General features: G+C 35.0%; 4 protein-coding genes across 5 annotated transcripts; 1 reads left to right on the forward strand and 3 right to left on the reverse strand.

The window, feature by feature from the left end:
• The first annotated feature begins 7,534 nt into the window (after nucleotides 1–7,534).
• Nucleotides 7,535–14,380, forward strand: Rh6 (Rhodopsin 6). Its single transcript, XM_073988760.1, has 3 exons — nucleotides 7,535–8,505; nucleotides 13,594–13,871; nucleotides 13,934–14,380. The coding sequence occupies exons 1-3, from the start codon at nucleotides 7,795–7,797 to the stop codon at nucleotides 14,055–14,057; spliced, it is 1,113 nt and encodes a 370-aa protein (XP_073844861.1). The 5' UTR covers nucleotides 7,535–7,794; the 3' UTR covers nucleotides 14,058–14,380.
• A 7,999-nt stretch (nucleotides 14,381–22,379) lies between these two features.
• LOC141390771 (venom protease-like) lies at nucleotides 22,380–27,315 on the reverse strand. Its single transcript, XM_073963738.1, has 4 exons — nucleotides 27,127–27,315; nucleotides 24,085–24,276; nucleotides 23,830–24,028; nucleotides 22,380–23,021 (listed from the first exon to the last, which is right to left on the reverse strand). The coding sequence occupies exons 1-4, from the start codon at nucleotides 27,191–27,193 to the stop codon at nucleotides 22,442–22,444; spliced, it is 1,038 nt and encodes a 345-aa protein (XP_073819839.1). The 5' UTR covers nucleotides 27,194–27,315; the 3' UTR covers nucleotides 22,380–22,441.
• Nucleotides 27,316–34,268: 6,953 nt separating this feature from the next.
• Nucleotides 34,269–63,480, reverse strand: LOC141399237 (venom protease-like). The gene is made up of 4 exons (XM_073977651.1): nucleotides 63,326–63,480; nucleotides 49,844–50,035; nucleotides 49,591–49,789; nucleotides 34,269–34,876 (listed from the first exon to the last, which is right to left on the reverse strand). The coding sequence occupies exons 1-4, from the start codon at nucleotides 63,390–63,392 to the stop codon at nucleotides 34,291–34,293; spliced, it is 1,044 nt and encodes a 347-aa protein (XP_073833752.1). The 5' UTR covers nucleotides 63,393–63,480; the 3' UTR covers nucleotides 34,269–34,290.
• Nucleotides 63,481–68,707: 5,227 nt separating this feature from the next.
• Trissin (trissin) lies at nucleotides 68,708–111,400 on the reverse strand. Of its 2 annotated transcripts, none has more exons than XM_073988792.1 (3): nucleotides 111,362–111,400; nucleotides 69,238–69,331; nucleotides 68,708–69,175 (listed from the first exon to the last, which is right to left on the reverse strand). In XM_073988792.1, the coding sequence occupies exons 2-3, from the start codon at nucleotides 69,324–69,326 to the stop codon at nucleotides 68,887–68,889; spliced, it is 378 nt and encodes a 125-aa protein (XP_073844893.1). In that variant the 5' UTR covers nucleotides 69,327–69,331; nucleotides 111,362–111,400; the 3' UTR covers nucleotides 68,708–68,886. The 2 variants fall into 2 exon arrangements, with proteins under 2 accessions (XP_073844893.1, XP_073844885.1); XM_073988784.1 differs by lacking the exon at nucleotides 111,362–111,400 and adding an exon at nucleotides 69,719–69,882.
• Nucleotides 111,401–135,006: the final 23,606 nt, after the last annotated feature.

Genomic DNA, 135,006 nt, shown 5'->3' on the forward strand with positions numbered 1-135,006 from the left:
GGCTATATTAAGGCGTGGACCCGTACCGACACATTTCTGGAGGAAAGTTTTATACCATTAACGAAGACTAAATACCAAATTTCCGACATTTCGGTGGAATATTGAGGCCACAACCTTCAAAATACCGCAAATAAGGAGGTACCGTTCAATGGGGGCTATATGAAGGCGTGGTTCTATACCGAATTCTGGGGAAAAGTTTTATACCTCCAACGAAGACTAAGTACAGAATTTCAGTCATTTGGGTGTGATAATGAAGCTCTTAAAAATAACGAAAATCGGGTGGTACCGTTGTATGGGGGTTGCATCAAAACGTGGACCGATATAGCCCATTTGTAATACCAAACATCGTAGTAATAGAAACTTCTATACCAAATTACAAAGCTCTATCTTAAAAATTGCGAGCTGTATCGTGATTTCAACAGACGGACAGACAGATGGACTTGGTTATACCGACTTGGAATTTTACCCTGATCAAGAATATGTATACTTTATAGGGTCTCCGCTGAATATTTCGATGTGTTACAAACGGAATGACAAATTTAATTGTACCCTCCATATTGTGGTGAAGGGTATAAAAATGGTCCATATCGGTCCAATACTCTGGTTATCTACTTCACAAATGTTCAACATGTTTGTTTAAGTACAGTTTAAGGTATCTTTAAAGATACTTTGGAAAATTTTACCGAAGGTAATCCTTGTGGTTGTGTTTACAATGATATTATGTTTTTCGTAGGCAAGTTTATGCTTCCAGTTATAATGGCTTTAAATTATACGGTTACCAACTGAAATGATTGGTGGACGCGATATCTATCGAAAGGAATTACTCCTAAATAAGACCCACTTCCAAAATTTACTATATCTTTAAGATACCCCCACTTGTAAAGCCCAACAAAAGCCATTATCCGTGATTTTTTTTTCCAAAAAAACGACGAAACATTTTGGTAGATTTGTTTTTCATCTGAAATCATAATCTATTTTCCTGTAGCTTGAATTTTTATTGTTGAAAAATATTTCGTAGTTTTTATTTGATATACTAGCATGTACCCGCTACTTCGTTAGCAAAATGTTGTCATTTATAGAAAAGAGGATGCAAACAGACCCCCGTTTTATTTATTCCAGAATAATTAAAATGAAATTTGAAAATTTCAAAATTCCTAACCTTTCCTATGCCAACGGCACAACATTACTATTTTCCGCCCCCCTTTTGCCGGTTTCTGTGAGACCAAATTCGTTCAAATTATTACCTGTTATGTAGAATTTTTTGTTTGTTTGAAAACAAAAATAAGTTTAAAAATGTTTCAAAAAAACAAAAGTTTGGTAGATGTTCGTACAATTGAAATCGTCTTAGTGAAACAGGCCATTCGAGTAGTTTGAATTTCAAGAACCATATTTTCATGTTAACCTATTACGCATAGAATCATTGGCCTTCATTCAATAATACTATTTATTACTTTTTTGGACATAGAGTACGCATTTTCCAGATATATTCCATCAGCCAATACTAAATTTAGTACCATTAATTATTTTATAACTATATAACTTATAACCATATTTTCCATAACCGTCTCTATATCTCAACCCTAACCCCAGATTTTAAATTCCAATTATATTCCTTCACATAAAACTAAACGTTTTTTCCAATACTAAATTTAGTAATTTTCGTACACTTATAGTATGCATTTCCAAAACCACCTACACATCACAACCGTACACACCAACACTGCCCCTAATACCAAAATTCAGAATTCAAACTCTATCCGTACACCTTTTGTATTGGGAGTACCAATTACCAAGTTTTTGTATTATTCGTTTACCTACGGAAGATATGTCCAAAGCTCTTCCCAACACAGCAACACTGACCTCAGTTCCAAACTTCCGAATTCCAAGTCTATCCCCAGACCCAATTCAGTATGTAGTACCTTTTGTACCCACTAAAGTATTTGCAAAAACCAACTATACACAAAATTTCACATAATACCAAATTTCGGAATACCCCTACGCCGATACCAAATTAAGTAGCATTTAGTATTCTTCGTATACTCATAGCAGGTACTTCCAAAACCACATCCACATCTAATATAATAAATTTTAGAATACCTTTGGTACGTATTTCTTTAGTACTTTTCGTGCCCATAAGTACGAATTTCCAAAACTATCTCAATCCTAAATTCTAACAGTAATCCAGCTCCACCCCTTTACCCAAATCTCCAAAACTACTTAAAACCTAAAATCCAACAGTAATCTTAACTCCAAATCTCAGGATTCCAGCTCTACATCCATCCGTTCACCCAAATACAAATTGTACCAAATTTCGTACCATTTAGTACTCTTCAAACCCATACATGCGAATTCTCACAATTACCTCCATATCGCGAACCTTCACTCCAACAGTAATCTTAATTCGAAATCTCAGGATGGCAGCTCCATTCACCCAAATCCAAATTGTTCCAAATTTAGTGCTGTTTAGTACTTTTCGTACCCATATATGCGAATTTGCAAACCTACCTCCATACCTCAATATTACTCTCCAACAGTAATCTTAATTCCAAATCTCAGGATTCCATCTCTATCCGTTCCGAATTGTATCAAATTTAAATTGTTCCAAATTTGCAAATTTGAAACTGTTTATTACTTTTCGTATCCACATATGCGAATTTCCAAAACTACCTCCATATCTCAAGATTACTCTCCAACAGTAATCTTAATTCCAAATCTCAGGATTCCAGCTCTATCCGTTCCGAATTGTATCAAATTTAGTACCATTTTGTACTTTTCGTACCATAAGTACGAATATCCAAAACTTCCTCAAACCTACAATTCAACAGTAATTTTAATTCCAAATTTCAGGATTCAAGCTCCATCTGCTCACCCAAATCGAATTTGTACCAAATTTAGTACTTTTAGTACTTTTTGAACCCATAAGCATGAATTTCCAAAACTACATTAATCCTAAATTCCAACAGTAATCTTAATTGCAAATCTCAGGATTCCGTTCACCCTAATCAAAATTGTACCAAATTTAGTACCATTTTGTACTTTTCGTATCAATAAGTACGAATTTCCAAAACTGCCTCAATCCGACACTCCAACTCCAATTTTAGCTATAAATGAAACATGGTTTTCCAATGATTGTACCCAGTTATATAACATTCCGCACTTTAGTGGAGTACACAGTTGCCGTAGCGATGGCTACGGCGGAACGTCATTGTACGTCAATAATCGGTTTAAATACACGGTTATATCTTGCGAGTGTGTAAATTTTGTCAATATTGTCCATATTAGATTGCATAATTTAAAGATGATAGGAAAAGCGCTGCATGTATTATCTTACTATAGATCCCAAAGGTGTAATGTACCAGTATTTTTAGACATAATGGAGGAAAGGTTAGAAAGCACTGCTACCTGTTCTTCAATCGTATTGGGAGATTCCAACATTGATCTGAATGGTCCTAATGCTAAAGACATTTTGGAACTCTTCAATACATTTGATCATCATAGTTGCCACAATTTAATCACTAGGCCACAAAGTGGTTCTAGCATTGACAATATATTTGCCAATACCAAAGTGTCTATGAAAATTGAATCCGTTGAAATTGATCTAAGTGATCATAATATGTTATTTTGTAGGGTAATGACAAATCATGGTGACAATTGTTCTTACAACGTAAAAAGGAAAGTGTGCGATTACAGAAAGGTTGAAAGATTATTGCTTGAAGGAATTTCGGAACTGCAAACTGTATCGGACCCTTCAGTTATGTCAAGTGATCTTATACGACTTATTACGCATGTTGTTAATGAAAGTACATCGGTGGCTTCTGAAAATCGTCTAAAAAAGTATGATGTGTCTCCGTGGATAAATAAGCATTTAGGAGAATTGATAAAAGAGAAGGACAAGCTTTTAAAAATGAGGAGAAGACATCGTGAGGATACATCAATAAAAGAGCGTTTGAAACGAATTAGTCGGATAATCAAAAGGTCTACCCGAGTTTGCATGAATAATTATTATGATGATAATATAAGAAAATATAGTGGTGATCCAAAAAAGTGTTGGAGATTTCTTAACAAAACCTTAGGTAAATCTTCAGAGAAGGGCATATGTGTGACTGGTGAAGGGGGTGATGTCATATACGACGAACAGGTATTATCAGATAAGTTCAATGACTATTTCGTCAATTCGGTAACCACTGTAAGAGAAAATATACCTAAATATGCAAACGATAATCCAAATTTGTTAAGAACGCTGAGAAGTCATAATGGTTGTTTTCATTTTCAAATGGTTACTATGAATGTAGTAAAAGATGTCATACTAAATATGAACTCTTCAAAAAGTCCTGGAGATGACGGTATCTCTATTGAATTCTTAAAACGATTTTCTGATTTGCTATCCCCCTTAATAGCAAATATTTTTAACTGTATGGTAACTGTAGCAGAGTATCCCTATGTTTTGAAACATCACAAAATTGTTGCCATACCGAAGATACGATGGTCGATCAATTCAGGCCAATAGCACTTCTATCGTCATTGGATAAAATAATTGAGAGAATCATGCATATGCAATCTCGAAGAGGGCTCTTTAATTCATCGTTCTCAGTTTGCATACATCAAAGGAGGTGGTACTGACACGGCAGTCATTAAGGCGATTAATTTAATCTGTGGGGGTTTAGACCGCGGGCATTCAGGAGTAGCTGGACTCTTTTATGATTTCAGTAAGGCGTTTGATCTAGTCGATCATGATATTTTGCTGAACAAATTAACTTATTATGGCATTAGGAACAAAGAGCTTGAACTCATAAGAAGTTATTTTGAAAATAGAACTCAATTTGTCCAAGTGGGAGAAAGTAGAAGTTCGGTTCGATCCATTTGCAGTGGAGTTCCTCAGGGGAGCATTTTAGGACCGCTATTTTTCATGCTGTACGTAAACGATATAAATAATCTTGGCCTATTGGGGTCAATAGTAATATTTGCGGACGACATCGCAATTTTTTACCCATATACACATGAAAAAGTCCTACGGGTAAAGTTGGAAAGAGATTCGTCGTTGGTTGCGGAATTTGCCAGACTTAATAGGCTTGTTTTAAATCCAAACAAGACCAAACTTTTAAGATTTAGGCCATCCTTTCCTATGATGAATAATAACTTTGAATTCTTTGTTGAAGGTAGTCTTGTGCAAGAAGTAAATGAAATAAGGTACTTGGGCGTACAATTAAAGAGCAATTTGAAGTGGGATGGCCACATAAAGTACATAAAGGCGAAAATTGCCTCTGCCATTGGGATTTTGTTTAAACTAAAAGCAAAGCTGAGTGTGGATATTAGATTGTTGATGTACAAAGCGTTGATTCACTCTCACTTAGAGTATATGGTAATCGTGTACGGACATAAATTGACAAACGAATTAACATCCCTGCAAACATTACAAAATAAGGCCTTACGATGTGTGTTTAATTTGCCTAATCGATATAATACTTTGTCATTATATAAAGATTTTGGAAAGAACATATTACCAATAAGGGGTTTGTATAAGAAACATTTACTAGTATATGTTTATAAATCAATTCATAATATTGGTGATAGAGCAATAACTTTTAATAATAATACAAATGTTGTTACCAGGGGCTCGTCGAATTTAAGACCTCCAAGATGTAGACTCGAAGTCACGAAACAACGTATTGATTATGCGGGAAGTAATGAATTTAATAATATACCGTTGTTTGTAAAACAAAGTAGAACATTATCAATATTTAAGAGACGGGTAAAAGATCATTTAATATCTAATTTGGAAATGCTTCTCTGACACTTTGCTTTACTTTGTATGTTCTCATTTTATTATTTTCTTGTAGTATATTGATTATTATTTACTTATTATTAATTACTATTATATTTGTTATGAATTAATGCTTAAATAGTTTAGTTGCCAACTGGCCCCAGTAATGTCAATAATGGCGCGGGGCCACATTGTTTAGTTTATTGAATATTTTGTGATTTATTAATAAATGAATTAAAAAAAAAAAAAAAAACTCAATTACAAATTTCAGAATTCCTGCTCTAGCTGTTCGCCCAAATCCAAATTATACCAAATTATACCAAATTTAGTACCATTTCCTACATTTCTTACAAATAGGTATGAATTTTCAAAACTACCTCTATATCTCAATCTGACACTCCAACAGTAATCTTATTTCAAAATTTCAAGATTCCAGTTCTATCCGTTCATCCAAATTCAAGTCGTACCAAATTTGGTACATTTTAGTACTTTTCGTACACCGTTGGTGCATCTATCATACACTCCATCAGTGATCCTCATTCCAAATTTCAAAGTTCTAGCTCCACCGGTTCCCGTACCGTCTGACACCTTCGGACCAAGGCTGACCCTCACCCAAAATTTCACGATTCTAGCTTCAGCCGTTTCGTCTGGGCGTTGATAAACCATAAAGTCAGTCAGTCAGTGAGTCAATCACTTTATTTTTTTATTAATATAGATTTTTGAGAGCTTATTTAAAACATAAAGACCCAGTCCTTCATATATCGATTTTCTAGGGTTTACCGAAATAGACACACATCTCAAAATCGCTTTATCTTGTCCAGATATGAATATATGTACCACATGACGAATATTTCGCGGCGTTATATGAATTTTCGGAAAAACAAACAAAAATTAAAATAGGTGATAAAAAGAGTATGTTAAAAAGGACGGACAGCTAAAATGGTACTCTATAATAGAGTACGGTTAGTCACGCTAACAATACACTACATTTCTTTTATTTTCCAACAAAAAACAACTCCACTGTCTCCCGTCAAACAGAAAATTTTTCTATGCAGCATTTTGGATTTAAAATTAAAGATGTTGGGGTTTCTCTGTCACTTCTGATATTTTGTTTCTACTTCAATACCAATTTGTCAAAAAAAAAAAAAAAAATTATTTCCTCTTTATTTAACGCAGCTCTTTGCAAAGTGAATAAGAAGAACGTGCCAAAATAAGAGTTTCCATTGACTTGAATCTATTATTAAAATAGATTTTCTAGGGCATTGTATGTTTTCCGGCACTGACATACATACATATTCTAATGTACTCAGTAACATTAAAGTTCATCCATTGAACTTTGTCAGTCGTTGTCGATCAAAATATTATTGTAAACACTCATATTAATCCAATTGGATACCCTTGAAACGTTACAAAACGGTCAAAAGAAATTTCTGAATAGAAAAACAAATATTTTGCAACAAGAAAACAAGTGTATGACAATTCACATCACTCATCCTTGACTTTGGCCAAAAAGCGACCATGGTAACCTTAAGAATACATGCTTATCTCACTAATCCCTACGGTGCAAATCAACAATGAATGGGCCCTGTTTAACAAAAACACAAGACATTTATGGGAATTGTAAATTGGTCTTATGTTTAATTTTAAGTGGTCCCCTAATTGGATTAGGAGACAATTAAGAAAATTCTGCCACTTCGTATGTCTAAGGGATTTTGCTTTGTTTTTGATTGACTGACGGAACCTATAAAAGGAAAGCCATCAAGGGACATGAACAACAGTTGTCGGATTTAAGTCTTCGCAGTGCCAAAACAAAAAAAAAAAAAACAAACGTGAAACGGATACGCAAACGTGAAAAGAAAAATCTAAAACCTTCAAAGAATATCCAAACACAAGCAATGGAAACAAGACAACATTGAAAAGGATAATAACACCACCACTACTCCATTACTTGTTAGATTTTGTATAAGAATAAACCGAAAAGGATCAAGGAATTTTCCGGACTTTACCAGCTACAGGATATTCTCAAATTCAAAATGCTATCATTTGTCAACTCACCCGGTTTTGAGCACGTACGTGGCGGCCGTAATATAAGCTTGACCGAAACTGTTCCAGCCGATATCCTGCACATGGTGGATCCTTATTGGTATCAATGGCCACCCTTGGAACCAATGTGGTTTGGCATAATCGGTTTCGTTATCACCGTTTTGGGTATCATGTCGTTGACGGGCAACTTTGTGGTCATTTATATTTTTACCTCCGCCAAATCTCTGCGTACTCCATCGAATATGTTTGTTGTGAATTTGGCATTTTCCGATTTCATGATGATGTTCACCATGTTTCCACCCGTGGTGCTGAATGGTTTCTATGGCACATGGATAATGGGACCATTTTGGTGTGAGCTGTATGGATTGTGCGGTTCCCTATTCGGTTGTGTTTCGATTTGGTCAATGACTCTGATAGCCTACGATCGTTATTGTGTCATTGTCAAGGGTATTTCGCGTAAGCCACTGACCATTACCGCTGCGGTGTTCCGTCTAATGTTTGTTTGGAGTGTCTGCATGATATGGGCAATATTGCCTATGGTCGGCTGGAATCGTTATGTACCGGAAGGAAATATGACTGCATGTGGTACAGATTATTTTGCCAAGGATTGGTATAATCGTTCGTACATTATTGTCTATTCGTTTTGGGTGTATTTGACACCTCTGACAACGATTATTTTTTCCTATTGGCACATATTGAAGGTAAGTTGAAAGTCATTGAAAGAATAAAATGCGTTTCGTTTGGATTTGTAAAATGTATTTTGTTATTCAAAAAACGTATAATTTTCGTTAAGTTTTGGGCGTTGAATTTCAAGATTTTTTTGCTGAAGCACCTTAGTATCCTCTCACAACCTGACTTAGTTAACGTAACTTTTGCAATTTGATGAGATTAAATTAACATACAAAGGTAAAGCTTTATAACATCAAAGAAATCTTACGTTATGTTAATTAAATTTTTTCATTTTAGTAAAATCAATGAAATAGTTCATTAATGCATCTTCGTTAATCATTAATTTAATGAAAATTCCACAATGCGACCAATAGAGCTAATCCAAATGGAACTACTGGACCTGAATGACGACTTCAGATTTAGTATGCATTATGTCATAGTCAGACGCGAAATCACATCCATTTCCAGTCAAAATATGTCTTTACCTCATGAGTACTTGCATAAATCGATCTTTAGTGTACAGGGATACTCTGATGGTCTGACCTCTATTCCATTTCTAGAGCTGACTAGTTCCTTAGTTATAGGTCTGGAGATTTTATCTTTTTCCTAAGCATCGTCAATAGTTCATTAATGCGATGGATCTTTTCATTAATCTAATGAAACACCCTCATTAATGTAATGAAACTTTTCATTAATTCAATGAAACGGTTAGATTAATACTATGAAACAGTTTTATTGCATTAATGAAAATATTTCATTGTATTAATGAAAATTGTCGCTAACTACAAAGAGTTTGATGCGTCATTCCGTTTTCAAATGTTTCACCTGGAAGCATAAATTATCCGGCAGTTGAAGAAACGATGTTTTTATTTTTGCTTTGATCAGAGGCATATAAGTTCGTCTTTTACCTCCTGCGCCATAAAAATCACAAGATTTAGGTGTTATTATGATGTCTTCCTCTTACCATTCCCCAACCTGTAAGGCGATAACATCGATATTGTTTTCCTCCAAGTACTTTCGATGGTATGTAATCTGTACCTACGCTTTAAATAATTCGCATGTTCCAGCTTACTATGATCAGCCTTTTGCTGCAATTTCTTAAGGTTTCTCCTAAATATTGCCTGACTTTCAGATCCTATCTGCCACCTTACTGGCGTAGTGTTGCTTGCTCCAATGTTCCTGGTGTCTACAGAAACTCTAATGGCCAGGCCTCCGTTCTTCGAAATAGTGAACCGAAGATAGTGGCTCAGTGAAAGCTGACTTCAATCTGTAATGCCGCCAGAACTTATCTGCCACCACGTATGTGTGCTTGTTCCTACAGATATGTCTACAGAATATCTTAATGCCAGAACTTCATTCTTTAAACTAGAGCTGAATAGCTTCCTCTTGATGTTCCCTTTTCCGAATATCTGTCTGAAGATCTCGGTCTACTTGGGAACCCATGCTGACAATAATCTCCTGCATAGAATCTGTATCGAAAATTGAAAACAACCTTTTGGATATGGTAATTTTGAACCTCTTTGGAAAGCACACGATGACAGTAGGAATTTTATCATCCTTATACATCACATCCCAAAAATGATGAGGCTTTTGAACCCCCATTACCTAAGTGGCCTCTCAGAAAAGGCGATGTAAAAGAGAAGTTGTCGGCTCCGTGAGATTTGTATTGCAGGTCAGATCTTATGTGTTACCTATTTGGTGCAGTGGAGCTTATCCAATGTGTCCACAAATATTCTCGATGTCTGCAGGAACTCTGATGAAGGACTTCATTCCCCGAGTGATCGAAAGAGTGGCAGATCAAAAGGCAGTGACTCAGTTGCATCAGTATTACCGTCAGATCTTTTATGCCAACACGCGTCTGTAAATGTTCCCGAATCTTGATATTTACAGAAACTACTACGGTCAGGCCGTCATGCTCCAAATTGGTGTTGAGTAGCTTCCAGTTGAAGTTATTTTTTCTGAATATCAGGCTCCAAATTGGAAAACACCCTTATGGATAGTAATTCTGAACCACTTTCGAAAGCAGACAATAGGAATAGAGATTTTAGCATCTAGAGTCATCATGCGGGCCCAAGTGGTACAATAAAAGATCCCACTTTAGCCGGCTGCTGTCTATTTTTTGGTCCACTTCGTAGGATGTGTTCCAATATTTTATCGCTGATAATTTTTTCAATGGCCTTTTGATGCTCTTTGGGTAGTCTGCCGGACCCTCTACTGGTGATGACCACCGCATAGCACCGCTCGTCTCCGTATCTACGTGGCTAATTTGGAGTATGTCGATGGCGGCTCCGCTCCGTTCCCTGGAAGGTAGTGGACGGTTCTGGGATTCTTTTCTGAGTCCTTGCTTCTCAACCTCTTCATATCCGAGCTCATATATTCGCCATCCGTCAAAGGGTTCTTTTGGTAGTTTCCTTCGCGTGGGTTTTGAATAGGTTTGCTCGGGTCATTTGAAGGTGGGAAGCTCTTTTATGTTCTCAAATTTTCCAGAGGTAGGTGATCGTACCACTCTACACCTGACTGGTCACGGCACAAGGGTTTTCCCTCGATTAGGGTAAAGTAGCACGACCATCCACCTCCCTCCCTTAGTGTCACGATCCTGACACGTGTCCATCTTTTTGTAATATGCCTAGTTATTGTTGCTCAAGTCCTCCCACTTTCTAGATTAGATGTAAAGTCTAACCCATCTCGAGACTGTAGGTACTTCTGACATCTGTTGTGTACGGACAAGTTGATTATCTAGTTCATCACTTATAGATCGGAAGTTAAGTTTCTGAGTATCGTCAACACTCTGACTCCATTCCATCCACAGTAATAGCTACGCGCTACCACCTTTCACATAGCCTGCCCCGCCCAAAGTCCACCTACTTTTTTAAAACTGGTTCAAAGCATGATTGTTTTTACTGGAAATGTCATTAACACCCTGTTCCCAAAATGCATATGATAGGAATTTACTTCGCCTGAGATAATAAATTTCACCGATTGTTCACACATGTCGAAATTATAAAATACTGTTTAGGATTATTGCTCGGTTTACTTCTTACTTGCCGCATTTACTACCTGTGTATCAAGACTTGGAGGAAACCTTATGGCTAATACTTGCTGGGCTGTCCTTCCGGAACTTTGTGTAGTATACGGAGTAAGTAGAAAGTTCTTAGTGCTGAATCAAAGAGGACTTCCTAGAGACTGGGTGTGGTTACTCAGGTCGACCCTTAGTGTTCCTTTAACAGCTGGATATTCTATTAGTTCGTGTGTCACTTAACTAGGACAACGGCAGAGAACATGGTCGATTATTTCTTCCACGTGTTCCAATAGCCTGCAGTACTTAATATCGTTGTCCCCCCACTTACCTGCAACAGATGTTATGCAGCAATGACCCCTACAGCAGTTTCAATCCCACGGCGGCCGGCTCTATGTACCGGATTGGCTCGGAGGTACCGTTACCTCAAAAATTATGTGTATGTGTAGTGTACGTTTTCACCATGGGAGCGGCAAATTATCACGGAATGTCCGAGATCTTTTGGTCCGTGCTGGGATAAAGATGAACCCCGGGCCAGTATGTTGCGTTTGCCAAATCCGCATCCACCACATGTCAGCAATGGTGAGATGTAATGGATGCAGGCCACAGGTTCACTTTCGAGGGAGCTCTGACCTTGGACACAGCCAGGATTATTACGATAGGTATGGTATATATCTAACATCACAAGCTGTTTTTAGCCGCCCGGAAATACATTATTCCTGCAATTCAATTGCAACGGTCTCCGCAATAAGGTCACCTTTCCTGCTTGAGATTGACTCTAGTAAAGTGTGGTTCTGCGGAGGGAGAACTACTTAATGTGTACATACCGCCGATAAATAGTTGTTCCCTGCGTTATATGCCCGATATTAGTTCGCTTTTAGAGGGCAATAACCGTCTGATGCTAGGAGACTTCAATGCCCATCATGAGCTTTGGCATTCTGTCCTAGGTAATGACCACAGTGGTACAGCGCTGGACGAGCAAATTAATAGCTCCACGTTTTATACGGTGAATGAAAACGCTCCACAGCTCGCCAGATATTACCACTATGGCACCAGGTCTTAGAAATGACATATCCTGGAAACCCGACTTTTCCATTAGCTCAGACCACTTTCCTGTCATAGTCTACGTAAATAGACCACCTCACCAGGCTAGTAGGCGAACATATGCGAATATAAAACTAGACCAACTGAAGCAATGCAACATTGGTATACGATTAGGTAAATCGTGGGCAACGGTTAAATCACTCTCAATGGGCTATGTGCACACGTGTTCCGAAATGCGAAATCATCCAAAGAGTTGGGCCCACACCGAATATCGATGGTAATGCTTAAGCAACTGGATGAAGCCGGAGTTGAGTATTTTAATATGTCCTCAACCTATCGTTAGCCCACCATATTGTACCAGAAGCCTGGAAAGTTGACAGGGTGGTCCCGCTACTAAAGTCTGACACGGATGTCAGCAGAGGTGAATCGTACAGGCCGATTTCACTCCTGTCGCCAGCAGCAAGGATTCTAGAGGCAATACTCCTCCCCACGATGAGAAGCAGTTTTCCACTTGCCCAACATCAACATGGATTCCGAAAATGCATAGTACTACGACAGCATTACACGCCATATCCACACATATCAATAGAGGACTGAAGAAGAACAGGCCGTGCGACCGAACAGTCATGATGGCACTTGACCTATCGAAGGCCTTCGATACCGTCAACCATGCCAAACTGTTCGAGGATATAGAGAAGACCACTCTCCAGCTCTGTTTGAAACGTAGCAACAAATTCCGAATATAAATATATAAGGTTTTAGTAGATTTTGACGAGGTCAGTATTTTCCGATTCATTTTTATCATTTTCAATGTGCTTCAATGATGGAAGAAATATTATCTCTGCGCAAAAAATGCTATCTCTATTCACAAAATTGCTGAAGGCAATTGTATGACACCTTGTGTGTGTATGCCACCAATGCGTGTGTGACAAATATCACATTTCAAAAATGACTTAATACAATGTCGGGAAAGGGATTTTAATTAACTATCTACTTGTTTTGCATTTTTTCACCACATATGAAAAAACTTTCAATAATAAATTTTTTTTGTTCATTTCAGGCCGTACGAGTTCACGAAAAGGCAATGCGTGAACAAGCCAAGAAAATGAATGTTGCCTCCTTGCGACAAAGTGATGCGGACGCCAAGTCGGTGGAAATTAAATTGGCCAAAGTAGCTTTGGTTACCATATCATTGTGGTTCTTGGCCTGGACACCGTACACCATCATCAATTATGCAGGCATTTTTGAGTCCATGAGTTTGTCACCGCTGAGCACCATTTGTGGGTCGGTATTTGCCAAAGCAAATGCAGTGTGTAATCCGATTGTCTACGGATTAAGGTATAATGTGGCACCATCGTTCTCTCCACCCGTTTTAATTAATTTTTATTCTCCCCCTCCAGCCATCCAAAATACAAACAAGTTTTGAAGGAGAAAATGCCCTGCCTGGCCTGTGGCAAAGATGATACAGCTGCCGCTGAAATACGAACTCAAGCCACAACTGAAGTTAGCGAATCGGCGGCGTAAAGTAGTTCTTTCCTGTCATGACTGCTACTTTTTAGGGTAACTGGGGACAAGTGCCAAGTGCAATATTGGTTTAATTTAATCTTAGCTATGTATATGTTGTACTCTTTATAATTCCTGTAGTCTCAATTTCTTCATGAGGAAACAAAAAAAAACGAAATATTTCGACGTTGACGAAAAGCTTTTGTACTCGGTTTTATTCCTATGATTTAAACACATAAAAACTCTGGATAAACAAAATTAAACAAAAAACAAACTTTAGAACAAAAAAAAAATATTTAAAAACAAAATACTTTGCAAACTAAAAAAATAAAAAAGAGAAAAAATATGAGCAATTGATATAAAATCATAAACGTTGTGTTTTTTATTGTCTGGTTTGATATAAAAACAAACTTGGTCGGCGGTTTTTATACCCTCCACCATATGTAGTATGTAGGGTATATTAAGTTTGTTTTTCCGTGTGTAATCATTTGAGACATTATAAAATAAAGAGTGATTCAACTAGAGGTTCCAAACTTTTTTAAAGAAAAAAAAAAACACAGAAAATTATAATTGAATGAGAAATGCTTATTATCATTTGAAAGAACATTCTATCACATTTATTTTTTTTAAGTTTATCCTATCAAATGTTGGCCGCGTCTACGTCTTAGACGGTCAATTTTCAATGCCCCAAGGCCTGATTCGAAGAGGGGTTGTCCGCATACACTTTAGGAAAAGGAAAAAGTCAAACGGTGTGATAACTAGGGTTTTGAGGTTTCTCGGCTTTTTTCATTCCCGGCAAACGAGTATCACAAAATCGCAATACCCAGAATTCGGGATTTCCCGGGAAATTTTAAAATACGAGGGGGCTCAATGTTTCCGTGATTTTTCAATCTTCCCACAGTTACAGACATTCAAATATGAAATACAATACCGGTTCCATTTGTTAGAAGACCAGTGCAAATGTTTCAGAGAGTTCCGTTCGGAAAAATGGCTGACACGTTTTCGCTCTATAGAGTAAAAACGAAAAAATTATGGAAATATGCATGGATTAAATTGGATCACGAATTTGCGCCTCATCCACCATGGTATCTGGATTTAGACAACTTCCATTATTCAGATCTAAGGATGGAAAGAAATTTGGCTCAAACAATGAAGTTATTGATCAGAAATTCCTATTTTATGGACCGCAAAATCTTATTTTTTGAAAAATATGGTCTTATGCTTAAGATTGGAACTTTAAAATAGAAAATATTTTTTCGGATTTATATGAAACAGGACAAAAACGCGTCGGCTCATATATCTTTCTCCAAGTTTGGTGCATCTCCTATAATTTTCTCCCTGGAACGAAACTTTTGTGGATTAAAGTTATTTTTATTTTTCGTTTTAAAGAATTTTTAAGACATTTGTCCCATTTTACCACCGAATTGGTTGTAATTTGGTATTTTGTGTCTCCAGAGGCTAAAAAACATTTCTACCAAAGTTTGTATATATGGGTCCACGCATCGGTATAGCCCCAATATAACGTCCCATATATACACAGAAAAAATTTGTAACCATTTGATAAAAAAAATCCAAAAATCTGATTAATTTTTAATTGATTTTTTGCCGATAAAAGTAATGTTCATATTGACAATCGTCGATAAAAGAATTTGTTGTTTTCATAAGAAATTATTTTGATAAAGCAATTCTCATATTAACTAAGAATTTTGTTGAATTTTATTTTTTTCAAGCGATAAAATATTTTCATATTAACAAACTGGTTTATCGATTTTTTAATTCTTCTTTATTAAAAAAAATTGTCACATATACAATAAGGTTTGTTAAATATCAAAGTAAATATCGATAAAAATATGTTCATATTTACACTTATTTTGTTGATTTTTTTTTTTTTGTTAAATAGGTACGAACCCAAAAGCCACAAAAAGATACATACACACACATTTATAAATGGTGGTGATTGCTTTTTTTATTTAAATGTATAAAATGCCAAATGCAAAACAACAACAGACGCTAGGTACATACACAATTATAAATCATACATGAAATAAATGAAAGAAAAACGTAATGAAAAAAGTTATAACCAAAGTAATAATTTAGAGTCACACTTGAATTTAAATGGAAGAAAACAAATAAAACACTTTTAAATATAAAATACAAGAATCTCGTTGAACGCTTCTCGTTAGTTGTAAAATAAAACAAATTCTCCTGTTAAATTAGAAATCATCAGCGGAAAATCGGGATCTGGAATAAAATGTAATAAATAGGTGCATCATCCCAGCAAACCAATCGTAACAAAATCGGAACAAAATTCGGACGATACATCCGAAATCTGATCCAAAATCGTAACGATATCTTAACGAAAGTTGTATGAAGTGGTTGACATAATTTCGGAACGAAATGTCGGAGCGACATCGGATCGATTTCGGTCCGAAATCGGAACGAAATCTGTACAAAATCTGAACTATTTCCTGTCCGAAAAATCGTTTAGAAATCGTAACGAAATCTGAACGACTTTGCTTCCGAAATTGTTCAGACTTGTCGGACATCAGACATTTGGTTTGCTGGGATATTTCAAATATATAAAATAGTATTACCGTGCAATTGCTTCTTTGCCCAATAAAATATTTCGATTCTCCTTTTTCCGATTTTTGCATTACATTACAAAATTTGGTTCCTCATAAAATGCATAAGCACCATTTTTTACACATAAACACTGATTTATTTCCACACTTTTCGAACTGATCACAGCAAAGGTCTTAAACAAACTGCCACCAAACTGTTGGTTAAAAAATAAATGCTTCTTGAGAACAAAACATTTTTTTTCTCTCTTATTTTGTTAGGTTCATAAAAACAACAAACCAAAGTTTTAGTATACATACAAGAATTCGCCGTGGCAACAAGAAAATACCCAGCAAACCAAATGTCGGATGTCCGACATATCGGAACAATTTCGGAAGCAAAATCGTTCAGATTTCGTATCGATTTCTATACGATTTTTCGTAGGGGAATTCGTTCAGATTTCGTTTCGATTTCGGAGAAAATGTCGGAAGTAAATTTCCCTTCGAATTTGCTAATGTTTTTCTTCCGATTTCGTTACGAATTCGGATCGATATGTCGGAAACAAATTTCCCTTCGCACAACAACCACCTTTTGTATATATCTAACAAGCAACATTTTAGTTTGTTGTCGAAAATCAAAATGGTTGGTTATAAAATTCGCATATACATTTTTTAAATATTTTAAATATAAAGGCAACATATAATAATTCAAGTTAGTGCTGATAGACTCAACATATTCGTACACAAAGTTTACATTGTTTTACTATAACTACAAAATGATAACAACAGTGAAAATCGTTAGATATCTTTGAAATTATAATCTTCCAATAAAAAACATAACAAAGAAAATTTATCAATAAAAAAGATACATCAGAGAAAAATTTTTTTCTTTGATAATCATACGAAATTATTCCAAAATCGTTCAGAAATCTTTACAAAAGTTCGGAAGGTACCTCAGATTTTCATACGACATTATTCCGAAATCGTTCAGAAATCTGTACGAAAACTCGGAGGAAAAAATTCGAATTCCGAATTTCCCAAGGATTTTCTTCCGATTTCGTTGCGAATTCTGACCGAAATCGATCCGATTTCGCTGCGACATTTCGTTCCGAAATTATGTCAACCACTTCATACAACTTTCGTTAAGATATCGTTACGATTTCGGATCAGATATCGGACGTAACGTTCGAAATTTGTTCCGATTTCGTTACGATATCGGTACGATTGGTTTGCTGGGTAGATAAACTAAACGCCACACAAACATAACAACGACACACACAAACACAGCACATTGTTGTAGCAGAAAATCTCTCTGTGCCATAAAAAGTTATTTTTTCTCGCTCTTGAGAGCGAGAACATGTGAAAACCATTACAACAAATATTGGTTAAAAAACTTAAACAAATTTTAATGAATTATTTGTTTGAACTCGTTTATCGGTCGCTTTTTGGTAACATTTTCATGTTTGATAAATATTTTCCCAATATATTTGAAATATTTTATCGACATTCAACAAAAATATGGTGATGAAGCTTTTAATTAAAATTTTCGGGGTGTCTTTTTTTTCTGTGTAGTACGCGTCACTTTAAGATATTTTGAATGTATTAGTCCCATTTGACCACAGAATGGGTTGTAAGTTTGTATTTTGTGTTTCCAGAGGCTACGAAACATTTCTACCATAAAATGTTTATATAGGTACACGTTTTGATATAGCCCCCATAGGACGATATATCCCGATTTTCGGTATTTTGAAGGTTTAAGCCTCATTTTCACACCGAAATGGCTGAAATTTGGAATTTAGCCTTCGTTGGGGTATACAACTTTCCCCCAGAAATTTGTAGGTATAGGTCCACGCTAAAATTTGGTACATAGTCTTCTTTGAGGGTATAAAACTTTCCACCTGAAAGTGGTCGGTATAGGTCAACGTCTTCACATAGCTCCCATAGAACGGTACCGCCCGATTTTCGGTATTTCGAAGGTTTTAGCCTCATTATTCCACCGAAGTGGCTAAAATTTGGCATTTAGTCTTTTCCGGGTTACAAAAATTTCCCTCAGAAATTTGTCGGTATACGTCCACGTTTTGATGTACCCCCCCACAGAACGGTATATCCCAATTTTCGGTATATTGAAGGTTTTAGGGGTATGAAACTTTCCACCTGAAATTAGTCGGTATAAGTACATGTCTTCATATAGCCCCTATAGAACGGTAACTCCATGAAATTGTCGGTATAGGTACATGTCTACATATAGCCCCCCATAGAACGGTATCTTCCGATTTTCGTTATGTTGAAGGTTGCTGCTCAATATCCCATCGAAACGACTGACATTTGGTAGTTAGTCTTCGTTCCCCACTGAAATAGCTGATATTGGTATTAAGTTTTTGATAGGGATGTGAAACATTCCACCCAAAATTTGCCGGTATAGGTCGACGTCCTCAAATAGCACCGTATAGGTCCCCATAGGACCGCACCTCCCGATTTACGGTATTTTGAAAGTTGTGGCCTCAATATACCACCGATATGAATAAAATTTAGTATTTAAACTGCCATTGGTGTATAAAATATTGCAGAAGAGAATTATCAGTATAAACCCTTTTCCAAAATAACCCCCATAGAAGCGTACTTCCCGATTTTCGGTATTTTGATGGTTGTGCCGTCAATATCCCATCGAAACGGATGAAATTTAATATTTAATCTCCGTTGGTGGTATAAAACATTCCACCTGAAATTTTCGGTATTGCTCCATGTTTTTATATAGCCCTCGTAGAAACGTCACTCCCAATTCTCAGTATTTTGATAGTTTTAGCCACATTATTCAACGGGAATAACTGAAATTTGGTATTTAGTCTACGCTGGTGTTACGAAACTTTCCTCCAGAAATTTATCGGTACGTTTTATACAGCCTCCATAGAACGGTGCTGCCGATGTTGCTAACTATCCAAATCTAGAATATCCAGCTTTAGGTCTAGGTCTAGTCTGAAATTCTTAGTTGTCAACACATATCTCCACCATTATCGACATAGGTCAATGTTTGGATATAGCCCCAATATAACGGTACCTCTCGAGTTTCCGTATTTTAAGGACTTTAGCTACAACTTTTAACCGAACTAGCTAGAATGTGTCCTACATTTTTCAACTAAACTACCAGTAATTTGACATTTGAGATTCCCAGTGGTCACAAAACTTCTCCATCAAAAACTGTCAAACTGACAGGTCCATGTTTTGTTATAACCCCTATATAAGGGTACCTCCCGATTTTTCGTGTTTTGAGGGTTTTAGCTACAATTTTAGCTGAACTAGATGTAATTTGTCATTTGCGGTTTCCAGTTGTCACAAAGCTCCTCCACCATAGGCTCCTCCTAAAATAGACACCATATAAAAGTGCCGCCCGAATGAAGATATTTTAGGTACACTATCTGACATTTTTAGGTACCCACTTAAAGTTGTGGACAGGAATGAAAACTAACTATTCCCTTTTAGTTCAGAATATTTTATGGTGGAGGGTATGAAAAGTTCGACCCGACCGAACTTAACCCTTCTTTTCTTGTTCATTATTAAACTATGCAAAAATACAAAATTTAATAAAATATGAAAGATTTTATGTAAAATTCATTTTTTTTCTTTGTCTTAATGTGTTGCATATTTTGCATATTTTGTGCATATGCAAAATGTACACATATCCAATCAGAATTTTCGTATCTTTATTAATAAACAAGTGAGCAAAGGCTATAGTCGGGACGGGGCCGACCATGTGTTACCCTACACCACTACCCCTGTGCATAAGCTTTTCACTGGTAAACATTTCTTTTAGGGAATATAATCCGAATACCATCAAACGTTATATGCCTCTTTCTCTCGGGACCCCCATAAGCAACCAAAATTTCGAGACCATCCGATCAAAATTGCGACATGTATCGTGATTGCAAAAAATGGAAGAATTGGATGCATTGTGGTAGCTCCCTTGTTTGGCCACCTTCGTCAAACTACTTTACACCAATTTAAAGGTAATATTTTCTTCTGACATTGACGTTGGAATATCCCTACTAGAAGCCGATATATTCACAAAGAATAAAACTTTGAATTTGTCTCCACATAGGCTTCTTCCTCTGTGGGGCCCGCATCTACCCCCAAAATCTCGTGACTATCCGATCAAAATTCCCACCGGTAGCGTAATTACAAAAAATGAAAAAATTGATATATTACTGACTTTTGCGATATCTCGGTTGTTTGCCCACCTACGCCAACATACTTTGCATCAGTATAAAGGAGATCTTTTCTTCTACCATTGGCGGGAATACTCCTACCAAAAGCGGATATATTCGCATAAGAAAAAAACGTTGACTTTTCTCCACATAAGCTTTTTGCTTATTTCGACTCCTTAATATTATCCGACCAGCACCAAACTTAATAGGCTTCTTCCTCTGTGGGACTCGCATCAACTCCCAAAAAATTCGTGACTATCCGATCAAAATTGCGACCTGTAGCGTGATTACAAAAAAATCGGAAAATGGGATGCATTACCGACTATTGCGATATCTCTGTTGTTTGACCACCTACGCCCACCAGCTTTGAATCATTGTAAAGGTTAGATATTCTTCTTTCATAGTCAGGTTTTGCTTTTGGAAAATCCCCAACCAAAGCTGTGATATTCGTCATTATAACTCAAATCGCAAAAATAAAAATATGGGTTGTATTAGCGACTATTACGATTTCTTCTTTGTTTGACCACCTAAGACAACCTACTATACATCGTTGTAAAGGTGATATTTTCTACTTTCAACAGCAGGTTTTGCTTTTGATATACCCATTATAGATGCGGAGATATTCGCTTTGAAATAAAGCGTTGACTTTTCCCCCAAATAAGTTTTTTGCCCATTCCGACCCCTGAATATTATCCGACCATCACCAACATCAATAGGCTTCTTCCCCTCCGGGACCTTCATCAACACCCAAAATTTGGTGACGATCCGATCAAAATTGCGACCTGTAGCGTGATTACAAGGTTTAGATGGACAGACGGACAGACGGACGGACGGACGGACGGACTGACGGACGGACACACATAGCCAGATCGACTCAGCTCGTCGAGACATTCATTTTGGTATATATAAGTATGGGTCTACGACCATTATTTCGATGCGTTACAAACTTTTTGGCCAAAACCAATTTATAATACCCTCCCCACATAGTGGTGTAGGGTATAAAAATATGAAAATATACAAAATCCGATGTTTAATTATTATTCAATGAACAATTACGGTGTCGAACTGAATGGCTAGTAGCCACGAATAAAATCGAAAAGAGCGACTTCTTCAGAAAAGTTGAAAACTTTGGCGTTAAAATCCAATTCATGACCATTTCTAGGACAATATTAATATATTTTCAATTTATATTTTTAATTGGAAAATTTCTTGAGGTTTTTACCGGGTTATCTAGGTTATTTTCCTTTCCTATATGACGTTTCATGCTGCGTCTGTTACCCAGGTTTTGATTTTTCCTTATTTTTAAATACAATTTCTTTCTTAATAGTCGAATAGGCCCTAAGAAGTAGTTTTATCTTTTTACAGATGTATCTTAATTTGAATTGACGCCATATCATCTATTGCTGTTTTCCCAAGTTTTTTTGTTAGTTATTTATTAAATTTTATTTTTGTCATAACAAAAAGCAATATCTAGTCCATTTGCCGAACTAAGAATATCTTTCTAACCGCGCTGATCATTGACGTTGTCTCTCCAATTTACTTACCAACATGACACATAATAAAATCCTTCGAAAGGAAACATTATATTTTTCCCAAAATGCATTCGTTTATTGCATGTTTTCAATTCTTATCAATAAAACAATTCGTCTTAGGGCCAAACCTGTTTCTCTATCCAATCAACATATGCTGAAACTCTGGTATAAAATGCCGGAAGGCCCTTATTGGCACACCCACCTTCACCATACGATGTAACACCCAAAACCAAAAACAAACAACTATAGTCGGGATGATCAACGAACAGGGGGCCACCAGAATCGCCCGTACATGTATCTCTTTCATAGTAGAATGATCCGGCGCACATTTGTATTGTTGTATTTATAGAGACGACCCTCGTGTCGATTTTTTCCAGACACGTGGCATCATTAAAATTATCCAGCTTGACCTTTTGCAAATGAGTTGCCATTTTACCAAAATCCTTTAATGCGCCCCAACCGGCTGCCAAAAATTGTCTAAAATCACGTCCATCAACCAACGGTAAGCAAGCGGGGACAATGTAATCATTAAATTTGACAGTTGCATTCAGTCGCACTACTGCAATGTCATGGAACCTCGTAACATCGTCGTATTCTTCATGGATTTTATATGATGCAATGGAAAAGTCCACAGGAGCAGCATCGTCATCCGTTGTATTATAATCGAGTTCTCCCAAACGTACCATATTCGGTTCACTGAAAAAAGAGAAAGGGAGGGGATAAATATGCAACATTTAAAGAAGTTAGCAAAGGCTAAAGTCGGAACAGCCAGGTGCTATATTTGGCGCAACGATATGGGGACTCGTTTTTATCGCCGAGTCCGAACAACATCACATGGAAAGAATTTTTACATGGCTGAAGATGCTCAGGGAATGTAAGCCAACATTAAATGGCGGGCAAATGTTAGATTCTTACAGGTTCTGGAACATTATTATTATCAAAGTATGCTCTAGGCAAACGTCCAATAAAAGCAGAGATGTCCACTTTCAAACAAAATTTATACCAGTTAAAATCTCATATGATCTTTTTTAATATTTTTCAATTTAATTGAAACCAGATTAGACTAATTACTAACTCGTAGACTTTACTACCCCTAATTGAGAGTATATGGTTGTTAATACTGAGTAAGTTGCTGGCCACAGAGACAGTGGCCTCTGGCTGCCTTTGACAATCCAATAGTGTTGTCAGAGTCATGTCTGAGTTTGATGTTCCTTCTAATATGCTGCAATTATTCAAGATATCTTTAATATATAAAATGTAAGCGTTTAACACCGAAATTACCCTCTCTGTACTTTCAATGTTGGACTTAAGGAACAAACACTATGTCTCGGGCCACTAAAGGAAGTGTCCAAGAATTTCATGCAATAAAAACATCCTTGAAAAAATCGCGTTCATATCTCTGAATGTCTTCACTTACAATCTATTTTATAGCTCCCGATTCTCTGAATCTATCAAACATTATTCAATAACTCTCTTAAATCACATTTACAAGAGACATACTCACTTCGGAACATAAAAACAATGTGCTGCTGTTATAACATATTTCTCGCTAACCAATGATCCACCACACAATACACTACGCTGAGGTCCATTGACGTACATTAACAATGCCATGAAAGGAAACTCTTTGGCATCGGCATTTTTACCACCAACTATAAGTGATTTATCACATTTCTGTCGTATGTTCTGATACGACTTGCATTCTGAAATTAAAAAAAAATAAATAAACAAAAAATAATCAGACATAATTTCAACAAACCTCGAACTATACGAATCTCATCATCTTTTTTCGCGACATAGGGTTGTGGTGGTACAGGACAACATATATTTACGGAACTTTCACCTACTCTGCAAAAGGGCTTCTTTGGCAAAAAGCGAAACTTCTTGACGATTTCCGGACAATCTCTCAGTAATTTGCATTCGGTGTTTATGCCGCATTCATCTCCGGATGCTGAAAAATAGTAATAACATTTTTAACAAATGCCAAATACATTAATCTAGGAAACATGTCAGGCTAAAGATATGATCAATGTTATGCACATTAGGGTTATGAGTTTTCTATATTTTTTACAAATATCGAAAATACCACCACATGGCCGTGTAGAACATGGAAAAATATTAAGAAATGGGTTGTCGCTTAAAAAAGTTCCCGCACCGAATGTATTTAAGTTTTCTATTGCAGTTATCTCTTTCAGTATCAGTCTGCTTTGCCGACAGAGATATACCCTCATCCTGTGTGAATTGAAACTTTCATCTATTGACAATATCGAATCTTATACAACATTCGGGCTATTTTCTCATGAAGTATGGACTGACCCTGAAAAAACTTGTACAGTCGTAATGGGGGCAGCAAATACAAATTATTACAACAAAAATCATAGCGATTCGGGAGCAGGTCTTAATGTGATCTTTTCCGAAATTTTGTGTCGGAGGTACCAGAAGGAGTGGAGTAATATAGTCCATATTCGAACCTGATCTATATCTGGTAGATATATTAGGATGTGCAAAGTATGGACAAAATCGGTCACTCCCTTCAAGAGTTATCATGTGCGCAATTTTTTCGAACATTTTCGAACTTTTGTGGGGGAGGTACCGGAAGAAGTGGACCGATATGGCTTATCTTCGAACTGAAACTAAGTTTGAACAAAATATTACGAATTTTGGACTGAATCGGCAGATCCGTTCGAGAGTTATCTTGCGCTCCAACCACTAAACACGGTCTCATAGGAGTTTTTTTTTGCACCTTTCATGCTATTTTCTCAGGAAGTATGGACTTGCGACTGATGAAACTTATGCCGTTGTATGGGGGGCAAAGAATACAACAAAAATCAAAGCGATTCGCGAGCAGATCCTAAACTGAACTTTTCCGAAATTTTGTGTGGGAGATACCCGAAGGAGTGGACCAATTGAGTCCATAAGACTGGCAGAAATTTCACGATGTGCAAAGTATGGACGAACTTGGTTACTCCCTTCAAAAGTTATCGTGCGCACAAATTTTCCGAACATTTTTAAACTTGTGTGGGGGAGGTACCAGAAGGAGTGGATCGATATAACCCATCTTCGGACTTAAACTAAGTTTGGACAACATATTACGAAAACCAAAGTTTTGAACGTATCGGTTGATCCGTTCGAGAGTTATCGTACGCTCCAGCCAGCCAGATGGGCGGACATGGCTAAATCAACTCCAAATTGTCTGAAAAGGGTTTCGTCCAAACATACTTGAGGTCTAAAACCATTATTTCGATGAGGCACATTTTGCCCGTATGAAAGTGTATATACCCTCGTTAGCATAAATGCTGAGGGTATAAAAAACGTCTTCACTAAAAATTGTCAACATAGGTCCATGTTTTGGTATACCTGCATATAATGGTGCCTCTCGATTTTGAGGATTTTACCTGGGTTTTACCTTTATTACTATTGTTATTGAAGTCTCCCTTGTCCCGTATGGGATGTTTGTGGAACAATTATTTATTGTTATTGTTTTACCATTATTTCACATTTGAGGCTCCCAGTGGTCACAAAACTTCTCCGCCAATAATTGTTAACATATGTCCACTAGGCCGGGGCGATTTGTGTGGAAGGAAAAAACCTTAATGGGCCCTTCGCGTTTCGGATTCCTGGGATTGAACTGAGCAAAAAAGGTCTACTGGACCATATGTCTACCGCGAAAATCGAGCCTCCCGATTTTTACTTAAAGTTTTTTATTGGCGTTTTTTGGATATTTTGGAATATAACAAATCAACATAAAAAAAAATATTTTTAAAAATGTACCTGCCTTGTTAAATTTTTTCAGAGGTACCTCACACTGTTTTAAGTTATTTCTGGGCAAACTTTAAAACAGTGTTAATCACCACTGGACTCGCGAGCAGTGTCTGTGTGAACACACACAATCTCAATTGTGGTGAGTTTGAACGTTACTCTCACCACCGATTATCTTCCTTGTTTTAGCAATGAATTAACGCACACGATGTTTATCTAGAGAGGGATAGATAATCTCGTGTGTGTGCCCAACACAAACGGAGCGGTTGCATTTGTAGTTGTTGGGGAACACTGCTTTAAAATGTTTTTTCAGACAAATGGTGTATGGAACATTTAAGCATGTATCACACAATGGATTGGTATAATTTCTCACTATTCTGAATTTTCATTTGTGGCGATGTATTTTTGACAGATTTTATAAAATTACTTTATTAATATTGGCCGTTTTCTTGAGGGTAACCCTAAATGTTCAAAACAATAAGCACAAATTGTGCGTATGTATAAACACTCGAATTCTTTAAGACAACGACAGTGAATATGCCGGAAGCAGGCATATATTTCTCAAATGCATTTACAACGTTGTCATTGTATTGTGTGCTTGGGTGTTAACATACACAATACATTAAAATAATACTTAATAGTTTAAAATATCCTTTTGTGTATTCAAATTTTATGTAAATTTTGGCACTGCATATGCTGGTTTTGATTTTAAATAACCAAGGTATAGGCTATTTAAAATTCAAAGGACATTTGAATTCAAAAATTAATCAATATTGTTCCTCAAATATCCTTCGTATTCGGTTGAAACAAACTAACTCATATGTGCAATTTGATTTGGTAGAGAAACCTTGACGCTCTATTAATTCTTCACATAAAATGCTTCACATAAAATGCTGAAGAAATGCCAAATAAACACTAATAAATACCACATTTAATATACCCCCATATTTAATGCATACATTTAAAATAAAAATCTTTTGTTCCTTTATTTTGACATTTCAACTACATTTCCTTATTTCTTATCAACATCTCTACAACTCACATTCGACAAAAATCGATGTATGCAAAATATTTACACATATAAGCAATGTTAACACAAATCTTATCATATTTTGTTCTGCTCGAATGATTCTCGTTTTTCTTTTTCTTCTTTGTGTCTTTATATTTTTCTTAAATAACAAACGCGGTTGAGAAGAATCCTGAACCAATCGCCACGGGTTCTCTTCGCCTACTAACTGTTAAGCTATTTGCAATACAATGCATAAGCTTAGCACAGCTATTGAACAGATTAATCGTATCAATAGATGAGACAAAATGTCGGTATGTATTCGAAAATTTGTTCGTAAATGTTGTTATTCTCCTCTGGTGCACAACTCTCAAGACAAGTTTTACCGGCTAAGTTGTTTATTGTTTTTATTATTATTATTCTTTCTCTGTCACAGACAAAGCGGCACCTTTTTACACTGAAGATGCGCTCAGTGGAATGAAATGCATCATTTCCAAATTTTTAAAAAATATATGTATGTATTTATGTACATATGTATGTACAGTAGGGATATAACTTTTTGCACTTTTTTGCAAGTATCAAAAATACCACCACATAGCCGTGTAGAGCATGAAAAACTATTATGAAATACGGTGTCAATTTTTCTTTACCGCGAAAAAAGTTTCCGCACCAAATGCATTGAAGTTCTGTAATGCATTTTTTAATTTTATCTGTCATAACAACATATTTGCTTTTCATTAAAATTTTTATTTTTTTGTAATCTAATTTAAAATCATTATCAAAGCGTTCTGGACCAATTTTTTCTCAAATCGCGCCATTTCGGACCATATTAGGATTTTTTGACACTATTGCAATTTTTGGTTTTTCTTTATAAACTCGTTAATTTTATGTTTATATTTTTTTAACCTATCGGACAAGATAATATGGTATCATTTGCAACTAATTCGCGAAAGTTACAGGCTGTTTTTGTTGACTTTGCCTGTGAGAATTGTATTTTTTTCTATAAATATTTATTCAAACAAAGCAAATTTAAAATTTTAAGTAGAAAAAATATCAAAAGGGTTTTAGTAATCACGGCCGGTGCGGGAACTTTTTTCACAGAATCGGTCTTAGAAACGCGTTTTCATTATTAGGACAAAATTCCCCACATGGTACTGGTGTTGTACTTTTGTAGAAAACAAATACGATTCTCACAAGCAAAGTCAACAAAAACAGCCTGCAACTTTCGCGAATTCGTTTCAAATGACCCCATATTGCCTGGTCCGATAGGTTAAAAAAATATAAACATAAAATTAACGAGTTTATAAAGAAAAACCAAAAATTGCAATAGTGTCAAAAAATCCTAATGTGGTCCGAAATGGCGCGATTTGAGAAGAAATTGGTCCAGAACGCTTTGATAATGATTTTAAATTAGATTACAAAAAAAGAAAAATTTTAATGAAAAGCAAATATGTTGTTATGACAGATAAAATTAAAAAATGCATTGCAGAACTTCAATGCATTTGGTGCGGAAACTTTTTTCGCGATAGAGAAAAATAGACACCGTGTTTCATAATAGTTTTCCATGCTCTACACGGCTATGTGGTGGTATTTTTTTGGTTATAGCCCTAATGTACAGTTGGGTTCAAAATAATAGGAGTGTCCATACAAAAAACGGAAATGGTCGAAACATATCCATTATGGTTTATTTTGTATTATTTTGTATTTGTATTTGTTTACACCAACATTGTAAATCGTCTTTAAAGTTTTTGTTCAAAAAAATAGGAGTGCGGAAGAAAGAAGAAAATAAAAATATTTTTAGTTAAGTTTAGGATCAAAATTGTCAATATTTTAGTTAACAGTAGTGAATTCAATAGATTTTATGAGATTTGATGGCTGTTTGAAAACAAAAGTCCTTTGGAGGTAGCCAAAAAAACAGGCGATTGTCCTTGCAGCAATTTTTTCCATAAATTGAGCACTTATTGGGCAACTCAATGGATTTTGTAGACAAAAGCTTTAATGATTAGATAAAGAGGTAATGGAAACCGGATTTAACTTCGTTCAAGGATCAAAATACGCAAATTCCCAGGATACCGATCATTATACATATCGCTCATTTACTCAAAGAGTGGCATAACTCAAAAAATGGGTTTTCTGTGTTAGCAATTTCTATTTTTTCTACGACTTCTACTTTATCTTGTGTCAAATTTTCGTGTTGATATCTCTAAAACTCGACGAGTTACAGCTCATTTGCTACGAGTTTCGCAAAGTTTTTTGAGTTTATGAAGCACTATAACACTACAGATCATGCTTGATCTTGCACAGAAGTTTAGCACTGACATCTGGCTTGCTGTTTGCAAAATATGGTCAAAGTAGTTATTTTAGTTTTTGTGTAATAATATTTTTAAGCTGGGAAGTCAAATTTCAATCGCCAACTTAAAACACGTTTTCCTCGAAAGTGGATTTTTTGAAATGTGTCACTCTTTGAGTAAATGAGCGATATATTGTTCGAAATAACAGCCAGAACATCAAAAACTCTAATCACTAAAGGTTTTTTCTACAAAAACCATTGAGTTACCCAATAAGTGTTCAATTTATGGAAAAAATTGCTGCAAGGACAATCGCCTGTTTTTGGCTACCTCCAAAGGGCTTTTGTTTTCAAACAGCCGTCAAATCTATTGGATTCACTACTGCCAACTAAAATATGGACAATTTTGATCTTAAACTCAACTAAAAATATTTTTATTGTCCTTTTTCTTCCGCACTCCTATTTTTTTTAACAAAAAATTTGAATGCGAGTTATAGTGTTGGTGTAAACAGTAAATAATTTAAAACAAATTGCCACATTTCTGCTAATGAATTGACTGTTGGGATATCTTCAATGTTAAATAAATACAAAATAGGCCAAAATAGAGAAGTTTAACCATGTTTATGCCCGTAATTTTTAGCCTTAGATAACCGGGTAGGTAGCTGCATATTAGCTATCTTTACCACGGCGTTTGGTAATTTCTACGTGCCATTTACCGAGGCGTGTAAATTTTGAAAACATGTGGTAACATTGGTGATTTTCATTCATGATTTCGTAAAAACATAGCCACATATAAGTGTTTTACAATTTTTAACATATTGGCAACGACCAACCAGGCAAAATCCTTGGTGTAAGTAACACGGCCGTTTTCGACCCGGTAACGTTACTTATGGATTGAAATTATGAAATTTGGCTTACACTGGGGATATCTATGAACTCATAGATAACTACGCGCAGAAATTACGAGCATTATTCTACCATTCCTTTGGTGTGAATGTGCACTCCTATTATTTTGAACACAGCTGTATGAATGTATGTATGTAAAAGTTTCAAATAACCAACCTGTCAAAGGCACCATTGAATATTCTCCAACATGAACAATAACAAAAATCTCATTAGGGATTCTCTACACTATGATATTATTAGAATAATATAATTTTTATTTTTTTTTTTTTCATATTTTCTTCATATTTTGCAAGTAACATGAATATTATAGCCCCAAACTACATTTGATTTCTCACAATGTCTGGATGCTGTTGTATTTTTTTATATTTTTTGAAGTATAAGCGTTATTATTTGATTAACGTTTTTTGTAGAAATGTAAAATTTTGTAACAAATTTGATTTTTCGCGAATCCATTGCGACATTTTAGGAGCATTTTTGCATCATTGCAAAGGGTAAAAGTTCAGTTAACGGTTATAGCCTATAACGGCTTATTATATCCAGCCGCCATTTTTTTTAGAATTTTTTCTAATTAAGAAAATTAAGACGGCCCTATCTTTTGCTCGCAATCATCAAATTTAGTTACAAATAGAGATTGGAAATGACGATTTTTTTCTTAATCTATGTACCAAACATTATTTTTTTCAAATGGAAAAGACAATTTTAGACATGTTTCCTGATATAACTCATATAAAAACTCATATATTAAAAAATGTTCATTTATGTAAAAAGCCTATTAATTGTAGGGAAACGGGGACAGGTACAAAATTATATATGGGCTGAAAGAGAATATTCTCAGGCATCATTCTTCAAAAAAGATACTTTTTTCCATGCTTGTCCCTAAAAGTGCTAGTTTACTAAATTTGGAATTTCACTAAAATTTAGTACCTGAGGAAAAATAAAATAGCTCACTTCGTTTAGACTACGGTTATTTATTAAAACGGTTCTTAAAGGCAGGTTAGGTTAGGTTTGGGGATGTGCAGTCACTAATTTGTGACTGCGTCACTCGGAGACCTTCCGGTCCATTGTGATCATCCAAGGAAAATAAATGGAAACTACTGTAAAGATAAAAGATGGGAGAAAAAGAGAAGAGAAGCAGATAAAAGGAAATAAGGCAAATGTATAGAAAGCAATTAAGTAACATTTATAAGGAAGAAAAAGTTATAGTGGTGATGGTTGGAAGAAATTTGGATAATACGGTTCACGTGTTCAGGTTGCGCTGTCCCAGCCACTTCAGATTTCTGATGATGTTGTAGATTAGAGCAGGTTCCTCAGTTGAATAGAAGGTTAGACCTGGTGGAAAGTGAACAAACACTTATCAATGCCGCATGCAAGCCAAAACTGGACATCGTCTCCATCTCCTCCTCATCCTCACAGAGTCTGCACTAGTCAGTAACGTCATCGTCCCATTTGATGGTAAAGTTCCTGATATAGCAGTGCCCAGAAATAACTCCCGTCATTACTTTAACTTCAACTTTACTCAGGTTCAACAGTGAGTTCGTTCTTTTGGCTGACAGAGTTGGCCAGATGGATATTGACAGATTGCACCTAGGTTCATTATGCCATAATTCACTGGCTCTTTCGTCAGATAACGTCTCAATATCTCGGAAAAAAATGACAAATGGATAGTTGCTAGATCTGTAGACTGCGATCCTCGTCTAGCTAATTCGTCTGTTCCCAGCATAGCTGATAACAGTTAGTTAGCGTTTTCAAAGCTGTTCTACACTTAAGGAGGACTTCAGACTTTAAGAGCCGCTTGACTATCCACATAGATAGTCACCGGTTCAAAGATTTCTGCATCCAGACAGTTTATCAGTTCCGCTGCCTTCCAAATCGCGAAGATTTCAGCCTGGAATAAACTACAGTTGCTATCTAACCTGTAATTGAACTCAAGACCTAGCCTTTCACAGTAGACGCCAGCCCCAGTAGCTTCCTCCATCTTGGAACCGTCTGTATAAAAAGCCAGACCGTCCATAGGGGGGTTACTGCGGTTCCAGTCGTCTCTACTACGGATAACGACATCTATATCGTCAAATATCCGGACTGGTGATATATAGTCGCTTAGTTTTCCACATTGGCTCACATTGATACCTGACTCATTCAGGATACATCCACTACCACAGGCACAATCGCGCCAGAGATTCTGTTCATGCCACCTTAGGGCACTACGAGTTGCCAGACACTTAATGCTGATGCACAAAGGCCTTAAGTTCGACATTGCGTTCAGAGCAGCTTGGGGTGTGCTCTTAACGGCTCCAGTTATAAGAATCGAAGCATGCCCTTTCACCTTGTCTATTTTGCTGGATGTAGATTTTTGGCGCAGGGAGTGCCACCAGACAAGAGATCCATAGGATAAGATGGACTTCACCACGGTGTTATACAACCAGTGTATAATCGATGAGTTTAGCCTCCAACTTTTCCCAACAGAATTCTTGCATGAATAAAGTGCAATTAGTCCTCTCTTCGCCCGCTCCCCAGCATTCCTATTCCATCGTAATTGACAGTCCAGGATTGTACCAAGATTCTTTGCCTCGGGCGAGAACTGAAGCTGCACTCCATCCAGTGTTGGTGGAACAAAAACGTTGAGCTTACGCTTCCTCGTGAACATTACCAGTTCTGTCTTAATTGGATTTACTCCAAGGCCGTTAGCCAACGCGACAGCGTCGATAAGGCTCCTTGCATAAGCTCCGAATTGGTGGACGGGAACTTAGGGGAAATCAATAGCACTACGTCTTCCGCATAGGCAACAACTTTGATATCTTGATTATCCAGTTCCGTCAAAATATTACTTATTACGAGTAGCCACAGCAACGGTAAGAGCACTCTACCCTGGGGGTGGCTCTAGTTACTGTTTTCCTAATTTTTGTCTCCCCGATATTTGAGTTTATAATTCTGCTTTTTAGCATTTTAATTATCCAACATGTTTAGGGTTTCAGGTGTGTTTACTTCTTAAAGTGAGAGGTTAATGGATTCAAGTTCTGATATAGGCATGTTGCGAGTTGCTTAGGGAGGTGATGTCTACATGACTCCTAATCTCCAGATCGATCAATCTTTCAAAAGTCTTGAGGAGAAAGGATGATAGGCTAATAGGTCTGTAGTCCTTTGGTGCAGAGTGACTATGTTTTCCCGCTTTGGGAATATAAGTAACTTTTACCTCTTTCCACAGACCTGGTACACCCGGTACACGGTCAAACACGCTCTATATATCTTCTCCAAGATCTGATTTAAACGTGGCGATGCAAATTGAGGCATTGCCGGTGTTATTCCGTCCAGGTGATTTATATGGTTTGAAAGTGTTGACAGCCCACTTAATCTTATTTCTGCTAACCACCTTGCCAATGAGATCATAAACGCAACATTATTGCCTACATAACAATGAAAACAATATATCTTATAGTTTCCGAAAAATAGGTATTTATTTCTCCAGAAATTTACAATAGTGACGTATTTTCCAAAATAGGGAAATCAATATTTAGACCAGATTTTTTTGTTTTCCATAGTTTTGACATGTCTACTATCGAATTCAATATAGAAATCGACAATCGGTGACGACAAAAACATGAGATTTGGGCCAGGAAAATCGATTTCTGAACCACTGTGCGCGGTTGAAAGTAACAGCCATACTATCATTATTTTCCAAAGTCGAGAGTAATTAAACTATTGCCCACAATTTGCTCAATCCTGTACCGATATTGCATTGCTTCAGGTAATCTATCTTTATACTACCAGTAGGTAGTTTTGTACTAGTTCTAGGTTTACAGTCGTGGTATATGAATGTTGTATCGTTATTCCCTTCTGCTGTGGTTTAGAAATGTTTTAGATTTTCTTTGATAGTTAATATTCGTAAAATCTCCGTATACTAAATTCTCAGAATCTTTGTCTCTCAAGTTTACCTTCCAATATTACAAATAATAAAATAAAAGAAACATTTCAGTCTTTCAACAATGCATTGGTTTATTGAATTTGATGTACTAATCATCTTCGGGCCAAACTATTTTCTCTATCCATTCAACATGTGCTGAAACTCTGGTATAAAATGCTGCAGACCTCTTATTGCCACACCCGCCTTCACCATACGATGTTACACCCAAAACTAAAAACAAACATCTATAATCGGGATGATCAACGAACAGAGGGCCACCAGAATCGCCACTACATGTATCTTTTTCATGGTAGAAGGAGCCAGCACACATTTGTATTGTTGTATTTAAAGAGACATTCGTATCAATTCGTGAGAGACATGTGGTATCATTAAAATTATCCAGCTTGACTTTTTGCAAATGAGTTGCCATTTTACCGAAATCCTTTAATGTACCATAACCACATGCCATAAATTGTGTAAAATTACGCCCATCAACCAGTGGCAAGCAAGCGGGAGCAATATAATCATTAAATTTGACAGTTTCATTCAGGAGCACTACTGCAATGTCATGGAACTTCGTATTATAGTTATATTCTTCATGGATTTTATATGATTCGATCGAAAAGTCCACTGGATCAGCATCGTCATTCGTTCTAGTATAATCTAATTCTCCCAAACGTACAACATTCGGTTCGCTGAAATAAAGTGAAAGAGAAAGAGAGAGTGATAATAAATGTAATAATTATGTACAAAAGTAAGCAAAGGCTAAAGTAGAGACATACGATTTTCGCGAGTGAAATTCTATTTTAGGAAATAATTAAAATTATGTTTCTTTTAAAATAATATGTATGTGTATTGGAAACCGAAGTATTCTACCCATTCAGAAGAAGCTGAGTAAACGTAAAATCGGGATGTACCTGATATGTGTTATATTACAAAATATGAACCTACATTGTAGCGTATATCAAAACGTGGACCTGTACTGACAAATTTATGGGGGAAAGTTTTGTAATCCCAAGGTAGACAAAATACCTAATTTCTGCTTCTCTATGTATATACTATAATGCGGCTAAAATCCTACAAATACCGAAAATCGGGCCGTACCTTTCTGCTATATCAAACCGCGGACCTGCACTCCAATGGACCTATCTCCGTTAGATAATGTGACTACAACCTTCAAAATAACAAAAATCGGATGGCAGGTTCTATATATATACTATACTGACAAAGCGTGGACCTATACCGAAGAAGTAAGAAAGTATCAGTCAGCTGTGCTGACGGAGATATACCCTCAGCCAAAACAAAAAAAAAAAAAACACAACAAGAAAACCAAATACAATAATTATGCCATATATAAAATATATTGATTTTGTATCACGAGTTTGCTTTAAAATCTGTAGGTACCGTAATGTGGGGCTATACCAAAATTTTTAGTAACCAAACTTTTTCATAAAGAACTCGAAATATTAAATTACCTTAAACTAAGTTTGTAAGAAATTATTGAAAAAGTTTTACAGTTATCTTGCACACTAGCCGGCAGGGTTTTTGAAGTTTTTGGGCCATTATCTTAAGAAGTATTGTGTTACTACGGAAAAAATTACCGTTGTAAATGAGGCCACTAAAACATCCTACTGAAAAAAGAATCAAAAACATGCGAGAGGAGCTCTTAAACTTCACTTTTTCCGAATTTTGTGTGGGAAGTACCTGAAGAAGTGTACCGATATATTCCAAATTCCAGCATGGTACATGACTGGATGAAATAATACGATATGCAAAGTCTGCACCAATCAGAAACCCCCTGCGAGACTTATCTTGCGAATTTGCCATTTTGGTTGATGCCGTCAGGGTTTCTTGAAGCTTTTAGGCCAATATCTCAGGAAGTATGAAATTGTTCTTAAACTTCACTCTATCCGAATTTTGTGTGGGAGGTACCCGAAGAAGTGGACCGATATAGTCCATATTCGAACACAATCTGTATCTGGAAGAAATAATAGGATTGCTCCCTTCGAGAGTTATCGTTAACACCATTTTACAGAAAATTTTTGTAATTAGTGGGCAAGGTACCGGAAGGTATGAACTGATATGGTCCATCTTCGAACTTAAACTAAGTTTGGAAAAAATATTACGATACCCAAAATTCCATTCGAGAGTTATCGTGCGCACCAGCCAGACAGACGGACAGACAGCCAGACAAACGGACGAACAAGGCTAAATCGACTCCAAATTGTCTAAAACGAATTTCGTCCAAACATACTTTGGGTCTAAAACCGTTATTTCGATGCGGCACATTTTTACTCGTATCAAAGTATACATGGTAAAAACCAAAAATGTTTTACAATCGATGAATCCGAGTTTTACCCTTACGGAATTCGCGAAATATTAACATATTCTATATAGTATAACTGTAATTCTTTAAAATGAAGTGTTTTAGGAGGGATCCCATAATGTCGATAATTAAAATTCATTTTCGTGGAAGCTGTGTTGGCATCAATGTAGAAAAATGGGTAAAAATGGGTTGAAACCAACAAGTTTTTTTATGTTCCCTTCCGATTTATGGCTTAACCTTACATTTCATAGATATATGCACAAAGAAAGACGCAAAGAGTACTCCATGGGCAACATGATACTAGTGTATGATTTTTTGATATATCCACTGGATCCACCTAAACTTGATGCTGACATTTTGAAGCCGGAATTTCGGGTTTTTTTTTTTTGATTTTTTTAATAATCCGGACGGGAAACAGGATCAGGGACGTACGCAGGATTTCATCATGAAATTAAAAAATGTTGTGTAGCGATACGTAAAGTCATTTTAATGGGTTATGGCCACTTATAAGAATCCATGAAATCTATTAAACCTTGAGTTAGCCTCTATTTTTTTTTTTTTTTTTTTTTTGTTTTGAAAAAATCTTTCTGACAAATGCCCGCCTATAAAGCACTGTTTTTACTAAAGCAGTTCACGGTACCCACTGTAGTTTGAAAAGGAATAAACCGATCAGCATATATTTTTGTGGGATCATTACGAACCTAATTATCTTGTCCATTATCGAAAAGGAATTTAAAAAAATAAACAATTTTTTAAAAATTTTGAAAAGTTAAAATCGAAATTTAGATTTTAACAAAAATAAAAAACTGTAAAAATTTGATATTTTTGTTGGACTCCGTCAGCAATTTTTAAAGACTCTCTCGGTTAATCACATGCTTTATGTGTATAATAGTCCTACAAAAACATATAAAGACCGGAGAATCCGTTTTCGAGCTACAGTGGGCACCGCTTTCAAAAGTGACTCTTCGAGGAAAAGACGTTTTTAGTTGCTATGCTAGATACAAAACACAATAAATGTTTCCCTCCGAAATCTCATATCTCGGTAAATTTTTGTCCGATGGACTGGAAATTTTCACACATATTCTATTCTACATGTACTTTAAATTGAGCCAAAAAAATTAGATTTTTCGAATTTTATATGAAATATTGATACATAGCATATAAATTCAATAGAAAGAATTCATAATATTTAGGATACAATTTTAAATTTTTACAGAGTAGGATATTTTGAATTGAAAATAGAATATAATCATATAGGTCCACGTTATGGTTTATCGCAGAATTTTACAAACACAAAGAATTGCCGTTATCTCTGCTATAGCAAGATTTTCACTATTTCGATGATCTTAGCTTAATTTTTAAGAATATCGTCTGTCGTTGATATGTTTCCAAATGAAAACATTAAGAAAAATTTAACAGTTTTGGAGATATTTTGCGAAATGTATACACATTATGGAATTTTTAGATATATTATAACATTTGAGGCAATAAGTGTACTTCCAGTTCATTATTTCTCCAAATATTTTAGTCTGGCCCAAGGCATATTTATACAAGGTAGAAGTGACAACATGCTGTATTCTTACTTTTTTTGTAAATTTAGTTTTCAAAATGTAATAGGGTCTACTCATGAAATTTGAAACTTCAAAATTTGCTACTATAAAATTATTCTTTTCACCGTAAACGTGTAATAACAATGAATTACTACAGTTCTGTATGCTTTATATTTACATTTTGATTCAAATGCATTTTATTTTAGAGGAATTTCAAAATGTATTTATGTCTTTCCTGAAAAAAATTTTGGAACGATATTTATTTTTAACAATTAATTTTCAGTAACAATAATGTTGTTTTTGTAATTTTTTTTAGTTGTTGTAATTCTTGCATATACCTTATATAAATTTGCCTTGGTCTGGCCCTTACCTACAAATTTGCTTCAGAAGAAGATTTTCATTGGTTTCAGAGATATAGCCCCGAGTTGGTTTAAAAAGTCAATATTTAACAATGTTTTGATAATCCGAGCTAGATCTGACTCAACAAAACGCAACTAGGGCTTTTATATTTTTGGTCTGTACTTTCACAAAATCCTCACTTTAAATTGTTTGCATAAGATTACCCTAAAAATGTTGCACAATGTTATTTACCGGAGGAGATAGAGTCTGATTCCAGGATTATTTTTACTTTTAATATAATGTTACAAAAGAAGCGTCATAATTTTTGTTCTTCTTAATTGTACGATTAGAAGTTTTTGGACTCGATGACAAATACATTGATGGACTTAGTTCTATACAGTTTTGACAAATAACAATCGATCCTTATTGAACCCCACATAATTATTCGCTAATAATAAGATAATTAATTTTGGAAACGGATCTTATTTTGAGAGACACTCCTCTCGATAGTTACCGCGCCCATAAGCTATTTTAGTTGGTCACCGTAGTATTTATATTTTTGTCAGGAAGCATGAACTTGTCTACGAAAAATAGGATATCTCTGTAAACAAGACTACAAAATGTCCAAATGATCCACGAACAGTCTTAAAACTGCCGTTATGTTAGACTTGTATGAGGGACCTGAAGATGTTGTCCAAAAAAATTCTCTTGAAACTTGATGTACTTTTGGAAGTAAATTTGCGAGTGGAACTAGGTTCGATTTTAGACTGAATCGGTTAGTCCCTTCGACCATTTTAGTTAACATTTTTTAACTTTTATGGCAGAGGTACCGATATAACTTAAATTTAATTTGGACAAAACATTACGAGATCCATATCTTGGACCAAATCGGTTGGTCCGTTCGAGAGTTATCATGAGTTCCAACCTGCCAAACAAACAGAGATGCAGACGGACGGACGGTGGTAAGTACTTCCATCTTGTCTGAAACGAATATCGTCCAAACATATGTGGAGTTTAAAATCATTATTTTGATGATACCTATTTGTTTCGTATCCTAGTGTATATAATCTCGTAACCTTAAAGTCTGAGGCTACAATTATACTTCGGTGATGATAAAGAAAAAAATGAAGTGACGCACAAAAATTCATTTGTCTTCATTATTTTCTCATACTGTTTAGCAGCTAATTTGTCTAAAATGGGATAACAAAATTTTGGCGATGCTAGTAAAACAAATTTCTAAATGGCTTTCATGATGTAGTCCACGAAGAACCGACTCTTCGTACATTTTATCCAATAGACATTTTTTCATACACTTCCATTCCCACAATACTCAACTCGTTATTTTTGTTGTTACAGAATGAGTTTTAAGCTTCGAGAGCTATATGTATATAGTTCGAATATTACATAAAGTATGAAATTCGCATTTGATAGTGGAATGATATGACATGAAGAGGTAATTCAGATTTCATTGGAAGTTGCTCTCAAAAACAGCATACAAACAAAAAATTTTCAAATATTTTCTTACAAAACTTGTTAATGATGAACATTTTCTGTTCAGAAACTTAAGCAAAGTATAAGTTTTAATTTGAAATCTTCAAACATACAAACATTTTTATGAGAAAACAATATAATAAGTAGTTACCGTAGCTTAACAAATGTTGTTCGACCAAACCATTTCGGGGGGGCCCGGGCCCCCCGTGCCCCCCCCCCCGTACGTCCCTGAACAGGATAATATTCAAAACACATAATAGTATTATAGAACTCTGATTTTACATCGTTTATTGCATATCTCATGAGTGTGCTCCATACAGCATCCTAGCAATTGGAGTTTAAAAACCAAAATTTGATGCATGAATTTTCTTAAAAAAACCTATTTTTGCGTGTAAAATTTACAAGTGTCATGAGCCCTTCCGCGATCGAATCGCGTGTAATAAATTACAGGGATACGCGTGTAATATGGGTATCTTACGCAAAATAGAATGTGGAGGTACATCCGCGGTTCTTGAAGAATCTATTTGAAATATGTGTATATTGACGTATTTGTGATGGGCGCTACTGAAACTGGATGCGCATCAAAATCGTATGCACATTGCGCGATTTTTACCTACTTTAAGGTTTTTTGCATTGTGTGATGCAACTGGCGGCACACTTTGGCCGATGAGTGAAACATCGAAATATGCATAAATGTTGAAAGAGATTGATTCGCTGTATCCAAAATCGGAATCGCTTCAACTGATTTTAACTAATTCGCGAATAATAGGCAATTTAATTTCAACATTTTTTGAATGATTATAATCTCAATATTAATCTTATTTCCTATCCTTATAAGTTATCACAGTAAGCAAATAAGCTTTCACGATGGTAAACCATATTTCTTGATGAAGTTTTAGCAGTACACATTAATTACTGTATGGGATTTTAGCGAAATTGTTGGAGAACTCCCAAATATTTTTTTCTACTTTTTCGAATCAAACCAAAAAATATATTTTCAACAATATTTTCCAACAATAAGTTTTTCTCTTTTCGAGAGTTATCGTTCACACCATTCTACAGAAGATGTTTGAAATTAGTGGGCAAGGTACCGATTTATGTACGCAATCTCTATAAATTTGGTATCATATTTTTCTACGCATTGTCTAGGTTCTGCATATATTTTTTAATTTATTTTTTTGATGGTTTGTACAGACAGGATAATTTGGATTTACTTCAAATTTGTTTTATTATTTGTAGATTTTCCGCGAAAATAATAATAATTTTAATAACAATTTAAACATCTACGAATAGATATGGAATGCTGTTAATATAATATAATAAAAACCGCAATAACTTTTGCGCGCATCGTTCAATTTTGTGAACAGACGCGAACAGATTTGAAACCAGAATTTTTTCCTTAACCTCTATGCCAAAAATTGTAGATGTGCATATACCTTTTCTAGCCTAAAGGCTGAGGGCATAATAATTTCGTCAGGAATGTTACATATTCCCAACGAAGACAATGTACAGAATTTTACATATTTCTGTAAAAAATGGGGGTTATATCCAAACATGGACCTGTACTGACAAATTTTTGGCGGATAGTTTTGAAGCCCCAAGGAAGACTAAATAACAAATTTTATCCATTTCCTTTATATAATGTGACTAAAACCTTCAAAATACTGAAAATGAGGAGGTACTATTCTATGGCGGCTATACCAAAACGTTGACATATACAGACAATTCTCTACAGGAATCTTGTACTTTTCCAACGAAGAATATATAACGAATTTTACCCATTTATGTACGACAATACGGCAATTCCCTAAAAATACCGAACATCGGGAGGTACCATTCTATGGGGGCTATTTCAAAACGTGACCTATACTGACAAATTTCCGAGGGAAAGTGCCAAATACCAAATTTCAGCCATTTCGCTGAGATAATATAGCTAAAACCTTCAAAATACCGAAAATCGGAAGGTAACGTTCTATGGGGCTGTATCAAAATGTGGTCTTATACTGAAAAATTTCTGGAGAAAATTTTTATAGCCACTAAATGACAAACGTCAACTATTGCGGTGAGATAATGTGGCTAAAACCTTAAAAATTAAAATAAATCGGGAGGTACCGCTCTATGGGGGCGTATCAAAACGTGGACCTATGCTAACAAATTTTTGGGCGAATGCTTTGTAGCCTCATATTATATTTATTAGCGTATTCCATCAGGAACATAAACTATTTACATAGGATCTCCATCTTACTCTATCCGATGCAATATATCTTAACTCATGAAATGTTTTTCCGAGGATTCCAACTGATGGCATATATCATCAAAAGGCTTACGGAGTGTATGGCCAATCCAGTTATATTTACGTCGTTTTATTTGCGTGTTTATATCTTCTTAGTGAGACAGTTGTAGATGGTCTTAATTTGAAATCGTCATTGGCCACCATATTTTTAGAATGTGGCGAAGAAAGAATGAAGCCGTTTGATTGGTTTTAACAAGCATACATTTCGTCCATTTCTGCATTTATGTGTAGGCCAAGTTTAGCTGCTTGCTCAGACAGTTGATTGATTTTGGATTGCATTTTTTCTCTTGTTGTTGCAAGCAGCACCAAATACAGACGATATATATTCTAGATTAGAGATGCACAAAACAGTACTCTAGGGTAAATTTCATTTTGTTTCATATATTGTCACATATATTGTTTTGTGCATCCCTATTCTAGAATCTAGATCTTCCACGTTATGATGAAGTCTCCAAGGGATTTGTGTTGGTTAATTGTTATGAACTGGAGCGGAGAAAGCAGACATCCCTGTTTAACTCCGATGATGGTTTTTAATGCTTCGCTGGTTTTGCCGTTGTGAAAAACTCTCATCGTGAAGTTGGTATATTGAGCTTTTATCAGGTTTATTATTTTGGTAGGGACACTTCTGTTCTCAAGCGCATCTCAGATTTTATATCTATTTAAAGCGTCGAAAGCCCTTTCAAAATCGACGAAGGTTAGATATAATGGTGTGTATTAATCGTAGACTATTTATTTAATCCACATAGGAACGGTTTGGCCTGAACCCTCCTTGTTCTTTGCGAAGGCATTTGTCTAGTGGATCGAGTATGCGGGTGAGAATGATTTTGTTAAAGATTTTGCATATTGATGGTTTTAAAGCTATGCCTCTCCAGTTGCTGCAAAGTTTTAGGTCTCCTCTCTTAGGTATTTTTATTATGAGGATTTCTATCCACTCTGACGGGATAAATTGTGTTTCCCAGATTTTAGATATTTGTAGAATTTCTTCATTCATTTGTAGAATTCTGCAGGCAGATTGTTAAAGCCTGCTTTTATTTCACTTATTGGGGGTTGTCCGAATTCATATATTCTCTATAATGATTGTTGGGTTGCCGTTGAACTCTGTCGTTATTTAACTTAGTGGCTGGTTCGGTAGTGCGATTTAGGATATCCTCGAAGTGCTCCTTCCATCTTTTGAGTTGGGCGTCTGAGTATGTGAGAATAATTCCGTTTTTGTCTTTAATCGGTATGTTTGAGTTTTGAGTTTTTTTTTCGTAATGTTAAAAACAGCTTTAAGTCTCCACGACTTGCCGCTTCCTCAGCTTCGGCAGCCTTACAATTTATAAAACTGCGTTTATTGTTTCTGGTTTGTTTGATAAGTTGTGATAGTAAAGCTTGCAGCTTTGATTTTTTTAGGAATCTTTTTCAGACAGTAGTGTCGTCATGATATTTTGTGACGAGTTTTGTGGGGTAAGTAGGAGCCGCCTATTGCGAGGTCGCATTTTGAGCATATTTCAAGAAACAATTCTCAATTGGCATTTTTTTTCGCCAGGGCTGTGCCTTCCAATACGTGCGTTTAGGTCTCCCATTAAAATAAGTATATCTTTTTTATCGACTTTGCTTAAAGTTCGATTAGATCATCGTAAAAATTTTCTTGCATTTGGAGATCTGAGACTTCCGTCGGGGCATAGCATTGAATTATAGTAATTTTGTCGATGTTGCTATTCAGCTGAATCGTAATTATCCGTTCTGAGATAGCTGACTAAGATAGTACAGAGTCTCGCAATTTCCTATTAATGAAAATACCAACGCCGTGTGAATGAGGCTCTCCGTCTGTGCGTCCGGAGTAGAGGAACCGGTCTTCTTGTAGCTGGCTCATTACAGAACATTTGTTCCATAGACCGAACTAAGAAAAGATCTAGTGCTTTACATTCTGGAATACCGCGCCTTGTCATCTCTTCATCCAATAGTTTGCGCCATCTATTCTTTGGCTTGCCAATTCTGCGTGCACCGCCATGCGGCCCGAATTTATACGCCTTTTTAGAGGGTTCATCATCGCCGATTCTTATGAATCGCTGCATCTCGACACGTTTCTCTATACTGATGTCGTTGTATAGCTGATACAGCTCGTGGTTTAGACGTTGATATTCACCGTTAACGCAGATCGGTCCGTAGATCTTCCGAAGATTTTTTCTCTCAAACACGCCAAGCACTGCCTTATCTACTTGAGCAAGTACCCATGCTTCGGAGCCATACATTAGCACGGGTAGTATCAGCGTTTTGTATAGTGTTATTTTTGTTTGACGAGTTGTGGCTTTGTTTTTAAATTGCTTACTTAAACCATAGTAGCATCTGTTGGCTAATACAATTTTTCTTCTTATTTCACAACTGATGTTGTTTGTTGTGTTTAATGCAGTGCCGAAGTAGACGAAGTCTTTAACTACCTCAAAATTATAGCTACCAACTTTCACAGTGGGTCCGAGCTCTATGGACGCTTTGCGCGTCGACACCATCAATTTGGTGTTTTCGCCAGACCCACTTTCGCAGATTCTGCTTCGACCATCCTAAAGGAATCAGTTACTTCCTTTACTGATCGTCCCATGATGTCTATGTCATCAGCATAAGCAAGTAACATGTGGCTATTGGTGTAAATTGTGCCATTTCTTTTGACATTTGCTTCTCGTATAACCTTTTCCAGCAGGATGTTGAAAAGATCACACGAAAGGCTGTCTTCTTGAATGAAACCTCTTTTGGTACAAAACTCTTCGGAGAGGTTCTTTCCTATTTGAACTGAAGATCTTGTGTCAGAGTCATTTTACAAAGCCGAATGAGCTTTGCGGGGGTACCCTGACACTATCTTGTAGGCGATAGGGAGAAGACTTATGTCCCTATAGTTGCTAACTAGCTGATGCATACACCTTATCAGCGTGTCGCCTCCGGTTTTAAACAGTTGGGCTGGTAGGATATCACCTCCTGCTGCCTTATTATCCTTCAGCCCGTTTATTCCTGTCTTTACCTCATCTTGGTCGGGTGGTATACATTCAATACCATCTTCTGGTATCTTCGTCGACTTCGCTACTTTCGATATCCTTAGCACACCATCTGTATCAGTAACCAAATTTCCTTGCTGGTCTCTACAGGAGGATGTGCCAGTTTGATGTTTCACACTTTGGTAGAATTTTCGGACTTCATTCTGCCTCCTGTACATCCCGATTTGTTCACACTCCCGCTTTTCCATCTCTCTCTTTTTCCTGCGGAAAAGACATATTTCTCTTCGGTAGCAGCACGACACTCCTGGTCATACCATGGATTGCTTGGTGGAATAGTTTAGTGGAATTGGAATAGTTTAGTGGAATATGCTGTGGCTATCTGTTGTAATTGCAGCTTACCGATGTCTAACTTTCGTGTTGTGTCTGTTCGTACTTTGTTTGCTACGTTTAACGGGATGCGTACCTTTGCTGCAACAAGGTAGTGGTCCGAGTCTATGTTTGCTCCTCGGAACGAACGCACATCTAACACACTCGATGAATGCCTTCCATCCATCACAACGCAATCAATATGATTTCTTGTTTTTTGATTTGGAGACAGCCAGGTGCCCTTATGGATGTCGAGATGTTTAAATCTGAATCTCCCTACTGTTGGGCCAAAGATATTCTCCTTTCCAATTTTGGCATTAAAATCGCCTAGAATAATTCTAATGTCATGGGCAGGACAACGGTCATATGTTTCTTCTAGGAGCTCGTAGAGTATATCTTTGGTATGTTCGTCCTTGTCTTCGGTTGGAGCATGAGCGCAGATAAAGCTAATGTTAAAGAATTTTGCTTTTATCCGTATTGTAGCAAGTCTTTCAATCACTGGGGTGAAGCTGGATACCAGATTTTTTAACCAACTACAAATCCACAACCAAACTCATGCTTTGTGTCACGGCAGCTATAATACAGTGCGTCACCTTTAGGTGTAGTTGTAACGTCTTTCCCAATCCATCGTAATTCCTGTATGGCAGTAATGCCGACATAGTACTTTTCAAGTACATCTGCCAATGCGTGAACTGCACCTTCTCTATAAAGAGTGCGAACATTCCAGCTGCAGATTCGCAGATCATGGTCCTTAATACGTTTGCGGGGTTCGTCAAGTTTAAAGCGATTTGTTTTTCTTTTCTTTCGTTTTTTTATAGTAGGCTATTTTTTCTAGGGGAGGGTTACTAACCCGGCGCCTAAACCCAAGTTTTTAACGTTCTTATGTGTGAACGCGCGGCACATTTCAGCTCACTACCTCTAACGGGTGTTAAAAGCAGCTACCCCTGGTGACACCACGGGGAGGCCAGTGCCCACTTGGGATGATATAGGGACCGTTCCTTGGTATCTTTCATCCCCTACGTCACCCAATGGCCTCATATAAACCGGTCTAAAATTACATATTTTTTTGCATTTATCGGGAATAAAAAATTTGGCCTTGATGCCTTTAGCAATATTGTAGCCCTAAAGAAGAAGAACTTATCTGGTAAACACACAGTACAATAAAAACTCCATCTAGAGTATCAAAATTAATAAAATATAAAAAATTTTACATTATTTTTAGAATTCTGGTCAGTAGCTGCTAAACTATTGGGAGCTGAACCAAGTAACCTGTTGCAAAAATATTCCAAATAATGTTTTCAACAATTCTTCAGGACATTCTGAAACTCTAAAATGCTTATTTCATGTTGTTTCAGCCGCATTTTGTATCATATCTTTTACAACTCGTATTTCAAACACAGTTTACACCAAAAGTTTATTCTCGCATTTCGGATTTTACCACATTATTGACATATTTATTAAATCTTCGTTGAACAATATACTGAAAACAACATGATAGAGGCATTTTACAACAATGGAATGCTCTGAAGAGTTATGTATCACATTCCAGCGAATATTTTTCTCAAAGATAACATTACGAAAAATTTATTTATCAGTTTTGGTGCTAAATGTATACAAATTATGGGATTTTTAGATATATTATAAAATTTGAGGCTGTAAATGTAGTTTTTCGAGTTCAGAGGTCAAAAGAAGATTCGCATTGGTTTCAGAGATATAGCCCCGAATTGCTTTAAAAATTCAATATTTAGATGGGGCCATAAAATCCAACGCGATCTGACACAACAAAACCCAACTAGGTTTCTTGTCGTTTGGGTCTGTACTTTCAAAAAATCCTCAATTCAAATTGTTTGCTCAATATTACCTTAAACATGCTGCACAGTGTCATCTAATAATTACGATTTTATGTAAAAGCTCTTCAAAATGGACCTTTGTGAGAAGACCAGTAGATCTTCTGACAGAAGACTTGTAGAGCTTGTACAGAAGACGTTAAATGCCCAATTACGACCATAATTCGAATAGCATATATCTTTACTTTTGCTTGCAAAAATTAAAGCATCAATTGGACCATAAAATATTCTCAACATGCATTTTGTAATCAGTAGTAGATAGCCTGTGAATCGTCCTTTAACTTAGTATAATATACCGTTTGCTTAATTGTTTTCTTATATTTTTCTTTTAAAATAAATAATGATTTTTTGAAAAAGTTTTTGTGTCCCGAATTTAAAAATGCTCGGAGTCGGAGCCGATTTATTTTTTTCGACTCAGACTCCGACTCCAGCAAAATTGCTCTACTTCGACTCGTAGACTCCGACTCCGAAACCCTGGTTGTAAAGCACTAAATTGATTTCCATGATGTGAGTTTTGTCTTTCCACCGTTGCAACTTAAAGGAAAAAGTGAGGAATCTCATGGGGAGTTGACATTCATAATTGGACTGTACATTAGATTTCTTAACTGACCCTTTCTTTTACAATTCTTATCACTAAAATACATAAATACAAACATTTGATCAATGAAGAAGGTTCCCATGACAACTACGACATAGCGCACACACAAACATTTAGCGATAGCAGCTACCGCTGCATGTGGGATCTTCAACTCTTATCTTCAATGACCAAATCAATAAAAAATATAAAATTCTGCCCAAAGTATTTTGAACAGTAGGACTGCTACTTTTAAATTAACGGTGTTTGTTAAGAAGGTGACCTCCTAACTTGCTTCCTTACTCCGATTTTAGAATCTTACCATTTCCTGTTAGATGACAGGTATTGAAAGATTACATATATTTTTCCACAAACATCCCAGATGGGACAAGGGGGACTTCTCTCATATCAATGAGTGCACCCCGATTCATATTAGCTCAATGATATAGGACCTACTGTTTATTGCCGAGTCCGAACGGCGTGTCCTATAACAACACTTGTAGAGAAGTTTTACATGGCTGAAATACTCAGGAAATATCGCCAACATCACTGAGGGGTATTTTGCCACCGTTGAAAATTTGATGTTGCCTGGCCTGGGAATCGAACCCATGACCTTTAGCGTGCAAGGCTGTTGTGCATACCATTGCACCACAGTGTTGAAAGGTTATCCCGCCTTTTATTCGGGCTTCATTTCCTCATCGGTGAAAACAGGGAACGGCGCAGAGGTTGACATTTGCGCTAGAGTGGCTATGAGTGGTGCATTTAATGCCTTGGCCCTTGTAGCCTCAAAGAAGACTAAATACCAAATTTGAGACATTTTTGTAAAATAATAGTAATAATTCAGTAATAATTATTCAGTAATTTGTTTTCAGAGAGTAAGAGAGATTATACTCTTTGATACGAAAATAGAGAACAAAGTAAAAAGACAGCATTTAGTAAACTTTAGCAAGGTAATAGTCGATTAACAAAACAAAAACTTTAGCGCCAATGTATGAAAGAAAAACTAAGTCCGAAGCAATGAAAAAGTTCTTAAATTTTAAGAAAAATAAATAAAAAAATAATTAATATATTAATAAAATAATTAATAAATATAGCTGAATCATAATATTTATATTACTTTTCCACAAAAATCAGATAAACATTGAGCAGCTGACCATTAGCAGATGATTAAAAAACAGCTGATCGAACTTGCTAAATGTTGATGGGAGAAATTCTTTCAGCAACTTTTAGCAAGTTCTCAGCAGACAACTGTCAAAATTGTTCTCTCACTTCGCTCTCTTTTACTGAACTTTTTTGTAAAAAGACAGCATTTAGTAACATTTCGTAATAATTATTACAAATTATCACGTAAAAAGACACAGCTAATGTGGATAAAACTTTCAAAATAGCGAAAATCGGGAGGTACCGTTCTATTGGGGCTATATCAAAACGCGGACCCATACTTTCAAATGTCTGGCCCAAAGAAGACTAAATGCCAAATTTCAGTCACTTCGGTGAGAAAATGTGGGTAAACCCTTCCAAATACTGAAAATCAGCAGGTACCTTTCTATTGAGGTTATGTCAAACATTGAACTATGCCATTTAACTATTCCCGATTCTCTAAATAATTCATTTAAAGTTTTTTAGCAACTTTAGCATTTACCACAAACATACTCACTTCTCAACACAAAAACAATGTGCAGCTGTTATAACATGCTTCTTACTAACCAATGTTCCACCACACAATATACTACGCTGAATTCCATTGACATACATTATCATTGCCATGAAAGGAAACTCCTTGGGATCGGCATTTTCACCACCAACGATAAGAGATTTATCGCATTTCTTTCGTATGTTCTGATACGATTTGCATTCTGAAATTAAAAAATTAAATAAACAAAAAATAATCAGACATAATTTCAACAAACCTCGAACTATACGAATCTCATCATCTTTTTTCGCTACATAGGGTTGTGGTGGTACAGGACAACATACATTTACGGAACTTTCATCTACTCTGCAATAGTGCTTCTTTGGCAAAAAGCTAAACTTCTTGTAGATTTCCGGACAATCTTTCAGTAATTTACATTCGGCGGTTTTGCCACATTCATCTCCGGATGCTGAAAAATAGTAATAACATACTCAACAAAGGCCAAATACACTAATCTAGGAAACATGGCAGGGTAAATCTGTGTTATGCACATTTGGGTTATAACTAGACAGCGGAATTTTATGCAACCCCTATTTTGGTCCGATTCATGTCAAATTTTAAGACTGGGCATATTATTGGCTTCTGATTACATTGCAATCAAAACATATGACATATGCAAAATTATGCAATAAATATTTCAATAATAGGTACAAAAATTTTTGTGTGTAAAATTTTTCTGTTTAAAATTCTCTTCAGACAAGTCAATAAAATAGAGAAGTATCGCTCTAAGGGGGCTATATGAATGCCTGAACCTAAACCGACAAATTTAATGTGGAAAGTTTTTTACCCCCAAGGAAGACCTAATACCAAATTTCAGCCTTTTCGGAGGGATATTGAGGCCACAACCTTCAAAATACCGAAAATCCGGAGGTACCGTTCTATGGGAGCTATATGAAGACGTAGACCTATACCGATAAATTTCAGGTGGAAAATTGTATACCGCCCAACGAAGACTTAATACCAATTTCGGGGGGATATTGAGGCCACAACCTTCAAAATACCAAAAATCCGGAGGTACCGTTCTATGGGGGCTATATGAAGACGTGGACCTATACCGACAAATTTCAGGTGGAAAGTTTTATACCCACAGCGAAGTCAAAATGCCAAATTTCAGTCATTTCAGTGGGATATTGAGGTCACAAGTTTCAAAATACCGAATATCGGTAGGTACCGTCCTATGGGGGCTATATGAAGACGTGAAACTATGCGGACAGATTTCAGTTGTAAAGTTGCATACCCCTAAAGAAGACTTAACACCAAATTTCAGCCATTTCGATGGGATATTTAGACGACAAATCCTTGAATATATATTTGCATATGGTTTTGCATATGCTAATTTTATGCAGATATGTACAAATATGTCAAATATGCACGATATGCAAAATATGCAAAAATTTCTGGGCCTAATTCGTTTTATTTTGTAATAAAACGAATTTCTGTCTAATCAGATTTTCTCTACGACCATCCTAACCATATATGCATTTGCATAGGATTCCGCTGTCGAGTTATAACTTTCCTATATTTTTTGCAAATATCAGAAATACCACCTCGTGGCCGTGTAGAGCATGGACAAATATTAAGAAATGGGTTGTCGCTTTTCTCCTACCGTTAAAAAAATTCCCGCACCGAATTTATTCAATTTTTCCATTGCAGTTATTTCTTTCAGTATCAGTCTGCTTTGCCGACAGAGATATACCCTCAGCCTGTGTGAATTGAAACTTTCATCTATGAACAATATCGAATCGAATACAACATTCGGGCTATTTTCTCATGAAGTATGGACTGACCCTGAAAAAACTTGTACAGTCATAATAGCAAATACAAATTGTTACAACAAAAATCATAGCGATTCGGGAGCAGGTCTTAATGTGATATTTTCCAAAATTTTGTGTCGGACGTAACAGAAGGAGTGGACCGATAGAGTCCATATTGGATCATCATCTACGTCTAGTAGAAATTTCACAATTTGCAAAGTATATACCAAAGCGGTTACTACCTTTAAGAGTTAACGTGCACTGCAGCAACTGCACATGGCAACGTGTTCAAATTTCCGAAAAACCTGGCCAAATATCGAAAATAACATTTTTCTCAATTTACACTAAAAAGTGTAAAATATTGTTTATAGGATCCCGCGTGTAGTTATGAAAAAATATATATACATTTCTTGTTCAGTAAGTGGGTGAAAAGCAGGTCAAAGTGACCCTATTTAAAATTATTAGTTTTTCTCAATATTTAAGTTGTTAATTAAAATATTATAACATCCAAAACAAATAACGGTTTTTAAATATTTTTTGTAATTGTAATGTATGTGTGTATGTATGTATGTGAAACGAATTTAAAATGTTCAGTGTCGCCAATGATGTGAGCGTTTTTTAATAATTGATGAACGTACTTGTTGATTTTTTAAGGTCAATTTTCACAATAAATGTTTAAAATAGTTATCAGTAAGATCGAGTTGGGCTGTGTACCTTATCGTTTCATAAAAAGGGAAGAGTTTTATACCAATTTTCATCGAAACATCCTGCACATATTTACACTTTTCGTTTTTATGCGATATTTTGTTTTGCAGATATGTACAGATTTTCTTCCATTCAGAATGTCAGAATATAGTGTAGGGTCACTTCCTGGCGTGTGTGTATAATTTAGAGTTTTGATGAATTCTAGGACCTAGGATATTTTGATCTGATACGATCACATTTTATAGGAGATTTTAACGAATTGTTGTAAAAGGGACAAAAAGACTCGCACGAGGGTTATTTTTTTTAAGAAAAATATGTATTCCTACTCTTGTAAAGCGTAAGGATTCCAAGTAATCTTAACCCAAATATTTCCAAAACTGTAGAAATGGTAGAAGCTTGGAGCCCTGTGGTTTTTTGAGCAAAATTGATACCGGTATGTAATGCAAATAGAGATTTCATGTCTTTGGTGACTTATAGTGAAATTTTATCGGAAAACATTTTTGTTTTCGACGCCATACTTCAAAAAATATGTTTTGTATGATAATTTTGCTAAAACTCACATGAAGTACGACCTTAACATTTTAGGTGTTTTAAATTTTGCTTATTTTTGGAGTTATATAAGATATAGAGTTTTGGTGTATTCTGGGATCTATAGTAAAAATTAATGGCGAACAAATTTGTAGAATATTTTGAACTGATACGCTCACATTTTATAGGAGAAGGAACCAAAAAGAACCGTAAAATGACCGTCTAAGGGTTAAAAAATATGAAAAATGAAAAAGCGACCCGAAGAAACATAAGAACCCAATATTAGGTCTAAATACATCCATTTTTAGACTTTTGTGAAATTGCCCACAGCGCATGGTGCCATAGAGGTTTTTTACAACATTCGGGCTGTTTTCTAAAGAAGTATGGACTTAACGCTGAAAAAACGTGTACCATCGTAATGGGAACAACGAATACAAATTTTTACAATAAAAATGATAGCGATTCGAGAGCAGGTCTTAAAGTAATCTTCTCCGAAATTTTGTGTGGGAGGTATCCGAAGGGGTCCATAGTGGAACATCATCTATGTCTGGTAGAAATCTCACGACGTGGAAAGTATAGACCAAAGCGGTTACTCCCTTCAAGAGTTATCGTGCTCACAATCGACCGTGTGGGCCTTCGAATGCGAGCCAAATCCTACGAAAGTTGTTCATGGAAGAAGCACTTCGAAGCAAATGGTCGCCTGTTTCTTCGGCAAAACTGACCATGTGCCGACTATACGGTGTGAGCAACGTAAGACGGTAAATTCTGAGTGGTTCACTACAATTTGTTTGCCTGAAGTCCCTGGAGAAATTCGAAAACCGAACATGAATGAATTGTGAATCCTTGTGCACCGTGTCAATGTGAGCTATCACACATCGATTCAAAGCAGTGCCGTTTTGACCAGACAAAAGATTCTGTTGAAGCCTTCAAAAACCATGTTTTGGAGGTGTCTCAATCAATCTCCTCATATAAAATGCATTTTTCAGAAAATAGAAAAATCGCATATGAAACATTTAAGCATGACACCGACGCTATGTCTTCCTGTCTTACTCAATGGTTTATTAAAAATGTTCACTACCCTGAGTTTTAATTTGTGACGATGTATGTGCGCCTTTTTTACTCTCCACAAAAAATTTGTCATTCGGTTTGAAACATACATAGATCCTATAAAGTATATACAGTCGAAATCGATTACAACGTCGGTCAAGGGACCGGCGGAATTTGTCGCTATAACCGATATGTCGTTATAAGCGATAGGGCTATAAAGGGCCCCAGAGATTTGGGACTTTTGGATATCGTCGTTATAACCGATATGACGTTATAAACGACGACGTTATAAGCGATTTCGACTGTACATATATTCTTGATCAGCATAATATTTTAAGTCGATGTAACCATATCCGTCTCTTCGTCCCTCTGTCTGCCTGATGAAATCAGGATGCAGCTCGCAATAGAACTATATAATTTGGTATAGAAGTTTCTATTACTCCTAGGATGTTTGGTACTGAAATGAACAATATGATATAGCTACCATAGTATGATATAGCCAACGGTACCCCCGATTTTCGGTATTTTGAAGATTTTAGCCTCATTATCACACCGAAATAACTGAAATTGGGTATTTAGCATTCGTTGGGGGTATAAAACTTTCCACCTGAAATTTGTCGGTATATGGTAAAAACCAAAAATATTTTACAATCGATGAATCCGAATTTCACCCATTCAGAATTCGCAAACTATTAACATATGCTATATAGTATGACTGCAATTCTTAAAAATGAAGTGTTCTAGGAGGGATCCCATAATGTCGACCATTAAAATTCATTTATGTTGGCATCAATGTATAAAAATGGGTAAAAATGGGTTTTTATGTTCCCTTTTGATTTATGGCTTAACCTTACATTTTATATACCTATGCCCAAAGAAAGGCTCAAAGAATACTCCACAAGCAACATGATACTAATGTATGATTTTTCGATATATCCACTACATCCACCTAAAATTGATGCTGACATTTTGAAGCCGGAATTTCGTTTTTTTTTGTTGATTTTTTTAACAATCCGGACGCGCAACAATATAATATTCGAAACTCATAATAGGATTATAGAACTCTTGATTATACATCGTTTAATGTGCATATATCTCATGAGTGTGCTACATACAGCATCCTAGTACTTGAAGTTCAAAGTCGAAAATTTGTTGAGTAAATTTTCTAAAAAACCTTTTTATACCCTACACCACTATGTGGAAAGGGTATTATCAGGGCAATCATGAATATTTCCCTAGGAATTTTCCGCACGGAAAATAATTTTAAAAAGCGAAATTCTTTTAAAATTGATGTTTTAAAACGTTGGAAACTAATAGAATCACTTAATTATGGAATATTTTCGCCGAATCGACAAAAATATTCCCTTTTTGGGCATAAATATGGAAATAAACAAGTAAGAACAGACTATAGTCGGACGGGGCCGACCATGTGATACCCTATACCACTATCCCTGTGCACTAGCTTTCCGGGCTAGCTGTTATAAGATGTGCATTAGAAATTTTACCAATTTTCACACAAAAGTTTTGATCAATTTAACCCGCTAAATATTATCCGATCATACCGTTGACTTGCACGCTACTTCTTCATCTCAAACCAAAACTACGTTTAAAATTTCGCGCCGATCGGACTATTATTGCGACCTACAGAGCGGCTACAAAATCGAGCAAAAATTTTGTTTTTGGTCCATTTCATCCCTTTAACATTTCACGATCATCGCCAAAAACTAATCAGTTCTATTCTGGTCCAAACCCGACCTCCATACTAAATTTCGTGACAATCGGTCCATAATTGCGGCCTCTAGCTTGATTACAATTTTTAATGGACGGACAGACGGACGGACGGACGGACGGACACACATCGCTAAATCGCTTTATCTCGTCGAGATATGAAGTTTGGTATACCACATGAGGGGTCTACGACGAATATTTCGCGGCGTTACATGAATTTTTGGGAAAACAAACTTATTATACCCTTTTCCACATTGTGGTATAGGGTATAAAAAGTGTGTAATTGGGGAAAGGGAAAAAATTCGGCACGGAATTTTTATTCATGATTGCCCTGTATAAGTTTGTTTTGGGAAAAATTCATGTAACACCGCGAAATATTCGTCGGAGACCCCCAATGTGGTATACCAATCTTCATATCTCGACGAGATAAAGCGATTTTGAGATGTGTGTCCGTCCGTCCGTCCGTCCGTCCGTCCGTGTGTACGTCTGTCCATTATAAATTGTAATCAAACTCCAGGCCGCAATTATGGACCGATCGTCACGAAATTTGGTATGGAGGTCGGTTTCAAATCAGAATAGATCGCTATTTTAATTGGTGATGATCGTGAAATATTTAGCGGGTGAAATGGACCAAAAATATAATTTTTATCCGATTTTGTAGCTGCTCTGTAGGTCGCAATAATAGTCCGATCGCCTCGAAATTTTAAATAAGGTAAGAGTATATGACAAAGAAGAAGTTTGCAATTTGAGATGGCGATCAGATAATATTTAAAGGGTTAAATGGACCAAAACATTTGTGTAAAAATTGTGAAAATTTTTAATAAACAGCTTATATCTTTGTTCCTGAAAGACACATTCCCTACTCGTGTGTTATATTTGGAAGACGATCTCTTGGCCTTTCAATTGATGTCAATTATGTTGATATACGTGATCAGATAACAGAGTTACAGCCTAATATATCCAGTTTTTTGTTTGTAGCGTAATCATAAACCCGCTAGAGGTCGCAATTATAGCTCAATAGTCACGAAATTTTGCACGAGGTAAGAGTTTAAATTGAAGAAAAAGTCTATAATTTTACATGATGATCTGATATTATTTAGCGGTTAACATACACCATTACTTTTGTATGAAATATATACAAATTTTATTTTTGGTCCATATTTTCATTCCTGGAGGACATATACCGGCAAAGTAGCCTACATATGGAATAATAACTACTGACCTTTCCCATAACGCAAATTGCAAAAATGTGTCTGCTAGATAGCGGGCCTACTGCCTAATATATAATGTGTTTTGTGTAGAGAACCACAATTTCCTCCCATGCTACAAATTGTCTCTATCATAACAGAGAAATTTTCAGTTCAATTGGATTTTCATACAAATATTGAAACATGGGGTCGCCTCGCCACCTATTTTTTACCTCAGGATTTAGGGTAAAGGGGATACAAACAAAATACGACCAAAGATGTGTCTCATCGAAATATTGGATTTAGACCCCAAGTATATTTGGACGAAATTAGTTTCAGACAATTTGGATTCTAATTAGCGCTGTCCGTTCATCTGTCTCTCTTATTGTCTAACTGGCTGGTGCGCACGATAACTCTCGAACGGATCTACCGATTAAAACCAAATTTTATACAACGCAATATTTTGCCAAACTTTGTTTAAGTTCGAATGTAGGCTATGTCGGTCCACATCTCCCCCAAAAAAGTTCAAAATTGGTTTCGAAAAATTGTGTGAAGGATAACTGGCGAAGTAAGCAATCGATTTGCTCCAAACTTTCCATATATTATTATTCCTTCCAGGTATAGATCTGATAAGACTATATCGGTCGACACCTTAGGGTACCTCCCACACAAAATTCGGGAAAGCGAAATTTAAGAGTCCTCTCGAATCGCTTTGATTTTTTTCAGCAGATTGTACTTACGCCGCAAATCCGCAAGTTAACTCTCAAGGGGATTTTCTGATTGGTCGAAACTTTACACGTCGTATTATTTCATACAGTCATGTGTCAGGTCGGAATATGGACTATATCGGTCTATCCTTCGAGTACCTCCCACACAAAATTTGGGAAAAGTGCAGTTTGAGGACCCGTATCGGATATATTATTTTCTTTTTTTGAAGAAGGTTCTTTTTACAGCCCCTTTTCTGGTCCCTTTCCTGGGGTAAGTCATACTTAATGAGATAACAGTCCAGAAGTTCCAAAAACCCCAGCCGGCTCCAACTAAAATTACAAATCTGAACAAATAATTCTCAAATATTTCCAAAAATCAGAATTTAGCTTATTAAAATTGATTTGGTATAGCCCTATATTACGATATCTACAGATTTCACGTATATTGAAGTAAACTCTTGTTACAAAATAAATATATTTTTAGAGGCTGAAGGTATATCACCGTTAGCGCAGTCTTCTTTACTGTATAATTGAATATGAATAATTTTGGGATTTATAAATTTGCTTGCGTGCAAAATTTTTGAATTTCTATTCATTGCTAGTTATTTCTACCGGTATAAAATATATTTTTGATATCACAATATATGCCCACAATGAACTATTTTCGAAGCATATGTGAGGTACATGGTCACAATTTTTGGACGATAGATCTTAAATAAAGTCGCAATTTTCCCAATTATCAAATATACCAAATTGCGTGGTATATATATTTACTTATTTTAGGTTTTTCCAAAAAGGAACCAGATATTCAAAGACAATTTGAAGATGTAGCAGGAGGTTCCAATCAATGTGAATTTTCCAATTTTCGAATATTATTTAGAAATTTATAATTTATATTTTCCACAAATATCCCAGTAAAGACAAGGGAGGCTTCTCTTATATCAATACATTCATATTATGTTATTGATATGTGACCTAGTTTTTATCGCCGAATCCGAACGGCGTGTCCTAAGTGCCCCTTGTAGAGACGTTTTTCATGGCTGAAATACTCAGGCCGTGCCACCGTAGACAATTTGATGGGAATCGAACCCGGACATTCAGCGTGCAAGGTGGTTGCACATAGCTAATTCCTACAGGTTGTGGTGTAGGGTATCACATGGTCGGCCCTGTCTGACTATAGCCTTTGCTTACTTGTTTTTTGCATGTAAAATTCACAAGTGTCATTCAATTTACTTTGAACCCCGCGTGATTTTAGTTTTTTTACGCGACGGTTCTAACGAGGCCTTCCGCGTTCGAATCCATCCATTATAACGGTGGATATAGATACCTTGAAAATAGGAAAATCTTTGAAAATGTTTACATAAATGGAATCCTTTATACGTAATTATAATATTTGCGAAAACGTATGTCATAATGTACGGAGATACAGGAGTAATATTGGTCTTTTTCCCAGAATAGAATGTGCTTTAAGAATCTTTTTGAAATAGGCGTATTTTTACGTATTTTTGATGGGTGCTACTGAAACCGTTTGCACGACTTTTACCCACTTTAAGGTTTTTTGCATTGTGTGATGCAACTGGCGGCACACTTTGGCCGCTGAGTGTTTGTATTTCGTGAGTTTTCTATTATTCGAAGATAGCTGTACTTTAATATTGTGTGTTTTAGAGGATACAAAATTACAATTCGGAAAATTGAAAATATTGGTTCATGTTTTGGAAAGAAAGAAAATGACGCCCCGTATGAGCTCTATTAAACTGATTATCATTAGTCAAGATATTCTTTTCTTGCAAGGAATAAAATGAAGAGCTTAGTACTTTAATAAAGAGCTTAGTACTTTTACCCAACGGTGGACATGTTCAGCCTTCATGGTGTAACATCCGACAAAGGAATGGCGCTGATCGATTTTGCAACCGCAAAAAACATGGTAATGAGCACCACCAGGTACCAAGACCTCGACATACACAAGGCCACGTGGATGTCTTCAGGTGGGAAAACAAGAAACCAGTGTGTTAGATGTCCGATCGATTCGAGGAGCGAATATCGATTCGGACCAATTCCTTATAACAGCAAATGTACGCACTGGTCTTAATGTTGCGGCAAAAGTGCGATCTAACACAGGACTGGAGCTGGATGTCGAGAAGCTGCAAACACAGCAGACAGCACAAACTTATTCCGCTCAACTGACCACGGCACTGCTTGTCCCGATAATGTGGAACCGCAGTGGCTTGGGTACCAACAACCCAACCCAATCCTACATTCAGTAGAGACACGAATAGCTAACGAAAAATATCGGAAGAAGAGGAAGGAGGAACAACGTATTTTCAGGAGAAAAAATAAAGAGGTAGAAAAATGCGAGCGTGAGAAACTCGAGATGTTCAGGAGTCAGAATGAAGTCCGAAAATTTTTCCAGATTGTAAAACACCAGACTGAAGAGCACATTCTCCTGCAAAGATTATGAAGGGAATCTGGTAACTGATACAGATAGCGTACTGAGGATCTGGAAGGAGCATTTCATGCAGCTCATAGTATCGAATATGGGCGACTACAAAGATACCCCAAAATGAATCGCAAACGACGACTGTCTACCACCTAGCCAAAGCGAGATTATGACAGCAATTAACCGGCTGAAAATAAATAAATCAGCAGGAACTGATTGTCTGCTCGCCGAACTGTTCAAGACAGGTGGCAAAATGCTGATAAGGAGTATACATCAGTTAATTACCGAAATCTGGCAGGAATAAAGCATACCCAACGATTGGAACCACAGCCTTCCATGTCCCGTACACAAGAAAGGAGACAAGACGGTGTCTACAAACTACAGAGACATACATACATAAGTCTGCTACCAATCGCATACAAAGTGCTGTCGAGCGTACCGTGTCAAGGTCTTATACCCATGGTCAGTAAAATAATCGGGTCATACCAATGCGATCTTAGACCTGGTAAATCAACCATTGACCACATCTTCACACTACCCCAAATGCTGGAGAAGACCCACGAAAGACAAATCGACCATACCACCTGTTCGTCGACTATAAGGACGCCTTCGACAGATCAATTCGATCGAAGGTGTTCCAAGCAAGGCTTCGGAGTCGAGCCATTTTTGGGCAGACTCCGACTCCGACTCCAGTCCAATTTTTTTCTTGACTCCGACTCCGACTCCAACTCCGGAGTCGACTCCGAAAATAGATAAAATAAAATTCACAAATTACAGTCATTTCAGTTTGAACTTTCAAGATACATTATATTGGGAGGATACCAAAACATGTTGTTCGTTTTTTTTTTCGTTGACAATACAGAATACAAAGTAACAAGCACTTCAGTATACTTTATACTTCAGAACATGTAGCAAACCCCTTCAAAGCAACTGCAATCGGACGGTATCGTTACAAGGTTTCTCTACCTAAACACCAACATACGAGTATATTTACAATTTTCCGAATTTGACTTATGTACCCAATGAGACTCGAAATATCCAATTACCATAATTACTGTCCGGTAACACTCTTTGTAATTTTTTGAGTTATGGAAAATTAACGATATTTTAACACCGCATCGTGATAGAAGACCAAAATAGCCTTCTTCCCCTTAACATACACTTTCGTGGTTAAGTTTACTTGAAGTTCACATTTTTAGGGTTTTTTTATGTTTTTACGATTTTGCTTGGGAACCGCAAGTCTTATCGAAATGGGACTGGATAAAATCATATAGCTGTGGAAATTCTCTACAATACTGACTTTTGCAATAATTTCCTAGGTTCTACTATTTTTGAGATATATAAGTTTAAGATGGTAAATTGTAGTCATGACATAGTTGTATAAAGAGGCGATACAGTCAGTGCAGAGAAAATTTTCACTGCTACAATATTTTCTTTACATCATTTCCATAAGACTTGCGGTTTTCAAGCAAAATCGTGAAAATTTAAAAAAACCTCTATAAGTGTGAAGTTTGACCGCGATTTATTTAAAAAGCCCTCCGGCTATTGCAGTGTAAGCTCCTTCCATTTAAATTTGGTTAAGGGGCACCGTGGTAAGTCTTTCGTATGATTTCCCTTAAAGTACTACAAGGTCTTTCATAGAAGTCCAACAGGTTCTTTTACAGCAGATATAAATAACTTCTAATAAAAAAACACTGGGCTGGAGTCTTCCTTAAAATGACCTGTAAATCTTCTAAAATATCTTACCCAAGTATATTTGGAGCATGCAAACATTATTCCAATCAATTGACCCAAAAATGCTTCCGATATGCATTTTGTAGTCAAGATAGAGATTAAGAGTTTTTTTTTAAACTATGATCATTTAAGTAAATTAAATTGATATGACAAATTTTGATAAATGTAGAACAGATTGTTGCCCGGAGTCGGAGTCGATCTTTTTTTCACGACTCCGGCTCCGACTCCAGCAAAATTTGCTAGACTCCGACTCCAGACTCCGACTCCGAAGCCCTGGTTCCAAGACATGTCTAAGTTTGGCATTCCTGCAAAACTAATACGACTATGCAGAATGGCATTGGCTAACACAAGATCAGCTCTTAAAATAGGAAAGAATCTCTTCGAAACTTTTAACACAAAACGAGGTTTCAGATAAGATGACAGCCTATCGTGTGATCTATTTAACATCCTACTGGAAAAGGTCATACAAGATGCGAACATATAAATACGGCCTGAGATAAAAATAGCACTATATAGATGAGGCTGAACTTGGTGTGTTTGATAGAAAAATTCTTCCAAAGATTTATGGACCAACATGCGTAGACGGTGAAAACCGACGTCGTATGAGCCATCATGAGCTGTACCATCCAACCGAAATCGATATAGTACGTACGTATCCAACGTATCGAACTATTTTAAAGGTTGTATCCTCAACATCCCACCGAAATGGCTGAAATTTGATAGGGGTATACAATTTTTCTTCGGTTTCTTCTTCATTCCCAATTTTTCGGTATTTTGAAGATTATAACTCCAATATCGCACCGAAATGGCTGAAATTTTGATGGAGATATACATCTTTTGCCCTGAAATTTATTGGTATAGGATATTGGTTGGACATATAATTCAATTAACTAAATGAAATAAAAATAACTTTGAAGTTTCTAAATCGTCTTGAATATTTCAACACAATTACACTGTGGAACAAAATGGAGGTGAAAGTCTGGGGCACGGAAAATTCCTCTTGGGGAAGAAAGGCCTTTGTGAGTATATTAAGAACCCCGAAGGACAGATCCGCCGTGAGTCGAACTTCCGCGTTATGGCGTGATGAAGTTTTTACTAGAGACCCTGTAAGCCATCAAGAATTAACGTTATACATTGTTCACTGTTGCTTTAGCTTATTTTTGAGTTGACATGTCTTCAGTCAAATCGAATGAGGATGTTTTTCTTAGAGCACTTCGACGTTCTAACTCGCTTCCTTCAATGTCCTTTTCGTCCTTTATTTTAAGAGCCGCTATAAAAGTACCACAAGATGACGTTTTTCAGCTTCGAAATGTTCTACAAAAATGTCGCTCAGAAAATTTTAGGTATGCCTCTCATTGATAACTAATCGATTTTGTCGCGTTTTTGTGGTCGTTTTGTGCATTTACTCATTCGATTTGACTGCGAACATGTCATATCATAAATAAGCTAAAATAACAGTTAACAAAGATATAACGCTAATTCCTGATGGCTTCCAGGGTCTCTAGCAAAAACATAATCACGTCATAACGCAGAAGTTCGACTCACGGCGGATCTGTCCTTCGAGATTGTAAATAATACTAGAATTAATAATAGAATTATCTCTGCCCCAAAATTTGTGTTCACAGTGTTATTTAAGTGGTATACACAATTGAAATCCGATATTCTGCAAAGTGATAACAATCTCACAAAATTTTGAACTTAAGACATCAATTGCAATGTCTATCAGGCTGCGAGAGGAAGTTCGCCGGGTTTACTAGTTTAATATGTTAACTGTTTACATTTTTTCGAGGTTTTTTATTTTCGGTCACTGTAGCTACATTGCCTTTTTAATTATTAACAATAATCTCAATATTAAACCTCTGCACAACTTACATTCCACGAAAATTGAAGTAGGCAAAATATTTATGCATATAAACAATGTTAACAAAAATCTTATCATATTTAATTTAGTTCTGTTCGAATGATTCCCGTTTTTTTTTTTTTTAATTTTAATCAAAAACGTACAAGCATGAAGAATTCTGAACCAATCGCCACGGGTCCTCTTCATGAACTAACATTTATGCTATTCATAATAGAAGACATAAGCTTAGCTCATCTATTGAATTTTTAGTTACTCTCTAATACACAACTCTCAAGATAATTTTTACCAGCTGATTATTATTATTATTTATTATATGTCACAGACAAAGTGACGGAATCTTCTTACTGAAGATGTGCTTAGTAGAGGGAATGTACCTTTTCCATTGTGTTGATATGTGGAATTGTCAAAAAATCAAATAAATAATTATTCTAAATATTCTAAAATAAAAAACAAACATCTCATTACCGAAAACTTCTAATCTAAAGACATTAAAATCTGAATATTTAATCAGAGCAGCAAAATGCGAGTACTGACTGCCTATTAGAGGAAGTGAATTCAAAACTGATGCTTCTAATGGATTGTGTTTCTGGAACCAATGAATATATGAAAACAGCGCACAGTGCGAAATATTGGCACTTTAGTGGAACTTTACTCATAAGTTTTAATGTGAAGGACGTACGTTACTAAAATTTTCAAAAAATGTTTCATATATTTGTGGGTCGTATGTGGACAAATATGAGCTACATAGACCCGCGGTTTTCTATAGCCACCACGTATCGGTGGCCACCGTTTTTATGTATTAGGTTCATTTTTCAACCGATTTTGCTGCAAATTGGTATATTGGGGTTTCAGTGGATAGAGAACATCTGTACAAAATTTTGTCAATATTTATTCGCGTTTTGGTGTAGTCCCCATTGAGCGGTACCGGCAAATGTGACATATTTAAACGGTTCCAAGCACATTTACCAACCTATTTGGTTGAATTTTGGCATTTTATGTTCTTCGTAGGTAGAAAACCGTTTTGTGAAATATAAGCAACGTAAGTTCACGTTTTGCTATATCCCAATATGAGGGGGTCATCCGTTTGAGATATTTTGAAGGTGTTAGGTAATTATTGCCAACCGAGTTTGGTTTACTTGACAATTAGTATTAATTAACAAGTAAGCAAAGGCTATAGTCGGACAGGGCCGACCATGTGATACCCTACACCACAACCTGTAGGAATTAGCTATGTGCAACCGCCTTGCACGCTGAATGTCCGGGTTCGATTCCCATCAAATTGTCTACGGTGACACGGCCTGAGTATTTCAGCCATGAAAAACGTCTCTACAAGTGGCAACTTAGGACACGCCGTTCGGACTCGGCGATAAAAACTAGGTCACATATCAATAACATAATATGAATGTATTGATATAAGAGAAGCCTCCCTTGTCTTTACTGGGATATTTGTGGAAAAAATATAAATTATAAATTTCTAAATAATATTCGAAAATTGGAAAATTCATATTGATTAGCCCCTACTGCTACATCTTCAAATTGTCTTTGAATATCTGGTTCCTTTTTGGAAAAACCTAAAATAAGTAAATATATATACCATGCAATTTGGTATATTTGATAATTGGGAAAATTGCGACTTTATTTAAGATCTATCGTCCAAAAATTGTGACCATGTACCTCACATATGCTTCGAAAATAGTTCATTGTGGGCATATATTGTGATATCAAAAATATATTTTATACCGGTAGAAATAACTAGCAATGAATAGAAATTCAAAAATTTTGCACGCAAGCAAATTTATAAATCCCAAAATTATTAATATTCAATTATCCCTTCATTATTCCCTATCAACCTTCAGCCTCTAAAAATATATTTATTTTGTAACAAGAGTTTACTTCAAAATACGTGAAATCTGTAGATATCGTAATATGGGGCTATACCAAATCAATTTTAATAAGCTAAATTCTGATTTTTGGAAATATTTGAGAATTATTTGTTCAGATTTGTAATTTTAGTTGGAGCCGGCTGGGGTTTTTGGAACTTCTGGACTGTTATCTCATTAAGTATCACTTACCCCAGGAAAGGGACCAGAAAAGGGACTGCAAAAAGAACCTTCTTCAAAAAAAGAAAATAATATATCCGCACTGCACTTTTCCCAAATTTTGTGTCGGAGGTACTCGAAGGACAGCCCGATATAGTCCATATTCCGACCTGACACATGACTGTATGAAATAATACGATGTGTAAAGTTTCGACCAATCAGAAAATCCCCTTGAGAGTTAACTTGCGGATTTGCGGCGCAAGTACCTTTTCCGAATTTTGTGTGGGAGGTACCCTAAGGTGTCGACCGATATAGTCTTATCAGATCTATACCTGGAAGGAATAATAATATATGGAAAGTTTGGAGCAAATCGATTGCTTACTTCGCCAGTTATCGTTCACACAATTTTTCGAAACCAATTTTGAACTTTTTTGGGGGAGATGTGGACCGACATAGCCTACATTCGAACTTAAACAAAGTTTGGCAAAATATTGCGTTGTATAAAATTTGGTTTTAATCGGTAGATCCGTTCGAGAGTTATCGTGCGCACCAGCCAGTTAGACAATAAGAGAGACAGATGAACGGACAGCGCTAATTAGAATCCAAATTGTCTGAAACTAATTTCGTCCAAATATACTTGGGGTCTAAATCCAATATTTCGATGAGACACATCTTTGGTCGTATTTTGTTTGTATCCCCTTTACCCTAAATCCTGAGGTAAAAAATAGGTGGCGAGGCGACCCCATGTTTCAATATTTGTATGAAAATCCAATTGAACTGAAAATTTCTCTGTTATGATAGAGACAATTTGTAGCATGGGAGGAAATTGTGGTTCTCTACACAAAACACATTATATATTAGGCAGTAGGCCCGCTATCTAGCAGACACATTTTTGCAATTTGCGTTATGGGAAAGGTCAGTAGTTATTATTCCATATGTAGGCTACTTTGCCGGTATATGTCCTCCAGGAATGAAAATATGGACCAAAAATAAAATTTGTATATATTTCATACAAAAGTAATGGTGTATGTTAACCGCTAAATAATATCAGATCATCATGTAAAATTATAGACATTTTCTTCAATTTAAACTCTTACCTCGTGCAAAATTTCGTGACTATTGAGCTATAATTGCGACCTCTAGCGGGTTTATGATTACGCTACAAACAAAAAACTGGATATATTAGGCTGTAACTCTGTTATCTGATCACGTATATCAACATAATTGACATCAATTGAAAGGCCAAGAGATCGTCTTCCAAATATAACACACGAGTAGGGAATGTGTCTTTCAGGAACAAAGATATAAGCTGTTTATTAAAAATTTTCACAATTTTTACACAAATGTTTTGGTCCATTTAACCCTTTAAATATTATCTGATCGCCATCTCAAATTGCAAACTTCTTCTTTGTCATATACTCTTACCTTATTTAAAATTTCGAGGCGATCGGACTATTATTGCGACCTACAGAGCAGCTACAAAATCGGATAAAAATTACGTTTTTGGTCCATTTCACCCGCTAAATATTTCACGATCATCACCAATTAAAATAGCGATCTATTCTGATGTGAAACCGACCTCCATACCAAATTTCGTGACGATCGGCCCATAATTGCGGCTTGGAGTTTGATTACAATTTATAATGGACAGACGGACACACGGACGGACGGACGGACACACATCTCAAAATCGATTTATCTCGTCGAGATATGAAGATTGGTATACCACATTGGGGATCTCCGACGAATATTTCGCGGTGTTACATGAATTTTTCCCAAAACAAACTTATAGATAAGGTAGAGCTTTATAATTTTGTATATAAGTTTCTATTATTTCAGGGTGTTTTGTATTAAAAATGAGCTATATCGGTCAATTTCGGTATTTTGACGATTTGTGACCCCATTACTACACAGAAATGGCTGAAGTTTGGTATTTAGTCTTCGTTGGGGGCATACAACATAGAACGGTACCTCCCAATTTTCGGCATTTTTCAGTTTGTCGCCTCAATATCGGACCAAAATGGCTGAAATTTGGTATTTAGTGTTCGTGGGGGTATACAACTTCCCTTGAAATTTATTGGTATGGGTCCACGTCTTCATATAGCCCCCATAGAACGGGACCTCCCGACTTTCGGGTATTTTCAAGGTTTTAGCTCAAATATGCCAGCGAAATGGCAGAAAATTGGTATTTAGTCTTCGTTGGGGGTATAAAACTTTCCACCTGAAATTTGTCGGTATAGGTCCACGTCTTTATATAACCCCCATAGAACGGTACCTCCCGATTTTCGGTATTTTGAAGGTTGTGGTCTCAATATCCCTCCGAAATGGCTGAAATTTGGTATTTAGACTTGGTTGGCGGTATAAAACTATTAACCTAAAATTTGTCGGTATAGGTCCACGTCTTTAGCCATCATAGAACGGTACCTCCCGACATTCGGTATTTTTAAGGTTTTGACTCCAATATCCCACCGATATGGCTGAAATTTTGTGTTTAGTCTTACTTGGTGGTATATAATTTTCCACCAGAAATTTGTGAGAATAGGTCCACGTCTTCATACAGTCCATAGAGAACGATACCTCCCGATTTTCGATATTTTGAGGTTGTAGCCTCAATGTCCCACCGAAATACCTGAAATATTGTGTTTAGTCTTCCTTGGTGGTATACAATTTTCCACTAGAAATGTTGGTTTCATATAGCCCCCATAAAACCGCACTCACAGAAAATTTTCAGTATAAAGTGATTATCATCAGTTAAAATATTATTCTCCTCCAAGGAATTAGACTTAACCTAAATGAAGAGCTTAATAGTTACTTATTGTTCATAGTTACTTCAATACATATCATAGTGGAGGTGATAAAAAGTTCGGCCCGGAAGAACCTAACGCCGTTCTTACTTGTTTAAATATTTATTTTACATTATATGAAACGTCAGTATAAAAGATAAGAAGACATTAAAAAATAATGTGATTGGTTGACAATGACTCGGCATATTTACCATTGGAAGTCATGGATCTGAGCTTTGCTTTTGAGAAAGACATCGAATGTCAGAATGAATCTACAATTATAAAAGTTTAGAAAGACCCAATTTGCCCCTTTATTAAGGGCAAATATTAAAAATTAGTTTGTAGTTCTCCACGGTGTGTCCTCTGAATTCCATTTCACTTTTTTTAGACCAGGTCAAGAATTAATCCATGTCGCATAAACTATAAGCAAGTCCTTCGTGAATTACCGTTAAAACAAATAATAAAATCTGTCTACATACATACAAAAATAATGGAATGTTTTAAAATGTATTTCTTGTGTCTTTGCGTTTTTCTTTTTTGTGAGATCTGCACATTAACGGCGTGTTTCACCTAAAAATATTTGTACAAAATCGTATAACATGAGTTTTTGTGGGGAAATATATTAGCAGTAGCATCAACATTATCGTCACTGTCGTCCGGATACGTGATCATAAAAAGAGGCATTATCATTGTCGTCATTGATTCAGTGGGGCCGATAGATCAAGGTGAAAGCTGCTATTCGATATGTATTTAGTCGTAGTAGGCTTGTAAATCTTCAAATATTAGTGTACCATTGTGTCGTCCTGCGGCATTGAATGGCGGTAGGGATCTGGAGAAAAAATGTTCTTGTTCACGCTGTAGTTGTTGTTGTTGCTGTCTCTGCTGCTCTTGACGTTGCTGTCTCCTCTCATGACTCAGTTCATTCTGGGTATACATAGCACGTCCTTGCAACATTATAAAATCGATTAGTCGTTTATTTGATATCATTTTCATGGTATTCGGATCGGTACGTTTGCGTAAATAGTTGAAGCAACAGGTTCTGCAATAACATGTAAAATGTTGAAAACGAAAGGATGACTTGTGTGGTTTAAATAAACTCACCTAAAATGTTTAGTTCCACAAGCATTGGCACACTCGTTGCCACACGAATCACAAGGTATGGCCGAGGATGTAAGAATTTGCATGAACATCACGCCTGCAAAATACATAATAATAATTTTCATAAACTAGTTTATACAGAACTGTAGGCAAAAGGTTTTTTTGGTAGCGTGGTGATCCACTGTAACGTATTAAGTCTAGGATTTATCTTGTTTGCTTTCCTTCCGTTGTTTATTTTTCTCCCTTAATAAAAAGTGGCGTATTGGAAACGATATTTCCTTCAAATAGGATGACTTCCGAACGTCAATTGCTTCGTTGTCATGAAACAAATCTCATGAAATTAGGCGTTCTTAAATCGACTTACCCACTATTGTAATTTCATACAATTACTCTAGTATGGAACTCGATCTAAGAACGCCTAATTTCATGAAATTTATTTCATGGCAACAAAGCAACTGGCGTTTCGAAAATAAGCCATACTTACATAACAACAGCACATGAAAATGCACTTTATAACGCATTTTTTCCTTGGATTTACTATCAATCATCTACAGTCCAATGTTCAGCAAAGATATTCAAAAAGTTGAAGTCTATCTTTTATTCGTTCAATAAAAAATATTCACAGATTTAAATCGAGATTTCTTGCACTACCACTCCGTGTCAAAGGTGACGATAGAAAGACTGATAACCTGTAAGGTAACCACTTTTATATCCTGATTATTGCCATTGTTGGCCACCAAAGACATTTGTGAAGGAATAAAATTATTCAAGCATGCACAAATTATTTATTTATGCATACAAACGGACCCAGATAGAAGATATCAACATCTTCTCCATGACATTACTTCAACCCACATTCATTGTTGACATACTGACCATGTTTTATTTAACCCTATTTCTTGTCAGAGAAACACTTGTATGGAATTTTTAATATTTTGTTGTCTTTTATTTCATTACATGCTACTTCATTTGCAGGTGGTATGCAAAGTTGTTATTTCGAGGAAAGACGTAAACAAGATACGGTAGCATAAAAGTTTTCTTTTGAGAAATACCCAATTTTCCCCAAACCAGTTATTATTTAACTGACATTTGACCAGTTAGATTCTATTGCCCTAGAAGCTTTTCCATCTAGACTTCATCCGTCTGTATTCAGTTTCATTCCTCCATTCCACGGTTTCTGCTAGCTCCCTCTCAAATAGTTGATTATTTGCTATCTTCAGCCTTCTAATGCATAACAAGAGAATATGTGTACAGATTTTTAGCGTCATAGTAGGGTGTATCACAAAACACCATTCAACCGTGCAATAACATCACTTGCATCCTTGCTAGATATCAATTATTTGCATAATGGAAATGAAAATGGTCATTTACTTTATTTGCATCTTAGAAGGTACTTTAATACTTTGTATTCATATTGACTCACATGTTCAAAGTGACAAAAGAATTTTCATAATATTTTTAATCAAAATTTTAGTCACATGTTAGGACAAAGGCTTTTTTACCTTTTAAAGTTTCCTAATGAAAAATCTCAAACTGAAACTTTTCCAATAAAGTGGGATTGCGTGCATCTGGCATTTAAAATGAAATAAAATAACAGCGGAAGAATGTTTCGATGAATTTATAGAGTTTTTATAATATAAAGAGAAACTAAAGATTATCTATATACATATATAAAAGGAAATTATGTAAGTTACTACGCTTATAACTCAAGAACCACTGAACTGATTTAGGAGTATACCGTGACACTTTTTTGACAGTTTTGGGCAAAAATTTTTCAGGATCCATTGTAGTACTCTGTTTTGTCAATTTCTGAAAGTTGTATAGACATTTTTTATCCACAATCAAATCGATTTTCATTTATTTTTAAGCGTCTTTTTAGAAAATTAGCAGCGAACACATTGTTAAAAGGGAGAGTTTAGAGTTTGTAAAGATTAGTAGTGGTTTCGGTCAGATTCCGATGGAAAGATGAAGATGATAACGCAAGAAATGGTTTCCACAGTTTTGAGGAAAAAAGTACAAAATCCACAAATTTTGTGGGTTATTTGAAAAACCTATACATATATATCGCTCATTTACTCAAAGAGTGACACATTTCAAAAAACCCAGTTTCGAGAAAAACGCGTTTTAAGTTTGCGATTGGAATTTGACTTCCCAAATTAAAAAGATTATTACACAATAACTAAAATAACTACTTGGACCATATTTTGCAAACAGCTAGCCAGATATCAGTGCTAAATTTCTATGCAAGATCAAGCATGATTTGAATTGTTTTAGTGCTTCATAAACTCAAAAAACTGTTGTGTTGAATTATGCGAAGCTCGTAGTAAATGAGCTGTAACTCGTTGAGTTTTAGAGATGTCAGCATTAAAATTTGACACAAGATAAAGTAGAAGTTGTAGAAACAATAGAAATTGCTAACTCAGAAATCACATTTTTTGAGTTATGCCACTCTTTGAGTAAATGAGCGATATGTATACTTTTAAACCGTAAGTAAAAACATCTTCGAAATATCAACTTCCGATTTATGTCGATATTAAATTTTAGCAGTACCAGATATACATTGATACATCCCGATCCTGTCATGTTACTAAAAAATTTTATCCCCACTGAAAAGGAGTATGACTTCAATCAGTTTAGTTCCCGCAGAGCTGAAATGCAATGCAAATGGTCAAATACATACATATGTATCTATATCGAAAAAGTATGATATTCAAAATTGGAAACAAAGAAGTATGAAAGTATCAGTCAGCTGTCACTCAGCCTTTGACCAAAAACAAAAAAGAAGCAAACACAAGTTTAAACCAAGTTTGGAAAAAATTTGAGAGTTATCCTTCATACTAGCAGTTTAAGTATGTGCCGGCAGGGTGTTATGGGCTTTTTGGTCATTATCTCAGGAAGTATGGACTTACTCCGGAAAAAAATTTTACCATTGTAATAGGAATCGTGAAAAGAACCTTCTGCAAAAAAATCAAATAGATCCACTTTTCCCAAATTTTATGTGGGAGGGACCCGAAAGACTGGACCGACTATACTGGATTTAATAATACGATGTGCAAAGTTTGGACCAATCAGAAACTCCCTGCGAGAGTTATCTTTGGGATTTGGCATTTTAGATGGTGCCGTCAGGGTTTCCAGGAGTTTTTAGGCCATTATCTCAAGAAGTATGGACTTGCCCCCGAAAAAATTTTACCTTGGAAAAGGGGGGCGGCAAAGACAATCTGCTGAAAAAATTTCAATACCATCCGAGATAAGCTTCATTTATTCCGAATATTGTGTTGTAGGTACACGAAGGAGTAGACTGATATGGTCCATATTCAAACCCGATCTATATCCGGAAGGAGTAATGCGATTTGCAAAGTTTGGACCAATCCGATTTTTCGAACTTTTGTGGGGGAGATACCCAAAGGAGTGGGCCGATATGGGCCAACTTCGACCTTAAACTATGTTTGGACAAGGTATTACGTAGTTCAAAATTTGGTTCGGTTAATCCGTTCTAGAGTTATCGTGCACACCAGCCAGACAGACGGACATGGCTAAATCGATTCCAAATTGTATGAAAGAACTTCGTCCAAACACTCTTGAGGTCTAAAACCAGGGTTTCGGAGTCGGAGTCGAGCAATTTTGCTGGAGTCTGAGTCGGAAAAAATAACTCGACTCCGACTCCGGGCAAAATTTTTTCCACGTTATAGAAACATAAGATTAAATTTGGAACAAGAACATTTCTTTTAAAACATTATTTATTTAAAAAAAATATATGAAAATGGCTTTTATTGAGCTTTGCAACTGGGGGTCTCCTTTTAAGGCTAAGCGCATGTAGTCCTTATGATTTGTATTGCCCCTTCATTTTCACATATTTTGAAAGCTTAAAGATTTTCTCACGCGGAAGAATTCCGTCCAGAATATACTCGTGCAAAAAAGGATCATTATTGATCATTAAGATCGATTTCCAACGAGAAATTAATTAAAAATTAATACTAAAAATGATCTTCGCCTAAAAAGGCAAAATTTTCAAAAAAAAACTTTCTAAATTTGCAATTTTCAATGTAAGATTCGGCAGAAACAATATTGATATTTTCGAATTTATTCGAACGAATGCCCTTTCTAATGAATATGTATGGAAAAACTAAGACATTAGCCTATATAGGCCAAAATATAAGAAAAAGTTAAAAATGTGTGCACATTTTATTCATTTTTAGTGGTATAGGAATTCACTCTCGGAGTCGACCCGGAGTCGGAGCCGGAGTCGTGAAAAAAACTCGTCTGGAGTCGGAGTCGGAGTCAAGCCAAAAATACCTCGACTCCGAAACCCTGTCTAAAACTATTATTTCGATGAGGTACATTTAGGTTGAGGGTATAAAAAGTCAGAAATAGGAATTATGGACAAATATTCTGTATCGGGCGACATACATATTAATTTGTGATATTGATACACTTACCTCTGTTGTCCGTGTTACCAGAGCCATTGCATCTAATTCAGAGATGAACAAGAAGAGTGCGCCCCTCTAATTTAAATTAGGATTCTGCATACAAATGCACTCTCCGTGTTCACTTATGATTTTATTCCGAACTGTCGAATTCGGGAGATCACTTTAAACAGAGAAGTCAGAAAGAAAAGCAGACGAAGATGGTTACTTATATCAAGTATCGGAGTAATCGGATCCCTCTGTTCGAAATAGGTTAATTTATTAGAACGCAAATTTAAATGAGTTCTAATAAACCAAAAACTAATGTGCATCTGCGTTAAAGATCGTCCTAAATAGTTCAAAACAAAGAAACATTTGCAAATGAACTCGACAACGAGATAGCAATAATAGTATAATAGGTTTTAAACAAAGCCATCGACTTCATTATCTAACAGACTGCGAGACGAAGTTCGCCGGGTCCCCTAGTATTGTATAATTGAAATTTACAATATTATTTTGTGTTCAGCACCATACTTTAACAGAAATAGAATGAAACAACAATAATGTGAGGATGTAGTGTTTAGAATTTCTTGTTCCCGGGAATAAATTTGTTTGGAGAGTTTATAACACAAATAAACTTATGAATTAATACTAAATAAAATAAAATAAAATAAAATAAAATAAAATAAAATAAAATAAAATAAAATAAAATAAAATAAAATAAAATAAAATAAAATAAAATAAAATAAAATAAAATAAAATAAAATAAAATAAAATAAAATAAAATAAAATAAAATAAAATAAAATAAAATAAAATAAAATAAAATAAAATAAAATAAAATAAAGGAAATATAAATAACAAGTAAGAAAAGCGTTAAGTTCGGTCGGGCCGAACTTTTTATACCCTCCACCACAAATTTCAGCCATTTCGGTGGATTAATGTGGCCACAACCTTCAAAATACCGAAATTCGGAAGGTACCGTTCTATGGGGGCTATATGATGGTGTGGACCTATACCTACAAATTTCTGGGTGAAAGTTTTATACGCCTGAAGAAGACTAAATACCAAATTTCAGCCATCTCGGTGTGATAATAAGGCTAAAACTTTCAAAATATCGAAAATCGGGAGATATTGTATTATGGGGGCTATATCAACACGTGGACCTATATAAACATTTTATGGTTGAAATGTTTCTTGGCCTCTGGGAACGCAAAATATAAAGTTACAACCGATTCTTTGGTCAAATGGGTCTAATACATTCAAAATATATTAAAATGACGCGTACTTTATAAGGGGCCTTATGTGGGGGCTATACCAAAACGTGGACCTATATAACCCAACTTTGGTAGGAATGTTTTCTGGCCTCTGAAGACACAAAATACCAAACTACAACCAATTCTGTGGTCAAATCGGTCTAATACATTCAAAATATATTAAAATGACGCGTACTTTATATGGGGCCTTATATGGGGGCTATACCAAAACGTGGACCTATATAACCCAACTTTGGTAGGAATATTTTTTGGCTTCTGGAGACACAAAGTACCAAATTACAACCAATTCGGTGGTAAAATGGGCCAAATATCTTAAAAATTCCTTAAAACGACGACGCGTCACGCGTCATTTTGTATGGGGGCTATACGAAAGCGTGGACCTACATAGCCCGCTTTCAATACCAAAAGTCCTACGTAAATATAACATATTTTCCCAAAATTTCATCAACCTACGTCAATCCGTTCGGACGCTAGAGTGATTTCCACAGACGGACAGACGGACGGACATGGCTATATCGATCTAGAATTGCACGCTGATCAGGAATATATATACTTTGTGGGGTCTACAATGATTATTTCGAGTAGTTACAAACGTAGTGACAAACTTAATATACCCTCATCCTATGGTGGAGGGTATAAAAAGATCAGCTAATAAATCTATATTTCCCCCCTGTGCGTACCAGATACAGGTTTTTCATAAAATTAGCACCGAGTATTGATATGAATGTAAAGACTTGTGTGGGACTTCATTAATGTACCCTATAGGAGATAAGTAATTTGTATTACCCCAGCTATATGATATTTGATTAACATAAATGTCTGACACGAATATGTTACCATGGTCCCTTAGACGTTGCACAAATTTTGATATCAAATCACAAATATATAATCCAATCGGAGTAATTCTGGACTCGCCGTATATTACCCTGTTAGAGTTACGCCTACAACATGATTCGTAATACTTGCCAATACAATGTTTTAAAACTTTTCGTTCTAATATTTCCATTTCACCAATAACAGCAGGTGATATATTGAACCATATCGGAAATGCATACAAGAATACTGGTTTTATCTTGGTTTTATATAGCAGTATTTTAGTCCTCACAGGGAGATTTTTATTCGCCAAAGAGAAAGACCTTAAAATTCTATATACCTACAGCAAAACCTGCCTTGCATGTTTGTTAAATTTTAAAAGAGTATTAAAAGTGATTTCTAAATATTTCATTGTAATTTTTATGGGAATATCAACACCAGTAAAGGTAAACTTTAAACTGTTTCTTTCTGGAACTACAATTTTTTTACATTTCCCCGAAGCGTTCCTTGTACATATAGCTTCTGTCTTGAATGCATTCAGCCCTATTCTGAACGCATGGGAGTTGGGAATTTTCCCATTTCCACATTTTCGTATTCGGAATAAAATGTTGTGGGAGTTTTTTTCCCATTTCTGAATAAAGTTCGAATGGGGAATTGGTTCCCATGGGAAAAAAGTATGCATTCTCTATCTTAATTGTGGGAGAATTTTGTGTCTTTTTGTGGGAAAGATCTCCCCAGCAAACAGTGTGGGAGTTTGAAAAAAAGTTTCAAGAAATTTCATATTTTTATGAAATTTAATATTTTAAGACATCTACATTAGGGATATAACTTTTTGCACTTTTTTGCAGATATCGAAAATACCACCACATAGCCGTGTAGGGCATGAAAAACTATTATGAAATAAGGTGTAATTTTTTCTCTATCACGAAAAAAGTTTCCGCACCAAATGCATTGAAGTTCAGTAAAGCATTTTTTAGTTTTATCTGTTATAACAACATGTTTGCTTTTCATTAAAATTTTTATTTTTTTGTAATCTAATTTAAAATCATTATCAAAGCGTTCTGGACCAATTTGTTCTCAAATCGCGCCATTTCGGACCCTATTAGGATTTTTGACACTATTGCAATTTTTCGTTTTTCTTTATAAACACGCGAATTTTATGTTTATATTTTTTGTACCTATCGGACTAGAGAATATGGTGTCATTTGCAACAAATTCGCGAAAGTTACAGACCGTTTTTAATGAATTTGCCTGTGAGAAATGTATTTTTGTCTATAAATATTTATTCAAACAAAGCAAATTTAAAATTATAAGTAGAAAAAATATCAAAAGGTTTTAATAATTGCGGTCGGTGCTGAAACTTTTTTCATCGAATCGATCTTAGAAACGCGTTTTCATTATTAGGACAAAATTCTACACATGGTAATGGTGTTGTATTTTTGTAGAAAACAAATACAATTCTCACAGACAAGGTCAACAAAAACAGCCTGTAACTTTCGCGAATTCGTTGCAAATGACCCCAAATTCTCTTGTCCGATAGGTACAAGAAATATAAACATAAAATTCACGAGTTTATAAAGAAAAACCAAAAATTGCAATAGTGTCAAAAGTTCCTAATATGCTCCGAAATGGCGCGATTTGAGAACAAATTGGTCCAGAATCTTTGATAATGATTTTAAATTAGATTACAAAAAAATAATAATTTTAATCAAAAGCAGATATGTTGTTATAACAGATAAAATTAAAAAATGCATTTCTGAACTTCCATGCATTTGGTGCGGAAACTTTTTTCGCGATAGAGAAAAATTGACACCGTATTTCATAATAGTTTTCCATGCTCTACACGGCTATGTGGTGGTATTTTTTTGGTTATAGCCCTAATCTACATGACAAAATTATTGCAAATATTTATAATCGACATGTGTTTGCTTAATAAAAGCATACAAAATGTTTTGTAAAATACATATGTCATAAGTAAACTTCGGATTTTGCATATTCTTACATGATGGAAAATTATGTACTACGACAATTGTTGTAAGTTTTAGCGTCTTAGACCTATAAAATATCGAAAGAAACAAAATAATTTCATGATTCCTAGAACGGATTTCTTGGGTTAAACAGAGCATTTGTTTTTTTTTTTTTTTTTTTTTTGATACGACAAATCGATGTAATAGTGCGGTTACACTACAGTTTTTGCCGGGTTAACCCACTTCGAAAGGATTTATATAACGTTTTATTGAAAATGTGTTAGTCTCCTCAACGACTACGACAACGATCACACATACATATGTATATCGTCGGTGTCATGCATAAGTGTTCCATACGCCATTTGCCTGATTCGAGAAAAACTCAAGTTAATGTTTAAGGCCATACAGGATACAAATGGTGCAATAATCCAATATTTTAAGAGCTCAGTTCTACTTAACTGAACTCATAGAATATATCAGTAGTTTATTTTAGTCAGATATATGTGATAGCCTAGAAGTTATGGTCAATTGTAATAATTGCAAAAAGTTGCTGAATTGTTCCATGGAATCTTTTTTCATGTTTTTGGCAGTTTGTGTCACATGGAACACGTTTTGTCACATTTCAACCAAAACACTTTTTATCAATCGTGTTCCAGCTCCCTTATATGAAGTGCTACTGTGGAGTTGAAAAGTCAGGACTTTAAATGAAACATTTATTTTTCTCATATAAATACAGTAAGGACCATTATTATAGGTTTTCTTAACATTTATTTAAAGTATTGCCTCCACTTATCACAATTTTTTGTGGTAAAAATTTCGATCGGACAAAACGGATTGATTTTTGCATTTCTAAGGTAACACAAAACATTTAAACGCGTTTTTCTTATAATACCATTTTTGTAGTCGGTGTCCACACTAGCTTCAAGTCGAATGAATGATTTTGCGTATATTTTTGTGGACCTACATCAACATTTTGTCTTTAAACTAGGGATTTTTTTTTAAATGATTGATAAATTTTCGTTTTCATATAACAATACAATATTCAAAAATATTTGGATTTAGAACTATAATTCTTCAGTTTTTAAACCAAGTCCTTTAAAACAATTTGTTCCATACGCCACATTATTCATAATTTGGCAAAAATGGGCAATTTTTTGTTCCAAACGCCATCATTTTTGGTGCGGAACAATTCGTTTTTGTCTCTTTTTGTTCCATATGCCAAACGACATGGATATGGAACTAAAAAGTTCAAAGTTGTTTTGTTCCATACGCCAGGCTTTATGGATATGGAACAAAACGACAAGATTTTTTGCGTCACAAAGCGGATATGGAACAAATTGGCATCTGAATATCTCAGAAACTATAAGAGATAGAGAAAAACCGACCAAAAAATCTGAAAGAGCATGGTTCAAAACCTAGTAAGGTGCCTTAATCTCAAAATGTCAAAAATGGCGTATGGAACACTTAAGCATGACACCGACGATATGCCAAATTATTGCAATGCTATTCCATTTTCCGAAATGACTTTTCTTGAATAGGATCGTTATTTTTGAACGTAGAAGCTTGAAATTTTTCAAGGGCATGTGTTTAAGTTTTAGTCTAAGATCAATCAAAAAACTATTTTTATTATTATTATTATTTTTTTTTTTTTGAGATACATTCCCTGGCATAATTATTTTGTCAAAATCTACATTTGTCTTAAAAGGCATATATGTAATTATTATCAGCATTCATAGAACGGGATATTAACAGCTTAGGGGTTTTCTTTGAACTCTCATATAAATTAAAATGACTGGAGCAAGGAAATTCCAGCTGAATTTGTGATTAGGTAGGCGAATGTTTAAAAAGGGAGGCAAAAGCAAAACGGCATAAGTATTTTGACACGTAATAATTATGTTACTTTTGATACTTAATCGTACCTTTTGGTACCAAAATTAATTGCTTTAGCAATATTATTATCACTTAAGTAAAAATTTACTTGACAGTCGTAGATTTTAAATTAAAATAGGGAATGTTGGTGTCAAAAGTTTAACGAAATTTGCTGCAGTTATCTATTTATTTTGCAAGAATAAATATCAAAATACTGAAAACGCTGTAAATAGCTACAAAAATTGTCAATTAGATTTTCAATAAAAATCATTTACAACCCACAATCATTGTGGCAGAGCATATTGCTGACTGATAAAAATATATCTGAACATAGTTCATCTTAAAATACACTTTTCAGCATGCTTGAGTTAAAAAACCGCAAAAAAGTTAGGTATCTTTGTGAAATAAATGTCCTTATGATGATATTTCCATGCCCAAATGCTCCCAGGCATCAGAATAGTCTAATCCACCATTTAAAATACTGCGATATTTAATTTTTATTGTTAATGCTGTGGACTACAATGAATATTTTGACACTTTGAACGATCTTTCATAACAACATGGTAGTCAACTTATCGAAGTGTTATGTATTCATTTGCATAACACTGCTGCAATGGTTTGGAGCGTATTTCGGGTTCAAACTTAAAGTTATATCCTTCAAATATCATATTTGTAAGAGAAAAAATGTTCTTACTCTCATAAAAAAGTCGAGAAAATCATCGAAAATATTGTTTAATGATAAATCTCTTGAATACCTATGTAAACTGTGGCGGACATATAATTAAGAACGGCAACGTATTAAAAAGTATTTGACTTGCTACATTCCAAATATTTGAATATTTATATGGAATAAAATTAGTAAATAATGTACACGGTAAGCACTTTAAAATAAAGCCAAAACATGTTTTAATTCCCCCTTGTTTATACGAAAGAAACCATGATTTATTAAAATATTTATAAATCGACCTGGCCACATAATTAAGAACGATAAAAGTAAAGGTTACCTAAAGGTTATTTTCATACACAATATGTGACTATATCGTTATGTATTTTAGAAATCGGTTACTTTGATTCATTCTTGGTATCAAATATCCTTCAATGGTACATATTATTGAGTCTAAGTTTGATAACACTATGCAACACTGAAAATGCAAACAACTTCTAGTATGCATTTTTTGAAAGTACATATTTAGACTACAAAAACCCTAGTAGGGTTTTGTCCTGTCAGATCCAGTTCGGATTTTATGGCCTCATCTAAACCGGGCTAAATCTACACTTTATTGCATTTATCAGGCCTTTATCTCAGAAATGAATAGGAATTTGGCCTTGCTATCTTTAGCAATATTCTAGCCCTAAACTAGTAGAACTTATGTTTTGAAAAAACCACATAAGAAAAACTCCATCTACGGCATCAAAATCTATAAAATATAGAAAATTTTACATAATTGCTGAAATTCTGGTCTGTATCGGCTAAACTACATTATTATTGACATTTTTATTAAATCGTCGTTGAAAAATGTACTGAAAACAACGGCGTAGAGGCATTTTACAACAATGACATGTTCTGAAGAGTTGTGTATTACATTCCAGGGAATATTTTTCCAAAAGAAAATATTCAGAAAAAAATAACGGTTTTGGAGATACGGGGCGAAATGTATACAAATTGTGGACTTTTTGCATATATTTTGAAATTTGAGGCAATAAATGTAGTTTTTCGAGTTCATTATTTCTCCAAATATTTTATTCTTGTCGTTATCTACAAATTTGCTTCAGGGGTCAGAAGAAGATTCGCATTGGTTTCAGAGATATAGCCCCGAATTTCTTTAAAAACTCAATATTTAACCATGTTTAGATGGGGCCATAAAATCCGAGCTGGATCTGACACAACAAAACCCAACTAGGGTTTCTTGTCGTTTGGGTCCGTGCTTTCAAAAAATCCTTAGTTCGAAGTATTTGCACAAGATCGCCTTTAAAATGTTGCACAGTGTAATGCTCTATCTCTTCTAGTTTCGGAGATATCACGACTTTTCTATAAGTGCACTTTTAATGCTCTACCTCTTCTAGTTTCGGAGATATCACGACTTTTTTATAGGTGTGCTTTTAATGCTCTATCTCTTCTAGTTTCGGAGATATCACGATTTTTCTATAAGTGTACTTTTAATGCTCTATCTCCTCTAGTTTCGGAGATATCACGACCTTTCTACAAGTGTACTTTTAATGCTCTATCTCTTTAAGTTTCGGAGATATCACGACTTTTTTATAGGTGTGCTTTTAATGCTCTATCTCTTCTAGTTTCGGAGATATCACGACTTTTCTATAAGTGTACTTTTATGCTTTATCTCTTCTAGTTTCGGATATAGCACGACTTTTCTATAAGTGTACTCTTAATCCTCTATCTCTTCTAGATTCGGAGATATCACGACCTTTTTATAGGTGTACTTTTAATGCTCTATCTCTTCTAGTTTCGGAGATATCACGACTTTTCTACAAGTGTTCTTTTAATGCTCTATCTATTCTAGTTTCGGAGATATCACGACTTTTTTATAGGTGTACTTTTAATTTTCTATCTCTTCTAGTTTCGGAGATATCACGACTTTTCTATAAGTGTACTTTTAATGCTCTATCTCTTCTAGTTTTGGAGATATCACGACTCTTTTATAGGTGTACTTTTAATGCTCTATCCCGTCTGGTTTCGGAGATATCACGACTTTTTCATAGGTGTACTTTAAATGCTCTATCTCTTCTAGTTTCGGAGATATCACGACTTTTCTATAAGTGTACTTTTAATGCTCTATCTCTTCTAGTTTCGGAGATATCACTACTTTTTTATAGGTGTACTTTAATGCTCTATTTTCTCTAGTTTCGGAGATATCACGACCTTTTTGTAGGTGTACTTTTAATGCTCTATCTCCTCTAGTTCCGGAGATATCACGACTTTTTTATAGGTGTACTTTTAATGCTCTATCTCTTCTAGTTTCGGAGATATCATGACTTTTCCATAAGTGTACTTTTAATGCTCTATCTCTTCTAGTTTCGGAGATATCACGACTTTTCTATAAGTGTACTTTTAATGCTCTGTCTCTTCTAGCTTCGGAGATATCACGACTTTTCTACAAGTGTACTTTTAATGCTCTATCTCTTCTAGTTTCGGAGATATCACGACTTTTTTAAAGTGTACCTTTAATGCTCTATCTCTTCTAGTTTCGGAGATATCACGACTTTTCTATAAGTGTACTTTTACTGCTCTATCTCTTCTGGTTTCGGAGATATCACAACTTGTTTATAGGTGTACTTTTAATGCTCTATCTCTTCTAGTTTCTGAGATATCACGACTTTTTTATAGATGTACTTTTAATGCTCTATCTCTTCTAGTTTCCGAGATATCATGACTTTTCCATAAGTTAACTTTTAATGCTCTATCTCTTCTAGTTTCGGATATATCACGACTTTTCTATATGTGTACTTTTAGTGCTCTATCTCTTCTAGTTTCGGAGATATCAAGACTTTTTTATAGGTGTACTTTTAATGCTCTATCTCTTCTAGTTTCGGAGATATCACGACTTTTTTATAGATGTACTTTTATGCTCTATCTCTTCTAGTTTCCGAGATATCATGACTTTTCCATTAGTGTACTTTTAATGCTCTATCTCTTCTAGTTTCGGATATATCACGACTTTTGTATAAGTGCATTAAATGTACTTAAATGCTCTATCTCCTCTAGTTCCGGAGATATCACGACTTTTTTATAGGTGTACTTTTAATGCTCTATCTCTTCTAGTTTCGGGGATATCATGACTTTTCCATAAGTGTACTTTTAATGCTCTATCTCTTCTAGTTTCGGAGATATCACGACTTTTCTATAAGTGTACTTTTAATGCTCTGTCTCTTCTAGCTTCGGAGATATCACGACTTTTCTACAAGTGTACTTTTAATGCTCTATCTCTTCTAGTTTCGGAGATATCACGACTTTTTTAAAGTGTACCTTTAATGCTCTATCTCTTCTAGTTTCGGAGATATCACCACTTTTCTATAAGTGTACTTTTACTGCTCTATCTCTTCTGGTTTCGGAGATATCACAACTTGTTTATAGGTGTACTTTAAATGCTCTATCTCTTCTAGTTTCGGAGATATCCCGACTTTTTGATAGATGTACTTTTAATGCTCTATCTCTTCTAGTTTCCGAGATATCATGACTTTGCTATAAGTGTACTTTTAATGCTCTATCTCTTCTAGTTTCGGAGATATCACGACTTTTTTATAGGTGTGCTTTTAATGCTCTATCTCTTCTAGTTTCGGAGATATCACGACTTTTTTATAGGTGTACTTTTAATGCTCTATCTCTTCTAGTTTCGGAGATATCACGACTTTTCTATAACTGTACTTTTAATGCTCTATCTCTTCTAGTTTCGGAGATATCATGACTTTTCCATAATTGTACTTTTAATGCTCTATCTCTTCTAGTTTCGGAGATATCACGACTTTTCTATAACTGTACTTTTAATGCTCTATCTCTTCTAGTTTCGGAGATATCACGACTTTTCTGTAAGTGTACTTTTAATGCTCTATCTCTTCTAGTTTCGGAGATATCACGACTTTTCTATAAGTGTACTTTTAATGCTCTATCTCTTCTAGTTTCCGAGATATCATGACTTTTCTGTAAGTGTACTTTTAATGCTCTATCTCTTCTAGTTTCGGAGATATCACGACTTTTTTATAGATGTGCTTTTAATGCTCTATCTCTTCTAGTTTCGGAGATATCACGACTTTTTTATAGGTGTACTTTTAATGCTCTATCTCTTCTAGTTTCGGAGATATCACGACTTTTTGATAGATGTACTTTTAATGCTCTATCTCTTCTAGTTTCCGAGATATCATGACTTTCCCTAATTGTACTTTTAATGCTCTATCTCTTCTAGTTTCGGAGATATCACGACTTTTCTGTAAGTGTACTTTTAATGCTCTATCTCTTCTAGTTTCGGAGATATCACGACTTTTCTATAAGTGTACTTTTAATGCTCTATCTCTTCTAGTTTCCGAGATATCATGACTTTTCTGTAAGTGTACTTTTAATGCTCTATCTCTTCTAGTTTCGGAGATATCACGACTTTTTTATAGATGTACTTTTAATGCTCTATCTCTTCTAGTTTCCGAGATATCATGACTTTTCCATAATTGTACTTTTAATGCTCTATCTCTTCTAGTTTCGGAGATATCACGACTTTTTTATAGGTGTACTTTTAATGCTCTATCTCTTCTAGTTTCGGAGATATCACGACTTTTCTATAACTGTACTTTTAATGCTCTATCTCTTCTAGTTTCGGAGATATCACGACTTTTCTGGAAGTGTACTTTTAATGCTCTATCTCTTCTAGTTTCGGAGATATCACGACTTTTCTGTAAGTGTACTTTTAATGCTCTATCTCTTCTAGTTTCGGAGATATCACGACTTTTTTTTAGGTGTACTTTTAATGCTCTATCTCTTCTAGTTTCGGAGATATCACGACTTTTCTATAACTGTACTTTTAATGCTCTATCTCTTCTAGTTTCGGAGATATCACGACTTTTCTGTAAGTGTACTTTTAATGCTCTATCTCTTCTAGTTTCGGAGATATCACGACTTTTCCATAATTGTACTTTTAATGCTCTATCTCTTCTAGTTTCGGAGATATCACGACTTTTCTGTAAGTGTACTTTTAATGCTCTATCTCTTCTAGTTTCGGAGATATCACGACTTTTCTATAAGTGTACTTTTAATGCTCTATCTCTTCTAGTTTCCGAGATATCATGACTTTTCTGTAAGTGTACTTTTAATGCTCTATCTCTTCTAGTTTCGGAGATATCACGACTTTTTTATAGGTGTGCTTTTAATGCTCTATCTCTTCTAGATTCGGAGATATCACGACTTTGTGTACTTTTAATGCTCTATCTCTTCTGGTTTCGGAGATATGACGACTTTTCTATAAGTGCACTGTTAATGCTCTATCTCTTCTAATTGTACTTTTAATGCTCTATCTCTTGTAGTTTCGGAGATATCACGACTTTTCTGTAAGTGTACTTTTAATGCTCTATCTCTTCTAGTTTCGGAGATATCACGACTTTTTTATAGGTGTACTTTTAATGCTCTATCTCTTCTAGTTTCGGAGATATCACGACTTTTCTATAACTGTACTTTTAATGCTCTATCTCTTCTAGTTTCGGAGATATCACGACTTTTCTGGAAGTGTACTTTTAATGCTCTATCTCTTCTAGTTTCGGAGATATCACGACTTTTTTATAGGTGTGCTTTTAATGCTCTATCTCTTCTAGTTTCGGAGATATCACGACTTTGTGTACTTTTAATGCTCTATCTCTTCTGGTTTCGGAGATATGACGACTTTTCTATAAGTGCACTGTTAATGCTCTATCTCTTCTAATTGTACTTTTAATGCTCTATCTCTTGTAGTTTCGGAGATATCACGACTTTTCTGTAAGTGTACTTTTAATGCTCTATCTCTTCTAGTTTCGGAGATATCACGACTTTTTTATAGGTGTACTTTTAATGCTCTATCTCTTCTAGTTTCGGAGATATCACGACTTTTCTATAACTGTACTTTTAATGCTCTATCTCTTCTAGTTTCGGAGATATCACGACTTTTCTGGAAGTGTACTTTTAATGCTCTATCTCTTCTAGTTTCGGAGATATCACGACTTTTCTGTAAGTGTACTTTTAATGCTCTATCTCTTCTAGTTTCGGAGATATCACGACTTTTTTATAGGTGTACTTTTAATGCTCTATCTCTTCTAGTTTCGGAGATATCACGACTTTTTTGTAGGTGTACTTTTAATGCTCTATCGCTTCTAGTTTCCGAGATATCATGACTTTTCCATAATTGTACTTTTAATGCTCTATCTCTTCTAGTTTCGGAGATATCACGACTTTTCTGTAAGTGTACTTTTAATGCTCTATCTCTTCTAGTTTCGGAGATATCACGACTTTTCTGGAAGTGTACTTTTAATGCTCTATCTCTTCTAGTTTCCGAGATATCATGACTTTTCTGTAAGTGTACTTTTAATGCTCTATCTCTTCTAGTTTCGGAGATATCACGACTTTTTTATAGGTGTGCTTTTAATGCTCTATCTCTTCTAGTTTCGGAGATATCACGACTTTGTGTACTTTTAATGCTCTATCTCTTCTGGTTTCGGAGATATGACGACTTTTCTATAAGAGCACTGTTAATGCTCTATCTCTTCTAGTTTCCGAGATATCATGACTTTTCCATAATTGTACTTTTAATGCTCTATCTCTTGTAGTTTCGGAGATATCACGACTTTTCTGTAAGTGTACTTTTAATGCTCTATCTCTTCTAGTTTCGGAGATATCACGACTTTTTTATAGGTGTACTTTTAATGCTCTATCTCTTCTAGTTTCGGAGATATCATGACTTTTCCATAAGTGTACTTTTAATGCTCTATCTCTTCTAGTTTCGGAGATATCACGACTTTTCTATAAGTGTACTTTTAATGCTCTGTCTCTTCTAGCTTCGGAGATATCACGACTTTTCTACAAGTGTACTTTTAATGCTCTATCTCTTCTAGTTTCGGAGATATCACGACTTGTTTATAGTTGTACTTTTAATGCTCTATCTCTTTTAGTTTCGGAGATATCACGACTTTTCTGTAAGTGTACTTTTAAAGCTCTATCTCTTCTGGTTTCGGAGATATCACGACTTTTCTATAAGTGTACTTTTAATGCTCTATCACTTCTAGTTTCGGAGATATCACGACTTTTCTATAAGTGTACTTTTAATGCTCTATCTCTTCAAGTTTCGGAGATATCACTACTTTTTTATAGGTGTACATTTAATGCTCTATCTCTTCTAGTTTCGGAGCTATCAAGACTTTTCTATAAGTGTACTTTTAATGCTCTATCTCTTCTAGTTTCGGAGATATCACGACTTTTCTATAAGTGTACATTTAACGCTCTACCTCTTCTAGTTTCGGAGATATCACGACTTTTCTATAAGTGTACTTTTAATGCTCTATCTCTTCTAGTTTCGGAGATATCACGACTTTTTTATAGGTTTACTTTTAATGCTCTATCGCTTCTAGTTTCGGAGATATCACGACTTTTTTAAAGTGTACTTTTAATGCTCTATCTCTTCTAGTTTCGGAGATATCACGACTTTTCTATAAGTGTACTTTTACTGCTCTATCTCTTTTGGTTTCGGAGAATTCACGACTTTTTTATATGTGTACTTTTAATGCTCTATCTCTTCTACTTTCGGAGATATCACAAATTTTCTATAAGTGTACTTTTAATGCTCTATCTCTTCTAGTTTCGGAGATATCACGACTTTTTTATAGGTGTGCTTTTAATGCTCTATCTCTTCTAGTTTCGGAGATATCACGACTTTTCTATAAGTGTACTTTTAATGCATTATCTCTTCTAGTTTCGGAGATATCACAACTTCTTTATAGGTGTACTTTTAATGCTCTATCTCTTCTAGTTTCGGAGATATCACGACTTTTTTATAGATGTACTTTTAATGCTCTATCCCTTCTAGTTTCCGAGATATCATGACTTTTCCATAAGATTACTTTTATTGCTCTATCTCTTCTAGTTTCGGATATATCACGACTTTTCTATAAGTGTACTTTTAGTGCTCTATCTCTTCTAGTTTCGGAGATATCACGACTTTTTTATAGGTGTGCTTTTAATGCTCTATCTCTTCTAGTTTCGGAGATATCACGACTTTGTGTACTTTTAATGCTCTATCTCTTCTGGTTTCGGAGATATGACGACTTTTCTATAAGTGCACTTTTAATGCTCTATCTCTTCTAGTTTCGGAAATATCACGACTTTTCTATATGTGTACTTTTAATACTCTATCTCTTCTAGTTTCGGAGATATCACGACTTTTCTATTAGTGTACTTTTAATGCTCTATCCCTTCTAGTTTCTGAGATATCACGACTTTTCTATAAGTGTACTTTTAGTGCTCTATCTCTTCTAGTTTCGGAGATATCACGACTTTTTTATAGGTGTGCTTTTAATGCTCTATCTCTTCTAGTTTCGGAGATATCACGACTTTTTTATAGATGTACTTTTAATGCTCTATCTCTTCTAGTTTCGGAGATATCACGACTTTTTTATAGATGTACTTTTATTGCTCTATCTCCTTTAGTTTTCGAGATATCATGACTTTTCTATAAGTGTACTTTTAATGCTCTATCTCTTCTAGTTTCGGAGATATCACGACTTTTCTGTAAGTGTACTTTTAATGCTCTATCTCTTTTAGTTTCGGAGATATCAAGACTTTTTTATAGGTGTACTTTTAATGCTATATCTCTTCTAGTTTCGGAGATATCACGACTTTTTGATAGATGTACTTTTAATGCTCTATCTCTTCTAGTTTCCGAGATATCATGACTTTTCCATAATTGTACTTTTAATGCTCTATATCTTCTAGTTTCGGACATATCACGACTTTTCTATAAGTGTACTTTTAATGCTCTATCTCTTCTAGTTTCGGATATATCACGACTTTTGTATAAGTGCACTTTTAATGCTCTATCTCTTCTAGCTTCGGAGATATCACGACTTTTCTATAAGTGTACTTTTAATGCTCTATCTCTTCTAGTTTCGGAGATATCACGGCTTTTCTATAAGTGTACTTTTAATGCTCTATCTCTTCTAGTTTCGGAGATATCACGACTTTTCTATAAGTGTACATTTAATACTCTATCTCTTCTTGTTCCGGAGATATCACGGCTTTTCTATAAGTGTACTTTTATTGCTCTATCTCTTCTAGTTTCGGAGATATCACGACTTTTCTATAAGTGTACTTTTAATGCTCTATCTCTTCTAGTTTCGGAGATATCACGGCTTTTCTATAAGTGTACTTTTATTGCTCTATCTCTTCTAGTTTCGGAGATATCACGGCTTTTCTATAAGTGTACTTTTAATGGTCTATCTCTTCTAGTTTCGGAGATATCACGGCTTTTCTATAAGTGTACTTTTAATGCTCTATCTCTTTTAGTTTCGGAGATATCACCACACGGTGGGTAAATACCGGGTAAATACCCATTTGTGGGTATTTACTATATTAAATGGCAAATACAACATTTTACACCCTATTCCTGGGTTTAGGTTGTAAGTTTGTTTCAAAATGGATAGTTTTACAATACTTTAAACTGGGTAAAAACTCATTAACTGCCGAACCACTTGACGTAGGCGGACAAAATTTGGCTTACATCTTTCTTATGTCAACAGAACTTCTGGTACTGAACACGGGTTCTCTGGTTCCATGTTTTGATATAGCCCCAATATAGACGTACCTCCCGATTTAAGGTATTTTTCATCTATTATCCACATTTTACAATAATATTGGCTGTAACTTGGCACAGTGAGTTCTCAATGTGTAGAAAATACCCTTGCAAAAACTTGTCAACATAGGTCCACGTTTTCTAATAGCCCTCATATAAGGGTACCCCGATTTCGAGTATTTACCCAAATTTTGGGTAAAAACTCTTTAACTGCCGAACCACTTGACGTAGGCTGACAAAACTTGGCATAAATCTTTCTTCTGGTACTGAACATGGGGTCTCTGGGTCCATGTTTTGATATAGCCCCCATATAGCCGTACCTCCCGATTTAAGGTATTTTTCATCTATTGGCCACATTTTACAACCAAATTGGCTGTAATTTGGTACAGTGAGTTCTCAAGGAGTAGAAAATATCCTTGCAAAAATTTGTCAATATAGGTCCACGTTTTCTAATAGCCCCCATATAAGGGTATCCCGATTTCGAGTATTTACCCAAAAGTGGGTAAAAACTCATTAACTGTCGAGCCCCTTGACGTTGGCTGACAAAATTTGGCTCAAAACTTTCTTATATCAATAGTAATAAAGGTATTGAAAATGGAGTCCCTGGGTCCATGTTTTGATATAGCCCCCATATAGCCGTACATCCCGATTTAAGGTATTTTTCATCTATTAGCCAAATTTTACAACCAACTTGGCTGTAATTTGGCACAATGAGTCCTCAAGGAGTATTATATATCCTTGCACATATTTGTCAACGTAGCACATAGGTAGATATTGAGTAATTAGGCGGCCAAAAGTCCAAAATTCTAAATATTAGCTAGGCGCAAAATATTGAATTCTAGCTATAGTAAACACTTCCGCGAATTACCCCCCACCTTTTTTTCTAAACCATACGTCACCGCTTCCGTGCAGTTAGACGCAATTTGATCGTTGACTTGATACGTATTTCTATTTGGGCGCCCAAATTATATCAAATTTCGCAATACGCATATATTTTAATTTTAAGTTGTGTAGTGAAGTGAAAGTGATAGTGATAGTGATTCCTATAGCTCAAGTAAGCTTCTATTAAATAAATAATAGTTTTATCTCTTATTTTTAACTTTCGTTATATTTTTCGGTAGTTTTCATAGAAAAATATTTAATTTTTTTTAATTTCAAAAGCAATTTTGTTATGGATCAGGATTCGTCCGGGTCATATTATTAAATACGTTAGACATTCAGCTTTTCTATAAAAAAAAACAATAGCCGCCGAATCCCGCCTATTCCTTAAATACAGCAGTTCAAAGTTAGTTAAAAAAATTAAAAAACCATTTTTTTATTTTATGTTTTTTTTTAACTATGGAGATACCTAGTTCTTCGGGGGTGAAAATAGTGACCCGTAAATGTCTATTTGAGCAAATGCAACTACAAAATTTACCAAGTTTGGATGAGAAATTGGAGTTTTTAGAAAACCACTTGCTATTGTCTTGCGGAGATACTGTGGAAAGAAAAAAGAACCTTACCCAAGACTTGGGTAAATACTCGGGTATTTACCCAAGTATTTACCCACTTGTTTAAAGTATTGTAAAACTTACGAGAGGCTTAAAAATCCATTTTTCATGAAGTTTATCCAAGAAAACTACGAAACTTTTTTATTAGATTTTCTTCATCTGAAAGAACATAACAAAATCTGCTTTCTGAATTTTAATTTGAAAAATACCACGAAGTTTTGTGGCAAATAGCCGTATACGATAATTCTCTTTATACCCTACACCACTATGTGGGTGGGTGGGTGTTGATGGGGGTCCTGGAATGGAAGAAGCCTATTGATTTTGGTGATGGTCGGATATTATTTAGGAGTCAGAATGGGCAAAAAACTTATTTATAGAAAAAGACAACGTTTTTCCAAACCGAATATCTCAGCTTCTATAAGGGGTATACGAAAGGCAAACACTGACAATGAAAGTAGAAAACATCACCTTTACAACGATGTTAAGTTAATTTTCGTAGAAGGTCAAACAACGGAGATATCGCAATAGTCACTAATCCAACACAAGTTTTAATTTTTGCGACTTTAATTGTAACGACGAATATCTCATCTTTGGTTGGGGACCTTCCAAATGCAAAACCTGGTTATGAAAGTAGAAAATCACATCTGATGGAAAGTAGGTTGGTAATACATCCCATTTTTCCATTTTTTGGAAATCACGCTACAGGTCGCAATTTTGATCGGATCGTCACGAAATTTTTGTGGTTAATGGAGGCCCCGGAGGGGAAGGAGACTACTGATTTTGTCGGTAGCCAGATAATATTCAGGAGTAGGAAAACTTATTTGCGTTTTATTACAACGCGAATATCTCCGCTTCTATAAGGGGTATACTAAAGGAAAAACCAATGAAAGAAGAAAATATCACCTTTACATTAATGCAAAATAGGTAGGCGAAGGTGGTCAAACAAGGGAGATATCACAATAGTCGGTAATGCACCCAATTTTTCCATTTTTGGTAATAACGCTATAGGTTGCAATTTTGATCGAATCGTCAAGAATTTTTTTTTTTGCCTAATGGGGTCCCAGAGGAATATAGTCTATATAGCCTTTGCTCACTTGTTTCATAAAAGCGTTTTGCGGTGCCAACTCGGAAACTAAACCGATTGCCATATATTTATGTGGACTTATCAAGAACATTAAAATCTAGTCCTTCATCGATTGACTTTGTAAAAAACATTAGATTTTACGGAAATGGTGGATAGAAAAAGTCAAAATCTGACGTTCGTCATAAAACGGGCCAACAAAATATGACAAATAAAACCGATCGATGAATTTCTAGATTCCGATGTTCCTTCTAGATTTTTATAGATTTCTAATAATTAAGATTTTATCTAATTTTATGTGAAATCTCTTCAAAATAGACCTTGGTGAGAAGACCAGTAGGTCTTTTGACATAAGACTTGTAGAACTTGTACAGAAGACATTAAATGCCCAATTATAATTCGAATATCATAGAACTTTACTTTTGCTTGCAAAAAATTAAAGCATCAATTGGACCATAAAATATTCTCAACCCGCATTTTGTAATCAAAATAGAGATGAAAAGATTTGACTTCAAAGGATAGTAGATATCCTGTGAACCGCCCTCTAACTTAGTATAATATACCGTTTGCTTAATTGTTTTCTTATATTTTTGTTTTAAAATAAATTATTTTTTGAACAAATTTTGGTGTCCCGAATTAAATGTTTTATTTCTATAATGTAGAAAAAAATTATCCGGAGTCGGAGTCCAGTTAGTTTTTTCGACTCCGACTCCAGCAAAATTGCTCGACTCCGACTCCGAAACCCTGGTTTGTACCCAGCAGACCATTTCATAAAGTTTTACAAAAGTTCGCCAAAATATGCGAAACAAATACATATACTTTCTACCATTGACACTTTCACCACGATAATGCAAAAATAAATTTAATTTACTCGCGGTATTTTTGAGTCCTTTTAATATTAAAAAATGTCGCAAAACTCTAAAGGAACATTTGGGAAGATATTATTTTCGATAGAATTGGTATGGTGGGTAATGAAATGCTTGTGAAAATAAAAATTTTAAAAATAGATTTGATAGAAGGCGCGAAAAACGATTAGCTGCTATTCTATTCGAGAAAGACCACTACTTATTTGAAAGAAACGCGAAAATTTCTGACTTGTTTTCCTTTTTTATTTTCTTGAACATGGAAATTTGGCAAAAGACAATTGATTTTCAATGCAAATTGTGTCTCAGAGCATGAATATGCTCTCTCTCCTACATGAATATGGGCTCTTTTCACAGCATTGCCATATTGAAATACCTAAATTCAGTTTAAATTTCCTTTGATTTTGTGCATTAAGAATGTGGATAATGCACGAATTAATTTGAATTAAGGCAGTTAATGCAAATTAACGCTGCCGTCTGTCTAGGGTATAAGGCTAATTCGCTCTCTATTCGTTGTTCGACCCAAATTACGATATACAGTCGGACCTCGATTATCCGTTATGGTCGGGACGGATAATCGATTATCCCGGATAATGGAGGCAATGCTTTTATGCAGTTTTTGAACATATTTTTAATTAAAAATGACATAATATTGTACAATAATATGAAAATCTGCAATTTTTATTAAGTTTGTTACGGCAATCCACCAAATTTTAGAAGGATAAATAAATATTATCATCATATTCATCTGAATTGACTTTGTCCCATGGTTTTTGTGATAACATAAATACACAATTTGTGTAATACAGGAGAATTTACAGTTTTCGTTTGCTTACCTTTTGTTTGCTTAGTCAGATTAATTGGAAAGTGTGTTTTTACTCCCGGGTAATGAAGGTTATAACGAAAAATAGAAGAAATGGAAAAAAGTCCAACATTTCTTAGCTACCACGGATAATGGAGGTTCCCGGATAATCGAGGTTCAACCAGTCGGAACTCGATTATCCGTGATGGTCGGGACCGGAGGCATTGCGGATAATCGATTTTCCCGGATAATGGAGACAATGTTTTATGCAGTTTTTTAACATATTTTTGAGTAAAAATGGCATAGTATTGAGCAATAATAATAAACTATGCAATTTTTATTATATTTAACAAATAATCCACCAAGTTTTAGAAGGACACATCATAATCATTGTCAGATTCATCTGATTGTCTTTGCTCCATGGCTTTAGTGATACCATAAATACAAAACTTGTGTAACACGGAAGAATTTCCACATTTCTCTTGTTCACCTATTGTTTGCTTAATCAAATTAATGGGAAAGTGTGATTTTACTCCCGGATAATGAAGTTTTTTTTTATAATGTAAAATAGAGGAAATGGAAATGGAATTTTTGAACGCACACGCAGAGTTATAGGTTTGGCCTTATGAGTTGTGTTCCTTTAGGCCCATACCTATATACGGACGTATACCCAGGGCGTGTGTGGTGAAAAAAGTAGAACACATGAGAACTACCGAAATACGTCGAGCGTATACTTTTTGTAAGTTGAAAAAGTTTAACTTTGACAGAACGTTATTGTTTGTATGTGTGTGTGTTTTGTATTTTAAAAACAAAAGACCAACAAAACATGAAATACATATAATTCATTTTTTTATGAATGAAAACATTTAAGGAAGTTTCGGTCGCGGATTTTGTGTTTTAAATGTGATTTGGGACTCAACGTATTTGGGTAATACGGACGCTCAGAGAGCGTTGATTTGGTAGGTTGGTGAAATATTTGTGTACGTCCCGTCGTTATTTAGGTTTAGCAGTTACTTACCTGAGGCAAAGACATAAATGGGGTTTGTTAAATCCGGTTATATATAAACGTACTATAATTGATATGAATTGAAAAACTATAGGTTCGTTCCAGAACTAAAAAGTTTTTACACATTAAACTTGTCATATCATTAAACTTGTAAAGTATTCTATAATACACAATTTGTGTAATACAGGAGAATTTACAGTTTTCGTTTGCTTACCTTTTGTTTGCTTAGTCAGATTAAATGGAAAGTGTGTTTTTACTCCCGGGTAATGAAGGTTATAACGAAAAATAGAAGAAATGGAAAAAAGTCCAACATTTCTTAGCTACCACGGATAATGGAGGTTCCCGGATAATCGAGGTTCAACCAGTCGGAACTCGATTATCCGTGATGGTCGGGACCGGAGGCATTGCGCATAATCGATTTTCCCGGATAATGGAGACAATGTTTTTATGCAGTTTTTTAACATATTTTTGAGTAAAAATGGCATAGTATTGAGCAATAATAATAAACTATGCAATTTTTATTATATTTAACAAATAATCCACCAAATTTTAGAAGGACACATCATAATCATTATCAGATTCATCTGGATTGACTTTGCTCCATGGCTTTAGTGATACCATCACGGTTGCCACAGATGGTAGAATATTACCAAATTTGGTAACTTTTTATAGGGTTGGTAACTTCGTTTTTGGTTTGGTAACTTTTTTAAGGTTTGACTGAACAAACTATAAATGCTCTGTTCCAGAACCTGCAAAAAGCTACTATTTTTACTACGATAACAATTTTACCTTTATTTTATCGAAAAAAAAAAATAGTAAAAATTAGTAGATTCTTGCAGTACTGGAAAATACCATTGGTTTTCCAAATGTAATACTCATGAAATTTGAAACATCAAAATTTGCTACCATAAAATACTCCTTTTCATCGTAAATGTGTAATAACAATGACCGCGACAGTTCTGTATAGAGCTGGCAAACTATCGATGGAAATATCGATATTATCGATACTTAATTTTTTACGCCAATATCGACGAATAGTTTTTTACATCGATACTATCGGCCATTTGACATCACTAAAGAAAAGCCATATAAGCAATAGCCAGAAATTTTTACACCCCCAGCCTTTAGGCTGACGAGGGCATATACACTTTGATACGACCAAAAATGTGCCTAATCGAAATAAAGGTTTTAGACCTCAAGTATTCTTGGACGAAATTCGTTGCGGAATATTTGGAGTTGATTTAGCATTTAGAGTCCGTCCGTCTGTCTGTCAGACTGTCTGGCTGGGATTACGATAACTCTCAAATGGATCGAGCGATTTGAACCAAATTTTGCATTTGGTAATATTTTGCCCAAACTGAGTTTAAGTTCGAATATGAGCCACATCGGTCCAATTCTTCGAGTACCTACCCCACAAAAGTTCAACATTTTTCTGTAAAATTCTGTGAACGATAACTATCGAAGAGATCAATCGATTTGTTTCCAACTTTGCACATCGTATTATTCCTTCCAGATATAGATCGACTTCGAATATGGATTATCACGGCTTACTCCTTCGGGTAGCTCCCACAGAAAATTCGGAAAGAGCTCCTCTCGGATCGTGTCGAAATTATTTTCTGCAATTTCTTATAAACGTCTTCTAAATCACCGCGATCGTAATTTTTCGAAATTTCTTTCACCGACGAGAAAACCCCCATTTTTTGCGCCAAGTGTTCATGCAGTATCAAATGTTAGTTGGTGGAATAAATGCCCAAGGATGCCTTTATCTAACATGGTGATCTTGCACTATCCGTTCACGCACGGCCTAATTTTTTCTGGCACAACGACCGTTTTTTGACGACCCTCAGGAACTTCGTTTTTTTTTTGCGAATGTCGGCCACGATTGAATTCATTAAACCAGTTTTTCATAGTGCTATAGGATGCTGCAATGGTATGCACACCCGCCTTGCACCGTGCCGCCGTGGTGCAATGGTTTGCACACCCGCCATGGTAGAACAAGAAAAGGTAGCAGCAATACCCAGCTGACTGAACTGCGCTGTAGTGTTACTGTCAAATTCCATACGTCATTTTATATATTTATTTCTATGTTCGATGTATATTAGGGATATATATTTTTTGAAGAACAAATTTATTCATCAGAAAAACAACTATTTCCCATAAAGACTCCTTCATATCATTGACATGTAACCTCCTCCAGGTCCGAACGACATGCCACACACTAAAACACCGCTTATAGAGGCGGTACAATATTTGTTAATATGTGTGGTATTTTGTTAAACTTGAAAAGAATAAAGCCCTAATAAACATGTGCTTTTTTGTTTTGAAAAGCAACAGCTTCTTTTTTCAATGAATTACCAGCAACCCCAAACATTTTTTCCAAGAATTCTACTTTCTGCGAGAAATAATACATTTAGTGGAATGATATGGAAACATTCAAATTGAAAATCTAACGAGTTTTCATTCATGTTTTTCAAAATATTCAATCAAATGTGAAAAATTATTAGTTTTTTAAATTCCAATAATTTATAGACATTTCCTGATTTTGTTTACATTTACGTTGACACTAACGTTAACAAACAAAAACAAATTTCTATGTGGTTGTTGTTGAGTTGTATTTGTTGTAGTATTAACTTTACCTGGTTTGTTCTACCATGCACACCCGCCTTGTACGCTAAAGGTCGTAGGTTCGATTCCCAGGCCACACAACATCAAATTTTCAACGGTGGCAAAATACCCCTCAGTGATGTTGGCGACATTTCCAGAGTATTTCAGCCTTGTAAAACTTCTCTACAAGTGGTGTCTTAAGACCCGCCGTTCGGACTCGGCAATAAACAGTAGGTCCCATATCATTGAGCTAATATGAATCGGAGTGCACTCATTGATATGAGAGAAGTCTCCCTTGTCCCATCTGGTATTTTTTGGAACAATTATATTATTATAGGATGGTTCTTTATTGACATACAAAGATTTAATTTGATCGAAACACTCTTGCCGCGATTATCCACGTCGAAAGTTGTGAAAAATTATCGGACGAAAATGTTCACAAGTAAATTCCACCTCTTTGCAAAGTGATTTTTTCAAGTCACTGTAAACAACATGGTCGTACGTCAAACTGTCCTGAGTACGCTCAGACTAAAAATTGTCACACATTCCTAAAAATTGTCAAATGACGACTGGCGACACTGCGTGTTGCTTAGGCCCCAAACTTTTCTAATTCGCCTCGTATTTCACTGACATGCGAAATGTAAACAAAACACATTTGTCGGCAATTTTGGATTCTAAATAAATAGGAGTAGGAAATCTACGATAGTATCGATTTTATCGATATTTTGAAACGGAAATATCGAAAAAATCGAATGGGGCCGATATCGATAGTTTGCCAGCTCTAGTTCTGTATGCTTCATATTTGCATTTTGATTCAAATTTGTTCTATTTTAGAGGATTTTCAAAATGTATATATCAGTAGTGCGATTCTCTAACTAATTTTTTGAGTTACCGACAAAAATCGGTAAAATTAAAACGCAAAAATATGAATGAAAAGTTCAAATAAAAGTTGACAACACTCTTGATATCGGTAGAACTTTGCGACAGCTTTTTATTCGTCGCTATCTTACCGAAAAACATCGATAATTACCGATATTATAAGCATTTCAATTTTACCGACAATAGTCGGTAACTCTAAAAATGAGTTAGAGAATCGCACTACAGGTATGTGATGGAAATCGATTCGACTCGTTTTCCCATAAATCGAAATGGTATGTTTTGAATTCTTGTGAATATTTTTTGAAATTGAAAGTAGATTTAAAAAATATAATTCAAATAAGGGGCGTTTGCGATCGAAACTGTATATAATATCAATTACACCCCGAATATATACCATTTCGATTCTGCAAATCGAGTCGATTCGGTTTTCATCAAATACCTGAATGTTTTTCCTGAAAAAAATTTTAGAACGGCCCCATTATTCAATATTTTTTTGACATTAAATTTTCTATAAAAATAATGTTGTTTTTGTAAATTTGTTAGTTGTTGTAATTCATGCATTTACCTTATATAAATATGCCTTGATCTAGAATTTATACATTTTACAGGGTTTCCGATGCATGCTTCGACGTGTAACAAACGAAATGGCAAATTTAATTTGTTGGTAACTTTTTGGTAATATTTTCGGAAAATTTTGGTAGACAATTTTTTTACCCGGTGGCAACCGTGGATACCATAAATACAAAACTTGTGTAACACGGAAGAATTTCCACATTTCTTGTTCACCTATTGTTTGCTTAATCAAATTAATTGGAAAGTGTGATTTTACTCCCGGATAATGAAGTTTTTTTATAATGTAAAATAGAGGAAATGGAAAAAATGAAGAAGTCGCCAAAAAAGTGAAGAAACGTAGGGATGAAAAGCAACAATTCTTCTTGTTTTATTTGCTAAAACCATCAAAAAAGGTCATATACAGTCAACCAAAAAAGTCTACATACACCCTATAAATCTCGGGTTTTAAGGGTAAGGAAGCATTTTTATGAAAATTCAAGTACATAGTTCTATCTCATATCCCAAATAAACAATATTACATACTACAAAAATATATTCCATAATACGAATAACGGTAAATTCTATAAAAATTAAAAAATTAATAGGGAAAAAGTGTACATACACCCAATGAAATATTAAGATTACCGTACAATTTATGGAATAAGCAATACAAATTTTACATTTTAATGTTTTATCGAATGTCTCTGGTTGTCTACGAAATATTTTAGACCAAATAGGAACATATTTGTGGATTAATTGCCGTTATTTAATGTCAGACTTCCCGTATAGCTCGTTAAGGCGGACCCTTGCATATTTCTCTGAGTTTTTCAGTCTGCTAGTTTATGAAACCCCAGGAAATACAGTGGGACTAATTATTTTGAGATCCTAGAGTGCTTTGAAGTTGTTCTTATGGATAATATATGCTCCTGAGCTTCGCTAAATATGTGAATTCCTGAGATTTTCATAAATTTTATAGTTTTCACAACATTCTAAGGGGCAAATTACATGCAGAAGCCTTCGAATTACCTTGTAATAAGGTCTGGTACAATCCTCGAGCATCCCTTGAATCAGCAACCTAAAAGTATCCGACATTTATAGCGCTTTAAGTGACCCTAACGATCATAATGCGAGGGCACACTAGTTAACAGTGTAAATTTCATACAAATTTCATGCATTCTTTGGTGGTGCTTTTATTTTGATGCTTTGGAAACTTTAGGAGCTGGTTTGTAGAATAATGTTGTACATTTCTGATTGAGTTAAGGTCCAAAAATGTATTACAAGGTAATTCCAAGGTTCTTGCTTGTAATTTGACCCTTGGAATGCTGTGAAAACTATAAAATTTATGAAAAACTCAGGAATTCGCATATTTAGCGAAGCTCACGAGCATATATTATCCATAAGAACAACTTCAAAGCGCTCTAGGATCTCAAAATAATTAGTCCCACTGTATTTCCTGGGGTTTCATAAACTAGCAGACAGAAAAACTCATAGAAATCTGCAAGGGTCCGCCTTAACGAGCTATACGGGAAGTCTGACATTAAATAACGGCAATTAATCCACAAATAAGTTCCTATTTTGTCTAAAATATATAGTAGACAATCCGAGACATTCGATAAAACAATAAAATGTAAAATTTGTATTGCTTATTCCATAAATTTTACGGTAATATTAATATTTCATTGGGTGTATGTACACTTTTTCCCTATTAATTTTTTAATTTTTATAGAATTTACCGTTATTCGTATTATGGAATATATTTTTGTTGTATGTAATATTGTTTATTAGGGATATGAAATAGGTCTATGTACTTGGATTTTCATAAAAATGCTTCCTTACCCTTAAAACTCGAGATTTATAGGGTGTATGTAGACTTTTTTGGTTGACTGTAGCTAAAAAATCATCAACATAAAAAAACAATTTTGACCAAAACAAACCACATAAACAGAAAAACGGATAGCCAGCCGCTGAATTATTTAAATAAATAAAAACTGCATTACACACAACAACAAAAACATACAATGAAGGGCTACTTCCAACACATCGCATTTAAATATGACAACAATACATGCCAAGCAATGAAACAATACTGCAACGAATTAAAAAGACAGACACAGCAAAAATTAAGACTTAAATTCTTACTAATGGGTACTTTACACGATATGTTTTTTGCATATGAGTTGTCACTTCTCCCATACAAAATGTATATGCAAAGTGACAACTCATATGTAGACATCGGATTTTAGCATGTTTTTTATTTCTTATCCGATTGGACTCAAATTGTGGATCTATGCGTTTTGAGGGTCAATTTTTCGATATTTGGGGTCATATCAAAAATATGCAAAAAATATGCAAAATATATGCAAAAAATATGCAAAATATATGCAAAAAATATGCAAAAAATATGCTAAATATGCAAGTGTTTTTTTGACAAAAAACATCAAAAAAGCATTCTAAATTAAGTTTTTTGACGTTTAACATAGTTTTTTGCAGATTATTATGTTATTGAGACTCTCCAGATATTCCGCCACAGCAATAAATCTAGACTAACAAGACTTAAATCAGTTTTCACAAGGTGAGAAAATGTCAAATAACCCAGCATTTCTATTACAACATAATTTGCTTCCTATACAAATGTAGATAGATAATGGAAAAATTTCAAAAACTCAATCAGAAATGTCAAAATCAACGTGTCCAAATATGGCGATAGTTTCAGTAGCAGAAAAACAAAGGAGCTAGAGTTAGACATCGCTATTTATACCCTACAGCACACTGTGGTAAGTGGTATTATGTCTTTATGCATTTGTATGTAACATACAAAAGGAAACGAAATAGATTCATAGTTCCTTTTGGGGATATACATATAATCACTTTCTGAGTCAATTTATGCATGTCTGTCCGTCTGTCAATGTATTTTTGTTCGCAACGTACAGGTCGCATTTTTTGTCCGATTCAGCTGAAAATTGGGGACTACAATTTTTTAAGCCATAGGAAGAACGCAATTGCTTTGGTGAAAATAGGTTCAGATTGGATATAGCTCCCATATATATTTTCGCCCGATTTCACGTATTTGCTGCACCAAACACGCTATATACGTCCAATTTTGATGGCATTTTAAATGTGTGACTAATTTTCTGTACCAAACACGCTATATATGTCCGATTTCGATGAAATTTTGAATGTGTGACTGAATTCAGTCTAGAACTAAATGTGCCAAATTATATCGAAACCGGTTCAGATTTTGATATAGCTCCCATATATATTTTTCGCCCGATTTCACGTATTTGCTGCATCAAACAATCTATATACGTCCGATTTTGATGAAATTTGGAATGTTTGACTCAATTTGGTCTAGAAATAAGTGTGCCAAATTACTTCGAAATCGGTTCAGATTTGGATATAGCTCCCATATATATTTGTCGCCGATTTCACGTATTTGCTGCACCAAACACGCTACATAAGTCCGATTTCAATGATATTTGGAATGTGTGACTGAATTCGGTCGGGAAATAAATGTGCCAAGTTATATCGAACTCTGTTAAGATTTGGATATAGCTCCGAATTATATTTTACATATTCACAGTGGTGTAGGGTATCATATAGTTGGCCCCGCCCGACTTTGACCCTTTCTTTACTGGTTTTCTTTTTACGGATTGTCGAGTAGAATAATCGCACTATTTCTTAAACGTAGAGCACTTTCATTTAAGTGTTCGTTATTAGCAATTACAATTTAAAAAAGTATTATTATATAACTTCCACGAGTGATTTAATCATATAAAATAATTTATTTTCCTTACAATTCGTTAATCCGAACAGTTTGATAATTCGGACACCGCCAAATCTGAATCGATTCTTACCAAAATAGGGATCGCCCTAGGGCCAAACAATCCCCAATTCTTATGCGAAGTGGTCTATAAATGTGACCCGTGCTTTGTTTTCAAAAAGACATGGCGAGATGGATAAGTGCGAATCTATGCAGATCATCAAAAGAAACTGTGGGTCTATTCCGTTTCATTTTGCATGTTCCAAACTCATTCACTAAGACATAATACCCTTACCCCCATTTTTATAAGCCTTCTTTTGTTAAAGTTTGGATTTTCCGAACAGATTTATAGCGTTCCGGTTAACTTAAAGATAAATGTGATCATTAATTTTCATGGAGGACATTCTTGGCATTAACGTTTTATGTGTAAATTATATTTTTGATGACTGCAAATTGGTTTATTTTGCGTTTTAAAATCCATCCAATAGCAAAAGAAGACATATAATAATGGCCCTTAGGGTATTAAAATATAGTTATCAGTGAAATCATGAATAAAAATTCCGTGCAGAATTTGTTTCCTTTCCCCAATTTCACAATTATTTATTTCCGTATTTATGCCCAAAAAGGGAATATTTGTGTCGATTCGACTAGAATACGCCATAATGAAGCGAATCTAGTAGTTTTCAACTTTTAACAAATATTCATTTTAAAAGAATTTCACCTTTTAAAATAATTTTCCGTGTGGAAAATTCAGAGGGAAATATTCATGATGGCACCGTATATATTTTTTATATGCTTTTAATAAAATATGAAAGATTTTATGTAATATTCAATATTTTCTTAGTCTTAATTTCTATCCCATAATTTAATTTTTCCCATAACATGTAGAACTTACGGAATTGTCCCCAGTCACACAAAACAAACAACAACAAAGGCTAAACATTTATTCAACAACAATACAACACAAAATCAATACACCGCAATAGAAAATAATTTCCACGCGAAGATCCTCAACTTGGAAATCACACAAGCAAACATGAACATCAAAACAACAAATAAAATATTACACCGCATTGATTTTCATTTACAATCCATCCTGAGCAAAGAGGATCACCTAAATTTCAAACGAAAACAAAACAACAGAGAAAAGGCAATAGAAAAAAACTTGACAGAAACGCAAGAAAGGAAAATAAATACACTTAAAAAATAATGTTTGAAAAGTTTGGATTTAAATTTAATGATCATTGGTTTGACAACAAAACTGACATCGAATTCCCATTTGAATGTAAATGGATGTTGTCCTTAGGCAAAAAATTCGCTCTACCAATAACAAAAACCAACTTCTCACCGTTACGTGCAATAGCTGATATTGAAGAGTGTATATTAGAATTGGACGAAAATGAAAAAGAAATATGCAGAACGAAAATTGCAACCAGAATTAACAACTACAAAAGGAACAGAAAACTAAACCAAAAAGAAAGGTTTATAAATGCCGTTTATCAGAAAACTGAGAGATTTTTAAAACAACAAAGAAACATAATTATAACACAAGCAGACAAGGGTAACAAAACGGTTGCAATGTACAAAAATGACTACAATAACAAAATGGAGACATTACTACAAGATAAAAACACATACAAAATCATCAGAAACGATCCAACAAACAAATTACAAAAAACAAACAATAATCTCGTGTCAGATCTTCATAAAAAAGGATATATTAACTTATTCGAAAAAAAGAAACTACAATGCCCTGCAGCAAATGCGCCTCGGATTTATGGACTCCCTAAAGTCCACAAGCCCAATGTACCGTTAAGACCCATAGTTTCGTCGATAAATGTTCCCTGCTATCAATTGTCCAAATTCCTAGGACAAATTTTAAAAAATCTAATATCACCCAAATATAATATAAAGAATTCCGCAGAACTTAGGGAAAATATTCAAAACATCAAACTTGCCAACACGGATATACTAGTTTCATTTGACGTTGTATCCCTTTTTACAAATATTCCTGTCCACACCGCCATTAAACTCAAAATGGAAAAATGGGACCAAGTAAAGAAATACACGGAAATTCCTAGAAACCTCTTCCTTCAAATTTTGCAATTCTGCCTAAAAGATAATAATTATTTCACTTTTGACAATAAAATTTACAGTCAAATCTTCGGAATGCCCATGGGGAACCCTCTTTCGCCCACAATCGCTGATATAGTTCTAGATAACCTACTTCACGACACAATAGCTGAGCTACAACATAAGGACATAAATATCAAATACATAGCCAAATATGTAGATGATATTTTAGCAATAATAAACAAGGACGATGCAAATGAAATTCTTAACACATTCAACAAATATCACAACAAAATTCAATTTACACTAGAAATAGAGAAGGAAGAAGCAATACCTTATTTAGATGTCTAGTTAAAACGAGCCAATGACACAATAGTGTTTGATTGGTATAGTAAAGAGACCTCATCTGGAAGGATAATTAACTACCACGCAACACAACCGAAATCCCAAATCTTCGATACAGCCAAAAACCTAATCTACAGAATTCTAAGTATCAGCGACAAACAATTTCACAAGAAGAACATCACAATAATAAAAAACATATTAAGCAACAACAGTTTTCCAACAAAAGTCATCAACTCCCTCATAGAAGAAATTACAAGCAAATTAAAAAGAGAACAACATAATAAAACAATATCCGACGAATTAAATACGACTCTAAAACATTATTACGGTGTAACCTACATCCCAGGCCTTTTCGACAACCAACAACTTCGAAAATTAATACCTAATAACAACATAAGCTTTGCCTACAAACCAAACTTAACACTCAATACGATATTCACAAACACCAAAGCGCCCATTGACAAGCAACAACAAAACAACGTGGTGTATCAGCCCAGCAAACCAAAATCGGAAAAAACATCAGAGTTCGGACCGAATTCGGTCCGAAAGTCGGATGAAACTCCGAGTTCGGATCCGAATTCGGTCCGAACTCTAACCGAAAGTCATATGGCGTGGTTGACGTATTCTCTGACTGAAAATCGGACTTTCGGACCTAATTCGGAAGTAAAATCTTATGAAATTCGAAAGTGTTTTAGTTAAATCCTATAAAAGTTTATCTACTATAAACATATTAAAGGTTTTAATATCATCTTATGCTGTGTTAAATGCGGAAAAAAAAACTGTGGAGAACAACAAATTCGTCAACACGATCTGTGGAAATACATGTCTTCACATGCAAAAAATGTTCACACACATAAAAGTGTTAAGAAACTTAACTTTGCCCATATACAAATATAAAACATAGTGTTGAAGTTTGACGAAGAAAATCTTTACTTTCATTAACTTCACAAAAATAAAGAAATATGTATGAAACCGATCACTATGAATAACATTTAAACACTATCATGCATCAACACGCATAACAAAAATTAACCAAATTTGTTCTCCGATACAGAAATTAAAACCCGAGCACTCAATTTTTCTTCGTACTGCATCAATGTCGGCACATCAACAATTACACATTTACAATGTGCGAGCGAAACATGTACAATTCTTTTCTCTCTGCTTATTTACACTTAATTTTGCCAAAGCAGCACAAGAGAAAATAGAAAAATTTCCTTCAGAGAGGACAGGAAAAAGTTCGTCAGACTAGTCGGACAGAGTTCGGACCGAAGTCGGTCAGACGGCTCGGAAAAAACTTCCGACTTTGAGCAGACGCGTCGGACGTCCGACATTGTGTTTGCTGGGAGATCAAATGCAAAGGAAACAACAACGATAATTGTAACCTAATTTACATAGGGACAACAAAAAGAGCATTAAACGTCAGAATGGGGGAACACAAGCTAGACATAGAGAAACAAAGAGAAACGACGGCACTAGCACAACATGCATTGAGCAAAGGCCACACACCTGACTTCGACAACGTCGTAATAATAGATAAAGAGCGAAAAGAGAAGAAGAGACTGATGATAGAAAGTTTACGAATACAACAGAACATAGGACGGACGATGAACTTAAAAGAATACACTGATAATATAAGCGCCAGTTACGGAATAGCAATGTTGTAAACAGAAGAGATATTAGTTTTTAAGTCGTCTTTATTGTTTATATGTTTTGTTTAGTATAAATTCAATGTAACGCGTCTTAAAAATAGTATTGTAAGTTACAAGTGGTTTACAATATCTTGATGTTTTTGTTTCTATGTAAATTGTATCATTTTATTTATTTAAATAGACGAAGTCCCCTGAAGAAGTCGCCTTGTTTTATTTGCTAAAACCATCAAAAAAGGTCATATAGCTAAAAAATCATCAACATAAAAAATGCAAAATTTCTTTTCTATCCCGGATAATGGAGGTTCCCGGATAATCGAGGTTCAACTGTACATGTATTTCAATATAAAATACATGTATTTTGTTTTTGTATTTTTGAACGCACACGCAGAGTTATAGGTTTGGCCTTATGAGTTGTGTTCCTTTAGGCCCATACCTATATACGGACGTATACCCAGGGCGTGTGTGGTGAAAAAAGTAGAACACATGAGAACTACCGAAATACGTCGAGCGTATACTTTTTGTAAGTTGAAAAAGTTTAACTTTGACAGAACGTTATTGTTTGTATGTGTGTGTGTTTTGTATTTTAAAAACAAAAGACCAACAAAACATGAAATACATATATAGTCCGGTCAAAATAGACATGCGTATAAGGGGGAAATAGCAAAAATTCCCACAAAGCTGAATTTTGGTGGAGAGCTAGAGTTAGCCATTAGAAGCAACGTCCTAAAAGTCCCCATCGATCCCATGTGTGCAAAACAAGTTATTCGGGTCAAAGGTCATTTTTGGAGGCATTATTCAGTTTTTTTAAATTTTTCTCAAAAACGGTATGACTTAGCAAAAGCCGGCTAAAGTAAAAGTTGTAGATTCAGTAATTGTCTACAAGAGTGGTCTTTATGATACTTAAAAAATACTTACCATTTTCGAGATATCGCGATCTAAAGGTCAAATAAAAAATTAGCCCCGTAAGTACATTATGTGGCGAACCGGTTAAAGTAACGACACTATGTGGTAGATACTTCCGTAAGCTTTCAGACGATATCCACTTTGGAGGAATCGGTTCAGGAGATCCGGGTCTAATCCGGTTTTTAAATTTGGCCTTTCGGGTCGAATAACCGGCGAACCGGATCCCAAACCGTTGAAAATTATACATTTCCGTAATCAGCGCAACAAACCTTACCTTCGGACAGAACTTGAAAAAAAATCGGAGAGTTTTCGTTGGGGTCTTTCCCTTTGGGCTTTCGATTACACATGTGGGTTAAATGGGCTATTTTTGCATAAAATGACCCTAACATTGAATAACTCTACTAAACAAGCTCCGATTTTGTTGGATTTTTTTTTAGAAGGTAGCTATAATCTCGCTCTTCAAGAAAATATATATATTTTTGGGGGACAGACCCGATTACTTCGCTTATTTTAGCCGGTTCGTCTGAATATGTGCATATTTCCCTTATAAGTGCATAAAAATCATGTGTTTTTTTAGAACAGCTATATCTCAAGAATGGTTCCTTCTAGGAAAAAAATTATAAAGGTCAAACTTGTAGATAATTTTTCTGTCTACAATATTTACTTTAGTCACTTTTTGATTAGATCAACCGTTATCAAAAAATAAATCCGAAAACCAAAAAACCCTTAAAATTTGACCTTTGACCCCGAATAATTTTTTTTGCACACATGGGATCGATGGGGACTTTTAGGACGTTGCTTCTAATGGCAAACTCTAGCTCTCCACCAAAATTCAGCTTTGTGGGAATTTTTGCTATTTCAATGTCTATTTTGACCGGACTAATAATTCATTTTTTTATGAATGAAAACATTTAAGGAAGTTTCGGTCGCGGATTTTGTGTTTTAATTGTGATTTGGGACTCAACGTATTTGGGTAATACGGACGCTCAGAGAGCGTTGATTTGGTAGGTTGGTGAAATATTTGTGTACGTCCCGTCGTTATTTAGGTTTAGCAGTTACTTACCTGAGGCAAAGACATAAATGGTCTGTTCCTTTACTTTTAAAAATGGTAAAACCGGCAAAAGTAGTGAAAGTTGTAAACTGCTCCCATATGAATTGTATGGTGTCTGAAGTAAAGGAACGGGTTTCGAGTAAAAAGTGGTAAAACTTGAGGTCTAACATAATGTTATGTTCCAATATGGTGACATAAAATTATGTTATACTTGTTGCCGTCGTGTTCTGTTAGTCCCGGTCCACACTAGAGTGAATTTCATTAAAAAAAATTCATGAAATTAGGTGTTCTTAGGTCGAACTCCCCACTACAGCAATTTTATGATTTTACTCTACTATGGAACTCGATCTAGAGACGCATAATTTCATGTTAAAATTTCAGTGAAATTACTCTAGTGTGGCCCGGGACTTAGTTGTTTGTTATACACAAACACCCTTTAATAGTAAAACTGAACTGCATTATGCACTATGTCCAATCTTTACAGTTCTATGTCTTTGCCTGAGGTACCTTTTGTACCATTTGTTACCATTTTTAACCTGCAAAGCGTTCCTTATGGCATGTTCATACCAGCATTTGAATCACGTTGTTCGCTCTCATAATTATGTACACGAATTATCCCGTTCATACGACATGGTACATAATTCATAGCAACATGATTCATATTTTCATACTTTTTATTTACTAATTTTAAAGAAAGTTTTGTCCAAAAAATGAGTAATATTAATTGATATGAATTGAAAACTATAGGTTCGTTCCAGAACTAAAAAGTTTTTACACATTTAACACATTTTGAACATTTTTCCCCGAAATGCGTTCCCGTACACCAAAAAAGTTGCAAAATGTTCACTTCTCTTTGAACAAAAATGGCGTTGAATGGCTCTCTCTTTAGAAACTTTTTACACGACAAATTTGAGCGGGCAAAACTGTGTAAAATGTTTGCCGGCTTCCGATTGGCTGACACGCCGACATTTGTTCCAGTTTTTTGACGTTTCTGTCATTTTTCCGTTCCCGTACATTTTGGAAAAATGTGTGCGGTGAACTAATTTTTGACGGTTCTTTCTTTTTCACATTTTACCATTAAAAAATTACTGGAACGGAGCTTATTTGTTCTTCTTTCAGATATCTATTTAATATTTAATTATATTATTTTCATTCATCTTTTCTCACAATTTTGGTGTTTTCAGCAAATTTTTTAATTTTTCTATTTTCAAAATTAACGAGAGAGAGACCTGCCAAATTATTTTAGACAAATTACACAAATCGTTGTTCGTTCTCAAAATTTTGTATGGGAAATGAAGTAATTCTGTAATTGTATCGTAATTTGGGGTCGAACAACGAATAGAGAGCGAATTACCGCCAGTCTGAACAAGGCATTTTTAAGAGAGTGAGAGAGGAGAAAGAGCAAAAATACCTTTCTCTTCTACCACAGGCTACCAGACGAATTTCTTCAGGTAAAAAATTGCAGAACTGTTTTTTTTTTTCGATATTTTTGACGATTATTTGACAATGAAGAAAAAAAATGAAAAGGGCGAACGCTGACAAAACAAAATTAAAGACTATGAAACAAAAGAAGAAAATTGAATTTTTATGTTACTTTTTGACATTGCTACCAGATCTACCATTTTTTCGTTCCTTTACTTTTCTGGTAAAACTGTTCATGAGAGAGCAATTTTGAGCAATTTTTACAGTTTTCTCTGTTACCATTTTAACCATTAAAAAGGTAAAGGAACAAAGCTATGATTGCATAAGGTTACCCTTATGGGTACTTTACACGATATGTATTTTACATATGGGTTGTCACTTTTTATATACAAAATGTATACGCAAAGTGACAACCCATATGTAAAATACATATCGTGTAAAGTACCCATTATTTATTCTATCTATTCTATTTATTTCCTTTATAAAATTTTTCATTTCACATTTTCATAGAAAGCCCATCTATGATTTAGATCAAACCCGGCTATGGTTTCATGAACGGCAATTCCCCGTGCATTTTTTCACTTTCTCCCTTAAGTTGTAACGGCGGAAAGACAAAACTCACGGGAAATTTCCTTTCATTCATGATAAATAACCCCCTACATGTTGTATAAACGGAAATTTAGCCGCGAGTCAGTAAATATGTCGGCGCTCCTCCGCCGATTGCCTTGCACAGACGTGAGCGAGCGAGCCGAAAAAATCGGTCGGCTTCGTTGTCTGCCCCCCAATGTAAACAATGCTGCTCAAAGGCTTCTTTTGGTTGCTGTCTGTTGGTTCACTCTATTGTTCGTTGTTTGTTTAATGATGTTTGATAAATGATGGAGTGAAATTGTAAAAACGGGTTCCTCGTCCTATTTTTTCTATAAAACAACTTCTCTTCAGATATTTGTTCATTTCCTTTCTTCCTCTGGTTGTGGCAAAAAAAAAAAAAATAATAATAATAATAATAAACTTACTTTGATCTAAATCAAAGCCGACCAAGAAGAGCGAGCGCTTAAATTGTTTATGTGTGGGTAAAATTAAACTGACAGAACAGAACAGGGTGATGATTTTCTTATTGAGTATGAAATGAAAAACACAGGAAAAAAGTTGTCACGGCGTGTTAGCGTTCAGAGCCAAACATAGTGGTGGGTGTGTGGGTTCGAATCGTCGGCTTTCCTTTTTTATTTGCATTATAGATCATAAAAAAGCTCGATTAATAAATTAAAAAAAATAATACTAAAAATGATCTTCCCCTAAAAAGGCAAAATTTTCAAATAGAAAAAATATATTGTTGGCGCGTTCGCTTTGTATGACTAAAATTGAAAATCACAGTCAAAAGTATCCACTAAAATAAAATCAACGAAATTCGGGTAAATTTAGATAAAAAAATAAAAATTGTTAAACAATATCGATTTCTACCTCACAGTGAAAATTATCCACTCTAAAAGTTTTACGAAGCAAAAAGGATTTCTTAGGGTTTTAGCATTTAGGTTAGGCATTCTGCGTCATTAAAAATATTAATACAAAACAAAAAATCATTTTCAAATTCTTCCCTCAACATATTTGCTGTACAACTGCAAAATCTTTTCAGTGTACTCAAAAAAAAAAACAAATAAAGCGGCATCAACCTGCTTGCATGACATTCTGTACAAGACTGAAGTAAAAAAATCAAAACATTTGCTCTCTTACTTTGCGTTCGGGTCGCATGTGTGTGATTTGCCGAAAAACTTCGTAAGCATATCAATACCAACGAACGGGTTTGATCTAAACCAGTGTTCACCAGCGAGCCCTTACTGAGAGGAAGTGAGAATACATTACTGTGTGTTTTACATTGAAAGTTACGCTCACTTGTTCTCAGTAAGGGCTCGCTGGTGAACACTGATCTAAACCAACTATGTGTGGGTAAAATTACACTGACAGAACAGAACAGGGTGATGATTTTCTTATTGAGTATGAAATGAAAAACACAGGAAAAAAGTTGTCACGGCGTGTTAGCGTTCAGAGCCAAACATAGTGGTGGGTGTGTGGGTTCGAATCGTCGGCTTTCCTTTTTTATTTGCATTATAGATCATAAAAAAGCTCGATTAATAAATTAAAAAAAATTAATACTAAAAATGATCTTCGCCTAAAAAGGCAAAATTTTCAAATAGAAAAAATATATTGTTGGCGCGTTCGCTTTGTATGACTAAAATTGAAAATCACAGTCAAAAGTATCCACTAAAATAAAATTAACGAAATTCGGGTAAATTTAGATAAAAAAAATTAAAATTGTTTGGTTGTTAAAATTGGGTTTGGTTTAGATCAAACCCGTTCGTTGGTATTGATATGCTTACGAAGTTTTTCGGCAAATCACACACATGCGACCCGAACGCAAAGTAAGAGAGCAAATGTTTTGATTTTTTTACTTCAGTCTTGTACAGAATGTCATGCAAGCAGGTTGATGCCGCATTATTTGTTTTTTTTTTTGAGTAGACTGAAAAGATTTTGCAGTTGTACAGCAAATATGTTGAGGGAAGAATTTGAAAATGATTTTTTGTTTTGTATTAATATTTTTAATGACGCAGAATGCCTAACCTAAATGCTAAAACCCTAAGAAATCCTTTTTGCTTCGTAAAACTTTTAGAGTGGATAATTTTCACTGTGAGGTAGAAATCGATGTTGTTTAACAATTTTTATTTTTTTATCTAAATTTACCCGAATTTCGTTGATTTTATTTTAGTGGATACTTTTGACTGTGATTTTCAATTTTAGTCATACAAAGCGAACGCGCCAACAATATATTTTTTCTATTTGAAAATTTTGCCTTTTTAGGCGAAGATCATTTTTAGTATTATTTTTTTTAATTTATTAATCGAGCTTTTTTATGATCTATAATGCAAATAAAAAAGGAAAGCCGACGATTCGAACCCACACACCCACCACTATGTTTGGCTCTGAACGCTAACACGCCGTGACAACTTTTTTCCTGTGTTTTTCATTTCATACTCAATAAGAAAATCATCACCCTGTTCTGTTCTGTCAGTGTAATTTTACCCACACATAAACAATTTAAGCGCTCGCTCTTCTTGGTCGGCTATGATCTAAACCAATGGTGGGCAAATTGCGAGAGACTCATGTATTTTTTACACTTTTGTGTATGAGGCCGAGCATTTCTGCCCAACAGTGATCTAAACATAGATGGGCATTCACGCACGCCAGCGTTGCTGTGGTTTGTTTCTCTTTTTCGTTGTTACAACATAAATAAACATTTACATGTTGTTCAGTTATTTTATTATTTATAAAATCGTTTTTTGTAATTGTTTAGATGTCGTCTGTGTGTTAAAAATATTAAAAAAGTAAACAAATTCTAACAAAAACGCTGTTATATTTTTCCCTTAAAACATATTTAAGAGTAATTTTGACCATCTATGATCTAAATCACTGGTGTGCACGGGCATCCACTGGTGGCTGCTGTAAAATACTCTTACTTTTATTAATTCAACAAAACTCAGACGTCTAAGTATTTTTTGTAATTATTATTTACTAAATAATTTTATCCACGATTTTAGATTTAAATTGCGTTTTCACAATTAAAAAACAATTTAGAAAAACCATGAAAAACGACAAATGTTAAATTCTCTTATGTTCTCTTAAACTCTGTTTTGCTCACCATTGATTAATAAGGAGAATACTGCACTCTTAAATCACTGGTGTGCACGGGCATCCACTGGTGGCTGCTGTAAAATACTCTTACTTTTATTAATTCAACAAAACTCAGACGTCTAAGTATTTTTTGTAATTATTATTTACTAAATAATTTTATCCACGATTTTAGATTTAAATTGCGTTTTCACAATTAAAAAACAATTTAGAAAAACCATGAAAAACGACAAATGTTAAATTCTCTTATGTTCTCTTAAACTCTGTTTTGCTCACCATTGATCTAAATACACAAAGCAAGCTTATCAAGGGAATTTGTACAGTAAACACACGTAGAATTTAGGTGTGTACGATAACTTTCCCAGCAATAATTACTCAGTCAGTTCCAGCAACCTCTCTCAGTGAATTTTACTCTCTCAAGCAAGAAAAATTGCAGAAAGTTATCGAACAGCATTTTGCAAAAACTTGCAAGAAAGTCAGAAGTTTCCGAAAATGTATGAAATTTGTTTTTGTTTCTTTTGATATTTTAAACCAAACGAAAAAAAAACATAAATTTTAAAATTGCAGTTTACTTATTTAATGTTTTAATCCTATCCACAACGCTTTAGAATCTAAAAAAATTTGCAATTGTGAAATTTCCTTGGTCAACAATTTTAACATTTCGATTTGTTTACATTGAACAGGTGATTAAAAGTCAGCTGATCAGACTTGCGAATTTTTGCGGGACAAATTTTCCCGGCAAAAATTTGCAAGTTCTCAGTCACAAAACTCTCCAAAAATCTCTCCAAACTCACTCTCTTTTGCTGGATAATTTTGTTATCGAACAGCATTCAGTAAAAATTTGTACGAATTTGTACAAATTATTGGGTTATCGTACACACCTTTTATCAAAGGAATTTATCAAGGGAATTTGTACAGTAAACACGCGTAGAATTTATCAAGGGAAATAAATAAAAATAATTCAATTTATATTTTTAATTATATTTTATATTTTAAAGAGATTCTTCTACAATTTTTTTAAATTTTTAATTTTTTAATTCATATTTAGCTAAGTGTATAGTTGATGATGACTTTTTCGGGGATTTCGTAATGGATGATTTCGATTTTTTGCGGTAGCTTGTTAGCCGCTTGGACAGAGTTGAGGCACAGACTCCATAAACTTCAGACGCTCTTTGCGCTATATTTTTTCCTTACGGCCAACTCCAACGCCATCTCCAACCGTTTATTATATTCTTCTGCGCTTTATTATATTTCCTGTGGATCCTGTGGAATTGGTTGGTGGGGTGCGTGGGGTGGTTATTGGGGAAAATGCGGGAGATGGTGACATTGAGTAATGGCTTGGGCTGCGGCTTGGCAGCGGATTGGGGGGCTGGGCTCGGCTTGGGGCTGCTGACGGAGCCATCTTCATAGCCAGCATCCTCTGCAGAGCATGCCGCTCCATTTAGGCAGCCTTCCGCCCCTTCTTCTCTGCCAACCACCTCTCTTTCATTGCCTCCATCCTGTGCCGCAGAGCATCCCGCTCCATTTCCGCAGCCTTCCGTTCCATCTTCTCTGCCAACCACTTCCCTTCCATTGCCTCCACCCTGTGCCGCAGAGCATCCCGCTCCATTTCCGCAACCTGCTTCTCATCGGAGAGGCTTTGGATGGTAATTCCGAGAGAAGTATACTTTTGCCATGTCTCCTCCTCCATTTTTCACAAAACGTACAAATTTCAGTACTTTAAAAACTTTAAAAGAATGTCTCCACGGTTGGGGTACAATGCAAAGAACAGCCTAGATAGAACTAGCCTAATCGGATGATATTTGGCGTTGCCTGTGGACCCAACTTTTGAACAAAAATGCGATAATTTCTATATTGCAACGAAAATTTACATTTGAAATCTCTTTTTATATGTTGCAGTATAAGAGGCCTAGTTGGTTCCAATTTGAAATTTTCGAATTTCAAATGGAATAATTCAAATTGCAAATGGAATAAATCGAATTACAAATGATTATATGTAGAGTGACACAGATAAGTATACATACACCCTACAAAAATGCAGTTTAGGCTAAATCGTTGGGTTTTTTACAGCAACAACTGCACTGTGTGGCCCCTTGGTGACAAAATAACCATAATTACACAAATTTATTTTAATCTAATACGTATATTTAATACAGTTAAAGAAATTCAATTTTCACAACACAGAAAAGTATACATACACCCCGAGGAAATACGACCATTATCCGACAATATTACAAGGCAATTCAAGGCCATCTATATGTAATTTGCACCAAGATTTCCGCGGAATCTATTCACTTCCTGAGAAATCTGAGGGAAAACGTGCATTTATCGACGTTAAGGAAGGTATATTATGCACAAAAACAACTTCAAAGCTTTCTAGGGTCCCAAAATTTGCAATCTGATACGAATTTTGTGCTTTTTATAAAGTACAATACCTAAAAACGCAAAAATTAAGCAAGGGTCAGCTTTAACGAGGTATATGAGAAATTTGACCCTAAAGAACGGCATTTGACCCCCAAAAATTATTTTCTTTTCTCTAAAATATATCTCAGTAGTGGGATTCTCTAGGGCATTTTTTGGTTACCGACAAAAATCGGTCAAATTAAAACGCAAAATTATAAATGAAAGTTCAAATAAAAGTTGACAGTCAAAGTTGCTATCTGTAGAACTTTGCGACTACTGTTTATTGGTCGCTAACTTACCGAATAAAATTGTTAACTACCGAAATTAGACGCAATTTAATTTTAACGATTTTTGTCGATAACAAAAAAATGCTTTAGAGAATCCCACTACAGACACCCATAGACATTCGTCAAAACTAAAAAATGAATAAATTTTGCTACTAATTCCACAAATTTTACGATAATACACGTATTTTCTTGGGGTGTATGTATACTTTTCTGTGTTGCGAAAATTGAATTTCTTTAATTGTATTAAATATACGTATTAGATTAAAATAAATTTGTGTAATTATGGTTATTTTGTCACCAAGGGGCCACACAGTGCAGTTGTTGCTGTAAAAAACCCTACGATTTAGCCAAAATTGCATTTTTGTAGGGTGTATGTATACTTTTCTGTGTCACTGTATGTATGTTTATAAGAATGAAGGATGAAGAGAATGGCCATGGAACAACAACACCAAATAACATTAAGCAAGGCTTGACTTAAGTCAAAAGTAGCGTTAGGACGTTTACACGATGAAATTGAAAAAATGAATGAAGAAATGCCTGGCTCTGCAGATCGTTATGTCTATGTATGGGAGACAACAAGCCGAAGGATTCTATATAAACTTCACGATGTGGATTTTAGTTCAAAGGAGCCATTAATTGTATCCAATGAATACATGAAGAGGGAACATTCATTAGTTAGACCATGTAAAGTGGTCGAATGCAACTACCAAAATAATAATAGCTTATCTAAGAGATAAGACTTAAAAACACTATACCAAACCAAACCCGTTCGTAGGTATTGATATGGTTACGAAGTTTTTCGGCAAATCACACACACGCGAACCGAACGCAAAGTAAGAGAGCAAATGTTTTGATTTTTTTACTTCAGTCTTGTACTGAATGTCATGCAAGCAGGTTGATGCCGCTTTATTTGTTTTTTTTTTTTTGCAGTTGTACAGCAAATATGTGGAGGGAAGAATTTGAAAATGATTTTTTGTTTTGTATTAATATTTTTAATGACGCAGAATGCCTCGTCTGCAATGCAACAATAAAAAATGTATATAAACAAAGGAGAGGATTCGAAATGTGGTATATGTGTCTGTTTGCTTTGATGAAAGCACTGATATAAGGGACACAAGTCAAATGATAATTTATATTAGAACCGTAGACAATTTGTTCAATGCATTTGAAGAAATTTTAAAGTTGAAATCGCTATCATTAATTAACTCTTAGCAATCGCAGTTTTAATAAAAGAAACTGAAGTGGATACTTTTGACTGTGATTCACTGTATATTATTTTTAATTTTAGTCATACAAAGCGAACGCGAAAATGTTGCCTTTTTAGGCGAAGATAATTTTTAGTATTATTTTTTTTTTTTTTAATTTATTAATCGAGCTTTTTTATGATCTATAATGCAAATGAAAAAGGAAAGCCGACGATTCGAACCCACACACCCACCACCATGTTTGGCTCTGAACGCTAACACGCCGTGACAACTTTTTTCCTGTGTTTTTCATTTCATACTCAATAAGAAAATCATCACCCTGTTCTGTTCTGTCAGTGTAATTTTACCCACACATAAACAATTTAAGCGCTCGCTCTTCTTGGTCGGCTATGATTTACAGTATGCAAAGTTCATATTCGTACACCCCTAAAAAATGAATAAATTCGTTATTAATTCCATATTTTATGTGCAAATGTGAAATAATTGATAGGAATTACCATAACGAAGAAAGATTTAAAAATAAAAAAACAAATTTTTAATTTCTTCCGGCATTTAGGTATAGATGGCGCCTGTCCGGGTGGCAAAGTTCGTATTCGTACACCTATAAACACTATATATTTGGAGTTTTTAAGGATTTTTAAAGCAAAATACCGTACATTTTTGTTCTTTTATTCTTTTGGAATGCCTCTGCTATAGAAATATGTAAAAGTAACGGTAATTTTATTAAAAATGTTGCATGAATAAAAAGGCGGATGAATATTTGAAACAATTAAGAAAAATGTGCTAGATATGATTAACTATTGCAATTTATTCCCGAATTTTGGACGAAAATAGCTAGTAGCAGTCCTTCTGTAACAATATTCGAGGTCTAATATGAACATAAATGTTATCAGCGTTTGGAAATGCAAAGAAACGTAACCCGGGCTTAAGTAAAGTAAACACATTTTTGGTTTTTACTTGGTCAAAATCACAAGTTTCGTTTTATATTTGACATTAAATGTATTGAAGTTTTAGAATACGGTTTCGAAAATCATTTTATGTCAAAAAGTGTGAGAAATTATGAAGAAAAATGAAACTGTACAAGTTTTCATACTGTCCGCGTACGACTGAAATTCTACGCTTACTATGAACGAGGGTTATGGCTGCCAAAATTGGGAAAATAATGGTTTCTACTTCTTGAAAATTATATTTCTTTACCGAAGAATCCAAAATGAGTGCAAAAATGTGAAAAGAATGAAGTAAATTGTCCAGGAAGGAACGTGGGGTAACCTTTTGAAGAAATGCATTATTTTCGGGGAAATTTTCATCTTTAAAAAATTATTATTCCTCGTAATTTCCGATATGTCTTGACATAAAATGATGTTCGAAACCGTATTCTAAAACTTCAAAACATTTAATGTCAAATATAAAACTAAACGTGCAATTTTCACCAAGTAAAAACCAAAAATGTGTTTACTTTACCTAAGCCCGGGTTACGTTTCTTTGCATTTCCAAACGCTGATAACATTTATTTTCATATTAGACCTCGAATATTGTTACAAAAGGACTGCTATTAGATATTTTCGTCCAAAATTCGGGAATAAATTGCAATAGTTAATCACATCTAGCACATTTTTCTTAATTATTTCAAATATTCGCCCGACTTTTTATTCATGCAAAATTTTTAATAAAATTACCGTTATTTGTACATATTTCTATAGCAGAGGCATTCCAAAAGAAGAAAAGAAGAAAAATCTGCGGTAGTTTGCTTTGAAATCCTTAAAAACTCCAAATATACAGTGCTTATAGGTGTACGAATACGAACTTTGCCACCCACACAGGCGCCATCTATACCTAAATGACTTAATAAATTAAAAATTTGTTTTGTTATTTTTAAATCTTTCTTCGTTATGGTAATTCCCATCAATTATTTCATATTTTCACATAAAATATGGGATTAATAACGATTTTATTCATTTTTTAGGGGTGTACGAATATGAACTTTGCATACTGTAGATCAAAGTAAGTTTATTATTATTTTTTTTTTTGCCACAACCAGAGGAAGAAAGGAAATGAACAAATATCTGAAGAGAAGTTGTTTTATAGAAAAAATAGGACGAGGAACCCGTTTTTACAATTTCACTCCATGGTAGAACAAATACAAGGTAAAGTTAATACTACAACAAATACAACTCGAACAACAACCACAAAGGAATTTGTTTTTGTTTGTAACGTTACTGCCAGTTGTATTTGTAAACAAAACAAGGAAATGTCTATAAATTATTTGAGTTTAAAAAACTAATAATTTTTCACACTTGGTTGAATATTTTGGAAAACATGAATGAAAATTAGTTACATTTTCAATTTTTATGTTTCCACATCATTCCACTAAATGCATAAATTTTCGCAGAAAGTAGAATTCTTGCAGAAAAGTTTGGGGTCGCTGGAAATTCATAGAAAAAGGAGAAGCTGTTTCAATGTTTTGTTTTAGAAATCAAAGAAGCACATGTTTATTAGGGTTTAATTTTTTTAAATTTTAACGAAATACCTCACATATTAACAAACGTTGTATCGCCTCTATAAGCGGTGATTTACTGCGCGGCTTATCGTTCGAACTTGGAGGAGGTTACATATCATTGATATGAAGAAGTCTTTCTGGGAAATGGTTTTTTCCGAATGATATATTTTTTTTCTCAAAAAATATATGTCCCTAATGTACATCGAAATAGAAATGAATGTATAAAATGTCATATGAAATTTGACACTAACACTACAACCCAGTTCAGTCAGCTGGGTATTGCTGCTACCTTTTCTTGTTCTACCATGATTTCACTCCATCATTTATCAAACATCATTAAACAAACAACGAACAACAGAGTGAACCAACAGACAGCAACCAAAAGAAGCCTTTGAGCAGCATTGTTTACATTGGGGGCAGACAACGAATCCGACCGATTTTTTCGGCTCTCTCGCTCACGTCTATGCAAGGCAGCGTTGTCAGTATTGGGGATTTTCCCCCAAATTGGGGAATTTTTATTTGAAATGGGGAAAAAATTTTGGGCTGGGGAATTAGGAAAATGTTGAGGAAATCTGAAAAATATTTGGGGATTTTTGGGGAATTTCTTTTTTATCTGATCTTTTTTAATTCAGTACGCGTGACGCACAAATAACATGCATCATATACTAACATGTCGCAGCTGTAATAATTTATGACAGATTTGAAGTGTTATCATGAGGTTCGCCGACTGACAGCATACTAGAACAGTGGGTTGAATTGAAATAACATTTTCCATCATTTCTACTGCTGAAGAGGACTTAACTGCAGAAATGATTTCCGGATTGATGGGCAATGATTAAATTAAACTTTATTTAACATTCATGGTTCCAATTATAAAAGAGATAAATATGCTTAGGCCCGTTCTTATATCCTTTTTGTATTTAAATGTTGGCCGATATCGGACAGATAACCCGTTTTTTATTCCTACAAAGTGTGCTTTGTATTCCTTTTAAATTTTAAAGAGCGCCCAAAAACAAGAAAAATTTGAGAGCAAATTCAAATCAACAAATCCGATTTGAGTAAATTTGAGGTATACAGACTGTTTTGCTTGAAATAGAATGGAAGATGTAAAAACAAATCCCTGGTAATGCGGACTTTATTCTATATTTTTCTTAAAGTAAGGTATAACTAAAAGGGATTTTAAAGAAAATATGTAAAAACGGGTCTTAATCTAAAATTTTAAACCGATGCACATTGCTAATATGCATTTTTCCCTGTGCACTCGAATATTGAAACCATTTATAAACAAATTAAGAAGATATTGAAAAAATAGTGGAATCGATCGAAAATGGCTTTAATTTTGACGTGTACCTTTTTTGAGTAAACAATTATTAAAGTTCTTAAATTTACAATCAATTTTACCCCAATATTTGCAGCAATTCACTGGGTCAAATTTTAGCTCTATACATACGAACCTTTTTAGAACCAGTTGTCAACACAAAAATCTCCACGGATGTTTACGAATCGCAATAGAGAAAGTTATCATTCGTAAATTGGAGATGGTATTAATTATGCTTTCCGTTCCAACAAGTAATTCTTAAGGCCGCCATCAGACCATCTGCTTTTTCACATGTATGACATCAGCTGTTCTGTAGTATTAGTATACCCAAAGTGACAACATACATGTGAAAAAGCTGATGGTCTGATGGCCGCCTACGTAAAAAGTGTCTTCTATTTTGACCCATATTCAGAAATAAAATGCAGTACGAGTTACTTGAATAAATAATCAATTTTCTAACAACTCCATTTGTTGTAGAAATTTTGACCCACCTAAAGAAATGTTACAACTCTTTCGTTATAAAAATTTACATAAATCCAATGAGACTAATGATTCTGAATCACTTGAAAGTGAATTTTTCAATATCGTTAGTTTAATGCATAATAAGTGTATAGAATACTTTACAAGTTTAATGATATGACAAGTTTAATGTGTAAAAACTTTTTAGTTCTGGAACGAACCTATAGTTTTTCAATTCATATCAATTATAGTACGTTTATATATAACCGGACTTAACAAACCCACTGGGTTTCAAATGTCAATTCCCTTGTATATACGTCAAATAAATCCTCATTATGAAGGTTAACCCTTCAAAAGGCTATAATATAAACATGGCCTTAATTATACTCATTTTTTGGATAAAACTTTCTTTAAAATTAGTAAATAAAAAGTATGAAAATATGAATCATGTTGCTATGAATTATGTACCATGTCGTATGAACGGGTTAATTCGTGTACATAATTATGAGAGCGAACAACGTGATTCAAATGCTGGTATGAATATGCCATAAGGAACGCTTTGCAGGTTAAAAATGGTAACAAATGGCAAAGACATAGAACTGTAAAGATTGGACATAGTGCATAATGCAGTTCAATTTTACTATTAAACCATACAGGGCGTTTGTGTATAACAGACAACTAACAGAACACGACGGCAACAAAAACAAGTATAACATAATTTTATGTCACCATATTGGAACATAACATTATGTTAGACCTCAAGTTTTACCACTTTTTAGTCGAAACCCGTTCCTTTACTTCAGACACCATACAATTCATATGAGAGCAGTTCACAACTTTTGCTACTTTTGCCGGTTTTACCATTTTCAAAAGTAATACGGCGTTTAGATTATAGTTTTTTGCAGGGTTAACCTTCTTTATGAGGATTTATTTGAAGTATACACAATGAAAATGACATTTGAAACCCAGAACCACTGGGTTAACCCGGTTATATGTAAACGGCCTATAAAGGAACAGACCAACAAACTTTTCAATGTAAAAAGATGGAAACCGTACGATTGCTGAAATGTAACTTCGGCTATGTTTTGCCGAGTTGTTTCATTCACCACCGAAACAAAAAGTATTTTTGGGAAACGTTTGCCGTGCGTATTGTCAATGACACACTCAGACACACACACACATGTGATTGCTTAACAACCCTATAAGTTAGCATCAGCATACCACAGTGAATTTTATCAACCACCAAACGTTTTTGATTTATTAGTACTATTCCGTTTTCTATTTGCTCTTGTGGAGTTGAGTACTTTTCGCTTTTCGTTTTGTTCCCACTCACGAATGTAAACAAAACAAAACTAAACAGCGAGCTCGGCCAACGTGGGTTATGTTTCGTTTTGTATTATTCCTATGGAAAATACGAAACGATTGGAAATGTTATTTAAAGTATTTTTACGTACGCTGCATATTCTATCGTCGTTCTTTTGTATTGGAAATGAAGTAATTACAGTTGAACCTCGATTATCCGTGAATCGATTATCCGGGAACCTCCATTATCCGTGATAGAAAAGCAATATTGGACTTTTTCCATTTCTTCTATTTTCGTTATAAACTTCATTACCCGGGAGTAAAAACACACTTTAATTAACTTGATTAAGCAAACAAAAGGTAAACAAACGAAAACTGGAAATTCTCCCGTATTACACAACTTGTGTATATATGGTTTCACAAAAGCCATGGGACAAAGTCAATTCAGATGAATCTGATGATAATGATATTATGTATCCTTGAAGATAAATGGTTCCAGAATCGAGCATGTGAGCTCTGCTTCCAACCTTGGAGTAGTTTTTGATGATAAACTTTCATGGTCAAGTCATATAAATGCGTCAGCTGGAAAAGTCCATGGAATGTTAAGAAACCTTTGGTCAGTCCAAGCCGCAACACTTCTGGAAATTCGTATGCTACTAGCTAAGTCATATATTATCCCTACACTTCTGTATTCAATTGAACTCTTTTACAACTGTGATGTTTCCGATCAACTAAAACTACAGATAACATTCAACAATATAATAAGATATGTCTTTAATAAAAGAAGAAGTGATCGAATATCTGCTTATGCCTACCAGAGCTCTGTTCCAGAACTAAAAAGTTTTTACAATTTTTACCACTTTTACACATTTTGCGTTCCCGTACACAAAATTCATATGAAAATCGTTTACGACTTTTACAACTTTTACGACTTTTACCACTTTATAAAGTACGGGAACAGGCCACAGATTTTCAACATGAGTTTCGATAATTATCTCAAGTACAAAAGCCTCATATTTATTCACAAAGTTATAACGAGCAAGAAACCTACATATCTAATGGAAAGAATCCAATTTGCAATTTCCAAAAGAGGAAAGCGAATCACACATTTTAAATTCAAAACCACAAGGTCTGAAAAGCATTTTTTTATACCAACAATACGTCTTTGGAATAGCCTTCCACCAAATTTGCAAATATTAAGCAACAACCTGCGTTTTAAAAACGAGTTAAAGAAATACTTCAGTAAAAAAAATAATACTTAAAACTGTCAATTAATTAAAATTTATTTACAGTCGAAATCGCTTATAACGTCGGTCAAGGGACCGACGGAATTCGTCGCTATAACCGATATGTCGTTATAAGCGATAGGGCTATAAAGGGCCCCAGAGATTTGGGACTTTTGGATATGGTCGTTATAACCGATATGACGTTATAAACGACGACGTTATAAGCGATTTCAACTGTAGTTTATAATTTACTTTCCTGTAATTAGAATATTATACCACACACCACTAGCACTAATCTATAAGAATTTTATTATTCTCATTGTGCTAGGCTTACTTAAAAATAAATAAATAAATAAAATATTAATGAGGTGCCGTCTAATGAAGATTCGAAGGTATGTCAACAAAAGGCAAGAACAAATAATCAACATTACCGAGATTATTATCATGAGCCAAATTATGAGGATATGGCCGCTGGAGTACATCTTTTCCTATGAATTCACCTAGGAATTTTACAAGAGAGCGCGCAGCTTGGATGCACTCCATTTTGCTTCCACGGCACACAGCTAGGATGCACTCCATTTTCGATCCAAATCACAGCCTTTGATGTAGTGTTTTGGATTGATTTTAAATACAGTCTAAAGATGTTATAAAATGCAAGCCATTGCACATATCCCAAAATAAATAAAATACATTGCTTATTCGTGTAAAACAAGAATATTAACTTTATTACATTAACAAAAAAAAAAAAAAAATATTGTTCCACAACATCCCATACGGGACAAGGGAGACTTCTCTCATATCAGTGAGTGCACCCCGATTCATATTTAGCCCGAGTCCGAAGGCGTGTCATAAGACACCACTTGTGGAGAAGTTTTTCAAGGCTGAAATACTCAGGAAATGTCGCCAACATTACTGAGGGGTATTTTGCCACCGTTGAAAAAATGTTTGATGTTGCCTGGCCGGGGAATCGAACCATCGACCTTCTGCGTGCAAGGCGGGCGTGCATACCATTGCACCACGGTGGCACCCATTACATTAACACAAATTATAAAAACTCTCCATTAAATTTGATCGTAACTAAGTTTACTTCCTCTACTCTGCTTTTTATGACATCGAAATTGATATTGCTTCATCATCCAAATGGTTTTTCATTTTTCCTCCTACTTCAGTTCAGATTTCCAAAAAACTCCAACTCCACTTCAGAAATTATTTGCGTCTCGTGAATTACAGCAATGTTCATAACTTTAGTTTGTATTTCTTTATTTTTTATAAAACAAATTCTTAGAATTTTAACACTCTTTCTTGTGTTCAGAAAAAAGACTGCGACTGTAGGGATCAAAAAATTGGCTTGCTTGGCTAGGGATCTTTAAGCGAGTGCTTCCAAAATGTATCGAACGCAGTGCATTTTCATAACTCCGTGTGGACTGCATCGAAAGATGTATTGAAATCATAACTCTACATTGCACTACTTCCAAACATTTTTGCTGGGGAGAATTGAGCCCCGGTTCTACACTAGAGTGATTTCATTGAAAAAATTCATGAAATTATGCTTCTCTAGATCGACTTCCATAGTAGAGTAAAATCATAAAATTGCTGCAGTGAGGAATTCCAATTAAGAACGCCTAATTTCATGAAATTTATTAATGAAATTCCCGCTAGTGTGGACCGGGACTAATTTCATGTTCATACCAGCATTTTTATCACGTTGTTCGCTCTCATAATTACGTACACGAATTAACCCGTTCATACGACATGGTACACAATTCATAGCAACATGATCCATATGTTAATACCTTTTATTTATTGATTTTAAAGAAAGTTTCAGCCAAAAGACGAGTAAAATTAATTAATATGAACTGAAAAAAATAAGCTGTGTTCCAGAACTAAAAAGTTTTTAAAATTTTTACGACTTTTACACATTTTACTCGAAAAAGCGTTCCCGTACACAAAAAAGTTGTAAAATGTTCACTTCTCTTTAAACAAAAATGGCGCTGAATGACGCTCTCTTCAAAAACTTTTTACACGACAAATTTGGGCGAGTAAAAAAATAGTAAGTCCGTGTTTAGACACACGGGAAAGTAAATTCAGTTTTTAGGCAATAGGGGGTAGGAAAGAGTATTGAGGGGCTCTTTCCTCTCCGCTCTCTCCCAAAAACTCAATTTACTTTCCCGAGAAATTTGTGTGTCTAAACACAGACTAACATGGTTGCCGGCGTCTGATTGGCTGATACGGCGACTTTGACATTTGTTCCAGTTTTTTTGACGTATTTTCCATTTTTCCGTTCCCGAACTATTTCAAAAAACTTGTGTGTGAGAACAGATTTTTTGCAGTTATCTCTTTTACGAGTTTTACCATTAAAAAGTACGGGAACGAAGCTATATTTGTCCTTCTTTCAGATATGTATTTAACATTAAATTATATTATTTTCATTCATGTTTTCTATTTTTTTTTCAAAATTTTGGTGTTTTCAGAACATTTTTTATTTTTCTATTTTCAAAATTAACGAGAGAGAGACCTGCAAAATAACTTTTTGGTACACAGACTTTCTGGCAGGCATTTGATTTTTGGTAATGAAAATATTTCCCCTATCAAATAGAAGGTTTCATTAATGTGTGTGTTTTCAAGCATTTAATCTTGTTAACCGAAATCGTTCCTCTGTGAAGTCTTTGGTTTTTGCTAAAACATACTAATGTTAGTCCCGGTCCACACTACAGTAATTTCAATGAAATTTTTATTTTTTGGACAAAACGCATAATTTCAAGAAACTAGTGTTCCCGAATTTTGCTTTTTTGCCATATTCGTATGAAACAATATGACCATATTATTTCACATTTTCTTTTGCTTTCATGTCAAAATTTCAGTGAAATTACTCTTAGTGTGGACCTGGACTTACCATATACTTACCAAACTAGAACGAGACTTGTATTGATAGGTCAGATTTAAATTAAATGATGTGCGGTATTCGTCTGCATAGATACCTTCATATAATCTGGCCTCTTATGACAATTTTTTATAGTTTCTAGGTCCTGTTCTAGATATATAATATGCTGATGATAATCATTAATCTAGCACTTGTTTTAAATATTAATAAAAATAGCATAACACATTTTGTTACAAAAATTAAAATTCTATTTTTTATTCATTATAATTTAATAAGTATTATTTGTTGTTTAGTATTTCTTAAATGAATTTGTGTTTGCGGGACAATGAAATTCTCAATACTTATTTCAAAATGAGTAATATTTACATAAAAACGTATATCACAAAAACGTATATCACATAACAAAAGAACTGTTAGCGCTCCTCCTACATCTTGCATTAGTGAAAGTAGTGGTAGATTTCCACACAACCCATGAGGTACTACCTTTGTGCGTTGCCATTATTTTCGTTGGCGGCTCCCCTGTAGGCCTACAACCAACCATCAATATGATGTACTAGGTACATTGCTTAATCCACTTATCCACAATAAGACATACACAGGATCTACTGTTTTTTGTAGGTTACACTTTTTGGGAAATATCTATTTTAAAAAATATCTCTTGAATTTATTAAATGTTTTTTCTTACCTTGCGTTTTCCTCTAGTTTGGATGAACGTATAATAATTATTCCTGCAAAAATCAGTAACTTGGTATTATTGTCTTCAAAAATTAAAATCATTCCAAAATAACTCTGGTTCTATTGATTGTAAGACATTGATCACGGCATCTGATCTTGCCTTAATATACTCCAAATCTTTTAGACTTGGAGTTGATGGTATACGTCTTCTAATTTCCCAAAAAAATTTTTCAATATTATAATGCGTCGTTAAATTGTTTATAGAAATATCTCCATAATGTGTGAATATGTATGATATATTCTTTAGTGATCTAATAATTGCTTGTTTTGAGGTTATATTTGTAAAAAACGTTAAAAGTAAAAAACCGGATTGATCTGTTTATAATTCGCTTCTTTTGATTAAAATTAAATTCACTCTCTTTATACAATAATTTAATTAAGGGTATGTAACCTTTCAGAAAATCTTTCGTTGCTTCGAATTCTAATCTGTTGTCTCCTCTTCGAAGTTTTAACGAATTTAAGACATTTTCATTAAAAACAGTATTTAAGTGCAAGAATGGATCATTATCATAAACATAACCCATTTCAACATTATTAAGGAAAAATAATTTTAAATTTATGCCTTTGGACAAATTGAAATTTTGCATAATTATTATTAATTTCAATGTTATTTTTTATAAAAGCTTTGAACAAAGCGAATAGGGAATGAACAATGTCGAAAACGTATAGTTGCTTTTTGTCTTTAATAATTTCAACAAAGTTTGAAAATTTGTTATAAAAATTTAAAAGTTTACATTGTCTAGAGAGTGTATCACATATTAGCACTATCACATTAACCCCAATATCATCTGCTTCTTTAAGAACATTCCTCACCATTTTGCGTAACGTAGGAGCTTTGCAAGGTTTTGGCGTTATCTCAAAACCTAGTAAAATAGGTTTATCGTAATTGAAAATGTTTGTCAAGAGATAGCCATATGCATAGCGAATTTTGTTATCGATCTTTACTTTAATTTCGTCGAATTGTAACCCATATAATCTTTCTTCCAAGGGTTTTTGGGAGAAATATTCTTTAAGAACGCGTTTAGTTTCAGCGTCGAGAAGCAGAGCACATTTTGGATAGGTTTTTTCAATTTCATTTGATCTCGGTATGTCCCAATTATATACCCGCGAATCACGATCGTACCTAGCGGCGGAACCTAGCACAGTTATAATTTGTTGCTCGAGGGAACTTGGCATATTGGGTGCATTGGTACTGGTAACCTCGGAGCGATCGATATCATATGTTTGGTGATCCATGGACATATTTGAAACAGATTCTACCGTTGGGGAATTATTGACAATATTTGGCAAATTGTCCACCATTACGGTATTCACATCATTATTATTGCTACTATTATTAATACTACTACCAAAACTACTATTATTCATTGTACTACTAGTACTACCAGTGTGGGATCAGCTTCGTTATAAATAGCACTTGAATGATTGAGCGAAAGTAAGGCTTGTATCACAATAAGCTCATCTTCATCATTTGTATTGGCCACTACGGGATGTTCATTTATATTTAGACTACTACTACTGTTACTACTCATAGGGCGACTTTCAGTGGTATGAACATCAAATTGGCCATTGTATCATCTTCATTATCAGGTAGATCGTCCATTACGCCATTCGTTTGGTCTTCATCTACTACTACACTAATATTAGTAACATTGACCATAGCGCCAGAAGTAGAATTGTTAGCCGTCTCATCATGTGGGTTACCTTCATTGTTCGGAATATCGGCCATTAAACAATATGTATGGTCAAGTACTACACTACTAGTATCTACTACTACATTAATATAAGGACTATTACTAAGCACATTACTTCCTGACCAATCGGGCAAATCTGGAATTGCGCTTTGGAGTAGTCGTACAGAGGCAGTACAGAGTTGTGGACCGCAGCAACCATGGTGGCCGTTCCCGACGCCGCGACCGCAGTCGTAGCCGGTCTAGAGGAAATGATGATGGTGACCGCAGCAACCATGGTGGCCGTTCCCGACGCCGCGACCGCAGTGGTAGCCGTTCCCGACGCCGCCGCGACCCTAGTGGTAGCCGTCATCGTCGTGGCGGTAACCGCCAACAAACAAACGGTCAGGACAAGGACCCCAACAACCCCCCAGCAAATGATCATGGAGGAGGTAACCGCCAAGAAACAAACGGTCAGGACAAGGACCCCAACAACCCCCCACCAAATGATCATGGAGGAGGTAACCGCCAAGAAACAAACGGTCAGGACAAGGACCCCAACAACCCCCCAGCAAATGATCATGGAGGAGGTAACCGCCAAGAAACAAACGGTCAGGACAAGGACCCCAACAACCCCCCAGCAAATGATCATGGAGGAGGTAACCGCCAAGAAACAAACGGTCAGGACAAGGACCCCAACAACCCCCCAGCAAATGATCATGGAGGAGGTAACCGCCAAGAAACAAACGGTCAGGACAAGGGCCCCAACAACCCCCCACCAAATGATCATGGAGGAGGTAACCGCCAAGAAACAAACGGTCAGGACCCCAACAACCCCCCAGCAAATGATCATGGAGGAGGTAACCGCCAAGAAACAAACGGTCAGGACAAGGACCCCAACAACCCCCCAGCAAATGATCATGGAGGAGGTAACCGCCAAGAAACAAACGGTCAGGACAAGGACCCCAACAACCCCCCACCAAATGATCATGGAGGAGGTAACCGCCAAGAAACAAACGGTCAGGACAAGGACCCCACAGAAAATAGGGGGAGTGAATGAGGTAACGACGTCGACGTTGAACACTAACCTATGTCTTACTAACATACATAATAGTTACATAGTATTAATGTTACTTACCTATGTTAAAAAAAAACGAAAATGAAAACGATATGTCTTGTTTTTTTCTTCTTCATTTATTTGTATTTTTAATTATTAGCATTAATAATTATCTAAAAGATAATTGGCCTATAGAGTATGAGAAAGATGAATATAATTATTGGGGCTAAGCGAAAAATTATTTTCTAGATAAAAGATAAAACATTGTAACGTATTTTTTAAATTATTTTTTATTTTAAATCATTTTGACTTTATGATGTCATGTAATGGTAGGGTATCCTATGGTAATTAGCAAACTGCTTGTAAAATTCTTATTGTCAAAAAATTGTTTATGGTTCATAATGCCATAAAATTCATGGAAATTTCGTTAAGTTTATCCATGAAATCTACTCACAACCGGCTTTTCATCATTCGATTAACAGGTAGAACATTTCGAATTTTTCAAACATTTTATGGCACACCCATCAGTTCTTGTGTTTAGCGACTTCATCTTGTTGGTTGCGTCGCCATGGCTTAGTTGGCTTGAAAATTTTTGTGTGTGGCTTAGATGGTCTTGAAAATTTTGTTGTGTGGCTGGATTATCTTGACCAATTCGTTGTGTGTATTGATTTGCTTGAATATTTCGTTGAGTCGGCATATCTTGAATGGTCTTGAAAATTTCGTTGAGTTGATTTACTTGAATATTGGTAGCGAGAAAGAAACAAAGAAACAAGTGTCTTGTGCAGTACTTTATTAGGTATGTACTTAGAATCTGTTGTGCATAATTAGCACTCCACGCATATAATTAAAACATATAATTTCATCCTAATATATATAAATTTGTAATCTAATTTTTTAAGGAAATAGTATACATAGATATATGGTTTATTTTAAAACTCATAGTGAAATTTTGTGTAGAATTTTTTATCCTTTGATACTTTTCACATATAACCAAGTTTCATATTACTTCCATGTACCAACTCGAAAAAAGAAGGAAAAATTTTTCATCAAAAAAATTGGGAAATATTTTCATGTTTTTTCAGCAAAACTGATACTGATATTTTTATGCTATAGAATGAAAATAGACATTTCATTTCTTTGGTGACCCATAGTGAAATTTGACGAAGAATATTTTTGTCTCTGACATCATCTCTCTAAAATTATGTTTTGTGGGACAATTTTGAATAAAATCAGATGAAGTCCGACTTTAACCCTAAAACGTGTTTTTCATTTTTAGAGATTCCTGGCGATTATACAAGATATACAGATTTGGTGTGTTCTGAGACCTATAGTAAAATTTTATGGCGAACAATTTTGTAGAATATTTGGATTTGATACAATCACATTTTTAAGGAGTTTTTGAAAGATTTTTGAAAAAAGGACAAAAAAGACCCTTTTGATGAACCGCATGAGGGTTAAAATTTTTAACAAAAATATTGTCCACAAACTCCTCTGTAAAATTGCCAAAGACACTATATACCTGAAATGCAAGGATTCAAAGATATCTTCACTCGAATATTTCGAAAAAATTTAAAATGGGCGGAACTTGCCCCGCCTATTTTGGTTACTTTCCGACGTAAACTTTTAAAACGCCGATACACGTGTCTCATATTTTTAGCTCTACTTTCATAATCTACTCGGTTTTTCCCATCATTTTGAAAAAAATTGAATTTTGTTGCACAGTGTAATGGCTACTTTACACGATATGTATTTTACATATGGGTTGTCACTTTGCGTATACATTTTGTATATAAAAAGTGACAACCCATATGTAAAATACAGTCGAACCTCGATTATCCGTTATGGTCGGGACCGGAAGCATCACGGATAATCGATTTTCCCGGATAATGGAGTCATTGTTTTTTGTAGCTTTTCAACACATTTTGAAGTAAAAATGGCATAATATTTTACATATTTTTACAATAACTTTTAACTGTGCTATTTTGTATATTTATTAAAGGAATGGAATAAAATAAAATTAAAAATTCAATCATTTACATCTGCATAAAAATATTTCGAGAACATAAATCAATTTATTAGTACTTTTCGTTCATACATAAACACTACTTAAAAAATGTCTTTTGATTTTGTTTGTCCCTTCTTATGCATTTTCCTCCTGTTAGTTACAAGCTTCCCTTGTATTCGGTAAAGTTGTAATGGATTTTGTTTTGACACATGAAGTCCAACAATGTTGTGGACGCAGGTATAGCTCTTATTAAAGTTATTTTTGGTAGAATTATATAATCGTCATCAGAATTATCTGAATTGACTTTGTGCCAAGGTTTTTGTGATACTATCAATACACAAATTGTTTGAAACTGCAGAATTTCTTAATGAAATTAAATTGAATTTGTGTTTTTACTCCGGATAATGGAGTTTTTAGCGAATAACAGAGGTAATGGGAAAAATACCAACATTTCATTTCTATCCCGGATAATGGAGGTTCCCGGATAATCGATTCACGGATAATCGAGGTTCGTCTGTACATATCGTGTAAAGTACCCATAAGGGTAACCTTATGCAATCATAGCTTTGTTCCTTTACCTTTTTAATGGTTAAAATGGTAACAGAGAAAACTGTAAAAATTGCTCTCTCATGAACAGTTTTACCAGAAAAGTAAAGGAACGAAAAAATGGTAGATCTGGTAGCAATGTCAAAAAGTAACATAAAAATTTAATTTTCTTCTTTTGTTTCATGGTCTTTAATTTTGTTTTGTCAGCGTTCGCCCTTTTCATTTTTTTCTTCATTGTCAAATAATCGTCAAAAATATCGAAAATAAACAGTTCTGCCATTTTTTACCTGAAGAAATTCGTCTGATAGCCTGTGGTAGAAGAGAAAGGTAGTTTTGCTCTCTCTCCTTTCTCACTCTCTTAAAAATGGCTTCCAGTTTTACCAGTTTTTGAGGTTAATGCCTTGTTCAGACTGGCGGTAATTCGCTCTCTATTCGTTGTTCGACAATTACACAATTGGTCTGTTCCAGTACTGCAAGAATCTACTAATTTTTACTATTTTTTCCGATAACATAAAGGAAAAAATGTTATCGTAGTAAAAAGTAGTAGCTTCTTGCAGGTTCTGGAACAGAGCAAATTACTTCATTTCCCATACAAAATTTTGAGAACGAACAACGATTTGTGTACATTGTTCAATTTAAATTACTCTCAGAATATGTCCCATCTGTAACAAATGAGAGAATTTATCGAAATAAATTATGACAGAAAATATATAACATTTAAAATTCATTAAAAACCCAAACATTTTTAGAAAAACAGCAAAACATGAATAAAAAGTAAACGGTTTAACGACTAGTATACATTCAAATCATAGCAAATTTTCTTTTATTTTATTGCAGTTGCATTTCTTATCCATCGTTTCAAATAACAAAAATCATAATCCTGCCAGACACAGTGATGCCAGATTTGCCGATTTAAGTCCAATTTACATATGCACATTAAATGATTTCGTTTTACGAAATCCTAGAATCAAATGAAGTGTATTTACATCTGTTTTTTTGCGTCATTTGCTTACGCACACAATCGCACATACACACTTATACAATAACACAAACACACGCACACAATATATTTATTCAGAGAAATAGGAATTTCACAACACAAATGTGTATCAAATAACTTAAATTAATTCTAAAAACAAAAAAACATAATTTTTGCAAGTTTTTTAAAGATTTCCCAGCAAAATTTGACGGAAGGGGTACTTTGCGATGACGTGATTTCATGTCATCTTTTGCATTGGTTCAAAGGAAGTCGTGGAAGATCCGATCTTTTCATTAGGATTTGAACCAATGCAAAGGAAGTCGTGAAAGATCCGATCTTTTCATCAGCATTTGTACTCATTCCATCGATCCAATAGAGATGATGTTTGTGTTTTTATTTACACACCTGTT

Source organism: Musca autumnalis, unplaced genomic scaffold (genome assembly GCF_047663935.1).
Source record: "Musca autumnalis isolate F117 unplaced genomic scaffold, ASM4766393v1 scaffold_1, whole genome shotgun sequence".
NCBI lineage: Eukaryota > Metazoa > Arthropoda > Insecta > Diptera > Muscidae > Musca > Musca autumnalis.

What these genes read in the sequence shown, in the direction of transcription:
- LOC141390771 (XM_073963738.1), bottom strand. Translation starts at nt 27,193, where the DNA reads ATGATAAGATTTGTGTTAACATTGCTTATATGTGTAAATATTTTGCAT. An exon ending in TACATCGATTTTTGTCGAAT is followed by an intron (nt 24,277 to 27,126) that starts GTGAGTTGTAGA and finishes ACTATTTTTCAG; the next exon opens with CATCCGGAGATGAATGCGGC. An exon ending in CATTGTTTTTATGTTCCGAA is followed by an intron (nt 23,022 to 23,829) that starts GTGAGTATGTCT and finishes CTCTTTTTTCAG; the next exon opens with TGAACCGAATATGGTACGTT.
- LOC141399237 (XM_073977651.1), bottom strand. Translation starts at nt 63,392, where the DNA reads ATGATAAGATTTTTGTTAACATTGTTTATATGCATAAATATTTTGCCT. An exon ending in TACTTCAATTTTCGTGGAAT is followed by an intron (nt 50,036 to 63,325) that starts GTAAGTTGTGCA and finishes ACTATTTTTCAG; the next exon opens with CATCCGGAGATGAATGTGGC. An exon ending in CATTGTTTTTGTGTTGAGAA is followed by an intron (nt 34,877 to 49,590) that starts GTGAGTATGTTT and finishes ACTTTATTTCAG; the next exon opens with CGAACCGAATGTTGTACGTT.
- Rh6 (XM_073988760.1), top strand. Translation starts at nt 7,795, where the DNA reads ATGCTATCATTTGTCAACTCACCCGGTTTTGAGCACGTACGTGGCGGC. An exon ending in CCTATTGGCACATATTGAAG is followed by an intron (nt 8,506 to 13,593) that starts GTAAGTTGAAAG and finishes TGTTCATTTCAG; the next exon opens with GCCGTACGAGTTCACGAAAA. An exon ending in CCGATTGTCTACGGATTAAG is followed by an intron (nt 13,872 to 13,933) that starts GTATAATGTGGC and finishes CTCCCCCTCCAG; the next exon opens with CCATCCAAAATACAAACAAG.
- Trissin (XM_073988784.1), bottom strand. Translation starts at nt 69,782, where the DNA reads ATGATTGATAGTAAATCCAAGGAAAAAATGCGTTATAAAGTGCATTTT. An exon ending in TTTTCATGTGCTGTTGTTAT is followed by an intron (nt 69,332 to 69,718) that starts GTAAGTATGGCT and finishes TGTATTTTGCAG; the next exon opens with GCGTGATGTTCATGCAAATT. An exon ending in TGTGGAACTAAACATTTTAG is followed by an intron (nt 69,176 to 69,237) that starts GTGAGTTTATTT and finishes ATGTTATTGCAG; the next exon opens with AACCTGTTGCTTCAACTATT.